The sequence below is a fragment of the Schistocerca serialis genome, chromosome 2, assembly GCF_023864345.2.
Source record: "Schistocerca serialis cubense isolate TAMUIC-IGC-003099 chromosome 2, iqSchSeri2.2, whole genome shotgun sequence".
Classification (NCBI taxonomy): Eukaryota; Metazoa; Arthropoda; class Insecta; order Orthoptera; family Acrididae; genus Schistocerca; species Schistocerca serialis.
In genome coordinates, this window is record NC_064639.1 from 39963733 (window position 1) to 40107911 (window position 144179).

A 144179-nucleotide genomic window follows, 5' to 3' on the forward strand; every position below is an offset into this window, starting at 1 on the left:
AGAAGCCGACCTCGGGGAAGATCAGATTGGATTCTGTAGAAATGTAGGAAAACGTGAGGCAATACTCACCCTACGACTCATCTTAGAAGCTAGATTAAGGAAGGCAAACCTACGTTTCTAGCATTTGTAGACTTAGAGAAAGCTTTTGACAATATTGACTGGAATACTCGTTCAAATTCTGACGGTGGCAGAGGTAAAATACAGGGAGCGAAAGGCTATTTACAATTTGTACAGAAACCAGATGGCAGTTATAAGAATCGAGGGGCATGAAAGGGAAGCAGTGGTTGGGAAGGAGGTGAGACAGGGCTGTAGCCTATCCCCGATGTTATTCAATCTGTATATTGAGCAAGCAGTGAAGGAAACAAAAGAAACATTTGGAGTAGGTATTAAAATCCATGGAGAAGAAATAAAAACTTTGAGGTTCGCCGATGACATTGTAATTCTGTCAGAGACCGCAAAGACTTGGAACAGCAGTTGAACGGATTGGACAGTGTCTTGAAAGGAGGATATAAGATGAACATCAACAAAAGCAAAACGAAGATAGTGGAATGTAGTCGAATTAAGTCGGGTGATGCTGAGGAATTAGGTTAGGTAATGAGACACTTAAAGTAGTAAAGGAGTTTTGCTATTTGGGGAGCAAAGTAACTGATGATGGTCGAAGTAGAGAGGATATAAAATGTAGACTGGCAATGGCAAGGAAAGCGTTTCTGAAGAACAGAAATTTGTTAACATCGAGTATACATTTAAGTGTCAGGATGTCATTTCTGAAAGTATTTGTATGGAGTGTAGCCATGTACGGAAGTGAAACATGGACGATAAATGGTTTGGACAAGAAGAGAATAGAAGCTTTTGAAATGTGGTGCTACAGAAGAATGCTGAAGATTAGATGGGTAGACCACATAACTAATGAGGAAGTATTGAATAGGATTGGGGAGAAGAGAAGTTTGTGGCACAACTTGACGAGAAGAAGGGATCGGTTGCTAGGACATGTTCTGAGGCATCAAGGGATCACCAATATAGTATTGGAGAGCAGCGTGGAGGGTAAAAATCGTAGAGGGAGACCAAGAGATGAATACACTAAGCAGGTTCAGAAGGATGTAGGTTGCGGTAGGTACTGGGAGATGACGAGGCTTGCACAGGATAGAGTAGCATTGAGAGCTGCATCAAACCAGTCTCAGGACTGAAGACCACAACAACAACAACAACATGTTGTTGTTGTTGTGGTCTTCAGACTTCGGCATCTCTAAGATCCAATTTAGTCGTGCCTACCATTATTTATAATGGAGGTACCATTTTTTAAAAATATACTACTTTGCTCTTCTGATTTGTTAACGTTATTTTAATTTTCAGAGCGTACATTTCATTTTAGAGACCAAGTCGAGGAGATACTTTCTTGATACGCGACGTGCAGTTAAGTTAATTGTAACTCAAAGATCTTTGTCTTTTACAGTCTGTTTGCAAACCACAGTCTCTTGCTTGCATTGCCTCTCTGACTGGATAGAACGCACCTGAAAAAGACGGGATTATAGTAACCATGACACTTCCTGGCAGATTAAAACAGTGTGCCGGACCGAGACTCGCACTCAGAACCTTCGCCTTTCGTTGGCAAGTGCTCTACCATCTAAGCTACCTTATTTTTTCCAAAATTGTTGAATTGTGGTTAAGAAAAATTTTACTTGCTGTATGATGAAACTAAAGTCACTCCTCAATATATGTATATGAGTGTGAAATCCACTGGAACTCAGTTGCGGTTTGTGGTTTAATCACAGGAACTTATAAAGGTGAATATTTCTTGTTTTTGTCTGTCCTAAGGACAAGACAGTTAAACTTCTAGACTATTAAATTCTTTACATGTAGGAATTGGTATGTTTTGGTATTACATATGAGATACGCGTTTCATTCTCGACGGTGTCTTTGGACTCATAGCTTTGGTTTGCGGTCCGTGCTCTGTGTGCCCTTGTTGCTTTTAGATAAGGTGGATAAATGGTAAAAACTTTTCTCTAGTCCATGGATAGGTGAGAATCGCTTGTTTTTCACGAATGATGTGTTGCTGAAAGTCACGTATTGACTCTCCTCCCTCGTTAAAGACATAGTGAGTGATCTTGTCCTGCACCCTGGAAATGCTTTAACGTCCATGTATAGTAATTTCTTGTTGTTGATTTTATTAGCATTCGCTGATAACAATCTCGCCGATTTAAACTTTATCCACTTCCATAGAGCTACAATTGTGGTGCAGCCTACAGTTCGGTGTATGGCATAGTCAACCAATCCACACTGTGGGCAGCATGGTTGATTAGTCAGCTTTGTTTTGTGGCGTCGTTCAGCTGTTGGGATTAAATCGTGTATAAACGTGTAAGCAGTGGAGCGCAACCGTGAACTCGTGGATTTGTCTGCAAATATTGACCAGACCATCTTATGTTTCGTCTGTTTGGTAGGGGGGCGTGGAGTGTTGTTTCCTATGGTTTCTAATATGTTGTTCGTAGTATAGATCCGAACATTGGGAGTCTGCTCTAAAACAGATGTAGCAGTTTGCAAGACGCGAATTATACTTGCTGACATCTTCTTGTCACTTCTATTCCCCGCAACACCCCATCCAGCTTTCAGTAGGTCCGACCGATTGGTTGGCAATTTCAGAGTATTCAACGTATTTTTCACTATAAGGGCTGAACATTTGGCCTCATAATCTATTAAGGCTAGACCGCCTTCAGTAAGTGGTTTCGTCAGTTGATCCCTGGCTTATCGAAACAAATTACCTTTCCAAATAAACCTGGGCGATATATTTCCGATCGCATGGTACGTTTTGAGCAACATACCACATTTTCGATAGGGCTAGCATGTTGACGCATTCGATCCTTTGAACGACGTTTAATTGTCGCGTACTATTCACTAGAAGAGCACCTCTCAAGTTGTCGACCATTCATTTAAAATTGACGGCAATTAACTCGTCGATGTTTTTCCGGCATTTCACTCCTGCATTTCATCACATTCGGTAAAGGGATATGGCATAGAATGAGCATCTTTACTTAGCCACAAGAGCTGTGTTTTTTCGTTGTTCATCTTCACCCCTGCTGCTTCGTGATAATCTTCCATTATTGATGATATTCCCGCGATGTCTTGGAGTTCAGTAATTATTAGGGTAATATCATGGGGTACGCGTTCACGGTGAATCGCTGTGTGCTCACTTGTAATTCTGGGAGTGTTTCACTGATGGTACGAAGTACAGGTTCTAAGGAGACGACGAACAGAATTATCGATGAAGGACAAACCTGGCGGACAGATAGTTGGATTTGAAATTCGTCGGCCAAATTCCTGGTGGTCTGCACCTTGGAAACCAGGTGGTATTGATTCGGTAGCAACAAATCTGTTGTTTCTGGTGGGTACCTGAAATGCTATAGCACACGTCTGAGATGCTGATGAATGATATTATCGAAACCTTTTTCTAAACATATGCTCAAAAGCCCTAGTGGTTGTGCAGGATGCTGCCATGACTAGAAAGTAGGAACAAATGCCATCGATAATACTTTAGTTAGGCACGGTACACGTCTGTTCTGGTCCGAGGGCGTCTGGAAGGGTTTGCTTTAGCCGTACCGCTACGACACAAGAAAGTATTTTCGACTCAGCACCTAACAATGTAATCGGCCAGAATTCCGTTATCCGCCGTGGAATCGGTTTCTTGGGAACAAGCAAGATAATTCCTGGTTGCTTTTCAGAGCAGAGGCGTCTGAATCGCTGTTTCTCCCTCATGACTTCCATGAACTCTTTCTTAATAATTGATCAGAAGGATTTGTAAAATTCATAGGGGATACCATCTGCTCCTGGACTCCTGTACTTTGGCAACCCTTTGAGAACATCTTCAATATCTTCTTCAGTGATTGGTGCGGACAACATATTGGTAATTTCGTTTGTTAGAGAGGACGTACAGTTACGTAGCAGACACGCTGTTCTGAGAGCATCAGATGGCTGTGCTCTATACAGTCATTGGAAATGTTCACCGATCCCTACACGAGTAATAAATTCGTCCCCATATGGATACAGTATATACTGACACACCTCTGGTTGCACCTTTTCCGCTCTCATGTGAGATGGTAAAGACTCCATTTCTCATCTGGTATACGACCGTAAACTTTACAGGTGGAGCCGGCCGAAGTGGCCGAGCGGTTCTAGGCGCTACAGTCTGGAACCGCGCGACCGCTACGGTCGCAGGTTCGAATCCTGCCTCGGGCATGGACGTGTGTGACGTCCTTAGGTTAGTTAGGTTTAAGTAGTTCTAAGTTCTAGGGGACTGATGACCTCAGAAGTTAGGTCCCATAGTGCTCAGAGCCATTTTTGAACCTTGCAGGTGAGAATAGTCCCTTCCTGTTCCTGCAGTTCTACTATTTCTGTTTTGAATTTTCTTAAATCACTTACTCGATCCTCCCCGTAGTCTACTTTTGTTTGCAGTTCACGAGTGATAAGTTAGTAGTATCGATGTTATTTCTCCTGTTTAGATTAATCCTGTAGGTGACATTGATAAATAGTTTATGGATACCAGGTTTTACAAGGGTCATCCACCACTCATTAGCGTTATGAAAGAAACGTTTCCGACTAATCCACGATCTGTAACGGGCTCGAAACTCTATTTTGACTCATAGCATGTGGAGCAGGGTACACTTTAGTTTCCAGGAACCTGTAAAAAGTATTTTGTGACATGAGAAACCTTGTATGCTAGCTGGTACAGCGTGATGGTCGGAAAAGCTGACAGCAATTACGTCGTAATCTTGCATGGCTATGCCCGCTGTTATATAGATTCGGTCAAACCTGGAGGTCACCGCAGCCGAGACATACGTATAGTGAGTACGTTTGGTGCCACGGCGCTCAACCGTATATTTCATGTTCTGGGCCGGTGATTATGCTTTTAGGGGGCCACAGAAGGGTGTTGCGTGTTTCGAATCAATAGCCCTTAGGACGGAATTAAAACCTCCTACGATGGTGATCTCGCCTTCCTTCTGCCTCTGATAATACGGGACATCTGCAGAAAAACTTTGCTCTTCATGCTCTGTTATTTGAACCGGAGGGAGCGTAGAGATTTAAAAGGGTTACCCCATGCAGGACGCCTTTGACGATGCGTCCTCCCGGCTTTTCTACGTCCTGTAACTCTAATCCATCCCTGGTTAAGATACAGCAACTCCTGCCACCGATAACAACGTTGTTCAACACATTATATGACGGAAAGGAACCTACCTCTTCGGAAACGACTTCTTGCATGATATTGATTCTCTAAACTTCACAGAAGTTCTTCTGCGAACCTTGCAGAACTAACACTCCTGGAAGACAGGATACTGCGGAGACATGGCTTAGCCACAGCCTGGGTGTTGTATCCAGAATGAGCTTTTCACTGTGAGGTGGAGTGTTCACTGATATGAAGCTTTCTGGCAGATTAAAACTGTGTGAGACGAGGTACTGGAAGTTTCGTATCAGCTCACACTCCGCTGCAGTGTGAAAAATCTCATTCATAGCAACCTTCTTCTCCAGAGTCATAGGTTGGCTACTTACTACACCCCCCTAGATCCAAATGTAGTTGGAAGTCCCCTGCAGAAATATCGAGCCATGTCGCCTCTATAGCCGTCCATAACTGCAAAAATGTTGCTGGTGCAGGATCCGGTGCACCAACTGATCTCTCTATAATGTCCCATAAATGTTCGATGGGGGCGATTTCTGTCGCTAAATCATTCCTTCTAATTGTGCAGAACGCTCCTCAAACCAAAGGCGAACAGCTGTGCCCGGTGACAGTACAGCGTCGATTGGAAACATGAAGCCCATGAATGGCGTCAAAAGGTCTCCAAGTAACCGAACATAACGACTGCCAGTCAACGACGGGTTCAGCTGGACTAGAGGACGCAGTGTTTGGCATGTAAACACAGTACAAACCACACTGGAGCCACCAGCAGCTTTCACAGTGCCTTGTTGACAGCTTGGGTCCACAGCTTAGTGGGGGAGTATCGCAGCAGGCCACCGTTTTCCAGTCGTGGACATGTGTTCATGAGCGCAGTAGAGGCTCCGCAGGCGACGTCGTGCCGTTAGCAGAGGCACTCGTGTTCGTCGTCTGCTGCCATGGTCTTTTTTTCCCTTTGTTTTTGAGTCATCAGTCTTCTGACTGGTTTGATGCGACCCGCCACGAATTCGTCTCCTGTGTCTAGCTCTTCATTCCCGATTAGAACTTGCAAGCTACGTCCTCAATCATTTGCTGAATGTATTCCAGTCTCTGTTTTCATTTACTGTTTCTGCCTCCTACAGCTCCCTCCTCTCTAGTACCATAGAAGTCATTCCCTGATGTCTTTGCAGATGTCCTATCGGCCGGTCCCTTCTCCTTGTCACTGTTTTCCACAAACACCTTTCCTCTCCGATTCTGTCCAGAATCTTCTCATTCCTCACTCCCCTCAGTCATGTTCCGCATCTCAATTCCAAGTCTTGTCTCAGTCAAATATCTTGCATTTAGGGTTTTGCAACAGTAGCTAGTTTAGTAGTGCTGAGGTTAGAACAACGCTTTATCCGGGGCGACACCAATACGTGGTAAGAAATTTATTTCACTATGTTTATTGATTTCCACACAGGGATCAGTTTTGTACTTATTCAAATTTACGGGGCCGGAGTATGATCGAGTAGATCTGAATGTACTTACCTCTAATTTGTCATTATCGCGCACAAGTTTCAATCAGTTTGGTTTTACTGGTATTGCTTTCTTGCTAATAAACAGATTGTTTAAAACATGGTCAGGTAAATATGCAGATACGCGTAATCAGATATGCAGTCAGCACAGCACTTCACATAACTGTTCTTTGTTAGACATAAACATCACACCATACTTTTGACATAAAGGTTACAAGACGTAGATTAAACATCACAGAACCCCCTGAACCCATAGCCACAACTACTTCTCACAGTGGTTTAAATGCATCGTGTGGCCACTGGTGTATCATTTGAAAATATTCAGTCAGCTACTGCACTCTTTCTGTTTTGTCTGGCTCGCTGAAGACGTGCAGCTTTTTCAACTCCGTATGCTGTAACTGCGGCCCCGAACGAGCCTGATCGCATTATGATAGTGCAACATCAGATAAACATCCTGTCACTTGAAGAAGGAGACCTACAAGACCGGCTTAACGCGATACCTTGCGGACATGAAGCGAGAGCTGCCGAAAATGCGGTGACTGTCGACAGTTCAAGAGCCCTTAGAGCTGAACAGAGAAAGTTGTACAAGATATAGTCAGCACGCTTTAAGCCGTAAATTTTGTACCTTTTTCTGCTGGGAAGCCAAGCAAAAGTGTAACAGTAACTTTGCGAAATGTCAGGCACATGGAACGCATAAGGGCATTCCCAGACCATAATTTGTTAAATGTCACGAAGGTGTAGCTTTCGAGCGATGCGCGAACTTCTATTGAATCGCTAGACGCGTTGTGGGAAGCACCCACTTTTGAATTCTTGACAAAGGGTTAGCAGAGCGCTATTCCGACAAGCGTAGGGTTAGCTATTGCGGTGATCGGTTGTCCACCCTTAGACAGAAAAGTGGAGAGGACTTTGAAGAATTTGCAGGCAGAATTTGGGCAGTATCTTGTCGCACATACATTCTATGAGGCGATCATAAACGTAATGAAATGTTAATGGAAGAAACTGAAACAAGAGCAATCGTATTCACACGAGGAATCAATCCACATATCACCTCCTTGCATGAAGCAATCAGACTTGCTCTATTACACGAGGCAGCGGGAAGATTTGTATCCACCTCCGCGCGACATGTGTTCATTGATGACACGAATTGCCAGAGAAGCGGGAAGCCCATCCATAGCCGGCCGAAGTGGCCGTGCGGTTCTAGGCGCATCAGTCTGGAACCGCGAGACCGCTACGGTCGCAGGTTCGAATCCTGCCTCGGGCATGGATGTGTGTGATGTCCTTAGGTTGGTTAGGTTTAAGTAGTTCTAAGTTCTCGGGGACTGATGACCTTAGAAGTTAAGTCCCATAGTGCTCAGAGCCATTTGAACCAAGCCCATCCATACGGACGAGCGCTGTTGGGCTTCGTGTTGTCAGAAGTGCCATACAGTCGGACACGAAGAGGATCGTTGCCCGCAAAACAAGTGGCCGAATCTCCCCAAGAGGAACGTGCCAGCAGACAACAAAAATAATAATCAAAACCAGGAGTACTGCTCCACGGCCACTCACACTCCTCCCCAATGAAGTACATGAAACCTATAAAAAGGGGAGAATCCACTGAGGAGACAAATTTAATTTTAGAGGGGAAGCTCAGAGGGAAGACAGTTAAAATTCTTGTCGATATCGGAGCTCAGATTAGTGTTCTTTTTGTTTACAATAATAAAAAGCGTGTGCTAGAACCGCCACGTCACAATATAAGTGGACTTCGAGACGAAATGAATATTCGTGCAAGCACTTGTACAACACATTGGCACATTGAAGGGAAAAAGAATGTCTTTGACATGGAAGGGATGAGGAAGCACTGACAGGATTTTGAAATCATCATGGGGAACGATTTCCTATCACCGTATCAGGCTGTGATAGATTATAGGAAGCGAATTGTTGGGTTCAGTGATACACAACACTGTCCGGACAGTGGGCGTGTGTCTCATTCGCAAGGAACTTGTGATGGGAGGCCTACCTCATAGGTTCCAACTGAACCGCGTAAATGAGCGTTTAAAACTGTGGCACCTGTAACAGTCAGCGCTGGTAAGGGAAAAGTTCTCTGGATTGAAGTCAAAGACCGTGTACTTCCGAGATCGCGCTTTCTAGTAGACCTGCTTCCCAGAATTACTTTCTCGACATTATGAAAATCCATGTCAAGTGAGGTCTCAGTGGACCTGAAGTAAAAGGGGACCCCCACGTGGCACAATACCAGCCAGTGGCGAAGAAGTTTCGAGCCTGAAACAGCATCAAGAGAAAAGACGCAAGCAGTTACCTGCGAGGATAATTTGCGCATTGGCACGTTCGATAAGAAGTCAGTTGAAAGAGAAGTTGGCACATTTGTCAGAGGTAGGGCAAAATCTTCTGCATCCAGTTTTAGAAGAATATGCATGGTTGTTCGAGGAAAGGCAATACTTGCCAGCAACTGACCTCATACGACATGAAATTCCCGCGGGAGACACTAGTCTAACAGCGCAGAAGCTGTATCGATTACTCCATCAGTTACAATCTATTGTTGAAGATACGATTCAGCAGCAATTGGGTGCAGGGATAATTTAACCCTCTGCAAGCCCTTGGGCCAGTCCAATAGTAATCCTGCCAAAAAATCAAGGTGTTATGAGAGCGGTAAACAAGTTTACCATAACGGACATATACCCTCTGCCATGTACCGACGCCACCATAGACAGGTTAGTAAATTGCAAGTACTTAACCACCCTGGACATGCATTCCGGATATCATCAGATTCCGATTGCACCACTAGACCCTCCTAAGAGTTTCACCAACTGCGACGTAGTCGCGTATACAAACAGTGATCCAATACTGTCAAATGTTTTTTATTCCAGTCTTTGATCACAATATCAATTTTTTAGACTATGACCGGTTTCAGACCGTAATGACCATCCTCAGGTCTTTTTTACACCATCACTTTAGGACATGGTGTAAAACAGATCTGACGATGGTCATTACGGACTGAAACCGGTCATCGTCTAAAGAACTGATAATGGGATCAAAGACTGGAATAAAAAGCATTAGATCTAAAAGTGGGTCTGGATCTGGATTGTATCAATACTTCAGAATACCTTTTGGTGTAAGAAATGCGTCTGCCACTTTTCGAAGGTTTGCCGACTTGTTATTGAGAGGTTTAACGCCTATGTGTCTAGCGTATCTCGATGACGTCACTGTCTCTTCTGACACCACAAGGTCGATTTCTTATGCCAAAATAAAGAAGAACTCGCTTAGTGGCCACGCCACGACGCCATTAGGCAAACGGAGGAGGAGGATATTAGTGTTTAACGTCCCGTCGACAACGAGGTCATTAGAGACGGAGCGCAAGCTCGTGTTAGGGAAGGATGGGGAAGGAAATCGGCCGTGCCCTTTCAAAGGAACCATCCCGGCATTTGCCTGAAGCGATTTAGGGAAATCACGGAAAACCTAAATCAGGATGGCCGGAGACGGGATTGAACCGTCGTCCTCCCGAATGCGAGTCCAGTGTGCTAACCACTGCGCCACCTCGCTCGGTTAGGCAAACGGAAGCGCCGAAACGCGTAATCTATCGAGCGACGGGAGACTACACAACTACTGATTTCTATGGTAGACCGAGTGAGCTTGGATCATTACTGACGGGGCACGGTGCACGTGCGTCCGTTCTGCTGGAATTGCCAATGGGCACCCATGATCGCAAGATGCTGCAGTTAATCTTTTGACTCTCCCGCTTCCATTACTTTATTGCCGTGTTGTCTTTCTTCTGTCGGTGAGGAGCTAGCCGGATTAATCGGGACAGAGGTGTCCGACGCTGCTAAAACTATTACATTCTTATCCAGCCACATTATACCTATGTATCGCTGCTCTCTTGCTACAATGATCCATTTCCCTTACTCAGGTCTTGCCGTAAGGTGCCAACAATGTCCTAATTAATTAGCCAAATGTCTGTCAGAAAGTAAAGAGTTTAAAAAAAGGGAGCGAGTGCATTGCACTTCGGTAACAAGTACCTAACCTTAAGCGGTATAAATACAGTTTTCCTATTGCGCAAATTGCTGAATGACACACTCACAATTATTCTAGTCGTCATTTCAAGCGTTACGTCTGTGCCTGTATTTCTACTGGTCGCTGGCATCACTGTATGGATTTTGTACACACATGAAAAAAAGTTTTGCATCACCCCGGTTCCCAGAACTCCTGGAGATAGACGTTGAGTGTGGATATTGTACCACAGACACAGTCCCTTTAACTCTTCAGAGATGTCACTAAACCCGCCGAAAGATGTAAACAACCATGCATGAGCAGCGTCTGTTAGACGGAGGGGGTCCAACAGCCGATCAGTTCCTGTCATTCCACCAGGAACGGGGTACACAGCTCATGTCGTCTGTAGTTCAACGATGCCTAGACGGTCAGTACCGCAATTCGATCGCCCCCCCCGTCCCCCTCCGCATTTTTACTTTGTGCCAGGAAGGGCTCTCAACAAGGGAAGTGTTCAGGCGTCTTGGAGTGAACGAGTGAACGAGAGACAGGAACTGTCGATGACATGTCTCGCTCAGACCGCCCAAGGGCTACTACTGCAGTGGATGAGAGCTGCCTACGGATTATGGCTAGGAGGAACCCTGACAGCAACATCACCATGTTGAATAATGCTTTTCGTGCAGACACAGGACGTCGTGTTATGCCTCAAACTGTGTGCAATAGGGTGCATGATGCGCAACTTCACTCCCGACGTAAATGGTGAAGTCCATCTTTGCAACCACGACGCCATGCAGCGCGGAACAGATAGGGCCAACAACATGCCGAATGGACGGCTCAAGATTGGCATTATGTTCTCTTCACCGTTTAGTGTTGCATATGTCTTCAACCAGCCAATCGCCGGAGTCGTGTTTGGAGGCAATCAGGTCAGTCTGAACGCCTTAGAGGCACTGTCCAGCGAGGACAGCAAAGTGGACGTTCCTAGCTGTTTTGGGGTGGCATTATGTGGGGCCGACGTACGCCACTGGTGGTCATGGAAGGCGCTGTAACAGATGTACGACACGTGAATGCCATCCTCCGACCGATAATGCAACCATATCGGCAGAATGTTGGCGAGGCATGCGTCTTCATGAACTACAATTCGCGCCCCCATCGTGCCCATATTGTGAATGGCTTCCGTCAGGACAACGGCATCGCTCGAATAGAGTGGTCAGCATATTCTCCAGACATGAACCCTATCGAACATGCCTGCGATAGATAGAAAAGGGCAGTTTATGGACGACGTGATTCACCGACCACTCTGAGGGATTTACGCCGAATCGCCGTTAAGGAGTGGGACAATGTGGACCAACAGTGCCTTGATGAACTCGTGGATAGTATGCGACGACGAATACAGGCAGGCATCAATTCAAGAGGAAGTGCTAGTGGGTATTAGAGGTAGTGGTGTTTACAGCAATCTGGACCCTCATATTTGAAGGTCTCGCTGTATGGTGGTACAGCATGCCGTGTGTGGTTTTCATGAGCAACAAATAGTCGGAAATGATGTTTATGTTGATCTCTATTCCAATTTTCTCGAAACCGAGGTGATGCAAAAATTTTTTTGGTATGTCTGTAAATATGGCTACTATAAATCTCGCGGGCTACTACACAGGTGGTGCCAGATCCCCAGTCACTTGATGACTCTCACTGTTTCATAGACATGGCCCTCCCATCGCGTTAAGCTACAAAGTTTTATATAATAGTCCACTGAAGTTTTAAGAAAATTTGTTAAAAACATTTTATGGTGAAGTAGTTTTCAGATACGACGAGTAAAAAGAAACTAACTGCTCATAATGAAAACGTTTGGTACTTGGCTTCTTCAACTACCGATTACGCCTCTGGCAGTTTGTTTTCTTATCTATAACTTACTGTTAATTTACCCCCTGTTTATTGTGAGTCACTCGAGCCTCCACTGGTGCGCTTCCCTCCAGCGAGCGCTGCAGTCGCTGGTACTCGACACGCTCTCATTGGGCAGCCGGCCCTCTAACCATCTCGACTCCCGGTCCGTATTACTGCGCCCGGATGACCGTGCACTACGGACCAGCTGCAGCTGCAGCCCGGCTGGTCGCCGCCACTGCGCCCACCGCCGCCTTGGCCCCACGCACGCGGTCAACTACCGGCCGCTGAACCGACTCCGACGGCTTCGCAAAGTGTATAGAAAAAGACATTACATTACCAGATACTTCTAATTGTGAACGGCTCCAGTGACTCCAATGGATCATGATACTGTAAGTAAAATACAATATTTTTACCATGTCCTATTCCATAATTCATGATAAATTTTTTAAAATGAGGATTCATCCCAGCATTAGTCTTAAGACGCCTCATTTAAATAAAAAAAAAAAACAATGAATGGCGGCCGCCTTGCATGCACGCCAAAAAAAAAAACTTTTCATGTTTCAAATTGGTCGTTAAGACTGATTGTTATCAACCATTGTAACAATCAGAGACCGTGACCGGCTCTCATGGAAGGGGGAAGGAATTTACATGGTAACGGGTAAAGATGACAAAATTTTTTTATTGTATTCTACTTCCACCATTTCAACTTAGCTTCAGGCCGTGGCGCGAGCAGTTACGTAAACTGATCCGCAGTGCTTGTGGCTGGTTCCCACACTATTACGCTGAGCTAGGGGCGCCACCACGGTACTGCTGAGTGGGAGACGCCGTCTTTCTGCCACAAACCCGCCAATGGGAGAACCGGGTGCCGTCACGTGAGGTACGCGAGAGGGTCGGCGAGGTAGCGGCCGCAACAGCGGGTCGCTCTCTTGCCTGCGGGCTTCCTTATCCTCTGCACGTGTACACCGGTCCATCCTATTGACGACGAAATGCTCTTTCCTTACCATGTGCGGTTCACTCCGCGGTTCTTTCATGAACACTGTATCTGTTAGTGGAAGTTCTTAGGAATAAAACCGGTTTCTTTCCCTGAATTCTTTTTATTTATCATTTTATATGTAGGAAAAACACCCAGGATGCCCATCTGCTATCACCCTGACATGTACAATAGACGACGAACGTAAGATCTTCCATATAATCCCAATGTTGGTCGTCTTATGACTTGACATATGTGAGTATCCGCTGTTAGAGGCTTATTTTAAGACTGAGTACTAATACTATAGGGTAAACAAAAGAGTTATGAGGTTTTATGTAGATGACTACCTCAAGATCTCGTCGTGCTGCCACAAAACAGATCATCAAGCCATTAAAAAGGATTGTCATATAGCTGAAGCGGTTTTCTCTTTTTCAAGATGCAGATTCGCTGCTGCGATTATCCTAATTAGAGTAACGGAAGAAATAGCAACGCTAAAAGATAATTAATGTAGAGAAATGAAATTTCGGCAATACATTTGTGTAGATAACATATTTAAGTGATTAAAACTGCAAGATCACAGTTTAAAGTAAGCACGATACAAGCCATTGCAAAGGTGAAATGCTTGCGCATTAATAACCGGTTGAACAGCCAAAATGATGAATGCAACCATGCAAACGTGCAGGCATTGTGTTCCATAGGTGCCAGAGGCCTGTTCGTGGGCTGGAGTTCCATGCCTCTTGCATTATGTCGCTCAGTAGAGCGACGGTTAATACTGTTTGCAAATGACGCTAGAATTGTCCCATGATCGTCCATATGTGATCGACTGGAGGCAGGTGTCATGACTGAGCAGAAGAAGGCAACATTTCGACACTTTGTAGAGGTTGTTAGGCTACAACAGCGGTATGTGCGCGAGTATTATCCTGTTGCAAAATACCCCTGGAATGCTGCTCGTGAATCGCAGCACAACTTGTCGAACTTTGCAGTCAGTGTTTTTGTGGGATAACCACGAGAGTGCTCCAGCTGTCTTGCAAAATCGCACCGCAGACAATAACTCCAGAAGTAATTCTATTGTGCCTGTCATTCTGACAGGTCTGTAGCAGGCCCTGAACTTGCCCACTTCTAACCAACACACGGCCCTCATCGGCAGTAAGGGAGACACGTTTTTCATCATATAGTACAAAAGATCTTCACCTGTCCTCCAGTGGGTGACGCACTGAAGTCGTAAATGGCGGTGGTTTGGGGTCAGTGGAGTGTACGTTACAGGGCGTCTAGCTCGGAACTGTCCTTGGTGTAACCGATTCGTAACAGTTCGTTTTATCACTGTGATGCCAACTGCTGCTCAAATTGCTGCTGCGGTACGATGCGCCAGAGCCGTACACCGAACAGCCGCGCGGGGTCAGCCGAACGGTCTCACGCGCTGCAGTCATGGACTGTGCGGCTGGTCTCGGCGGAGGTTCGAGTCCTCCCTCGCGCATGGGTGTGTGTGTTTGTCCTTAGGGTAATTTCGGTTAGGCATTGTTTAAGCTTAGGGACTGATGACCTTAGCAGTTAAGTCCCATATGACTTCACACACATTTGAACATTTTTTGCAATGCCCTGTGATTGAGTCACGTACGTACATGAATATTTCTTGCTTTCTATTCACATGTGGAATTAATTATGAGAACGCAGTGCTCTCGGAGTAGCTGGAGCTAATTGTCGCCGACGCCAGACCCTTCGCATCAACGCTAGTGACATCCTATAAGAATGTTCACTCCGGAATAGCTTAGAACTTTAGTACGGCGTACGCAACAAATTTCAATTACTCTTATTTTGAATAATAATATCACATGTGTAAAAGTCTAGCTCCCCAATCCTGTCGTTAGCCTCAGTCATAGTTACACAGAGGACGATCCTGTACCTTATCTAATGTAATACTACATGTTGCCAGCGGTCTGTCAAAGAAATAAGTTATTTAAAAATTTACGTCAGTTTGGCTTTTATTGAAAAATCATGACGGCTCAATGAGTTAATTAGTTGGTTCTGTTAAAACATCACACGCAATACATGTAATGACAGTTTTGAATAGAGATACAAAGTAAATTTAAAATGAAATAACATTGGCAAGGCAAAGATTAAAACAAAACTATAATTTTTTACGTTTTGACTATCATAATTACCTTGTGAAAGTGTTTCCGATTTTTCTTAATGGTTCGTTTTCTGGCATTGTTACTTGATTGAATATTGACTGCTTTATTTAATGCATACATTTTCAAATTATTTGAAAAGTGAAATTCTATAAGTTTTATTTTGGAAGTTAACGAAACTACTCTGGATAGGTAAACGTTACTGTGAGATAATACAGTTTTCACTGTAACAGAAAAAATTCGCAGTTTAACAATTTCGGTAACGGTTATTTCGTCATCTTCCCGTTTTTACATTGGTTTTTCTTTGACGATTTGAAACAATAGCTAACATTTTTGTTATCTCGTAGCGTATTGAGTTTTCTGCTGGTCACGTGTGCTATTTCCATAACGCACCTTCGTCCACATTAGTTACGTAATAATTATTAATCTGTTATGTAACTAGTTAATGAACAGAATTTTTCCAATTGGATTGACGTCCGTTTTGCAAATAAAATTTAAAAAAATCACTGATTTGCTGTAGGTTGCTAAAGAATTGGCGTTATTTTCGTTGAGAGTGATTATCACCACTTTAAAACGATTATTTAAATTTTTTATTTGAGTCAGTTATTTGTAAAACTAAATTGTTGTACACTTTTCCACTGACCAGTTATTTACTTGGGAACCGTTTGGATTACGTTTTCTGATTAGATTGGACTCATGTGGTCGAACTTAATTTTGCATGGCTGATTAGAGAGAGGGAAGGTTACAGGGAGACTACGAAATAACCATGTGCGTGCACTAAACCATCTTCAGCACGTAGCAGAGCAGGCTAACCAGCCGAGGCTAACCAGTTTTTTGTTGAAGAGCGCCACCCAGTATTACCTGTTGGGAGGATCGCAAGGTCTTTAATTCGACCGTGGCCTCATCCCCTTCAAGACAACCTGGTAATATATACCAGGTGTAAAAAACATAACGATGACCGAACTCATAAGAAATGGAGTTACGAGGACTACTGCGTTTCCTTATCAACCTTAAACCAAAGTATAGTCTGTTACTGTCTAACTTGTGTTGTACCACACGTAAAATATCGGAAAGGATCATTGAACCAAAGTTGTCTTACTTTCTTCATCGTAGTTATAACTGTGCACTAAAGTTCAAAATATACCGCTTTTATGTCCAAATAATCAAGAGAATCCACCCATGTGAATAAACGCTTAGAAAAAGTTTTTGATAATGTCAATATGAAGCTTAACTGCATAAATAGAAATCTCTTGATAAATGCCGTTATTAAAAATCAGCGATTTCATATCAATACTACCATTATTTTCGTGATATATGATAAAACCAGCCTTCAAATGGTTGCCAACAATCGACATCCGCCGAAACTGTGATCAAAGCTGAAATATTTATATATAGTTTGGCTCTCATTCAATAGATTATGCCGTTCAAACACGCTTTTAGAGTTACCCTCCTGAAAAATTAAGAACTGTTTAATGTCACACCCGAGGATCTTCACGACAGATTTGATCCTTAAGATGTTCGTAGTCAACTTATCAAATTAATTCTCCATAAAATTCCTGGCTTTGTGAGTGTTCATGTCAAGTTAAATCCAAAAAATTCCATGATTTCGAAATTAACTACCACCGTCAACGTCACCAAGACAACTGAATGTTAAAAGCATGACGGAATTCTTCTGATGTAAATGATGCTGCGAGTCTTTTTGACCAGAGGTTACATCAACAACAACAGTTAGTTATACGTTACTCGTAATGTTGTGTTCGGCTGAAGATGTTAAATGCTAAATACGGGGCCTCAATTCTCTGTTTTGTACCTGTATCACGCGCATGCATCAACGTGTTGCTGTGTGGGTGACCTGCAGCTCTGCTTAAGTTGTTGACGTTCTGTCCATTTTCCATTGGTCGATTTGATGAAAAATTCTCAACAATCTGAAGGGGAAAGGTTAGACATTTCTGCTCATCCTAAAGTGCCTTTCAACAGACTGCAAAACTTACCTAAACCAGTTCTTCACTTGTAATATACATACATTTTCCGCTCGGTTTTTCACACCCACACGACATTATGAAAAACTGATACAGGCTCTCTGATTGCTCCACTTGAGAGTGCGCCATTGTTTCGAAATCAAAGTCCTGTACTTCTAACAACGAAACCTTAACCAAGTTCTGTACGTCGTAGACAGACCACGCCGAGACTTGGAGATTATGTCGACTCATAATAGTCATAGTTACGAAAATTAAACAAAGTCCGACCGGTTCCATGCCCAATATGGAGAGGTGTGGAGACTGTGTCAAGACATATACCTGACTTCTAATGCAATTCACAATTCACAGTTCCACTAGTGTTTACTTGTTCCAGTCTCCTAGGGAAAACAAAATATGCCAGTGATGGTATTACAGTAAAATATTACGTTTCTTGCGTTCCGACTTTGGTTTTGACTCTTAGAAAGGAATGAAAAATCTCGTCTAACAACGGTGCCATTTTCTGAGAAACTGTGAAGAAACCTTTCTAATCAATTTGTGTTTGTATCATGCAGCAGTCGCATTAAGATAAAAACTGAGCACAGTTACTGCTTGTTAACTTGTTCAGGGTACTGAACCAGCAAAATCAATGGGTTTATATAGGGACTGTTAAGTCTGTGGTGACAATTAGCCCTAGAGAAGACTAACAAGTTGCAGTAACTACATGTTGCGCTGTCGAATGCAGTGCAAAGAGTTTCAGATTCTATACAATTTTAAAAAGATGTAACAATACTTTCCTTATGAGCGTCTTGTTGTAACGAGAAATTTAAGACAGATTATATTCGTTGCCTCAATTATTTTCCATTCTATATATGTTACTAACATTGCTTTGTCAGACGTGGTTTTCAGCTTGTGAATGGTATCCTGTGTCTTAATTAACAAAGACAATATATTCATGGTTCGCAATCATAATAAAACTAGAAACCTCGCTGTATTGACCATATCTCAACAAAGAATTTCGCAAGTTACTAGGAGATAACTGCCAAACAAAGAAATCGAAAACAATAAAACAGTATGTTTTATCACGAAATAGTTCGGCACTTCTGATGACCTGTTTATGCTCTGCTAAAATACTGATATGCTTTATCAGTGACGTCGCCTATCGAAAATTTGATGAACTGGTAGTTCCATTTTTCAGAAATGGATATCTCACAACGTCGTGCTAGAACAAAATGTTGATAAAGACCTCGCCGCCACTTACACATTTCGACAAAACGAGTGAAATCATTTACTCTGACATTTTTTGCTTTCCATGAATATTATTTCACTAGGAAAATGAATTGGACTCATTGAAGGTAAATATTCCGGGTCATGGAGGACACAATAGATTAATTCCTTTGTCTGATAACAATACAATGTGTATTTTAGAACATTAAATTCATATAAGGTATTGTGTGTTACAATATTCTGTTGATTCAGTGGTGCTTGGAGATCGCTGACACAAAGCAATGGTCTAAACTGCATTGGTAGCGGTTAAAACTTCAAAACCAGGAAGAATATTGTGTCTATAATGATTATTGCGAAAAATAAACAATTGAATTTGTGCGTAGTTTGAGGGTGTACATGCTGCTAAATTAAATAAACAGAACTGCCACCTCTGGCAGGAAAAATGTCCCTAACCCGACCTGAATTGGGACGAACTGAACTCTCATGACAAATACTATTACGAAATTCCGTGTTACTCCATCTCTGTGCCAGAGTCATGATCGTAGCTGCCGACAAGTGGTGGCGTACCGGTGCTTCAAGTGCTTCAGAGTCTATGGCCAAATGTTTCCAATGTGTGGGAGATGTGGAGAAAGTTTTCGCCGGGGAAAGAGTCGAACATCCACTGACCCACGCTATATGGACAGGAAACATGAGGTCTTGCATTATCTTGTGAACAGAAATTGCATTGGGCAAGTAGATGATAGATTACGGCTAGAGGCTACAGCACGTCAAAAATGTAGAGGCCGCTGTCCAAATTAGCGGGTATGCGAAGAAGAGGTGTTGGTGTTCTGTTCCAAACAGCATCTCTCACCGTCGTACCATGTGCTTCGCCCACATGATGGTGAATGCTATCGAGTTACGACTGTTCTCCTCGTAGCCCCGACATAGGTGTGACGATGGACGCGGAACCAGGAATCGTCCTAAAAGACGACGTCGTGCCACTCCTGTGTCCAGTATTGCCCTTTTGGAACACCGCTCTGCAGCTCACAGCGGCCCCTTGTAAGAATTCATTTAGTTTACTAATATCAAAAAGGACCTGAAATAACTGGAGAATTATAACACGAAAAATCTATAAAATTACGTAGAATAGTCCGAAGCATATGTAAAGTCATTATAAGATGAACTAGAGTAGAGGAAGTATTTATAGAACGTTACAACTCAGATTACAAAAAGTAATTAATTTGAAAGCGATATGAACCTTGCCGTTGGTGGGGAGGCTTGCGTGCCTCCGCGATACAGATAGCCATACCGTAGGTGCAACCACTACGGAGGGGTATCTGTTGAGAGGCCAGACAAACGTGTGGTTCCTGAAAGAGGGACAGCAGCCTTTTCAGTAGTTGCTGGGGCAACAGTCTAGATGACTGACTGATCTAGGAAAGCAAGGGGAAACTACAGCCGTAATTTTTCCCGAGGGCATGGAGCTTTACTGTATAGCTAAATGATGAGGACGTCCTCTTGGGTAAAATATTTCGGAGGTAAAATAGTCCCCCTTTCCAATCTCCGGACGGGGACTACTCAGGAGGACGTCGTTATCAGGAGAAAGAAAACTGGCGTTCTACGTATCTGAGCGTGGAATGTCCGTTCCCTTAATCGGGTAGTTAGGTTAGAAAATTCAAAAAGGGAAATGGATAGGTTACAGTTAGATATAGTGGGAATTAGTGAAGTTCGGAATGAATATTTGCGTAAACCAGACAGACACAAGTAATAGTTCACAAAGTGAATAGGGAAGTATTGAGATATGTACTGTCAGGCCGCAAATGAATCACTAGGAGAAAAGAATAAGGAAAGAAGTAAGAGGGGAGAGTGAGGAGTGAAGATATTCCAAAAGTAGCTGAGGAAAAGAAACGAACGTATCAGATATACTTAAGGGCCAAAACAGAATCTGCGAAACAAGAATACAAAGAAAAAAACAAATAAAATAAAATCAATTGTCTGAAATACAAATGAAGAATTGTGGAATAACTTTATAAGTAGAAATACACATGATATCCTTGGAACACAGTCCATAGCTTCAAGAAGACAAAGCATTTAAATGAAACTGGAAAAGACAACAAACCTAAACACCAGAATATAAATGGATTCCCCATTATAAACAGCTTTGGTGTAATGAAAACCAAGCTTTACAGGAAGGGCCCTCCCCTCCCCAAGAAATGGCTGAGTGTCAAATCCCAAAAACATGGACAGCTGAAGATATCATTTCACTCTTGTAATAAAGGTAAACGAAATGAATGCAAAAGTTATCATGGTACGACATTATCGGACTAAGCGTGCAAGATTTACGCCAAGAAAATAAATCAACGTCTACAAATTATCACTGAAAATCTGTTATCTGAAGAAAACAATCGTTTCAGGAAAACAAGATCCAGTTCTGACAAGGTTTTCATGATTAAACAAATTATAGAAACGAAGGCTTAGAGAAAAGCCTTCGACAATGTAGATAATAATATCTTATGGAACATATTACACAGGATCGGATTTCTTCAGCAAACAATATAGGTAACAGAAAGCCTATATAACAGTACACAAATACGAATAAAATCTAACCACGCAATATAAGAAGGTATACTCATAAACCATGGGGTTCGACAACGGTGTAGCTTATTACCCACACTTTCTGATATATACATTGCCGATATGAGTGAAACATGGAAACAACAAATTGATCCGGGCTTGAGATTGTCGTAACATATTTTTAGTACGACGCCTTTGACAGACTATCTTGCAGTTGTACAAGATAGCGAGACTTAGGTATTAAGATCCATCTACAGACAGAACCAGATTTCCAAAGAATAATATGAAAATATCCATTCGAAAAAAATAGCTTTCAATGGGAAAAAACCGCTGAGAGAACTAAGATCATAAGAGGAAACAAACCCATTGAACAATTTAGCCACTTCAATTACCTCGGTAATATTATAAGCTATCAGAGTGAACTCGACATTGACAAGAAGCTGCAGAAATATCAAATGATATGCGGAACAATCAATAGAACACTAGGAAATAAAATTAGAAAAGACAGAGAAGCCAAAGTTTATAAGGTCATGGACACCCCCCCCCCTCCCCTCCCACATTGCTATTTGAACTTGGATAACTACTACAAAGCGAGAAAGTAGAAATCAGGCGACACTCCTCTAAGATCAAAAATCAAATGGCTCTGAGCACTTCGGGGCTTAACATCTGAGGTCATCAGTCCCCTAGAACATAGAACTACTTAAACCTAACTAACCTAAGGACATCACACACATCCATGCCCGAGGCAGGATTCGAACCGGCCACCGTAGCGGTCGCGCGGTTCCAGACTGAAGCGCCTAGAACTACTCGGCCACAACGGCCGGCGCTCCTCTAAGAGGAGTTAAGAACTATACAAGATTACATAGACTAAGAAACGAAGGACTCTACCTTTACGTACTGTGTTACCCTTTCAGTATCCTAATATCCCCTTAACCTTTCTCTATCTTCGGCTTGCGACGTCGGGATGTGTACCTGGACTATTATTGTGAGTGTTGGTTTGGTGTCGATTCTGACGGGAACAACTTTATCGCTGAACTGTTCACAGTACCTCATTCTCTGTCCTACTTTCCTATTCATAACGCTGCAGAAATCCTGCTATTTTTCTCACCTAACCTCACTGATGCGCACTATACCTAGACTCCGCAGATTTTCTAGCTTCCCTACCAAGTACAAACTTGTGACAGTCCGTACCACAACCCCTAGAATGATATCCTTTCTTTGGCTATTCGACCTTTTGTCATGGCTACGTCCCCTTTGGCAGTGCCCTTTCGGAGATCCGAATGGAGAACTAACCCGGAACTCATTTCCATGAAGAGAAGAATTTTTCAATTATGGGCCATATGTCGTGTAGATACACGACATGTGTCTTTAATGCAGCGGTTTCCGTTGCTATCTGTTCTGTTCTGTTGATCATTGCTGATGTTTCTGATTTTTTCCCGTCCTAAGGGAAAAGTAGTGCCCTGAACTTCTGTCCGCTCCTCCGCCCTCTTTGACAAGACCGTTGGCAGAATGAAGGTGACTTCTCATGCGGGAACTTTTCGGCCTCCATTGCTGACGAGTTTTACTCAAACCTTAAACAGTGCTGGGACGAAAAGCGTTTTGAGTGCCACTCAGAAACGCTACCTCTAGACCTTGTGTCCAGATACAATTCGAAAAAGACTCGCCTTGCTGGACTCTAGACTTTATGACCGATACTGGCGAGCTGCCGGATACTTTTGAAGGGATGCACAACATTGGGGTGATGTTGTGTATAGTTTGAGCTGGTATTGTTTGAAGTGGTGCACGCAGAGGATTGATTATTTCCGTCGTGGTAGAATAGGTTGAGACCAGCTGTGACTGAGCTTTCCAAAGTGGATCTCGGACCGCAGGTTACGGAATCAGCAAGCACTAGCACAATACAGCTACAGCACTTGAAACCCCTAACGTATAAAACAACTGGCAAGTGACAGGGTACACGAAGCCGCCCTGGACAGCTTTGCTTGTTAAAGTACCGCCTCCGGGGGGGCGGGAGCGTGGGGTTCGACGACCGCGGATCGACTCCTCAAGGTAAGCTACAATGTCGGTGTGCTGGGCAGACTGGGTGCGGTTTTTAGGTGATTTTCGACATCCAAGTGGGTTAATACCGGTCTGGTACCGATGTCCCAGTTTAGTTACACGATTCGCTGACTTTCACACGAGCCACAATAAACCAGACAGTTGGGGGGTAACGGGGTTGGTTACAGGAAGAGCAGCCAAGCCTTAAATTAAACATGGGAAATACGTTAATAACCCTGCCGCCCCTGTGTCGATGCGGGACAAAGGCAGAAGAAAGAGCGGCTGGGTACAGGAACCTCGGTAGAACTGTTTCGACAGGGACTAGTTTTGGAGTATATTGTAGACATCCTGGAAGAGTTGACGGAACTGCGGTGTGGCGGATGAGGGCGGAGCGGGACGTGGAAGCGTGGCGTGGTGCGGTGTGGTGTGGTGTGGTGTGAGCAAGCGCGGGCTGTTAGCTGAGTTGCCGGCGAACTCATTTGCTGCTTATGCCGGCAGCAGAAGCGGGGCGCTCCCTTCCCTCCTTCCTGGCAAACTGCGAAACTTGGGCGAGTTTACCGCAGCCAACGAGCGCCGCCGTGTGTGTGTGGCAGCGCAGGGTGCCGGATCCTGCATTAAGTCCACCAGTACCTGTGCGGCCCGCAGCTCCGGGAACAGTAACAGAAAAACAGTTACGTGGCGTAGTCCTTTCAGATCGCAATGCGTTTCGTTCCATCATCACCGTTACGAATGACTTACGTACAAAGTGATCGCATCGACGGTGATATCCGAATTCCACTTAGATGTCACGTTTGAAAACGCTGTGACATCAGTTCCTTTCTCACCTGGCATTTATTAGAATCACTTGTGGGACTAATAGTTCTGTGTGCCTGGAAATGTGATGTTGGGGACAAAATTATGCCATGGAGGATTTTCACCATGTCGTCTTTGTAGCTGTGATAATAATCGAAATCTCCAAGCAACTATTGTCTCTGAGCTATGGTCTATGCCCACCTAGATACCTTCAAGTTTGATGACTTCCCCGACGACGTTAGCATCTTCCAGTAAGGCCACCATCCGTGTCGCAAGAGCAGAATCGTGACACAGTCGTTTGAGAAGCATGACAGTGAACTCCTGTTCATCAGTTCCTCCTAATTTAAACCCAGTGTCAGGTTTGAAACACTGTCAACAGCCAGCTCCGCGCCGACAGTTGACGGGTACCACATAACCTGTGCGTGGACACCTGAAGCCACATAGCTCCGGAAGGCCATTAAGAACTCGTCGATCAATGCCACATGGAGAGGTTGCTTTACTGCGTCGCAAAAGAAGACATCAAGTTATTAATGGGATTGTCATAACGTTTCCCTCATCAGTGTATGCACTGATACCAACAGGTTTGCTGAACAGTATCAGTCTAAATAGCTGTGTCTATGCGAGTTAGATATTCAGTGCGTTGGTCTTCGCTCATGATGGTTTGCCTTGCGTTTCCCACGACCATCCGTGCAATGTAGAATACGGATTTGCGTGCGTCCAGCACGCTACAAACCTGCGATGCAATCCCCTCTGTAGCTCTTCTGATTAGCATTTCATCGAGTTAAATAAAGAGATAAACAAAAAACCTTCTCCAACTCAACTTTTGCAATATGCACATGAATCTGGAAGGAACGTCAAGAAGAAATTATGAAGATAGATTTGCTATAATTAATAAGCTTAAAAATCCTACCACGTCTACTGTTCAACAAGTATATCCAAGAAGAAATTATACAGATCGAAAAAAACAAGGCTGAGAATAAGGATTGAAGTTATGGCCGAATGGGGCAAATAATAAGTTTCAGTGATGACTTCGGTGTCCCCTACATAAGTAAGGAAGCATTACAATAAGATTTGCAAAATATAAGCAGTCGATTTAGTACAGAATTTGGACTGAGTGCAGACCAAAGACGTAAACAGCAGTAGAAATGATATTACTTACAACCTGGCCAACATTTAGTAGACGAAGAGAAGAAATTCTCCAATGGTGTCGAGACACAGTCATGCAATAATTTTTCAGAGTAAACCGCCTCTTGACTGTGTGTTACTATATTTATCTTCTGTACGACTTAGATTTCGGCTTTTATGCCATTATGAAATAGAATGCTAAGAGTTTTATGTAAGTTTGGAGACTTCCGTGGCCGTTGTCACTGAGAAAGTACGGGGTGGGCTGCAATCTCAAAGGGTGCATGGCAAATACAGGACGTGCTTGGATCAAGGAACAGTCGGAATTGTAGTTGTAAATTGTTTTAGTTGTGCTGGGAATGTCCCTGAGCTTCAAGCGCCAATAGAAAGCACAGAAGCTGAAATCGTTATAGGTACAGAAAGCTGACTAAAGCCTGAAATAAGTTCTGCAGAAATTTTTACGAAGTCTCAGACGGTGTTCACGAAAGATAGATTAGGCAGAATTGGTGGTGGAGTGTTTGTGTCTGTCAGTAATGGTTTATCTTGTAGTTAAGTCGAAGTAGATACTCCGTGCGAATTGGTATGGGTGGACGTTATACTTAACAGCCGAACTAAGTTAATAATAGGCTCCTTCTACCGACCCCCAGACTCCGATGATATAGTTGCTGAACAGTTCAGAGAAAATTTGAGTCTCGTAACAAATAAATACCCCACTCATACGGTTATAGTTGGTGGGGACTTCAAAAATACTTGTTCAAAACCGGTGGTAGGCAGGAAACATCTTCCGAGATTGTCCTAGATGCTTTCTCCGAAAATTATTTCCACCAGTTAGTCCACGAACCCACGCGAATTGTAAATGGTTGCGAAAACGCGCTTGACCTCTTAGCCACAAACAATCCAGAGCAGATAGAGAGCATCATGACCGATACAGGGATTAGTGATCACAAGGTCGTTGTAGCTAGGCTCAACACTGTTTCTTCCAAATCCACCAGAAACAAACGCAAAATAATTTTATTTAAAAAAGCCGATAAAGTGTCACTAGAAGCCTTCCTAAGAGACAATCTCCATTCCTCCTGAACTGACTATGCAAATGTAGACGAGATGTGGCTCAAATTCAAAGATATAGTAGCAACAGAGAGATTCATACCTCATAAATTGGTAAGAGATGGAACTGATCCCCCGTGGTACACAAAACAGGTCCGAACGCTGCTAAAGAGGCAACGGAAAAAGCATGCGAAGTTCAGAAGAATCCCGAAGATTGGCTAAAATTTACAGACGCGCGAAATTTGGCACGGACTTCAATGCGAGATGCCTTTAATAGGTTCCACAACGAAACATTGTCTCGAAATTTGGTAGAAAATCTGAAGAAATTCTGGTCGTATGTAAAGTACACAAGCGGCAAGGCGCAGTCAATACCTTCGCTGCGCAGTGCCGATGGTACTGTTACCGACGACTGTGCCGCTAAAGCGGAGTTATTGAACGCAGTTTTTCGAAATTCCTTCACCAGGGAAGACGAATGGAATATTCCAGAATTTGAAACTCGAACAGCTGCTAGCATGAGTTTCTTAGAAGTAGATACCTTAGGGGTTGCGAAGCAATTCAAATCGCTTGATACGGGCAAGTCTTCAGGTCCAGATTGTATACCGATTAGGTTCCTTTCAGATTACGCTGATACAATAGCTCCCTACTTACCAATAATATACAACCGCTCGCTCACCGATAGATCTGTACCTACAGATTGGAAAATTGCGCAGGTCGCACCAGTGTTTAAGAAGGGTAGTAGGAGTAATCCATCGGACTACAGACCTATATCACTGACGTCGGTTTGCAGTTGGGTTTTGGAACATATACTGTATTCAAATATTATGAATCACCTCGAAGTGAACGATCTATTGATACGTAATCAGCATGGTTTCAGAAAACCTCGTTCTTGTGCAACGCAGCTCTTTATTCGCACGAAGTAATGGCCGCTATCGACAGGGGATCTCAAGTTGATTTCGTATTTCTAGATTTCCGGAAAGCTTTTGACACCGTTCCTTACAAGCGACCCTAATCAAGCTGCGGGCCTATGGGATATTGTCTCAGTTGTGCGACTGGATTCGTGATTTCCTGTCAGGAAGGTCGCAGTTCGTAGTAATAGACGGCAATTCATCGAGTAAAACTGAAGTGATATCAGGTGTTCCCCAGGGAAGCGTCCTGAGACCTCTGCTGTTCCTGATCTATATAAATGACCTGGGTGACAATCTGAGCAGTTCTCTTAAGTTGTTCGCAGATGATGCTGTAATTTACAGTCTAGTAAGGTCATCCCAAGACGAGTATCAGTTGCAAAGCGATTTAGAAAAGATTGCTGTATGGTGTGGCAGGTGGCAGTTGACGCTAAATAACGAAAAGTGTGAGGTGATCCACATGAGTTCCAAAAGAAATCCGTTGCAATTCGATTACTCGATAAATAGTACAATTCTCAAGGCTGTCAATTCAACTAAATACCTGGGTGTTAAAATTACGAACAACTTCAGTTGGAAAGACCACATAGATAATATTGTGGGGAAGGGGAGCAAAAGGTTGCGTTTCATTGGCAGGACACTTAGAAGATGCAACAAGTCCACTAAAGAGACTCGTTCGTCCTCTGTTAGAATATTGCTGCGCGGTGTGGGATCCTTACCAGGTGGGATTGACGGAGGACATCGAAAGGGTGCAAACAAGGGCAGCTCGTTTTGTATTATCACGTAATAGGGGAGAGAGTGTGGCAGATATGATACGCGAATTGGGATGGAAATCATTAAAGCAAAGACGTTTTTCGTCGCGGCGAGATCTGTTTACGAATTTCAGTCACCAACTTTCTCTTCCGAATGCGAAAATATTTTGTTGAGCCCAACCTACATAGGTAGGAATGATCATCAAAATAAAATAAGAGAAATCAGAGCTCGAACAGAAAGGTTTAGGTGTTCGTTTTCCCGCGCGCTGTTCGGCAGTGGAATGGCAGAGAGATAGTATGATTGTGGTTCGATGAACACTCTGCTAAGCATTTAAATGTGAATTTCAGAGTAGTCATGTAGATGTAGATGTAGATGTATTAGGCCGCGTCACATCTGCTCTAAAATAATATGATGCGACCTAATAATCCAGAAGATTTTAACTTCATTGCTAAAAGTTGGTAAACTATGACTACGCTATATCTGTTAAGGGAGTCCTAAGCGGGTAAACAATTCTGACACGTGCCTTTAAGATTTAACTGTCCATAGTTATTATTCTTGTTCACAAATAACGCAAACAGTGGAAAATTGTAGTGCTGACATTATTACTGGAAATGAACCCACAAAGCGTAAGGCGTAGTCAGATAAAACCAAGACAGACGGGAAAAAATAAGCAAACTTTAAAGATTTATATACCATGAAATGACCGTTTTGTTTGATATCTTGGCCATAACGAGGTCTGAACACGTGAGTGGTATGTTACTCTTTGGCTACCAGAGGCTGTCTTATGAGTATCCCCCCACCCCCCCTCCCCCCCTCGGAGGTTCAAGTCCTCCCTCGGGCATGGGTGTGTGTGTTGTTCACAGCGCAAGTTAGTTTAAGTTAGATTACGTAGTGTGTAGGCTTAGGGACCGATGACCGCAACAGTTTGGTCACATGACACGTTATCACAGATTTCCTGATTTTCTTAAGAGTAGACCATAGAGAGAGTGAATGTTGTGTGGTCGATGAGTGTGGAGTTTTAGTGGTGGACATGTTGTTCACAGAATGAATTTTATTTAAGAAGCTCCGTAGTATGAGTGAGAGTAGAGAATGATTTGGAGATGATTTCATAGAGCGACGAAGGCACATTTGAAAGAAAGGTAACATAAACGGAGTCCTTATTTGCTGCAAGCTCCAAATAACCGTGTAATTATTGTAGTGTAACGATTAAAAATTTTCACCAATACGTTATGGTGTCCAGGGCAAATTATCGGTCATGTCTTCAGGATGCTAATTATTATTCGTCACTTTTCTCTTTCAGTTAAGGTTAGTAATAAGAAAAATAACAAATTGGATGCAACTTAAATACTATTTATCTCAGTGGGTTCTCATTGTGTGTGAAAATTCCAAGGGAAGGTCGCAGTTTCATGCTAGTGTGATTCACCTCTGTGTTATTAAAGAAATCCTATTACTAATTAAATTTAAAATAAACTTTTGATTTATTAACAAACAGTTCAGTAAGTTTATCACTACAGTTTTACTGTAAATCGTAACATTACTGCACTGTCAGGTCTTGCATAATTGCGTGGATAGTTAACTGCAATTTTTGAAAAGAGAACAAAATTTTCATTTGATAAAGTAGCCTAAAGTAAATATTTGGGTAATTAGTGGAGCAGTGATTTATTTCAGGTACATCCAGTTTGACATTCCATATTACGCAGTTCAGCGTCTCGTACTACAGAGCTGAGCTATCTGTTGCGCATGTAAGAATCAATGGTAGGGACTGAACATACTTCCTCTGATGTACTGTAGCTAGGAAACTGCATTAAACAGTAAAATTTTCATGTAATTCAGTAGATGTATGTGCCAACAGGGGACACGTTCAGCACGTGACTTTATGCCTGTGTGGTGTGACCGTTTGATGAGCAAACCATACTGTGTGTTGTTGAAACCCTTTATTTGTATTCAATTTCGTTTACAGAGACCTAGATTCAGTTTAGAGTCATTGGTACCAAACATATCGAAAGTAATTTACATTGTTGCCCCTCGTGTTAAAAAGCAAGGTAGCAAAGGCTGTTCTAGATCAGAATACATGGGTGATACGGTAATACGAATTTAAAAATTACACAGTTTTGTATCACAAGCCTTTGGAGACGAAGATACAGCTCGTAACTTTCAATCTAGATATTATTTCTTAAGTATTTACCATAACTGTTGATACATTTATCCCACCCTGAAACAAAACGGTCACTGTGACATGGAAAAATATCTGCCGCTGCCTACGGACCACGATTGTACCCAGGCGTGTACCACTTCGTCCGAAGCAGATAGACGGTCACGAATGTCCTACTTGACGGCTCCACAAATTTGGAAATCACAATGGAGAGCTGGGGACTGTGTGGAAGATGTGTAAGGGCTTCCCAGCGAACTTCTGCAGAGTACTCGAACAACCTCGGAAACATGTGGACGGGCCACTACCTCAAATTGATATATTTACCCTTCTTCAAATGCATGAAAGCTTGTAACGTCATCACGAAATCGCCCTGTATAGCGGACAGCGGACCACGTATAAAATACTTATCGGGTTTTTTCACTAACAGAGACCTCCTAACTGTCAAACGGATGTCCAATTAAGTATTCGATCACTTCCCGCTACTCAATTCCGGAATGTACGAAGTCACTGAATTTTTCACTAAAGGCTGTTGTCAGTGACTTTTCAGGCTCTCACAACAGATTCTATTGTAAATATGTATACACTTCAGGTTTGCAGCCGGTTAATATTAAGCAAGACCCACAATATATCGCCGAAACACATGTTCGACATCTTCAGGTGGTCGTAGTTGCCGCCCTCAATTCTGCCAGGACACATCCTCTTTACTCTTGGTAATCGCCCAAAATTCGCGGAGGAAGAGTCTTGCAGCGGCAACTACCATCACCCGAAAACATCGAACAGATTTTTCGATGAAACGTGTTATCCGACAATGTGTCCGAGAATGTAATTTGCAGATCATTTGATTTCTCGTCAGTGCAAAGCTTATCTTCCCCTTTATAGAACTGCGTCCGTTCGAGTTTCTCTGACATAATATGTTTTACGACTTATGTGAGCTCCTTCGACAATTCTTAATCGCGGCGTTAACGGTTTGAAGGAAATGAAACTTGCCAAAGTTTTTTCATCTGAAGTGTCTTACGCAATGACGTCAATAACTTTGACCCAATTAAAACTGATTCTAGATAATCTCCAGTGATAATGGCAAATTCGGAAATAATTATGAATAACTAAAAAACTGCTACTACCTTCACAGTAGGACACTAATCCGATAAACATAACGTGTCACTACACCCTGAAACGAAGTTAGTTGTACGTGGGTTTTAATCGGGAGTCGATCTAAAGGTCATTCGAATATCCATACAGTACTAATAAATCCACCTCTAATGCTCACAGAAGCATCTAATCCCAGCTCATGGGATGTTCAGATATCCTAAACACAACCCAGTAATCGAAACGATAGCTCAGCATAAACAGAAATTCAATAACCGTGTCTCAACTCCTTACTCACAGTGAAAACAGAGTTAAAGCTGACTTGGAGACAAGGCTGTTGAAAGGTGTCATAACCCGCCCGGTTAGCCGTGCGGTCTATTGCACTGCTTTCGGGGTGGGAAGGCGTGTCGGTCCCCGGTACGAATCCGCCCAGCGGATTAGTGTCGAGGTCCGGTGTGCCGGCCAGTCTGTGGATGGCTTTTAAGGCGGTTTTCTATCCGCTTCGGCGAGTGCGGGCTGGTTCCCCGTATTCCACCTCAGTTACTGTGTCGGCGATTGCTGCGCAAACACTTTCTCCAAGTACACTATAATTCCTCTACCACGCAAACATTGGGGCTACACTCGCCTGGTGTCAGACGAACCCCAGGGCCACTGGGGACCGAACCGCACAATAGCACTGGGTTCGGTGTGGGCGGCGGTGGGGTGAGTGGACTGCTGTAGCCTGTTGTGGGGTTGTGAACCACTGAGGGCTACGGTGGGGATAACGCCTCTCCGTTGTTTCTAGGTCCCCAGTTCCATACAATACAATACACTACAATACAAGGGTGTCCCAAGCCTTCAAGTTCAAAATCGTACAAGCGTCAGAGTATCTGAGACTCCATTTTCTTGTGGCTCATCTGATGTTACTTTCATGTCTCTAGAACATTCGCCGTCCAGTGTAACGCATGGTGCTCTACAAACTAAACGTTCATCGAGCCCGTCTCGTACAATGGTGAAACAAAACATTATGTCCACCTACCTGCTATCGATATAAACCCGTTGAGGCGGTAGCAGCGTCACCTGACGAGGAATGACTACCAGTCTGACCCACGCATGCTGCAAGGTTGCATGTAGTATAAGTGAGCGTGCTCTCTGTGTGTGGAGTGGGGCAGGTGCACGATATGAGTGATCAAGGATAGATTGTGACAGCACGGAGACTCGGCACGAGCACTTCGGGAACTGCAAGACTTGTTGGGTGTTCGAGGAGTGCTGTGGTGAGCGTCTCCAACACGTGAAGAAACGAAGGTGAAACCACGTCCAGACGTCGCGGGCTTGGGCGGCCACAACTCATTATACATGTCGGACACCTGCCATACACGTGCAAATGTTAACACCACGACGATTGAAATGGTCACGTGACCAACTGCACTGTACGTCGGAGCAGTACCAGAGCGTTGCATGGTCTGGTAAATGCCTATCATTCTGATAGAAGGGCGCAAATCCATCGTCTCCCAGGGGAACAGTTCCATGACACCTGTACTGCGCGTCGGAGACAAGCTTTTGGCGGCTCCATTATGCTCTGGTGGTCCAGTGGAGCTCGCGGAAGGAACCATGTTCGCCAAGGAGTATCGTACATAGGTTGCAGACCACGCTCACCCCTTCATGACGATAATTATTTCCGACCGCGGTGGCACTTTCCAACAAGATAATGTACCATGTCACAAGGTCAGGGGTGTGATGGAATGATTCGAAGAACACAGTGGGGAGATCTAATTGATGTGCTGCTCCAATCCGCCAGATCTGAACCCGATCGAACTCATCTTGGATGTCATGAAATGTGGCGTCAGAGCTCATCGCCTCCTTCCAGAAATTTACGGGAATTAGGTGACCTGTGTGTGCATATGTGGTGCCAACTCCCTCCAATGGCCTATGAAGCCTTATTACTTCCATACCACAATTCATCGCCCCTGTTATCAGTGCCAAAGGTGGAGATTCCGGCTATTAGGTAAGTGGTCAAACGTCAAATGTGTGTGAATTCCTAAGGGACCAAACTGCTGAGATCATCAGTCCCTAGACGTACACTCTTCTTAAAATAACTTAAAGTAACTTATGCTAAAAACAAAACAGACAGGCCGGCCGCGGTGGCCACGCGGTTCTAGGAGCTACAGTCCGGAACCGCGTGGCCGCTACGGTCGCAGGTTCGAATCCTGCCTCGGGCATGGACGTGTGTGCTGTCCTTAGGTTAGTTAGGTTTAAGTAGTTCTAAGTTCTAGGGGACTGATAACCTCAGAAGTTAAGTCCCATAGTGCTCAGAGCCATTGAACCAACACAGACATCCACGCCCGAGGGAGAACGCGAACCTCCGGCAGGAGGGGCCGCGGAATCCAGGACATGGCGCTCCAGACCGCGCGGCCACTCCGCGATCTGGCTGATCAGTGCATTTGCAAAGACGCTTATCGCGCTTCTCTTATATTCTACAGGCCGTTACTATTCTTGCAAGAATGTGGTTTATCGACCCTGGGTAACACTCGTTTCACAGCACTTGCTGCAAGTGTGACGTCATTTTCACGTCACACGCTATGTCTACGACCGTGTGATCGGCTATTGACTTTCTTTGGCGTTGGATAAGGGCCTCTCATATTTCATGCACGTATCGGAAATTTATAAAAACCTGTCCTTCTTGGAATAGTTTATTATAAATATTGCTACAAGTAAATGGCACATAACGATTTATCGATGCTTAGTTTCATCATATAAAAGTGCTCTCTCAGGAGTTGTCAATAATTTACAAATTAATCATGACACACCCTTGTCATATAATTGACAGTACGCCATTTCCAGGTAACGGAGCACTGAAAATTTATCACAGGCACGTCACCGTTACATTTAAGTTCACTTAATAACGCATGAGCGACACAAGCCTTCGCGAGAGACTATGTTAATGAACACAGGGGACGCGTATCACATGAGTAAATGATCGCGTGATGGATAATGTCGTGGTTTCTAGAGTCTAAAGATATTAGCTCGCATCTTGTCACATTTAATTTTTATCGTGCCAGCATTTTTTTAACTCACTCTGGAACTTTCTTATGAATGTAATAGAATTATGTTGTGCAATATTCGGTGTTATTTATATTCCGTCTGATTTGAGAACAAAGGACGAAATAAATATCTTTCAGTTTCCTAGGGTGTGGATGGGCAGGAACCTAATACGACAGCTTAAATTGTTGCGACTGAAACGAACAGCAGTAAAAATCATATTCTGCCTTTTCACGAATATTTGGCTCTTTATTTGCGAATATTTGTTAATTTCCGTGTGTATGGTAATGCAGGAATCTAAGAGGAAACCTTAAATTGCTGCGAGTGAATCGAGGGGCATATTCTTCCTCGTCACACATATTTCGCTGTTTATTTACAAATATATGGCGATTTCCGAGTGTGTGGATAAGCGGGAACCTAAGAGTACAGTTTTAGAAGCTGCGACTAAAACGAACTGCAATAAAATTCGTATTCTTTCTTCTCACAAAGATTTCACTCTTTATTACCAAACTATGGCGACTTCCATGTGTGTGGTTAGGCAGGAATCTAAGAGGACAACTTAAAGGAAAGTTCCATTGGTTCACTTAACTACGAAACAAGATAATACGGTTAACTCCACCCAAAATGAACACAGCCTGAATTTATGTTAGCGGCCAGGGCAGGTTACCAGAACAATAACGTCCACAAGGCAGAAGATTCCGCTGGTTCACTTGACTATGGATAAATTAATTTGATCAATTCCATCTGACGGCGGCTATCTCTTACACTCCACTCGTTGTTGCTCACAGGAAAATCTCCACAACAGCAACGCCGGAACCAACAATGTAATGCTCAAAACCACTCAACCTTCACGTCCTGGGTCGGCGAGCGACGATGCTCGTACCGATCGGACAGCTCCAGACAGACTCCGCCAGTACGCAGAGACCACCAACGGGCCCAGTCAACTACGCCGCACTGAAATGTCCTCGGACGAACCGACCGACCAACACTCCACGAAAAGTCAGGCCCGGCTTAAGTCATGCGTGGCGGCAACGGTCGGGTCGGCGATGTCCACAGAGGGCTCATTGCTGCTGCAAGTTGGCGACTGGCTGGCCCGGGCTCACTCCAGACGCATTGCAACTGACTGCCAGGGCCCAACTTACGTCCCGAACTGCCGCCGTGAACTCTCCTCCTCGCACGTTCCGACTGACTCAACGACAGATGACAACCGGGAAGTAGTAGTAGCCGAGCAAAGACCCTATCAGAGGGGATATATCGATACGCGCTACTAGCGCCGATGGCGGTCAAGCAAAACAGCAACTCAGTAACGCCAGTAATTTAAATCAACGTGTTGAGATGGAAACACGTTAAAACAGGGTATAAAATACCAAATGGTGGGACGGCGAGCCATGCAGGGCTCAACGATCATCCGGTTTTAATTGTTACACTATCTGCTGACCGTACGGTCTAAAATGGAACCTATGCCGCAAAATCTTCCACACCGTTTTCTGCGGTATGCCAAATTCGCTGGTTGCATGGGCCGTTGATTATTTTGGTCTGTTTACGAAACTGTCACTCACGCTCTCCCCGGTTGCATCTACATCTACATCTACATACATACTCCGCAATCCACCATACGGTGCGTGGCGGAGGGTACCTCGTACCACAACTAGCATCTTCTCTCCCTGTTCCACTCTCAAACAGAACGAGGGAAAAATGACTGCCTATATGCCTCTGTACGAGCCCTAATCTCTCTTATCTTATCTTTGTGGTCTTTCCGCGAAAAATAAGTTGGCGGCAGTAAAATTGTACTGCAGTCAGCCTCAAATGTCCCACTTCATATCGCTCTCCAATGTTACGCCCAAATATTTAATCGACGTGACTGTGTCAAGCGCTACACTACTAATGGAGTATTCAAACATTATGGGATTCTTTTTCCTATTAATCTAAATTAATTTACATTTCTCTATATTAAGAGTTAGCTGCCATTCATTACACCAATCATAAATCCTGTCCAATTATCTTGTATCCTCCTACAGTCACTCAACGACGACACCTTCCCATACACCACAGCATCATCAGCAAACAGCCGCACATTGCTATCCACCCTATCCAAAAGACCATTTATGTAGATAGAAAACAACACCTACCACACTTCCCTGGGGCACTCCAGATGATACCCTCACCTCCGATCAACACTCACCATTGAGGACAACGTACAGGGTTCTATTACTTAAGAAGTCTTCGAGCCACTCACATGTTTGGGAACCAATCCCAGATGGTCGTATCTTAGTTAGGAGTCTGCAGTGGGGCACCGCGAGGCCGAAGTGGCCGTGCGGTTCTAGGCGCTTCAGTCTGGAACCGCGAGACCGCTACGATCGCAGGTTCGAATCCTGCCTCGGGCATGGATGTGTGTGATGTATTTAGGTTAGTTAAGTTTAACTAGTTCTAATATCTAGGGGAATAATGACCTCAGAATTTGAGTCCCATAGTGCTCAGAGCCATTTGAATCATTTGGGGCACCGAGTCAAACGCTTTCCGGAAGTCAAGGAATGTGGCATCCGTCTGATACCCTTCACCAATGGTTCGCGAGATATCATGTGAAAAAAGGGCGAGTTGCGGTTCGCAGGAGCGATGCTTCCTATATCCATGCTGATGCATGGACAGCAACTTTTCTGTCTCAAGGAAATTCATTATGTTCGGACTGAGAATATGTTCGAGAATCCTGCAATAAGCCGATGTTAAGGATATTGGTCTGTAATTTGAGGATCCGTCCTTCCACCCTTCTTATATACAGGCGTCACCTGCGCTTTTTTCCCGTCGCTCGGGACTTTACGTTGGGCAAGAGATTTGCGATAAATGCAAGCTAAGTAAGGAGGCAATGCAGTAGCGTACTCTCTGTAAAACCCATTTCGAATACCATCAGGACCCGGCGATTTATTTATTTTCAACCCATTCAGCTGCTTCACAACCCCAGGGATGTCTATCACTACGTCCTCCATACGGGAATCTGTACGAGGCTCAAACGGCGGTATGTTTGTATGATCGTCCTGCGTGAAAGATTTCTCAAATGCTAAATTTAAAATTTCACCTTTCGTTTTGCTGTCTTCCGTTGCCAGGCCAGATTGATCAGTGAGTGACTGAATTGAAGTCTTCGACCCGCTTACCGATTTTACGTAAGACCAGAATTTCCTTGGGTTTTCAGCAAGATCTTTTGCTAAGGTATGACGGTGGTAATGGTTGTACGCTTCGCGCATCGCTCTTTTTACAGCAACACGAGTCTCTACTAACTTTTGCCTGTCCTCATTCTCCCGATCTTTCTTGTACCGCGAGTGCGACCTTTTTTGCTTCCTGAGCATTCTCCGAATTGCGCTGTTAAACCACAGTGGGTCTTTTCGTTCCGTAACCCACTTTTTCGGCACATACTTGTCCAATGCGTGATTTACAATGTGTTTAAAATTTGCCCATAATGCTTCCACGTCCATCGTAACGAAAGTAAATGAAGTCGATTTAGTTACTAAGTGCGATGCCAACAACTGCTTATCTGCTCTTTCTAGTAAGAATAATCTCTTAGCCTTCTTCACCGACTTTTTAATTTTCGTAATCATGGTCGTAGTGACAACATCATGATCACTAATCCCTGTCTCAACACTGACACCGTCGATGAGGTCTGGTCTGTTCGTGGCTACCAGATCTAAAATATTTCCATTAAGTGTTGACTGTCGATTTATCTGCTCAAGACAGTTTTCAGATAATGTGTTCAAAAGTAATTCACAAGACGGCTTGTCCGTGCCTCTTGTAATGAATCCATAGATATCCCAGTCTATACTATGTAGGTTGAAGTCACCTCCGACTAATATAGCATGATCCGGGTACTTCTGCGATACAGAGTGTAGACTCCCTTTGAATGATTCTAGAACTGTTACGGTGGAACCTGTTGGCCGGTAATAACACACAAGAATTAACTTTATTTCTCCTAGCCCAGTTAAACGTGTTCATATAACATCACAATCACACTCTACCTCGACCTCAGTAGACCCAATATTTTTGTCAACTGCAATGAAGACACCACCTCCTACGGTGTCTAATCTGTCTTTCCGATACACGTTCCAACCCTCACTAAATATTTCAGAACTTCTTATCTCTGGGTTCAGCCAGGTCTCAGCCCCGAGAATAATTTGCGCGCCACACGCTTCCTGGAGGGCAGTAAATTCAGGAACTTTATTCCGAGCACTCTGAAAATTTAGTGCTAATATCTTGATAGCTGAAGTGTCTTTACATTGAGCGCGTCGTGATTTCCCTGCCTGCGCGTTGACTGGTGAGTGTTCATCAGGACACCTCGCACTACTGCCTAGCCTAAAAAAAAACCATGTGCACGTCACAAGTACTCTGCTACCCGAGTAGCCGCTTCCTTTGTGTAGTGCAACCCTGACCTATCTAGGGGCATCCTACAATTCCCCACCCAATAGCGCAAGTCTAGAAATCTGCAGCCAAGACCGTCACAGAGTCGACGAAACCTCTGGTTGAGACCCTCCACTCGGCCCCAAAGCAAAGGACCCCGATCCACTCTGGGAATGATGCTGCAAATAGAGAGCTCTGCTTGCACCCCGCGAGGGAGGCCAGCGGTCTTCACCAGATCCGCCAGCCGCCTGTACGAACTGAGGATTGCCTCAGAGCCCAGTCGACAGGCACCATTGGTGCCGATGTGAGCAACTACTTGCAGACGACTGCACCCCGTACGCTCGATAGCCACAGGCTAGATCGCCTCCGCACTTTGAATGAGGGCCCCGGCAGACAAACCGAGTGCACGTTGGAATTCTTTCCAGCCCTGTACGCTATTTCCCTAAAGGGCTCCATCACCCGCCTAACGTTGGAGCTCCCAATAATCAGCAAGCCTTTGCCCCCGTGTGCCTGCTCGGGCCCTGCTGAAGGAGCGGCCACCTGCCCACCGACAGGATGAACGGGCGAGGCCAGCCGGCCAGCCTCCACATTGACCCTCCGCCTCGAGCGACGCGAACGCGTTGCAGTCCGCCCCTCACCCTGAGGTGAGGGCGGCGCCAACGCGCCGAGTACACGAGAAGCTGCCTCGGCGGCTCAGTCAGCGGAAGCAGCAAGCGACACCTGGGGTGTCTCAAGCGACGCGCCAGACCCTCCGCCGTCGCTGCACCTCGAGGCAGCAGCCTGAAGGCGTCTGACCGTGGCCAACAGCACGCTCAGCTGCTCGCGAACAGCAGCCAGCTCCTCCTGCGCCCACACACAGCACGCACACACCCTCTCAATTCTACTGCTAATATCTGGACGTATAGAGTTGCGACAAATAAAACAGCAATATGCAACTGCACAGTTGTGTCACCAGCGCCAGTTTGAGGTGCGATATATGAACATTTACTTACGAACTAAGCAATCCAATGACCACGACTACGCCACTATACAGATATGACAATGCGATCCTACCCCTGTCTTAGTGCAAATGACAACCGCCTACGCAATATTACACTTTACCGTTATTAAAATTTGATAGTACGCCTTTCTAATTTGAAAGTACGCAAAGATCTGAAAAATTTCACCACTTAAGCACACAAACACCCAAAGTAATTTGAATTAAACCTGCGGAACTAATACGAAAAACTGAATGTACGACTAGTTTCTGCTACTGCTACTCGCACACGTCACTCTGCAAACACAGATGAAACTTCACTGCCCTCTGTCTGCTGCTAACTGACTCTACGGAATAAACAGAAAGCACTGGCTGTCCAAAACAAACAACTGACTAACGACTCCGCGAATTTATACTTTATAGCTATCAATAAGCAATATAACTCCTCTCAAATACGGGAATACGCAAGGATTTTATGTAATTAAATATGCAAGCGCACAAACACTCGGAAAGAAATTAAGAATCAAACTACAAAACAAATATGAAACCTAAATATGCCACTCCCTACTGCACTGCTGCTGCATTGATATTTCACCAGGGCTCAATGGCATCTGGCGCAGTTGGTCGATCGACACTTTTCTATTTATAGGTACAACCAACGTTCTTAAATTGTCGATACCAGCTATACTACTCTGTTTATATGGCAGTTGTTTTCCGTAATTTCTTCTGAAGGCATGGTGCACCGTTGTAACGGGTAACATCTCACATATTCGAATACACAAAAGCTCTTTTGTACTCTGACGTCATTTTGTCAAGGCACTTCACTCATAACGCTAGCTAATAGGCGCAATGCAAACTCGGTGAATTTAAGTTTAGATTCATGCATCAGTCATATTTCTATATATAATATTTCGGAAAATGTAGAACTTGGAAAACAGATGAGTCGTGTTTGGAAGAACCAAGAAAAGCAGAAGTCTACCTCCAAGATGACGTCGACAGTAGCTTGCAAACGAGCACATCTGATGTTCTGCCAGATCATAGCAGGTTATCTCAATGTTACAATGTAATATTCTGGAAGTTACAATTGATAGCATATAACTCGATAGGAAGACTAATGTGTTGTCGGATCTGTATCAGATTGTAAAACATGCAGAAGTAAGATCGTTGGATATGTAACTCTCCATCTATAATTATCAGTATACTGGATTTATTACCAAACCAATACTAACAATGGACTGGTGGGAAACCTGCGACGTGTGTTAATGTGATTGACAAACAAGCGATGTTTAACACCGCAGTTCCATTAAAGCCACGTCTAAATATAATTGATTCTGTGTCACCTGTAGTCACCTGACAAACAATTATGAACTCATAAACGCACGTACACCATGCATTCATTGAAGTCGAAATTTCAGCGGTTAATTATTCCGCCGACCGGTATAATTACCTCATGCTGTTCCCCGCTCTCATACATCACGTGCGCTCGGGAACAATGGCTCATTCGAAATATTTGGTCTTTGCCTTTGGAAGACCCATGGTCATGAAGTCTTTAAAGAATACGTTAAGATTCGTCATCTGTATATATTCGTGATTGCCGGAATCGTTTTACCCGTCACTTTCTAATAAGTTTTCTTGGTATTAAACGTCGTTGCAGGACTAACACCACCTTCAATGTAAGGATTACCTGATGGGTTGCCTTAATTAGGCACTGCTATTTTACGATTCAGTGTTGATCTGAGTAATACCATGACAAAAGCCGGAGAAGGTACGTATATTCTAGGGAAATGAGAGCGATTTTGACATTCTCCGCAATGCAGATTCGAAATGGCATGGACGCTGAACACCAACACTGTTGTTGGGTCATATCTTCCTCCTGTTGATACTTACTACATGACAGTGTTAACTTCTTAATACATGACAAGTTGGATATTACTGCAGGCTTCAGGTTTACTTCGCACAGAGATTCGTTTCTAAAACCTATGTAACGGAATTACACTACCACTTTTTCGTTGCCTCCCATTACAGCGCATAAGTTTAAAATTTGACTCAAAGGTGCTGATAATCTTCCTCTGTAATGGAACAAAGGACCGGATCCTTGCGACGTCACCATCTGGCTCGACGGCGCTTCAAAAGCAGGGAGTCGATTCATTCGAGAAAAAGGCCAGAGCTCAGAAGTTCATGTGACGTGTAAAGTGGGTTAACGATGTCACATTGGCACTAAAGGGTCAAAAGGACTATATCCCCATTCAATGTGACACACCTGTCTGGAGTGAAGTGTGATTGCATTTTAGGTCTAACGTACAGGCTGAAAGTACTAGCGACCAATCAAAACTATGTGACGGAATTTCCATGTGATCCGAAGAAGTATATGTTCCTTGTGCTTTTTCAATGCTCCTGTTTCGCGTCCTCCTCTGGCATGATCACGGAGGGATGTGACATTGAGAAATGTGAGAATATCAGGGGGTCCCTCTAGAAGCCCCCAGTTCGGCAAAACCCTCTGGCGCACCGGTCCACATTTATTGAGAATGCATCTGTGCAGAGAAAGTATGTGAAGCAGCCCGAGGCGCCTGCAGGTAGGCAACCACTTGACACACCTCTGAGGCCGGTTACCCACCTGCAGACACCTAGGAGTATTCCGCAGGTCTTCTCTGTAAAGGTATATTTTTAAAATACTCAATGGGTGTTCTTCTGTTTTAGACTGTAGTTCAGATTTGGCAAACTCATAACAGCTATGACCGAAGCTGATAAACGTTACGAATCACTGCCTGCATAATTATGTACTAAATAAAGCAATAACAGAAGGGCACCCACGAATCCTGGTGTTGTAACACCACTCAGAGTAGTTTTTAAAAGAGGGACTATTATACTTTCGCTGATAGAAGTTAATAGGAACTCATGTCGGACCTGGAGGTCTCAACGTAAAGATCATACCTGGCAATCGAGACGTCGTGTGGTCGAATCCTGGTAGGATCACAAAAATTTTCGATCTCCCTTCAGTCAAGCCTTCGACCCTCAACTATATGGAGAAGCGCCAGGAACGACACGAGGTTTGCATTCCAGGTTAAACTGTAGGTGTCCTTTCGCCAGTTGGATACCTGTGGTTGTAGGTGCCCTTTCTCCAATTAAATAACTGAGGTGAATTCTGGACACGCAAGTGGTCGGAGTCCAAATGAAAAATTTGCATCCGGCCAATGAATCACACTAAATATGGGATTATGGCGTAAAGACTACAACATTTTTCACCGTCATAGGCTAGTAAATATCGTAGTTTCCTAGACAGTAGCGGCCATACGAAACGTCAACGAACGGACTCATACCGTACCTTCAGTCTCTTGTGTTTCGGCCTAGTGTTCAAACTGAGGAGAGCAGAGAGAAAGCAGAAATGCTACATTCCGGATTTGAGTGCATGTATTCAGGCTTGAGGAAACTGCCATACCGTCGTGTGACAACCGCACACACGTAAATGGGATGTCGATATCAGCCACGACTGAAAAATAAATTAAAACTAATAAAAGTGAACAAGGCACCAGGCATTGACGGAAAGCCAGTCACATTCGACACCAAATACACCGCTGAGTTAGCTCCTTACCTAATTCATATCCATCGAGAAACTCTTTTGTAGCGAACATCTTAGGGTGAATGGAAACGCACGAAGCTAACTCCAGTTTCCAGACATGGTGAAAGTCAGGATTCCCAGAATTTCAGGTCACTATCGTTGGTGTAAATCTGCTGCTTTCTTCATGCATGACGTCAGTAGACAATAGATGTAGGTGAACAGGTGGAGTCTATCTTCGTAGATTTCCGAAAGTCACTCGACACTTACCACGTAGGCGACTCCTAAGCAGCGTACCATTGTTCAGGATGTTTGAAGCGCTGCTTATGTCGACCATCTTAAATTACTATGCCCAGAGATCATACGGTGTAGATAAGTCAGAATAGTAAGAAGTACGTAGATGAGGCAGGGGCGATGACTATCCAGACAGAGGGGATTTTCATGTCAATAGAAATCAAAAACTGTTGCAGAAAGCCTGGTGTAAGTTATGGGGCGCCGCTGTCAGTGAACGATCGGTGAGCCATGTAGCTGGTCGACAGTGGCGGGCAGCGAACAGCCGGGCGAGAATAAGGCAACCACCAAAGTATCAGTTGACACAGGAAAAATTAAGAAAAATGTTTAAAAAAATGTTGTGTTTCGTACCATTCTGTATGTGATTGGGTAATAATTTGTGACGTGCCAATACTGAGAGATTCTATGTGACGCTTGTCTGCATATATCACGAGGCTGGTTGGTTGGTTGGTTGTCTGGTTGATTCGGGTAGGGGACTAAACATCGAGGTCATCGGTCCCATCGGACTATGGAAGGATGGGGAAGGAAGTTGGTCTCAACTTTTCTAAAGATCATTCCGGCATTTGCCTGAAGCGATTTAGGGAAATTACGGAAAACCTATATCACGACGGCCGGACGCGGGTTTCAGCCGTCGTCCTCCAGAATGCGAGATCAGTGTGCTGACCACAGCGCCACCTCGCACGGTAATCACGAGGAAATATAGTGGCACTGATATCAGTTTGTGCTTATAGTGATTTTATGGTCCATAGTGATATCATATAACTGAACTGGAATGTTGGACTGATTAGTTTTGGGTAGACGATTGACGGTATATTTTTGCACATGACCATTTGTTTATTCTGTGCAAGTGAGCTGCTCTAAGAACGTTGTGAATTTACTCTAGATTTGTAATATTTAAGTTCGCCTTATGCAATTTCAGAGCAGTTAGATAAGTTATTAATTCAGGATTTGGCAACTGTCGTGGGATAGTAAATATTACACGGATAACTACGCAGACCGATATTTGTGTGCCATCTCCCTAGGCCGATAACTTATACTCGGTGGGCCTAGGTTCCTAGGGTAACACTCGTTTGACAACACTTAATGCAAAAGTTACGCTGTTTTTCATTTTGACGTCACACGCAATATCGCCCACCGGATTATAGGCTATCGACTTTCTGACAAGGAAGAATGTGCATTTTATTGCTCCTCTATGGAATTTTCTGCCTTGTGGCCGTCAGTGTTCTGGTTACCTGCCCTGGCAACTAACGTAGTTTTGAGGCAGTGTCTTTTCTTCACCTGTTGGTGTGTAGTTTTGGTAGCTCAGTTCACATACGCGTTTGTTTGGGGATAGTGATACTTGTAATTTTGTTTGGGCCTTGAATTCTCGTGTACTCCGTCGTGGTAAGCGAGCGCTCGGTCCGTGACTGTCCCTTGGTTGGTTTCGCACGAGTTAAGTGTATTTGGACTCGCCATCTGTCTCGCCTAAGTGAACGAGGGCAGACCGATCCACTGGAGACTCCCGAGTGCCGTTAATTATCCTTTTGGCAGTGTTAGTGTTGTTGTAATTTAACTGTATTTTATATTTTTAATTTGGCAAGGTTAGTTGTGGGCCTTCAGCCCTGGAAACGTGGTCTCCGAGTTTCCTTCAAGTCCAAAGTCCAAAGCCTTCTGCTCTCGAAAGTTTATTATAATTTTCTCTGAAAGATTTTACAAGTTATTGTTAGCCTTCCGCCGTTGGTGTTGCAAAATGGAAATTTTTAAACTAAATGTATTGTTTTACCGATTGTTGCAATAAAAATTTCCTTAATTAGCAGAATTTAACCTTGCGGCCTTCAACCATCTTATTGGGTTTGTTTATCTCTTTCTGTGCACCTTGTGGGCCGTCAGCCCTGTTAGCATCTTAAAACATTGTGGCCTTCTGTGTTCAGTAATCATCATAGTATATTTCGAATTTTGAAGATTTAATCCGGCGGCTTTCAGCCGCTTCATATTCTGATCTCATACATGGTGTTTCAAAAATGACCGGTATATTTGAAACGGCAATAAAAACTAAACGAGCAGCGATAGAAATACACCGTTTGTTGCAATATGCTTGGGACAACAGTACATTTTCAGGCAGACAAACTTTCGAAATTACAGTAGTTACAATTTTCAACAACAGGTGGCGCTGCGGTCTGGGAAACTCTATAGTACGATATTTTCCACATATCCACCATGCGTAGTAATAATATGGCGTAGTCTCTGAATGAAATTACCCGAAACCTTTGACAATGTGTCTGGCGGAATGGCTTCACATGCAGATGAGATGTACTGCTTCAGCTGTTCAATTGTTTCTGGATTCTGGCGGTACACCTGGTCTTTCAAGTGTCCCCACAGAAAGAAGTCACAGGGGTTCATGTCTGGCGAATAGGGAGGCCAATCCACGCCGCCTCCTGTATGTTTCGGATAGCCCAAAGCAATCACACGATCATCGAAATATTCATTCAGGAAATTAAAGACGTCGGCCGTGCGATGTGGCCGGGCACCATCTTGCATAAACCACGAGGTGTTCGCAGTGTCGTCTAAGGCAGTTTGTACCGCCACAAATTCACGAAGAATGTCCAGATAGCGTGATCGTTTCGAATCTGAAAAATGGGCCAATGATTCCTTTGGAAGAAATGGCGGCCCAGACCAGTACTTTTTGAGGATGCAAGGACGATGGGACTGCAACATGGGGCTTTTCGGTTCCCCATATGCGCCAGTTCTGTTTATTGACGAAGCCGTCCAGGTAAAAATAAGCTTCGTCAGTAAACCAAATGCTGCCCACATGCATATCGCCGTCATCAATCCTGTGCACTATATCGTTAGCGAATGTCTCTCATGCAGCAATGGTAGTGGCGCTGAGGGGTTGCCGCGTTTGAATTTTGTATGGATAGTGGTGTAAACTCTGACGCATGAGACGATACGTGGACGTTGGCGTCATTTGGACCGCAGCTGCAACACGGCGAATGGAAACCCGAGGCCGCTGTTCGATCACCTGCTGCACTAGCTGCGCGTTGCCCTCTGCGGTTGCCGTACGTGGTCGCCCTACATTTCCAGCACATTCATCCGTCACGTTCCCAGTCCGTTGAAATTTTTCTAACAGATCCTTTATTGTATCGCTTTTCGGTCCTTTGGTTACATTAAACCTCCGTTGAAAACTTCGTCTTGTTGCAACAACACTGTGTTCTAGGCGGTGGAATTCCAACACCAGAAAAATCCTCTGTTCTAAGGAATAAACCATGTTGTCTACAGCACACTTGCACGTTGTGAACAGCACACGCTTACAGCAGAAAGACGACGTACAGTATGGCGCACCCACAGACTGCGTTGTTTTCTATATCTTTCACATCACTTGCAGCGCCATCTGTTGTTGAAAATTGTAACTACTGTAATTTCGAAAGTTTGTCCGCCTGAAAATGTACTGTTGTCCCAAGCATATTGCAACAAACGGTGTATTTCTATCGCTGCTCGTTTAGTTTTTATTGCCGTTTCAAATATACCGGTCATTTTGGAAACATGCTGTATATGTATACGATTTACCTTATTCGTAAATTTAACTGTGTGTCATGTCTTTTCAAAATTGAACTTATTCTAAAGCATCTGTCTGGAGGCCTTCAGCCGCGAAGCAAATTTAATTCTTTCGAAAGTGCATTTGTGAACTAAATGATAATAAATTACAATTGCGAAATGAATTCTACCGAAACTCCCTTGGCTCTTTGCACAATCCTAATTACCTGTTAGCCCTGCATGATTTAGCGGGCGTTTCAATCGTGTCTGGCGCCTTCAATATCGCGTCACAATGCAGGAAGCACTCTAAGATGAATATTTCGCCTGAAACAGATATTCAGGTACCTAACAACCTCCCATTCATCTACAAAGATCAATGGCTGCAGTGTGAGGGTTTTGGACACCGAAAATTCTCACGAAACTGTTGTGCATGAACGAGATTCGCCGAAGGTTAATGTTTCTAGGCAGTGTCTCAGACGAATTTGTGTGAATCTTTTTTCTTCTGTGAGAAGACTATCACGAGTGCTTAATACTTTGACATATTGCAGTACTGCTTGTTTGCAAAATTGACTGATGATTCCAAGAATTTTATCTTCCAAGAAGACGGGGTATCACCTCATTGGAGCATCGATGTTAATAATTTTCTAAACAACGACAAACTTCCGCGTCACTGGATTGGGTGTAGTGCTGAATATGACGTGGTTCTATTTCCTGTGCCCCCCCCCTCCCCCACCATCACCACCACCATCAACGTCACCTACCTGTAGGCTTCTTTTAATGGCCGTATTTACGTAAACCCCACGACGAAGAACACCGGCAAAGGTTAGAGAACGCGTTGTTGTGACCACTGACAAGATGTTGAGGCATCAGGTATGGAGCATACTGGACTACCGCTTGGATGTGAGTTACGTGACTACAGGGGGCATTCATAGAACATTTATAGAATGTAAACATGGTGAATTTACAGTTCTGTTCCTGCATCAATCCTCTTTGAACATGTTATACTTTTGAAATACAGGACTCTGAAAACGAATGAATCATTTATAGTAGCCCTGTATGATTGAAAGAAAATTTTACGTCTCTTCTCTCCGATTGGTATTTTTCTTGCGTCTGGCTTGTAACGTTCAACAAAATTACAATTATCAATTTCATTTTTTCAGCATCTGATGATTTTTCCGTGATGTGCAGCCATAGTCACAAAACTTACGGAAAGATATAACCGCCGTTTGACTGTATGAGCCTCTTTATTACACGATCCAGATTTCAGCCTTAGGCCATTATCGAGTATAACAACTGGAATTTATGAATACACAATAAAGCTACAAATAGCACAAAAATAGACCAAAAATATGATTAATGTGTATTTGTTTTCTTATATACACTCCTGGAAATTGAAATAAGAACACCGTGAATTCATTGTCCCAGGAAGGGGAAACTTTATTGACACATTCCTGGGGTCAGATACATCACATGATCACACTGACAGAACCACAGGCACATAGACACAGGCAACAGAGCATGCACAATGTCGGCACTAGTACAGTGTATATCCACCTTTCGCAGCAATGCAGGCTGCTATTCGCCCATGGAGACGATCGTAGAGATGCTGGATGTAGTCCTGTGGAACGGCTTGCCATGCCATTTCCACCTGGCGCCTCAGTTGGACCAGCGTTCGTGCTGGACGTGCAGACCGCGTGAGACGACGCTTCATCCAGTCCCAAACATGCTCAATGGGGGACAGATCCGGAGATCTTGCTGGCCAGGGTAGGTGACTTACACCTTCTAGAGCACGTTGGGTGGCACGGGATACATGCGGACGTGCATTGTCCTGTTGGAACAGCAAGTTCCCTTGCCGGTCTAGGAATGGTAGAACGATGGGTTCGATGACGGTTTGGATGCACCGTGCACTATTCAGTATCCCCTCGACGATCACCAGTGGTGTACGGCCAGTGTAGGAGATTGCTCCCCACACCATGATGCCGGGTGTTGGCCCTGTGTGCCTCAGTCGTATGCAGTCCTGATTGTGGCGCTCACCTGCACGGCGCCAAACACGCATACGACCATCATTGGCACCAAGGCAGAAGCGACTCTCATCGCTGAAGACGACACGTCTCCATTCGTCCCTCCATTCACGCCTGTCGCGACACCACTGGAGGCGGGCTGCACGATGTTGGGGCGTGAGCGGAAGACGGCCTAACGGTGTGCGGGACCGTAGCCCAGCTTCATGGAGACGGTTGCGAATGGTCCTCGCCGATACCCCAGGAGCAACAGTGTCCCAAATTTGCTGGGAAGTGGCGGTGCGGTCCCCTACGGCACTGCGTAGGATCCTACGGTCTTGGCGTGCATCCGTGCGTCGCTGCGGTCCGGTCCCAGGTCGACGGGCACGTGCACCTTCCGAAGACCACTGGCGACAACATCGATGTACTGTGGAGACCTCACGCCCCACGTGTTGAGCAATTCGGCGGTACGTCCACCCGGCCTCCCGCATGCCCACTATACGCCCTCGCTCAAAGTTCGTCAACTGCACATACGGTTCACGTCCACGCTGTCGCGGCATGCTACCAGTGTTAAAGACTGCGATGGAGCTCCGTATGCCACGGCAAACTGGCTGACACTGACGGCGGCGGTGCACAAATGCTGCGCCGCTAGCGCCATTCGACGGCCAACACCGCGGTTCCTGGTGTGTCCGCTGTGCCGTGCGTGTGATCATTGCTTGTACAGCCCTCTCGCAGTGTCCGGAGCAAGTATGGTGGGTCTGACACACCGGTGTCAATGTGTTCTTTTTTCCATTTCCAGGAGTGTACATGTGGAAAATCATCTTCGGTTGTATAAACCTAATGTTCTGCAAGCAAAAATGAGAATATTTTTGTTATATGTTAATTGGTTGTCGATTTGATGGACTTATTAACACGATAGGGATGTGAAATGAAGTGGATATCTAAATCACTGATTTAGACCTCGTTTCACTGTGTCTAAGCAGCAACCAACATAGACGTAAATGATCGTCAAAGATCGTCGTAAAGGCATCATAGTCTGCACCATGTAATCTATTGTATGCCGGGGAACCAGGTAGTGAAACTATTTATTTAACAAGATGGTTGCATTATCTTTGCAATAGGCACAAGATGTCAGTCTTTACGTTATATGGCATGTAGAAACAAATCACAGTGTGCATGTAATGATCGAGGCATACACCATCGTTGTGTAAGAGATACAGAAGTTCAGTCTTTTGACAATGTTAAATATTTTACATAAAAAACCTTCGACGAAACCATGTTTGATACAAGGTCCATTATATAAAATAAAGGCTTATACACACCGTTAAAAGTTACAACCCCCTTTACACAGTAGCTTCAAATATTCTCATAAGAGACCAAAGCATTCCAGAAGGGACAGGGAAGAGAGGCTAAAGGGATGCATAGTGGGCAAATGTAAAGTGCAGACTTGAGTTAACAGAAATAAACCACAAGTAAGGGATAGAGAAAGGGTGGAATGTTGTGGATGGTGTGTAAGGGGGGGGGGTATGGTGTATCAGTTTGATTAGGTAGGTGGAGAAACAGGGAGTGGGAGAAGAAGAAACAAAAGCACGTGGTAGGTTGTTTGATTTCCAGGAAGGGACGAAAAAGCAAGGTCATCGATCCCCTTGGATTAAGTAAGGATGGGGAATTAAGTCAGTCATGCCCTATCAAAGGAACCATCCTAGTATTTGCCTGAAGTGATTTAGTGAAATCACAGAAAACCTAAATCTGGAGGGCCAGATGTGGGTTTCAACCATCATCCTTCCGAGTGCGAGTCCGGTGTGCTAACCACTGCACCACCTCGCTCAGTGATGCACATGATGTTCACAGCATCACACATCTGTACAGTCTATACTGCAATATTATCTAAAAGGTTTCTTTAAAACAAAAGGCAAGTCTCTTATTGTATGACAGTTAACAAATACAGTAAATTTACTAAAAACTGAAAAACATGGAACAATAAGAAAAATTCTTCCTTTGTAAATATAGTAATGTAGTACTACCCATCAGTAGCTCCATTATATTAAAAATAATGAAGTATAATGGACGATCATCACCTTTTAAATACAATTTCATACAGAAGTAAGTTTCATAGAAAACATCCTACAGCACGGCTTGTTTACTAACGAATATAGGCGGATATAGTTACACATATTTCTGATAACACAACTAGAGGTGATAATGATCATGATATGATGGAAATCACTTTACACAAACAAAGAACAAAAATTAAAAAAGAACAGATACACTTCCATCTCTTACATTGGTGCTATTTCAAATGAAGTTGCAAGTATATTTGGCAAAACCAATGCACATATAACTTTCTTCAGAAACAAGAATTTGTGTAACAGCCTTAAGCATCCTACACATAAAAATAATCCTTTTAATAGATCATATATATATACAATGGTTTGTGACACTTGTGATAGACATTACATTGGACAGACGGGACGTGCATTTAACGATAGGTGCAAAGAACATATTGGGAAAACGGAAAGCAGCAGTTCAGAATTTATTAGCACCTTAGATACTGCAATGGACAAGTGAAAGTTATTAATTAGGCTTTAAAGATTCTACATACAGTATCAAAAAGATAGGAAATGAATACAGTTGAAGATACTGAATTACTTAGTGAAATAATAAAATGTCGTCGCAAGTTACTGGATGATCAGGTAGACTAAAAAAAAAATAAAGGTAACTTGAGACTAATGTTATTAGAAAACAAATTCATCGTTTTCTTCTTCTAGACCACATACAATTTTAAACAGTTTACTTAGATATTGATAAGAGAGTACCCATATTCTGTAGTATTGCAATTTATGTAATATATATCAAAAGAAAGCGACAGCTTTAAAGTTAGTATATACCTCACTGCTTTAAGAACATTGTTATATACATACATTTTCTGCTCTATGTGTTATACCATTTTTGTGTAATATACGTGTACTCATACCATGTATATATCCTTGCTTCAGTTGATGTTTGGCTGCCACTCTTTACTTTCGAATATATGATGTAGATACAGATGCTAAATTTACACTAATCAGTGTTATCATAGCAATAATTATTTATTCAGATGTGTATTAGAAAATATAAGAATATCACTCAATTGTATTTTGAAGACAGAATTATCATTTGTCACCCCCCCCCCCCCCCCACCGGTTGTGTACATCTACTTTTGAAACTATTCTTCTTCATTCCATCACTCTACTTTCCCTTCAATCAGCTATTCCCTTCCTTTATCTCATGTGGATTTCCATTTACCCTCAGCTCCCTTCCCCACACCCATTTCGCCTCTTTTAAATTATTATACACAGTTCTTGTTTTATGGACATTATTTAGCATCATAGAAATGCTCTATGCTGTTCTCCAGTATGTCTCATGTCATATATTATCACGCAAAAGGTAATTAGAATAGTTTCTCTTATTTAACCGCTGAATTGTACCTTCAGAAACATGTGTGGGCTCCAGCATGGTTAAATAAAAGTTTTTTGAATGTTGTATCATGTCACATAAGTAACTATGACATATTATTTCCAAACTTTTAGCCTAGTTTTCTAAAATAATGTAAAAATTACTTTTGTATGAAATTTTCTTTAAAAGGTTGTGAGTGTCCTTTGTAGTTGATTCTTTTTAATATAATGGAGCTACAGACCATTCCTATTACGTTACTACATTTATAAGTAAAGATTTGTCCCTTATATTCTAAGTTTTCAATTCTTAGTACATTACTATATTTTTAACTGTGACCCAATCAGAGGATTATCTTTCGTTTTAAACACATGCTTAAATAATATTGCTGTGTAGATTGTATAGATGGGTAATACTGTGAACTTCATGAACATCAGATTCCCCTTTCTCCCCCTTACTTAATCAGAGTACTGTTCCATACCCTTCCTCCCTCCTACACCATCAACAACACTCAACTCCTTTCCTATTTCTCATTATTGATTTATTTTGGTTAACTCTAGTCTGCACTTCATCGTTGCCCACGATGCTCCTCTTCCCCCCTTCTTTCCCTGTTGCTTTCTTGAATGCTTTGGTCTTTTATGAGAATATTTAAGGTTATTGTGTAAAGAGGGCTATAACTTTTAATGACCCTTTATTTTCCACAATGGAACTTGTATCAAACATGCTCCCGTCTAAGGTGATTGTAATCCTTAGTGATGATTGTAATTATTTATTTTTATAATGGACGATATATAAAATATTTAACGATCTTAGATGGCTGAATTCTATGACTCTTAAATTACGAAGGCGTATATCTCGATCTTCACATATGCACTGTGTAGATGGTGCCATATAATGTAAAACTTGCATCTTGTACCTACGGGACAGATAATGTAACCAGCTTGTTACATAAATACTTTCCATACCTGGTTCCCTGACTATCATATCGTCTGTGACGATATTTAACCATCATTTTACTCGTATTTATGTTGGTTGTTGTTTTGTCACAGTGAAACGAGGTCTAAACCTGTGATTTGGTCATAGATTTCATTTCACAGCTGTTTCATGTTAATAAGTTATGCAAAAATGTCCTCACTTTTAATTACGAATCATCAGGTTCACATAACTGAAGATTATTTTCGACTCGCAAGTAGGTAAACAAATCATCTAATCTAGACATTAATTATATTTCTACAGTATCTTTTTACTCTTTGTGTTATTATTGTGTATTCGCTTACTCCTGTTCTAATACTTGATATAGCCTAATCGATTCGAATCGCGTAATAAAGTATATCATACAGCCAAACAGCGGTTGTATCTTCTTTTACCTTGTCAATACTTTATAATTTATTTTTGTAAGCTACATTCGGTGCTTTAATTTCGGCAGCAAATAAGAAGGCAACTTTGGAATGTCTTTATTCTTGTGCTTTATTTGTGGTCATACTATCCTCTTAGCTTAACGAACGTTGGAACCTTTTAAAGCGGAATGCTAAGTTAATGGAAATGAGTCGACTTCGTGGTAAGAATACTCCTGTTAATATCTCCGCTTCTACGAAATCCTTCAGAAGGTTTTTGCGCGGAAGTGCACGGAAAATTACATGTATTTAGAAATGCAATTGGGAAGACTACACTTTCTGACTGAAATAGCATTGTCCCGACGGATTAATTTATTTCTCCTGTCTTTGTTGGATGTTCTATATTTGGTAAGTTTTTTTGTTGACCTACATCGTTTTCGTCCCTAAACGGTTTACTCAAACTCCCATTCTTTTGTTTACGTACATTTCTGTCTTCATGCAGATATAGTTCTTCGATGAACTGCTTCTCTTCATCTACTACATTGCACTACTGATCTGTTACGATATTTTGCCGAGACGTGGATCAATACTTTATGTGCTGTCCTCAAATAGTATTCTAGAAGTTTCGAAAACAAGCATGAACATTCTAAAACAAGCGTTATCACTCGAGAACTTCCATAAAATCTCGAAATCCTTATAGAACCAGCTTGGATTTATTCCTGTAAAAATACAGCGACGTGTAAAAGCCAAAAGATGTCCTGGTAACATTGGTGGCTGCAACTACAGACACTCGTATCTCCACGACCATAGCAGCTACTAGCGCACGATCACTGTACAGTACAGTGGGGAACCAAGGGTAGCACCTAGCACAAATATTAGCAGTTGACGGTTGGAGATATTGGAGCTGTCGCCAACTTCAGTCACAAACAAATTAATTCTGTTGTCGCCAAGACAATGTGAGACAGTCCTCCCATTTGATGGCTGTATTGATTACAGAGATATGGTATTGTTATGTCAGCCGTTAATATCCTGGTTCTGAGAGAGACAAAGCCAACGGCGTTTCACTCTTCGAAATTCTGTTTGTAGTATCGAATTAAATTAATATTTACAAATCAGGACTTTACTGTTTTACGCCCGAAGCCGACTGCTGCGTTATGTGGAGTTTCGTGGTGTTATAAGGAACAGTTTGTGTAAAACATTTTCTATGTTTATTGATATAGTTATCCTTTATCCAAAACACGTCTGGTAAATGACGTCCAGATATTATTTCTGGCGTATGTCACAGAATTTCGTAGTGAGACTGAAATTACTTCGCGCACGAACCTTATGGTAGAGTCCTTCGGCTATTTATTAATGTCTCGGCTTTGCTCTCGACTGCTGATTGTGATTCCTAACCGTGACTGCCTTTATGGTAGAGCACCAGCAACGGGCGTCATCTTACTGATGTTTGTAGTAGCTCTGATGAGGCAGCAGATAACATTAAAACAAGGAATGACGGATGAGTAAGCGTTAATTGTTGATCTCTTCGTCTGAGTTTGTCCTGGTGCGCCAGCAATGCTTGTGCTTTCTCACCTCCATCCTGAGGACCATACTGTTATAACGATAAATTTTATGGTCAGTAACGTGTCTATTTGTGTGAGCGAGATTGCGGTGCGACCGAAAGGGTTAGAAAATATAATTAAATTTTAACGCCTCGGATTAAATTAAAATTTAATTAAATTGAAACGTGATATATTGTTTAGCGTATGAATTATTCATTGGTTCTAAAACTTGTATAACGATTTTTCGTTTGTTTCCGAAGCGAAAGAGAGAGAACGGAAATTAGATCATGTTACTTGCTAAGCGAGCAAATATTTTTTCCTAATTACAATTTAGATCGTTTTCTGTCGTTTATCTCCATAATGGTGTAGTGTGATCCGTTCTGAAAATTCCTGAAACAGCCAAGGTTCCAGATTCAGGTCTCGGTGTGGTACACATTTTTAATTTGTCTGGAAGTGTCTCGATTATTATTAAGTGTCATTATTAAATGTCTATCCCCTTGAGACAGACGAGGGTACGGAGAATGTTAGGGAATGAGGAGAGACAATTACATCTGTTGCCAGTCAGCAAAGACAAGACTCTGCTGCCCTGTACAGTACGTGCGTGTATGTGGAGCGTACCCCTGTTGTCGGATGTTGTGAAATAGAGTTGTGCATGTTGAAGTTACTGTGTTCCAGTCCTCTTAAACTGTAGTAGTTGCAATAGCTACATCGCCATTCAAGATATCATAAGTTGTACATTTCGTAACCTTCTCTTAATATTAATTTATGTTACAATGAGAAGCCTAATAACCAGTGTTAGTTCACTCTATTCTTCCGAATTCATTTTGTATTTTTTATCTTAAATCGCAGAAAAATTTAGGTGCAAAGTACATTTCAGTTATCGAGTCATATTCGCTTTCTTCCATGGGTCTGGGTTTTTGCCCTTTCTGTTCGTGTACGACCCATCATCAAATTCGATTAATAACTGTAATTACTGACTGCTTGATTCGCGCATGTAAGTAGTTAGTCTATTAGGATGCTTCAGTGGATACATGGAATCAGATAATTCTTTTTAGGTTGAAATCGTTAAAGGAGTTCTTATGCAGGTAAGGTGCACCACCATTACTATAAAACTGAAGTACGAATACGGGAACTTAAAAAACGCATCACCGTAATCGGCTGTGTCTCTGCAACCAACCAAAAACGGGCACAAGGTATATGAAATGTTTTATTCGAATTAGTCTCTACTAGGATCTCGAAAATTATTTACTGCTTACGCGGAGTTGCCAGGGTATGTATTTATTACATTAGCCCATGTCCCCCTCTCCCCCCTCGCCATCTGTCCATCTTCATCCCTGCCCTTCCAACCCCCTCACCACTCTGTCCATCTCCTCCTCGTACTTTTGTCTGCCCGCTTCCTCTCCCCTCTCATTGTGTGCAGCTCCTCCTGCCTTATATCTTTGTCCATGTTCTGCTTCTCCGTCTCTGTCCATCTCTTCTCTTCCTCCCCCCCCTCCCCCTCCCCTGTTGTGCCCAAGTTGTCACCACCAGCTCAGTAGAATATTACGAATTTCTTGCCTCAACAGTATTTCCTTCCAGATAGTAGGTGTTATGTGTACGAAGTTTGGCGGAAATCATCCAGGCGTTTTGGAGCGGCTTTATCCACTTTCACATACATTTAACACGTATTTAATGTAATTCTCACATATTGGTACACGTATTTCACTTCTATCTACAGCGAATTTCGTTCTAAAGTTTCTTTTTCAGACAGCTCAATCTCTATCTCCTGAAAACTGTGTCGTAACTTTGGTGGTACATTCAGTGATATGGGTGAATACCATCCCCAAAATGTGTCCAGTGATTACAACACCTTTGGATTCTTCACGCAAAATTTGTCGTGAATAAATTTAGTAACAGACAAGTAATACATTTAAACGTCATACAAGATGTTGCAGTTTTCCACGAATCTCACTGTTTATGACGTCATATATCCTGAACTATGTGTGACACAATGATATAATTCTTCATGTACATTCAGGGTTATATTAGAATACAGTCTGCCGAACTTGTAGTGATTACAAATAATAGTAAGGAAATAATAAATTAAAACGTCATGCCCGACGCGGCACTGAATCTTAAAAATATGAAATTATGTGTATCGCTTGTTGTACGTCACTAGATACCCCCCCCCCCTCCCCCGCCGCCTCATGTATGTGCTTCCAACTCTCACAGTGATTTTCTTAAGACTGTAAGTGATTAAGTGATACGTGTAGTACATTTGGTAAAAATCCGTCCACTATATATATATTTATGTACTGAAGTGATAAACCTCCCTAATATCGTGTATGGCACCAGTGAGCAAGCAGAAGTGCCGGAACACGACGTAGCATGGACTCGACTAATGTCTGAAGTAGTGCTGGAGGGATTTAACGCCATGAGTCCTACACGGCTGTCCATAAATCCATAAGAGTGCGACGGGGTGGAGATCTCTTCTGAACAGCACGTTGCAAGGAATCCCAGAAATGCTAAATAATGTTCATGTCTGGGGAGTTTGGTGAACTCTGGAGCCACTCTGTAGTAATTCTGGATGTGTGGGGTGTCGCATTGTCCTGCTGGTATTGCCCAAGTCCGTCGGAATCCACAATGGACATGAATGGATGCAGGTGATCAAACAGGATGCTTACGTATGTGGCATCTGTCAGAATCGCGTCTAGACGTATCAGGGGTCCCATATGACTCCAGCTGCACAGCCCCACATCATTACAGAGCCTTCACAGTTTGAACAGTCCCCAGCTAACATGCAGGGTACATGGATTCATGAGGCTGACTCCGTACCCGTACACATCGATCCGCGATATACAAATTGAAACGAAACTCCTCCGACCAGGCGTCATGTTTCCAGTCATCAACAATGCAGTGTCGATGTTGGAGAGTCCAAACGAGGCGTAAAGCATTGTGTCATGCAGTCAACAAGGGAACAAGAGTGGGCCTTAGGCTCCGATAGCCCATATCGATGATGTGTCGTTGAATCGTTCGCACGCAGACACTTGTTGCTGGCTCAGCACTGAAATCTCCAGCGATTAGCGCAAGGGTTGCACTTCTGTCACGTTGAACGATTCCCTTCAGTCGTCGTTGACCCTGTTCTTGCAGGATATTTTTCCGGCCGCAGCGATTGCGGAGATTTGATGTTTTACCGGATTCCTGATATTCCCTGTACACGCATGAAAAAGTCGTATAGGAAAATCCCCACTTCATCGCTACCTTGGAGATGCTGTGTTCCATCGCTCGTGTGCCGACTGTAACACCACGTTCAAAATAACTCAAATCTTGATAACATGCCATTGTACCAGCAGTAAAAGATCTAACAACTGCGCCAAGCACTTGTTATCTTACATAGGCGTTACCGACCGCAGCGCAGTATTCTACCAATTTACATATCTCTGTATTTGAAGACACAAGACTGTACTAGTGTCTTTGGTGCTTCAGTGTATGTATATATGTCAAAAAAAGTGTTGCATAGCTCCCCAGACTCCTGAAGATAGACGTTGACTGTGGATATTGCATCACAATCCACAGTCCCTTTGACTGTTTAGAGATGTCACTAAATCCGCCAGAACATGTAAACAACCATGCATGAGCAGCGCCTATTTGACGGAGGGGGTCCGAGAGCCGATCAGTTCCAGTCATTCCATCAGGAAGGATGTTCAGGGCTCGTGTTGTAAGTAGTTTGAACCACGATATTGACTATCTAGGCATGGTTGATCGCCGAAATGTTATTTGGTGCCAGGAAGGGATCACAACAAGGGAAGTGTCCAGGCGCCTCAGAGTGAATGAAAGCGACGTTGAAACTTCTTGGCAGATTAAAACTGTGTGCCGGACCGAGACTCGAACTCGGGATCTTAGCCTTTCGCGGGCAAGTCCTCTACCATCTGAGCTACCCAAGCACGACTCACGCCCCGTCCTCGCAGCTTTACTTCCACCAGTACCTCGTCTCCTACTTTCCAAACTTCACAGATGCTCTCCTGTGAACGTTGCAGAACTAGCACTCCTGGAAGAAAGGATACAGTTTTACACACAGTTTTAGCCGGCCAGGAAGTTTCATAACAGCGCACACTCCCCTGCAGAGTGAAAACCTCGTTCTGCAAGCGATGTTGTTTGGACGTGGAGGAGATACTGCTACTGCAGTTGATGACCGCTATCTACGAATTATCGCTCGAAGGAACCCTGACAGTAACGTCACCATGTTGAATAATGCTTTTCGTGCAGCCACAGGACGTCATGTTTCAGCTCAAACTGTGCGTAGTAGGCTGCATGATGTTGAACTTCACTCCCGACGTCCTCATCGAGGTCCTCTTTGCATCCACGACACCATACCGGGTGGTACAGATAGGCCCAACAACATGCCGAATAGGCCGCTCAGGAATGTCATCACGTTCTCTTCACCGATAAGTGTCGCATACGCTTTTAACCAGACAATCGTTGGAGACGTGTTTTGAGGCAACACGGTCAGGCTGAACGTCTTAGACACACTATCCAGCGAGTGCAGCAAGGTGGAGGTTCCCTGCAGTTTTGGGTTGGCATTATGTGCGGCCGACGTACGCCGCTCGTGGTCGTGGAAGGCGCCGTAACGGCTGTACGATAAGTGAAGGTCATCCTCCGACCGATAATGCAACTATATTGGGAGCATATTGGCGAGGTATTCGTCTTCGTGGACGACAATTCACGTGTACATCTTGTGAATGATTTCGTTCAGGATAGCGACATCGCACGACTGGATTGAGAAGCATGTTCTCCAGACATGAACCCTATCGAACATGTCTGGAATAGATTTAATTGGGCTGTTTATGGATGACGTGACCCACCAACCACTGTGAGGGACCTAAGTCGAATCGCCGTTGAGAAGTGGGACAACTTGCGCTAACAGTGCCTTGATGAACTTTTGAATAGTATGCCACGACGAATACAGGCATGCATCAATTCAGGAGGACGTGCTACTGGGTATTAGAGGTACCGGTGGGTGCAGAAATCTGGACCGCCGCCTCTGAAGGTGAAGGTCCGGCTGTATGGTGGCACAACATGGAATGTATGGTTTTCATTAGCAATAAAAACATGCCGATGATGTTTAGCCAGCCGGAGTGACCGTGCAGTTCTAGACGCTACAGTCTGGAGCCGAGCGACAGCTACGGTCGCAGGTTCGAATCCTGCCTCGGGCATGGATGTGTGTGATGTCCTTAGGTTAGTTAGATTTAAGTAGTTCTAAGTTCTAGCCGACTGGCGACTGATGACGTCAGAAGTTAAGTCGCATAGTGCTCAGAGCTATTTGAACCATTTGATGATGTTTATATTGATTTCTATTCCAATTTTCTCTACAGGTTCCGGAACTCTCGGAACCGAGGTGATGCAAAACGTTTTTTGGTCTATATGTGCATGAATGCCTCGTGAACAATATACTTATATATTTATTACATGCACCTCCTCTGGTGATTTGGCAGGTATTTGCAATTTCGTTGATGCCCATTCGAATTAGCAGTTGCAATTTAGTCTATTGCGATATTCATTATATTAACGGAGACAGTAAAACTCGAAAAATAACCTGTACTCCAGCAGTCACTTAAGGGCAGGTGCTAATAGGGACGCAGCCGACGAAGGGCACTGCAGCGCAGCGCAGGGAAGGAAATTCTTTATGACATCGTGTGTGCCCGTATTGGGAAGCGGTTTCCATTGTCGTGTCCACACCGAGAGAGCACATTGTTTATATGCAGGTCGTCAGCTGCGCCGAGCTCGCGCTATAAACTCTGTCCAGTACTCCGCGCGGCGGAGGTGGACGCAGGCACTGTGCTGCCCTGCTCTACCCTCGGCCTGCCCCTCAGTTCACGCTGTGGCATTTACACCCGTGAATCCCAAAAACCTGCGCTGTGTTGGCCTGCCCCTCTCTTCGTCATCTGCGCCCCAATATGCGCCTGCCCATAATGGTGCCCTGCACCGTGTCGTCACCCTCGGCAATGCAGCAGCGCTGCTCATTCGCTGCTGCAATACGTGCTGCTTATTCTTCATCTTTTACTGTATCCGTCAATGCATAGAAATAAAACGAACATTGCAACAGACTAATGCATTGCCGCGCTATCTAAATCTACTTACCGGGTGGGGGGGGGGGGGAGGTTATAATTAAACTTTTCCTATTTGAGACGTTACAACACAGAAACTAAGTACCGTACGAGGACCAAATTTGCTAGCATTAATTTCAAGGACATGGGGATGAGAAATAATTTAGAATAAATTCAGTTGAGACACTTTTAATATGCTGCTACCGTACATAATACCATTACATACTGGTACCATTCGTGCAACAAAAGGGGCTCAATATGGATCGCATCTATGTCCAGAAGACTCTGAAAGCGCAGGACTGCATTCCGCATAGCATATCGAAGCATGCCAGTAAGTATGCTGGACATCACTCTTGGTATGCTGCGCCTCAGATCAGCACATATGTGAATGTTCCCCTGGTAAACCCTGTCTGTTAGGTTGCCCCAAAACCAGCAGTCGTAGAGAGTGAGATTAGGTGACTATGCCGGCCAAACATTTGGAAACGATCGGCTCATAATTTGATAGTTTCTAAATGTGTTTCGGAGAAGCAGGTGAACTTCACGCGATGTGCTACGGGTTCCCAACTTGCATGAAAACTTTTTATGTTAATGCGTCTTTCTCCTATAGTGCGGGTATGACATGCTGACGAAGCATATCGCAGTAGCGCTGGCCAGTCGCACTGCACGTCTTTGGTCATTGAGTGTCAACCAGTTAAAAAAAAATATAATAAAAAAAACTGGACAATGATGAACGTAGCGGTAAAGCCACACCATACTGCGACACGTTTACCATATAGAGGAACTTCATGCACAACGACTGGAGGTGAAGATCCCCACATTCGGCATTTCTGTGTTTTCCCTCACCCGTCAGAGAGAAATGACCTTACTCTGTCTATAGGATGCTCCACGGCCAGCCTTCTTCAACTTCAATCCTTGCCAGAAAGCTGAGAGCGAAGTCAACAAGTCGTTGTGAGTCCTGTGGTGAAAGCTGCTGTATGATATGGATCTTGTACGAATCCCATTTGAGAAAGGTTCGAAACCCCTCCCGTACAGTGGACCACGGGACGTTCAACTGTCGTGGCGCAGCACGCGCGCTGCCTGACGATCGGGAATTGCGCGTACCTTTGTCTGCCATAGCAACAGCGATTTCATCAACCACCTGTGGTGCAACCGGTAGTCGGCCTCTTCCAGGAGCTACGCCCAGTTAGCCAGTTGATTCGAAATTCTTCGTCATGCTCCGCACAGCAGGTGGAGAAAAAGGACCCTTCTGTATCCTTTCAGCTGGCGATATTCTCGAAGTGCAGTTGCAGCATTACTGTTGTTTTGATAACAGCTGTTCACCACTAATGCTCCGCTCCTTTTGCCGACGCTCGTGTTGACACGTCAGCAAGTGCACTGCGATTGGTGAAGTATGAATTACAATGACTGATTACGGCATGTGGTGGCCATATTTGTATCCGGACGGTGGCGCAGTGACGCATGGAAATCATGCATCCCGAACTCTGGACGTCATGCACCCGATACTCCTGACATTGCTAATACGGCAGTTAGATTCCCTGCTATAACGCATTAAATAGCGAAAGTGTAATTAATCATAACTGCCAGGTTCGTGTAGTCTGTCGGTAAACTGAAGAGCGAGCGAGCGAGTCCCCCACGCTGCCTACCCAGCTACGTAACAAGGCCCTTCTACAGGCTTTTCACAACGTCGTGCCGGCCCTGGCGCAGCGCGGGCTTTAAATCTGTGGCGACGCGGTGTACAGATACGACCCGGCTGCTGCGTTACGACCCTAGGCTGCGTTCACACTGCCGGCCGGGCCGAGCCGGGCTGACGCGTACTGGCTCGGCTCGTGCCTAGCCAGCTTAGGCCGACGAGTAGTGCATTCACATTGCGCGCCGCGCCGAGCCGGGACGGCGAAATGGGGGAAAATCCACTTCTCCGATTTTCATGTTTTAAAAATTCTTAGCGGTATATAAAACTTCGCCACATCGTTTTATGAACTTATTTTTTCCTTAAAAGCGTTACTTACGTCGTGAAAAAAGAAAAAGTCTACTTTTCGTTTCGCGTGAATTCTTAGTTTCGTAACGCTTCCCAACCGATTTTGAAGAAAGTATGCAGCTAAAGAATCTGATTTTTGTACACGTGGTAGTGCAACATCTTAGCTTCGTATTGAATCATTTATCTTTCCATATTTCTTAACAGTCATTGTGAAATGATGCTATTTGTCAACGTTGTGCACTTGATTTACAAATCTTGTAGTGAAAAAGTTATGTAGCGGTTAGCTTACTGTTAGATCCGTTTTAGACCATACATTGTTGGGAATGAAATGTAGCTAAAAGTACCAAAAAGTTTTTGAAATGATAATGATACTGATATCTGTCTCTGGTCTCAAGTAATGCGAGCTATTCAGTGGCGTCAGTGCCGCGTCCGCAAGCCACGGAGTTCGCGCGGTTACAGCTTGGTTTAGTGTAGTCATATAATGCAGCACAGAAAAAAAAACTAATTACTAGGGATCAGCGCAGACTTAGTGTCGGTCCCTCTTATTATTTTAATGGTCTCATTCTCTAGATAAATCCAAATGTATAAGAATTTTTCCCTCGGCTACTGGACAATTCATCTGCTATGCTTTTATAATTGGCCACACGTTGCATCACAAAAGACAAACAATTATTTGTCATCAACATCCTACAATTAGTATGATGTACATTTCGTATTTCGAACTAAAAGATAACTGAAGCGCAATTCTGTAGTCTCGTGGTCTACTTTGATAGAAAAAATAATGGAGAGTTAATGAAACTACTGTAGATCGGCACAGATGTGCGTTTCATTGTTCTTCATTGTTTTTCTTTTTTCTTCCTTGGCGGGCTGCGCTGCACTGTCAAGGTAATTCCCACTCTTTGGCTAAATGGCTGGCGGGAGGCCAAATAAATAAATTTAAAAAGATCTCCACCTTTCGACAGCTGACAAGCAAGTCAGTAGAAAACGCAGCTGCAGTCAACAGTTGCTCGCCTTTAGCTAGTCTGTGCTGTAGTGTAGAACAATGTCTTCACTCTTTTATTGGTATTGTTTTGACTCTGCAGTAACTCGTCAAGTTTTGAAGTACAGAAGAACTAGGAGGTTATGGATTCATCCTATGAATAGCGACAGACATTTAGGAGAGTTTTTTTCTTTATATGAAGAACTTAAAAACTATCCTGAAAAATTTTATTCAAATTACAGAATGAATCATAATACATTTCAGTATGAGCTGCAGAACATTCAAGACAAAATTTCTAAACAGAACACAAATTTTCGCAGACGTATAACAGCAGAAGAAAAATTGTGTATAACGATAAGGTAAGATTCGTTAGTACACACTTATTGGTTTGCAGTAGAACTTTGTACAGCATTCGCTACCTCCAGTTAATTGTAGTCATGCTTTTGTATTTTAAATTTCACAAACGCTAGCCTCTGAGGGGAAGAGAGTTTATGGGACTCCTGAGAATCATTAGGAAGTAATTAGCTTCGTCATTTTGGGTAATGTCTTGCTGTGCCTTCAACGAAGAATCGCATAAATACTCCTTCATAATTTTCCAACTTTTTTCTTCTTTTTTCTTCATGATGCAGCGCTTGGCAGTGGTGATGCTTCATCATGTGGAGCCACTGATGACCTCACAGAATTCTTTTCATTACCTTGTAAGATAGACAGATTTATAGGCGAAGAGTTTTGAGATAATGCCCTTTGACTCAGTGGTTCTATTTCCACTGATAACTGCCACAGCATGACTTTACAATGCATTATCATCTGGTAGGGACACATTTCCGTCCCTCAGTGACACTCATATCTGTCTCCGTTTACAAGTAAATGCGAACTATTCAGTGGCGGCAATGCCGCGATCGCTGGCAAGCTATTGTTGTAAATGCGTGTAAATACGGTAGATTAAATAAATGAAATAAAAGTAATTTCGCATGTATCATCATCATAAACGTAATTTTTCCTCACTGATTGTGAAATGTGAGGTAACATCTTAAAATAAAAGACGTGTGCAGTCACACTTGTGAAGAAAGCAGAAGGGAGACGTGTGATGCGTGTACTGCAGAAGCTGTTGTGCTGCTCCACAGGCTCGCGCCTGCGGTCGGCTCGCGCCGGCAATATTAAACACTCGGAATGTCGTCGGCTCGGCTCCGGGAGGCTCACGCCGTGTCGGCGCGGCCCGGCCGCCAGTCTGAACACCGCAATTCAAAACCACGTGTTTGATATCGAAGCGGGCGGCGGCCCGGCCAGGCTCGGCTCGGCCCGGCCGGCAGTGTGAACGCAGCCTAAGGGATACAAAGACAACAGCTTTTTCCGAAACACAACATTATAGAGTAAATAATATTAGCATAAGGATGGAAGTCAGGGTTCTACAGCCGCGCGGGGTGGGCGTGCGATTGCGGCGCCTTGCCACAGTTCGCGCGGCTACCCTCGTCGGAGGTTCGAGACCTCCCTCGGGCGTGGGTGTGTGTGTTGTCAATAGCGTAGTTTAGTTTAAGTTAGAGTAACTAGAGTGTAAGCCTAGGGACCGATGACCTTAGCAGTTTGGTCCCATAGGAACTAGCCACAAATTTCCAATTTCCAGGATCCTACTACAAACATAGAACCGAACGCCAGTTCATGAGAATGTATGTTCCTCTATTGTTATTCGAGAAAAGAAGATATAACGTAATCGAACTGTAGAATTTAAGGCTTGTTCTTACTTTGTGTTTCTACTAAAAGATAGAAGTTTCCTTTGAAGACCTGCATTGAAACTTAACAATTCTTGCAACATGAATAGTGTTTAAAAAGGAACTAAAAATTTATAATTTTGTGTGTTGTACTAGTCAGATTAGCACTACTGTTTTTCTCACTGTCTTAGTAAACATGTCTGAAAAGTACGTGAAAAATGTTATGCGTATTGGGTATTTACTCCGTTGTCAGCTGTCAAAAATGTTACATGTGTTTTGGTAGCATCAACGATTATTTATTTTGTATAAAAATTGATTAGAGATTCTGTATTAAATTTTGTTACAAGAATTGAATGAAGTGTTTGAAGCTTTTAGAAATGTTAAATATTGCTTTTGGAGTGTCTGTTATGAGTAAACTAAGGACATGCAACTGGTATAAACATTTCAAAGCAGGTCTTACAGGACAGCGGTTTTAGAAGCACAGATGAGATTAGAAATGCACAGTTAAGAGGCCTATAAACTGTGCCGGGGAAACTGTTCCTAAAGTGTTTCGGGAATTGGATAAATCTCTGGTATAAGTGTATAGTATGTAATGGGGAATATTTTGAAGAGGATAACATTGCTGTAGATTAACAAATAAAGTTCTTAGGAAAAAATAAAAATTAATGTGTGAACGCACCTCGTATGTCAAGCTTTTTACTTAGTAGTCCAGTATCGGTGTACATATTTCGAAGGAAATTTCAGCAGTGTTTAGAATAGCTATTGCTCACATGTTTTAAGCGATATGTCTTAGAACCAGATGAATAGTAACCGAAATAGAGATTTAGTGACAGAATGGTTTCAAATGCCGCTGTTTCATAAGCATCAAAGGTTTTAAGTGATTGTGCAACTGTCTATAACGATGGGTCTACTTCCAAAATTATCAGTTTTCTTTCGTGGCGATTCCAGTAAAGCATGCGGCTTGTTTCAGCTTTTACTTCCTTTTGCGTCCTATTGTGGCGAGGCTGACGTTTGCATAGACTGCAGCCCTTTGATTGGGACTGGCAATACTAGCCAACAGTTCTTTTTGTGTCGCCTCTTTAACACACGCTGTAATAACATTAGAGACGATCGAACGCTTGTTACTCCGCAATTACCTCCTCTTCTTCGTATTCTGCACATTTTCTTACAATGCAGGACGAACATCCGTCACTACCGGACACCGAAGTATATCAGTGAGTAAACAAGGTTAAGTGACTGACACTGGCAGCTAAGATCCCATGAACAGAAACGACGTACATCAATGCACGCCGATCTACACCACTAGACAGGTAACGGGAAACTGATTTTGGGTGCCCCTGTAGGTCTGTGGCAGCGTTCTTCCGGAAAAGACAACCTCCCTCACCAAAAGCGCCTTTCGCTCTTGAGTTTACAGACAGACTATTCACCACAAGCGGTCTCCTCTATAGATGAAGTACACTTTCGCAAAAATCTTCCTATAAAATGAAACCGACAATTCGCCTTGCGTATTACCTCCTTAAGTGCTTGATCCATTTCATATCGCTTTGGAACCTTACCGTTAGATATAAAGTCGACGTGACTGTGCAAGTAACAAACTACTAGGGAATGATTTTTCCTATTAATCCGAATTAACCTACATATTTCCAGAATTAGAGCAAAGTGCCATTCACCACACCAGTCAGAAATTATGTCACAGTCATCTTGCATACTTTTACAGCCAGTATCAAGATAGACGCTTACTTGCGCCTTTGAACAGTCTCTGCTTCCTCAACATTTTCAGAGTTTTATTATTAAACCACGGTGGGTCTTTTTCGTCCTTAATCCACTTACTCGGCACATACTTCTCCTCAGCAAGACTTCCAGTCCGTTTAAACTTTGTCTATAATTTTCTTTTGTGTCCATGATGTTGGATCTAAATGATGTCAATTCATTGCGCAAGTGGGGCGCGAATAACCGTCTACTCTCCTCGCCTTGTTTGGTTGGTTGATCTGATAGAAGACACCAGCAGCGAGGTCATCGGTTCCATCCCATTATGGGGGGAAGGAAGTCGGTCGTGCCCTTTTACAGGAACCATCCCGGAATTTGCCTAAAGTGATTTAAGGAAATCTCGGAAAAGTTAAATCAGGATGGCCGGACGCGGGATTGAACCGTCGTTCTCCCAAATGCGTTTCCAGAGTGCTAACCATTGTGCCACCTCTCTAGATCCTAGCCTTCTTCATGGATTACACTGAGTGCCAAAGAAAATGATATAGGCTTGAGTGTTCAAATACAGAGATATGTAAACAGGCTGAATACGAGGCTGCGGTCGGTTACGCCCTTATAAGACAGTGCCTGGCGCAGTTGTTAGATAGATTACTGCTGCTACAATGGCAAGTTATTAAAATTTAAATGAGTTTGAACGTGGTGTTACAGTCGGCGCACAAGCGATGGGACACAGCTACTGCGAGGAAGCGGAAAAGCTTGAGGAAGCAGAGACTCTTTAAAGGTACAAGTAAGCGTGTATCTTGCTTTGGAGAAGTATGTGCCGACTAAGCGTATTAAGGACGGAAAAGACCCACCGTGGTTTAATAACAGGACAATCTTATAAATCCATGGACGCTGTAAATCAGCAGAGAACTCTTGAAGCTGATGGAAGCTCCGTAATGGAGTCATATGGGACCCCTGATACGTCTAGAGGTGACACCTACGTAAGTATCTTCTCTGATTACCTGCATCCATTCATGTCCATTGTGAATTCCGACGGACTTGGACAGTTCCAGCCGGACAATGCTACACACCACAGGTTCAGAAATGCTACAGAGTGGTTCCACGAACAGTCTTCTGATTGTAAACACTTCCGCTGGTCGCCAAACACCCCAGACAAGAATGTTATTGGGATGCCTTGCAACGAAGTGTTCACAAGAGATGTCCATCCCCTCGTAGTCTTACGGATTTGTGGACAGCCCTGCGCGATTCATGGTGTCAGTTCCCTCCGACGCTACTTCAGACATTAGTCGCGTTCATGCCACGTCGTATTGCGGCACTTCTGCGTTCTTGTGGGGCCCCTACACGATGTTATGTCGTTTTATATGGCTCTTAATTATATTAGGTACAGTAACCATCATAGCTATAATAACATCATGTCTCTGTCTCTTTCTCTGTCTGTGTCTCTGTCCTGACACTGTCGATAAGTTCACACCTGTCTGTAGCTAAAAGAACTAATATATTAGTTTTGCGTATGAGTTGTCAAAGTAGGTACGACACCTTTCAGAAAACGAGTACAAAACGACTTCACAGTACAGCGTATCCGTTTCATCCCCAATGAATCCATGAAATTTGTTAAATTTATTTGCAACTGCGAAATCTTTCCGACGTTAGCCGTATTACGTATGGGGACATTATCTGTTGGTGACCGGCTGGGCTATCACTTGGTGGGTAACCATTCGGCCTGCCGAGAGCTGTTGGCAAGCGGGGTGCACTCAGCCCTTGTGAGGCAAACTGAGGAGCTACTTGGTTGAGAAGTAGCGGCTCCGGTCTCGTAAACTGACATACGGCCGGGAAAGCGGTGCACTGACCATATGCCCCTCCATATGCGGCTGAGGATGACATGGTGGCCGGTCGGTACGTTGAGCCTTCATGGGCTGTTCGGGTGGAGTTTAAGTTAGGTTTAAATAAAACTTAGTGGCTAAGTATGTAGAGTGTCATCACAGGGAGCGCAAATTAGTGTGTGTGTGAAGCTCTCTGGGGACACTATCTGTTTCTGGTGTGTGTTCCAGATAGAGATAGTTATGTTTCCTGCTGCTAATTACAGCTGCGTCATTCAATGGCGGTCGGTGTTTATCGGAGCTCAACCTCTTTTTTAGCTTGCGACATAAAGCTGCTATGCATGTGATGCAGCTAGTATCGATGTGGGGTCGTCCATTTACATGAGAATTGCGGATATAATTTTGTTGTGGTTATCGGTCCAAAGGCTGATTTTGGCGCTGCTCTGCGTGCGTGTATTTCATGTGTAACTATATTTATCTGGGAACAAACAGCGGTCTGTATCCAATCACACCTATTTACCGTATTCAGGCTTTGATGTCTCGATACATTCTTACGCCTCTCCCTTTCCCATCACATTTCTTTCTTACACCAAATTCAGTGTTCCTTAATGTCTCGGAATCTGCTCTATCAACCTGTCCATTCTGTCAATTAAATTGTGCCATAAGCGTTTCAATGTTTCCATTCAGAAACATTTCATTGGATATCGATCCAACCTTCAGCATTCTTCTGTAATACCACGTTTGGACAACTTCTTCTATGCTTGTCCGCGTTGTAAAGAGATAGAAAGTTACACTTCAAACACATACTTTCAGAAAAGTCTCCCCAACATTTAATTTTATGTGCAACATCAATGTATTTTTCAAACTTACTGTATGTCCTCCTTTTTCTATCATTGTCAGTTACTTCACTAACTGTATAACATACTACGTATTTTATTCTAAGTGTTTCATTTCATAATCTAATTTTCTCGGCATCTCCTGATTCAGTTTGATTATTCTTCACTACCATTGCTTTTCTTTTGTATATATTCATCTCATACTCTCTTTTCAAGAGCTATCATTCCGCTCTTTCGCCGTTTCTGACAGAACTGCAATGTGAATGTCAAACCCTAAAAGTCTGGACCTCTTATCTCGTGCTATCGCTAATTTCCTTTTTATATTTTCTTTAGTTCTGCCATCGTCTGTTTTTTTGGTAGGCATAAAAGATTGTCCGAAGCTGTACTAAATGCTGTATTTGAAAATTATTTGGCGCAATTAGAACAGGAGCCCTATTAGCAAGAAGTAATCCTTGGTCAAGGTCGTAGTAGCGAGGCTGAAAGCCGTAACATACAAATCCACAAAAAAAAAAAACGGAAATTGTTTTTGAAAAAACACATAATGTTCATTTCAAGGAGACAAACGCATTCAGCGTAAGTATTACACTCGTCATTTTGCCCTCGAGGCTTGTCTGAAGAAACAGACGTTGCCTTTGTAAGAAAGAATCCCCAATCCTTTCAAACTAACTATGTAGTCGTAGAACAGATGATGCTTAGCTTCAAAGATATACTATCGACGGAAACTGGAATTTATACCAAACAAATTAATAAAAGATAGGACAGATCCCCAATGGTAAATGAACTAGCTCAGTAGCAACGAAAACCCAAGCCAAACGTAAAAGAATGCAAAATCTCCAAGTTTGGCAACGTTTCACTAAAGGTCTAAATTTAACGCAGCTTCAATGCCTTACACAGTTTCCACAACTAAACTCTGTCTCGAAACTTGGTAGGAAATCTAGAGATTTTCTGGTCGTATGTAAAGTACACCGACAGCTATACACAACCACCACCTTTATCGCAAAGGAATGTTACCGACGACAGTGCCTCTAAAGCGGAGTTATTAAAGATGGTTTTCCGAAATTCCTTCATCAAAGAAGACAAAGTAAATGCTTCAGAATTCGAATCAAGAACAGCTTGCGACATGAATAAGGAGCAGATACCCTCGGTGTAGAAAAGCAACTTAAATCACTTAATAGAAGGCAACACTTCCTGTCTGGATTGCATACCGGTTAGGTTCCTTTCAGAGTACACTGGTGTCATTCTTAGCAATATTTCACAGGCATTCGCTCCGTTTAAGATCCGTACCTGAAGAGTTGAAAGCTGTAGAGCACACATCAATACTCTAGAAAGCAAACGATATAAACCGTTGAATTACAGGCCAATGTCACGGACGTCGCTCCGGAATAGGATTTAGCAATACCCTACCGTTATGAACTCTCTCAGAGAAAACGATCTATTAACACATAGTCAATACGGATTCAGAAAATATTGTTGATGTTATACACAACTGACTCTTTATTCAACACGAAATAATGGGTAGGATTGACAAGAAGGCTTTTGAGGACGTTCCGCACAGCGGCTTCCTGCCTATCAAGTGTCGTGTCAGTTGTGCGACTTAATTCGTGACTGCCATTCAGAAAGGTCAAAATTCGTAGTAATTGACTGACAGTCATGGAGTAAAATGGAAATGATATCTGGCGTTCCCCAAAAATGTGTTTTACGACCTCTTCTGTTGTTACTGAATGTAAACGATTGAGGAGACAATCATTTTCGGTGACATGATAAATCACACAATTCTGAAGACTTCCAGTTTAACTAAATAACTGGGAATTACACCTAGGAAAATCTTAAACTGAAACAAACACATAGAAAGCGTTCTAGCGAAGACGAACCAAAGTCTACATTTTATTAGGAGAACACATACAAGGTGTCACAGATCTAGTAAAGTCACTGCCTACATTACGCTTCTCCGTCCTCTTGGAGAATCAATGAGCGATATTGGGTCCTTGCCTGACAGGACTGACGGAAGACATCAAAAAAGTTCAAAGAAGGGCAGCTCGTTTTGTATTATCGCCAAATAGGGAATGGAATGCCACGGATATGATTGCGTGTTGGTGGCAATCATTAAAACGAAGACTTTTTCGTTTTGGCGAGGATATTTATGAACTTTTAATTACCAATTTTCTCCTCCGAATTCAAACATATTTTGTTGACACCCGCCTACAATGGTGATACGATCATCGTAATAAAATGACAGGAATAGCTTGTTTTCCTCGTGCGCTGTTTCGCAAGTGGAACGGCAGAGATAAAATGGTCTGAAGATGGTTTGATGAATCCTCTGCTAGGCACGTGTCACCTGCAGAGTATTCATGCAGATACATATGTAGACACGAGCGTTATTCGGAAAGTAAAGAATGATAGTTCGCGAAACGGAAACCACAGTGAAAATCCGATGAAGCTTTTTACAGGTGTGTTGGGCAGTGTCTTTAGTATGCCCGTCGGTCGCATTACGTTGTTCTTTATAGTTCTGAACACACAGGGAGCACATAACGATACCTAGAACAATAGTGTCTCCCACCAAATACGAGGGCCTGGTGAGAAATTTCGCCTGAAGCTTTGCAGCCAACATTACACAACTGTCGTGCATTTTCTTCTTCGAGACAATTCTCAGCCGCATTCTGCAGGGGCAATGAAGATACTCTTGCATCGTTTTCAGTTGGAAATGTTGATTACCCACAATAAAGCCTGTAATTGTTCCCTATGAGTTTCATCTCTGCTCACATGAACCACTGGCTCTGAAGACAACATTTTGGCACAGACAACGACCTATAGAACAGCGTAGAGAACTGGCGGAAAGCACTGGCGGCTGCCTTCTATGATGAGGGTTTTGGAAAGTTGGTACAACGCAACGACAAACGTCTAAGTCGGATCGGCGACTGGAGGTAAGTAGTTGGAACTTGTGGCTAATGTTGCAAATGACACTGTTAAGATTTTCAGTATGGTTTCCATTTCACGACCTTATCGTTCCTTACTCTGGATCTGATGGGATACCAGTTCAATTTTACACAGAGTACGCGAAGGAACTTGCCCCCCTTCTTGCAGCAGTGTACCGTAGGTCTCTAGAAGAGCGTAGCGTTCCAAAGATTGGAAAAGGGCACAGGTCATCTCCGTTTTCAAGAAGGGATGCCGAGCAGATGTGCAGAACTATAGACCTATATCTCTAACGTCGATCAGTTGTAGAATTTTGGAACACGTATTGTGTTCGAGTATAATGACTTTTCTGGAGACAATAAATCTACTCTGTAGGAATCAGCATGGGTTTCGAAAAAGACGATCATGTGAAACCCAGCTCGCGCTATTCGTCCACGAGACTCAGAGGGCCATAGACACGGGTTCACAGGTAGATGCCGTGTTTCTTGACTTCCGCAAGGCGTTCGATACAGTTCCCCACAGTCGTTTAATGAACAAAGTAAGAGCATATGGACTATCAGACCAATTGTGTGATTGGATTGAGGAGTTCCTAGATAACAGGACGCAGCATGTCATTCTCAATGGAGAGAAGTCTTCCGAAGTAAGAGTGATTTCAGGTGTGCCGCAGGGGAGTGTCATAGGACCGTTGCTATTTACAATATACAAAAATGACCTTGTGGATGACATCGGAAGTTCACTGAGGCTTTTTGCGGATGATGCTGTGGTGTATCGAGAGGTTGTAACAATGGAAAATTGTACTGAAATGCAGGAGGATCTGCAGCGAATTGACGCATGGTGCAGGGAATGGCAATTGAATCTCAATGTAGACAAGTGTAATGTGCTGCGAATACACAGAAAGATAGATCCTTTATCATTTAGCTACAAAATAGCAGGTCAGCAACTGGAAGCAGTTAATACCATAAATTATCTGGGAGTACGCATTAGGAGTGATTTAAAATGGAATGATCATATAATGTTGATCGTCGGTAAAGCAGATGCCAGACTGAGATTCATTGGAAGAATCCTAAGGAAATGCAATCCGAAAACAAAGGAAGTAGGTTACAGTACGCTTGTTCGCCCACTACTTGAATACTGCTCAGCAATGTGGGATCCGTACCAGATAGGGTTGATAGAAGATATAGAGAAGATCCAACGGAGAGCAGCGCGCTTCGTTACAGGATCATTTAGTTATCGCGAAAGCGTTACGGAGATGATAGATAAACTCCAGTGGAAGACTCTGCAGGAGAGACGCTCAGTAGCTCGGTACGGGCTTTTGTCAAAGTTTCGAGAACATACCTTCACCGAAGAGTCAAGCAGTATATTGCTCCCTCCTACGTATATCTCGCGAAGAGACCATGAGGATAAAATCAGAGAGATTAGAGCCCACACAGAGGCATACCGACAATCCTTCTTTCCACGAACAATACGAGACTGGAATAGAAGGGAGAACCGATAGAGGTACTCAAGGTACGCTCCGCCACACACCGTCAGGTGGCTTGCGGAGTATGGATGTAGATGTAGATAGATGTACTTTCCGAATAGCGCTCGTACATAGATTCAGACAGCAAAAATAGGATACAGCAAAACTCCTTGTTTCCCGTTATAAGCATCTCTTTAGTTCTTTCCCGCTTGCTCAGTGTGCAGATTGAGTGAAGTTGAGGGTATGTTACATGAGAATCAGTTTGGCTTTAGAAAAAGTTCGGACGTTTCGCTTGGCAATGGAGGCCAAGCTTGAGAAGAATCAGACACCTTCATTGGCTCAGCTGATCTATAAAGAGGTAATTTAAAACTCAAATAAAGGCATTCCTTTATTTAACGATTATATTATTCTGTTTAAAGCATGTGAAAATCGACTCTCTCTCTGTCTCCATTAAAGACAGATTTCAAAAACAGAAATAGAAAGATTGTAGCCAACATAGAATATCTAATATTTTCATCAAATATAGATTCCAAGTCCACAAGTTATGAGGAAAGAATCGATACCTTGCGTTTGATGTTGCATCGTAGCACGTCTTGTCTGTTCTGACATGGCACTGTTTGTATGTGGCTCTGGTGACAATCGCATTTGACAAGTATTCATCAGTAGAGGATGCGAGACAAGGCAGCACCCCGTTGCTATTGAACTCTGACGTGTCTTTCACACTTTGACATTTCCATCGCGGAACATACTAGCCCAAATCAGGCCATTCAATATTCTTTACGTTTAGCAACTGATCACCCACATTTCCGTATCATGACTTGGCTGTTAACTATTAACAGCTGCGCATTTAATTTTATATTGTCATTTGACCGTTTGGCATTCGTAGACGTCCCATCAATTACCTTCAACAATGGAAAGCAGCGGTTCAAATCCTACAGAAATTTCGTGATCTTGCAGCAAAATTAGGCTCCTAATACGATGTGAGAAAACACGGCGTGTGGAAGGAATACATAAGACGAAATCATGTAAATCTGAATTAAACAGTGAAGGAAACAAAGATATGATCTTTAAATTACTAAAAGCCCGCAGGGCCACCCAGAACAAAAAAATCAATATGTGACTCAGAAGTGAGACACTACAACGCAGTAATCAATCCACAAGCATTGTCAGTACCGGGAACCTTCGAAATTGGAGCTACATAAAAAATTTAAGAGACAAAACTTGAAAGAAAACTTAATGGCCGTCATGGTAGTCTTACCATTATTTTCTTATGAATTCGTCCGTGTAACCATTATCAAGCGGAATACTGCGAAATGCGAAAAACTAAGCTTGTATACACAGTAGCATTTCCATTATGCCGTCCATATGGCAGTTACATAATAAAATAAAATCCAAAAACTAACATACAGGATATGCCACAACCATAAAAATGTGTGCTTTCGGAAAAAAATAGATTTAGAGATGCGAAAATGTGTACTGCAGGGATGAAAGGTGTGAGTGAAAATACAGGGGTCCGTTGGGTAGTATCTACGGAGATGGAGGTAGAAGATAATTGGAAGACGTGTGGTTTGTGGGGGGCCCGTGGTATCGAGAGGAGAATAGATGGGAAGGGATGGCCGGCGGGGAGGGGGGAGGGGAGCACTGATGTCGAGCAGGAAAGCTAGTATAACGATTAAGTATCGAGACGGGTTTCAATGTTTGAGAGAGGGAGCCGTTTGGAGTTCCTTTGGGTCAAAATCTGGTTTGTGTGTGTAGCGATAGGGACGGGGGGATTTGTTGGTAAAGGTGCGACAGCATACCAAGAATGATGATCTGACTCTTGCAACGTATTGCTGGCATCGTGCAGGTGCCGTTCGTGGTGAAATACAACAGCGCCACCTGCAGGCTCGGCAAGCATCTCCATTTGTATTCAAGTACGCATTTCTCGCGGTGTTTTCTTGATTTTGTCCAATCCCTGTAGTCCATACCAACGTGTTTTGAGACTCTTCGTGTATGGACGATGAAGATATTTGGTTTGTCGGGCGCTCAACTGCGCGGTCCTCAAAGCTCGTACAAAGTCCAATTTTTTCATCAATTTTTTTCACAGTCCAATCTAGCCACTGTCACGGGTGATGAGGACGATGATGAAACAGAACACAAACACCCAGTCCTGGGGCAGAGAAAATTCCGAACCAACCGGGAATCGAACCCTGGACCCCATGATCCAGAGGTAACAACGCTAGCCACCAGAACACGAGCTGCGGACTTCTTGTATGGAGGTAAACTGTTACAATAACGTGATCTTGCCTCTTTGTTCGTCAGCTCAGTTCAACATCCACCTCTAGAAGACAATTTAGGTCTGCCGCTCTTTTTAATTTGTCTGAGAACAACTGAAAATGAGACGATTACAAGGACAAAACTACTCAAGTTAGCGCCACTGACTTACATTACTAGAATGGCTATATTGTGTACAACATCATCGCTATCAATGATGCCGGCAGTACGAAGAGTCGCAACACTGAGGCGAGAGCAAGGGACGTGTAAACAGCTGTTTATCTGCTGGTAAAACAGTAGCAAGAAATGAGGATAATCTGATATAACTACTTTACCGTTAGAGTTATTGACGTAGTGGTCAATGCACGCGTGGTGTTTGGATGTAATTTCTCGTACAGCAAAAGGAAGATACAAGCATGGTGCACGTCTCAGTGCAAAGCGTAAGTAGAAAAATTTTACTAATTTTTGCTTTTGTACTGTATAATTCCATTATAAGTTATTTTGTCTTAAATACAGACAGTGTGTAACTAGTTAATGTATAGTGTAAGGGTTTAACAGGTACAGAATTAACAAGAGTAAGTTAATGATGTACTTTTAACCAGTTCTGATCAACAGTACCTTTTCTTGTAATAGTATGCTCGTTATGAAGGTGCTCCTGTAGGGTGTCTTTATTCTTTTGAGTTTTCTTATACAAATTGAAGTCTCCTATAAACCTATACAGGGTGGTCCATTGATAGTGACCGGGCCAAATATCTCACGAAATAAGCATCAAACGAAAAAACTACAAACAACGAAACTCGTCTAGCTTGACGGGGGAAACAGATGGCGCTATGGTTGGCCCGCTAGATGGCGCTGCCATAGGTCAATAGGATATCAACTGCGTTTTTTAAAAATAGGAACCCCCATTTTTATTACATATTTGTGTAGTACGTAAAGAAATTCGAATGTTTTAGTTGGACAACTTTTTTCGCTTTGTGATAGATGGCTTTATATTTTGTGTTAGCAGAAGAGCCAACACCGTTTCACGAGTGGAGGCCGAAATGCACGCGTTTTAGCTCACGCGGGCTGGCGTGAGGAGGGAAGAACTATACTAACGTGAGGTCTGCAACATGACAAGGAAGGAGAATTCAGAAAGAGGACGTAATTAGTTTAACACTTAAATTTAATCCATTAATGATGAACGTCGCTCTTGACGGTACATGATTCACAATATTATCTGTTCAGAATACATTCTGGAAGTAGTTATAGTAAGTGAATATGGCGCCTTGCTAGGACGTAGCAAATGACGCAGCTGAAGGCTATACTAAACTGTCGTCTCTGCAAATGAGAGCGTATATAGGCAGTGAAACATCGCTAGCAAAGTCGGCTGTACAACTGGGGCGAGTGCTAGGGAGTCTCTCTAGACCAGACCTGCCGTGTGGCGGCGCTCGGTCTGCAATCACTGATAGTGGCTACCACCTAGCAAGTGTGGTGTCTGGCGGTGACACCTCATTATAATAGTCACAAACGTATAAGTACGTGGTATCACGTAACATTCCGCCAGTGTGGACAGCATTTGCTTCGTGATACATTACCCGTGTTAAAATGGACCGTTTACCAATTGCGGAAAAGGTCGATATCGTGTTCATGTATGGCTATTGTGATCAAAATGCCCAACGGGCAAGTGCTATGTATGGTGCTCGGTATCCTGGACGACATCATTCAAGGGTCCGGACCCTTCGTCGGATAGTTACGTTATTTAAGGAAACAGGAAGTGTTCAGCCACATGTGAAACGTCAACCACGACCTGCAACAAATGATGATGCCCAAGTAGGTGTTTTAGCTGCTGTCGCGGCTAATCCGCACATCAGTAGCAGATAAATTGCGCGAGAATCGGGAATCTCAGAAACGTCGGTGTTGAGAATGATACATCAACATCGATTTCACCAGTACCAAATTTCTATGCACGAGGAATTGCATGGCGACGACTTCGAACGTCGTGTACAGTTCTGCCACTGGGCACAAGAGAAATTGCGGGACGATCACAGATTTTTTGCACGCGTTCTATTTAGCGACGAAGGGTCATTCACCAACAGCGGTAACGTAAACCGGCATAATATGCACTATTGGGCAACGGAAAATCCACGATGGCTGCGACAAGTGGACCATCAGCGACCTTGGCGGGTTAATGTATGGTGCGGCATTATGGGAGGAGGGATAATTGGCACCCATTTTATCCATGGCTATCTAAATGGTGTAATGTATGCTGATTTCTTACGTTATGTTCTACCGATGTTATTACAACATGTTTCACTGCATGACAGAATGGCGATGTTTTTCCAACATGATGGATGTCTGGCACATAGCTCGCGTGCGGTTGAAGCGGTATTGAATAGCGTATTTCATGACAGGAGGATTGGTCGTCGAAGCACTATACTATGGCCCGCACGTTGACCGGATCTGACGTCCCGAATTTCTTTCTGTGGGGAAAGTTGAAGGGTATTTGCTATCGTGATCCACCGACAACGCCTGAAAACATACGTGAGCGCATTGTCAATGCATGTGCGAACATTACGGAAGGCGAACTTCTAGCTGTTGAGAGGAATGTCGTTACACGTAATGCCAAATGCATTGAGGTTGACAGATATCATTTTGAGAATTTATTGCATTAATGAGGTGTTTAGAGGTAATCACGCTGTAAAAGCATGCGTTCTCAGAAATTATAAGTTCACGAAGGTACATGTATCACATTGGAACAACCGAAATAAAATGTTGAAACGTACCTACGTTCTGTATTTTAATTTAAAAGACCTACCTGTTACCAACTGTTCGCCTAACATTGTGAGCCATATGTTTGTGACTATTACAGCGCCATCTATCACAAAGCGAAAGAAGTGGTCCAACTAATTCATATTTCTTTACGTACTAGACGAATATGTAATAAAAATGAGGATTCCTGTTTTTAAAAACGCAGTTGATATCCGTTTGACCTATGGCAGCAGCATCTAGCGGGGCAACCATAGCGCCATCTGGTTTCCCCCTTCAAGCTAGACAAGTTTCGTTCTTTGACGCTTATTTCGTGAGATATTTGGCCTGGTCACGATCAATGGACCACCCTGTATACATCGATTAGAAAATTATGACCATTAACCTACTAATCATATAAACCCGTCCAGGCGATAGCAGCCTCACCTGGCGTGGAATGACTGCTAGTCAGACACCCCCATGGTCCATGTAGTGTAATGGGCGGGCTGTCCGTGTGTAGAACAGGGAAGGCGCGCCATCTATCTGAGTTTGACAAAGAGGTTGTGATGGCCAGGAGGCTCGACATGAGCGTTTAGCAAACTGCTCGTCTTGTCAGGTGTTTGAGGAGATCTGTGGTGAGAGTCTTCTACACGTGGGGTAACCATGGTGAAACCACGACCAGGTGTCGTGGGTTCGGGCGGCTACCCCTTATTACGGATGTCGGACGTCGTAGCCTAGGGTGTGTCCGAACAAACAGTTCACCTAACACTCCCACCCAGGGGCCTCCGCCGCTGGCGGTCCAAGTCTGTGCCGATGTTAACACAACATCGGTGACTATCACTGAAATGGGCACGTGACCATTGGTACTGGACGTTGGCGCAGTGGCAGAGCAGTGCATGTTCTGGTGAAAAAATGGTTGAAATGGCTCTGAGCACTATGAGACTTAACTTCTGAGTTCATCAGCCCCTAGAACTCGTTGTTGTTGTTGTGGTCTTCAGTCCTGAGACTGGTTTGATGCAGCTCTCCATGCTACTCTATCCTGTGCAAGCTTCTTCATCTCCCAGTACCTACTGCAGCCTACATCCTTCAGAATCTACTTAGTGTATTCATCTCTTGGTCTCCCTCTACGATTTTTACCCTCCACGCTGCCCTCCAATGCTAAATTTGTGATGCCTCAAAACATGTCCTACCAACCGATCCCTTCTTCTAGTCAAGTTGTGCCACAAACTTCTCTTCTCCCCAATCCTATTCAATACTTCCTCATTAGTTACGTGATCTACCCACCTTATCTTCAGCATTCTTCTGTAGCACCACATTTCGAAAGCTTCTATTCTCTTCTTGTCCAAACTGGTTATCGTCCATGTTTCACTTCCATACATGGCTACACTCCATACAAATACTTTCAGAAACGACTTCCAGACACTTAAATCTATACTCGATGTTAACAAATTTCTCTTCTTCAGAAACGATTTCCTTGCCATGGCCAGTCTACATTTTATATCCTCTCTACTTCGACCATCATCAGTTTTTTTACTCCCTAAATAGCAAAACTCCTTTACTACTTTAAGTGTCTCATTTCCTAATCTAATCCCCTCAGCATCACCCGATTTAATTTGACTACATTCCATTATCGTCGTTTTGCTTTTGTTGATGTTCATCTTATATCCTCCTTTCAAGACACTGTCCATTCCGTTCAACTGTTCTTCCAAGTCCTTTGCTGTCTCTGACAGAATTACAATGTCATCGGCAAACCTCAAAGTTTTTACTTCTTCTCCATGAATTTTAATACCTACTCCGAATTTTTCTTTTGTTTCCTTTACTGCTTGCTCAATATACAGATTGAATAACATCGGGGAGAGGCTACAACGCTGTCTCACTCCTTTCCCAACCACTGCTTCCCTTTCATGCCCCTCGACTCTTATAACTGCCATCTGGTTTCTGTACAAATTGTAAATAGCCTTTCGCTCTCTGTATTTTACCCCTGCCACCTTCATAATTTGAAAGAGAGTATTCCAGTTAACGTTGTCAAAAGCTTTCTCTAAGTCTGCAAATGCTAGAAATGTAGGTTTGCCTTTTCTTAATCTTTCTTCTAAGATAAGTGGTAAGGTTAGTATTCCCTCATGTGTTCCAACATTTCTACGGAATCCAAACTGATCCTCCCCGAGGTCCGCTTCTACCAGTTTTTCCATTCGTCTGTAAAGAATTCGCGTTAGTATTTTGCAGCTGTGACTTATTAAACTGATAGTTCTGTAATTTTCACATCTGTCAACACCTGCTTTCTTTGGGATTGGAATTATTATATTCTTCTTGAAGTCTGTGGGTATTTCGCCTGTCTCATACATCTTGCTCACCAGATGGTAGAGTTTTGTCATGACTGGCTCTCCCAATGCCATCAGTAGTTCTAATGGAATGTTGTCTACTCCCGGGGCCTTGTTTCGACTCAGGTCTTTCAGTGCTCTGTCAAACTCTTCACGCAGTATCTTATCTCCCATTTCATCTTCATCTACATCCTCTTCCATTCCCATAATATTGTCCTCAAGTACATCGCCCTTGTATAAACCCTCTATATACTCCTTCCACCTTTCTGCCTTCCTTTCTTTGCTTAGAACTGGGTTGCCATCTGAGCTCTTGATATTCATACAAGTGGTTCTCTTCTCTCCAAAGGCCTCTTTAATTTTCCTGTAGGCAGTATCTATCTTACCCCTAGTGAGACAAGCCTCTACATCCTTACATTTCTACTCTAGCCATCCCTGCTTAGCCATTTTGCACTTCCTGTCAATCTCATTTTTGAGACGTTTGTATTCCTTTTTGCCTGCTTCATTTATTGCATTTTTATATTTTCTCCTTTCATCAATTAAATTCAATATTTCTTCTGTTACCCAAGGATTTCTATTAGCCCTCGTCTTTTTACCTACTTGATCCTCTGCTGCCTTCACTACTTCATCCCTCAGAGCTACCTAGAACTTATAACGACTTAAACCTAACTAACCTAAGGACATCACACACATCCATGCCTGAGGCAGGATTCAAACCTACGACGGTAGCGGTCGCGCGGCTCCAGACTGTAGCGCCTAGATCCGCTCGGCCACCCCGGCCGACTTCACCAAAGTCAGCCTTCAGTAAAGATGCGTCTTTGCCAGTTGAGTAATGTATGTCTGAGGTAAGCGCATAATCGATACTAGAGGGTACCTCATGAAAGGAATAAAGATGAAAACCGCACATAAAACAACGAAATTAAGCAGAAAAGTTACCCCGTGGCTTGATACATGATATGGCCCGGTTATTCTTGTGTCTTAATTACTTCAGTCATAAATGATGTTCCTCGGAGTCGCCCTATTTTTACTGTTTACTAGTAGACCAGTGACGCTTCGGGTATTTGTTGACAATACCAAATGCTCTCTGGTTTTTCGTTTCATTTTATCCACATAATACTATAAATTGCTATATATTTCTTTGTAGAAATATTTCAATACATAATTTTATTTGTTAGTATTGTATCATCACTTTTCCTGTCTAAGGCTTCGGATATCTACTGCGCGTGTTTCAGGACTGTACATCTGTAGTACTGAATGGTGATGGCAGCAGTACCGGCAACTGCAGCAACACGAAACACAATTGAACTGCGTGCTCTAAACAAGTGAAGGGCAGTGCGGGAACTGAAGTGGAAAATGTACTGCAGCGACAGAGGGATCAGCGTCAGGAACTCGCTGTAATTATGCAACAACACGTAGTAGGTGGCGCAGCCAGCGCAAAAACAAAGGACACCCCCACATGCCACGAAACAACGCTGCTATTTCGTTTCATGTTCCACGCTCCAACCACGTACACAGTGGATTACGTAAAATCAATTTCCACCTTTCAGATCTGGTCTGTGCCTTCCATTCGCACAGAGCACAGACTTAATTAACAAGTATACGGGCTTTTATGGAGAGTTCCATTCGTTTAATTGACCGGAAGAGGTCGGCTTTATATAGCAGAAGGCTGTTTCAGTGCTCCGGCCCAGAATTATCGGATTTCCTCTGAGAGGAGCCAGCGCTCTCTGTGGACGCCGCAGTTAGCAAAATCACCAGGAACGTAATGAAATGGGACTCTTGTGAGTAAATTAAAGTTAAATTTATTTGTAATATATGTAGTTCTCCTAATGCCCAGAAGATAATTCTCATTAACTATTCAACTTCGAATCATTGCCCAGTGAGCTACAAATAAATTCTGTTTCAGCTAAAATTTATGGAAAACATTGTTTAGTGTCACTACCTCTGACAGTAAAATGTGCGTTAGAATTTTGGGTATTGATGAAATTTACACCCAAAGAAAAAACCATTTGAGATGGTTACAGTTCTGCCATCAGAGCAGCATTAAAGTAGCTACAACAGCAAAAGTAGCTGCATGTCCACAACTAACAGCACTGTAACTAACTCCCATCGCCCCCTCCCCTTCCCACACAGAAATACGACTGCATAGCACTTATTGGTTAGGAGTTGTACAAAATTGCAAGTCTTTTCTACGCAAAAATTAACCACAGTAGTTCTATCACAGATTATAAAATCAAAGATTAACTAATTCATAATTTAAATTTGGAGGATGGAGCACATAACAAATATGACATTAATATAATAAATTGTTGTTTGTACCAGTCGGCCTACCTATCTGGGTGGTAACACACTCGCCTGCCATGCAAGTGGGCCCGGGAACTTCCCCGGACAGGGGCTTCCCGGCCAACGATGCCATAATCTCATTTCATTTTTATTTTTTTGTACCCCAAACGTTATGTGCCCAAACTGGTCATTACAATACAAAGAACACATGAATGATGTCAAGCTAAACAAATCAGCTTCTGCTGTTTACATAGGCCTACATGGAGACACAGAGAACAATGTTTTGCTGAGAAAAGGGCTCAGATGAAATTGATGGAAGCAACAGAAACATAAAGGCAAATCCACGAAAAACTTAACACCATCTTGAATAAACTACTAGAGTTAAGGAACCAAATAAACAGATAAAACATTTTCCAGATTCTGTAATTTCCTACTGATGGAGGGAAAGAAAGACCCCATCCCAACTCTAAAACAGGTTTTCCTTAAAGATTCGAACGTCCATGTATAAAACAGCTTCAAACGTCTGGTTACCTTACAAATGAATTAATGTATTGAATATTTGACCTTAAGCATGTAAAACATATATGGTTGAAGACGCAGAACCCTAATTATTCACCCATAGACCAAATCTGCTAAACCAAAAAACTGATAAATTATTTACCAGTTCTTAGAAGACTTTCCAACAAGGTTTTCTTTTTTTTCTGTACATATTTATGGAAATAATACTGAGAACCATTTACGTTTGTAAGTAGGCTGTTTATGTTTTCTTATTGGCAACGTTACGTAGCGCTCTGTATGAAAATCACTGCTGGCGGCTCACCTCCAACTGCGCAACGCTACGCGCTGTTAACATCCAGCTGCCGCTGCCCAACACTACTATGGCAGACAGCAATGCAAACTAGCCACAGACTGCACACAGCACAGCCAGTGATTTTCATAGAGAGCGCTACGTGGCGTTACAAATACAAAAACCTAAACAGCCTACTTACACGTTTTTCTGAAGAGTTTGTTTATCAGAAAATGATATTATTTTGTAGGCATCTTCCGTGGCATACGGGAATATTGTGTGTAAAATTAGTAGTGAACAGAACTGGCATTAATAAAATAATAGCCGGCCACGGTTCTAGGCGCTCAGTCCGGTACCGCGCGACTGCTGCGGTCGCAGGTTCGAATCCTGCCTCGGGCATGAATGTGTGTGATCTCCTTAGGTTAGTTAGGTTTAAGTAGTTCTAAGTTCTAGGGGACTGATGACCACAGATGTTAAGTCCCATAGTACTCAGAGCCATTTGAACCATTTTTGAATAAAATAATAGTCTAGAAACTCATGCCTGGTGCTGAAGTCTTACTCAAACAGGTGGCCAAACAACATCCCGCGGGACCGGTACAACCCATGGCTCATTTCAATTCAGTCCGTGGAAGAAATTTGTGGGAGAGGGTGTGGCCGTGTTAGAACAGTGCAACTGTTGAACTAGCTGCAGCCTTTTGCATTTATAGGCATTTGTTTCTCCATGATCACATTTGAAGGTGCCTAGTATCCCATCTTCATAAATTTAAATTTATTTACGGTTTTTCTTTACTAACGACGCCGCAGAATATTCGATCGGACGTTTGTAAGACAACTATTATAAAATGTCATATGCAAGAAAACAATGCAGTAGGGCATTGTCTGTATTTTGCAGTCTCTGTATAGTTCGATGCAATGTTCAGGCATCAGACATGTCCGAAAAACATTGCATCGAACTATACAGACACTGTAAAATACAGACACAGCCTTACGGTAATTAATGGCAAAGCAAGGCAATATAACGAGCAAAATACAGTCTCTCTTTGCCTGGGAATCATACAGTTTATATTTGAGCACTATGGGATGTAGGCTCTAGGAGATATGGATGTTATAGGCTGACCGTGAGTAGTGCACAGACAGCCAAAGCGAATAAGGCAGACGCTCGTGTGGAACGGGAAATCCAAGTTAAAATCCCGGTGTTGCACAAATTTTCGTATGTTACTAACAAATCGTATAGCCGTTACACAATCCTACAAAAAAAAATGCTTCAAATGGCTCTAAGCACTATGGGACTTAACATCTGAGGTCATCAATCCCCTAGGCTTAAAACTATTTAAACCTAACTAACCTAAGGACATCACACACATCCATGCCCGACGTAGGATTCCAACCTGCGACCGTAGCAGCAGCGCGGTTCCGGACTGAAGCGCCTAGAACAGCTCGGCCACAGTGGGCGGCTGTAATACGACAGATGTGAGTTTTTAGGTACAATTTTCTGGTGTGGCTTGTCGGGAAATCGGTGCTATTCATATTGGGCCGATAGCCCATGAACGTTAACGACACAGACACTACGTAAGTGTATTGTCATATCGCTGGCTCAGTTGCGGAGTATCTTTGCGGGCACCGCCTTTGCAGAGTCGAGCACGGGACACAGAAATATTATGTTCTTTTGTCGGTAGCTCTGCGTGTGAGAGGCATTGTTATTATGAAAGTTGAAGTGTTGCTACAAGTGCTACTACAGTAAAATGATGAAATATGGAAGTGGTTCAGAGGAAAGTGCATCAAGATGTAATTAAAAATGAGCAGTGCCGCAGATAACGTATTTGTGTATCCTCTCGTTGGATGTCGCACCGTACATCAATCATCCGCGCCGTGTTTGGCCTCTCAGAATGAACTAATGTGAATCAGTAAAGATTAGTTACCATACAAGAATGAAATCAAGTGCCAGTGTCTTGTAGTGAGCGTGAGAACGTGCGTTCGGTCATTACGTTCCGTACCATCAACAATCAGCCGCGTCGCGACGGTTACGCCCACGCTCGCACAAGTGCGAACTGAGAAAAATTAACTTTATGAACAGTGTTATATCATTACTATTGTTAAGGAGGACTGGTACTAAATATCTGTGTATGGCTGACGAATGTAAGAACTTTCGTTCGATCATTCGGCCTCCACATCTTCAACAATCACCCGCGTCGTGTCGGTCACGCGTACGGCCGTACAAGTGATATTGTGGACAGATAATCATCAAGAATGCTAATCGGGATAAACAATTATGACTTAGAATGTAAACAGTGCAACCTACGACTTTCTTATCGTCCCAGAAAATAGTTGTTCATACCAGACGTAGGACAGGGCTGTGTTTCATGTTGAGAGGCTCCCCTACATCCCCTTGCATTTTTAGGTACATAATTTCAGGCAAGCCAGCAGCAGTGTGGAGCAGAACAGTACGACCGCCACGGGATTATCAGGTACGTGGTGTGGACAGGGCGCACGGTCAAGAAACGCAAAGCGAGAACCAGTTAAAGGTACCCCCATCATTTGTACCCCCCGGCGTGTTAAAACTATAATTCTGACTTTAAGCGATAGATCCGCTGTTGTTGCTTAAGTAAGCATCTGAATCAGGCCCACATGGGCGATGCGCAGTGACCAGTTTTCGTTCAAAGCTCTGGGCGAGTTCATTCGTTTGTTCCGAATGGGAGTCTGACAGTGTCTGCCACCTTTCGGCCCATCGACGATGACAGAATCTAGGAGGACGCCCTGCATTCTTCCTCAAACAATTTTACAGAAAATATTTGGTAAACAAATTTCATTTTAGCTTTTTTGTAGCTTTATATGTAAAGTTCATGATGAAATTCCTGTCATTTCGTTAATGGTCATAATTATTATGGCGTTTATATGGAAGTAAGACACTGCTCGAGATTCGAAAAAAATTGCAGTGAATAACAGTGGTCGCTATGATTTGGCTCTTGGTGCATGTTACATAATATATTTCTGTGAATGATATTTAGCACACGTATTGAACCTTGATTTGGGATGGAGTTCTGTCACTGATCTCGAGGGAATTGATCCGACGTAACACACAGATTTGCGACACCACCGTGCCAGCGATAATTCCAGAGTTAAATATCCAGAATATTTTTCGTATTTTATAGATGGTATGAGATACTGAAATGAGATTTTGGCAAGTCAGCACGTAAAGAGGAGAGCATTTTTCCATATGGTTATTATGCAAAACTTCATTATCTACCAAGATATTCCACCAACTACAGACTTCGTCGATGAAAGAATGTAATTTTTAAGGGCCGTCGATAGCTAGTGACCCTAGCAATGCTATGGGCGCTGGAACAACGTAAGTGAAGACAGTACAGCGTTCTTTTGTACTGAAGGTATGCTTTTCCTAAGATACTGACCTTAATAAAACACTGTTTCAGAATTCTGTCGCAGTTTCGTCTGCACGACATATTGGTGAGGTGAGACTGTGTAAACTCCACTATGTTGTGGCAAAAGAAGCAAATTTTAATATCGCAACAAGAGAAAATTGTAAGTTTTACACATAATTCACCACTCATGATGCTTCTCTGACAGTTACAAATGGTTCAGAAGTCAGGCGAAAATAGGTCGCTACTTTTCAGCGGAACTCTTTTTCGATACTAACAGAAGCAGAGGAGCTAGATCTTCTTGAATGGTCTCCATGCAAGTGTGGGGATTGAAGTGCCCGTTTAGTGCTTACAAAAAATGCAAGCGTAGGCTGCAGTTTAGAATGGTTCGCCTCCAGCACTCGGCACGTCCCGTACAGCGCACAGCGCCTCCCTGTAGTCACCATAACTACCACCCTCCACACATGTGCCCCATCATCTGAGTATCTACTGACCACGGTGTTCCGCGTGGACCATACCAGATGCTGCCCATGCTTCCAAGAACAGCGGAAGTATGGAAAGTGACAAACTTTCTTCCTTTAATTTTTTTCTTCGCAGAGGGGACGGGGTAGAGGAGCGATGTCTTGTTAGTGAAAAGAAGTATCAATAAGATTTGACTTGCAGTACAGTTACTGGAAAATAGCTAAGAGATCTAATTTTCAAATACTGGTTGAATGTAGTCTGGGCAATCTGCGTGCCATGTATTGTGCTGCCATAGTGTGTTAAAATTTCAGCTTAAGATTACAGCGAATATTAAACGGATTATAACAGAATTTCATGTTTTTGAACTTTGCCAATGTCTTTTTGAAACACTGAAAATAAGTTTTTTTGCTCCTGTAAGTTGCTATACAGGGAACCTGCAAATGCTTCTGTGATTCATATTGATCGGTTTTTGTATTTATGAGCTGCCTCAACTGTGGACTGGCCTTAACCCCCGCAATAACAGGGAGCGGTGGTGTGTGTGTAGGGGGGGATTCAGGTCACTCACGACCACCTTGTTAAATTATTGTAATTTAGTTAGATATTTCATATTTTAAAATTTTGAAAACAGTATCAGTTGTTGTTGTTGCTGAATTCTTCTATCAAATTTTATAAATGCTTTAAATTTTTCCATCGAATGTAACCCATAGATGAAAGTCTTAGTAATGATGTCACTTTCGACAAAGAATGTCATAATCAATACCTTCAGGTTCAGGACCTTATTTAGACATCAGTCATTTCTATAAGAAGTATGTCGTGAGTAAAACTCTACAACAGCGTACAAAATCTGCATTTTGTAAAACTTTCTTGTGGTGTTTGGGCGTCCACGTAGTACAGCGGATACACGTATGTAAGATCGAATGGTTCTTTAGACTATAACAACTTTGTAATCCTATACGTAAAGAAAAATGTACCTGAAGTTGAAGTCTTCATTCACTTCGAAAATAGAGGTTTGTGAAATCAAATGAATCCTGTTGAAACACAGTGGTAAGGTGAGTAACATTAAAAAACGTTAATTACCTATTAATAGTGGGCCATTAAGTAGACTGGTGTCCGTTTTGATAACCTAATCCAGTACTATGTTAGCAAGTTTTAGACTTCTCCGTGACATATCCATGTCAGTAGCACAGCAAAAACGTTGCGACTGCATAGACGTTAATGCAAGTGCTTCATGGTGCAATCGCGATGGATGGTAGGACACACAAGTCATAACGAATGGATTATCAAAGTTTTTCTCACAGGACCTTTATTTCTGATGTGACTGTAGTAAAATATTATGGGAAAACCTAGGAAAATAATTGCTACCTTGTACTCATAATCAAGCGTCTGCTAGCTCGGAATCCACACGTAACAAATAATCGCCAAGCAAGACATAATACACAGAAACAACTGAAGCTGCTAGATGCCAATCGACATTTCATCAGTGTGCCGTCATCCACATTTGACATGCCTTGGACTGAGCCATACTGTCGAATGAAGATGTCTCCAGGGTATCTGCATCACTAAAGTTCGGTAACCTCTATCAAATTTTGGAAAAGTATGCACTCTACCTTGATTCTTATTCTCCCATACAGGAATACTTTACCAGCTTATCAAGTTATCCTTTCTCCTAACACACACTGAGTATACTTAATTTTGTTCCATCGCCTCGCAAGCCCTCTCAAGCCTGAAGAAGTGTTTTACACGAGGAAACCTAATTTTATGGGCAAAATAACATACGTTCTTCGGGGATATTTTCTGAGTGCTTTGGTGTGAAGTACCCGCGACCTCCGCACGCAGAGTATTGACGTTATTATATATTTTTCGGTTTGTTATCCCACTTATCTGAGTTCCGTGAACATACTTTGGCAATAGCGAGTAAGTCTATAATAAGCAATCACGATAACGTGAAGGCCCCTCGCTGCGGGAACAGGTCGGTATCACGACATCGTACCGCTTTTAGACTGTATTTAGCGAACTCACATACGAAATGCATACTCGCCAACTCCTAATCAGTAAATCTGTCCTACCATCACCGGAAGAACTAACCAAAGATAGATCCGAATGGTATTAAATACAAGCTTGAGGGCGAGGAATAAGTGGAACACGTTTGTGTCCAAACGAGATACACAGCACATAGTGTATAAAGTTGTATTGGTCCGTAGTTATTTTCAGTGTAACACAGACACAAAGATAAATGAGAGTAACAAGTAGAATGAAATGTGTAACGAACTGCCGGAGACCACGGTCCCAGATACGTGATAATCACTAAGAAAATATCCCCCAATAAACAAGGAAATTTTATCACTTGAGTTCTACGTCACCTTGTTTATCCGTCAATTTTTGTTGTAGTGGTCTTAAGTCGGAAGATTGGTTTGGTTCAGCTCACTACGCCACTCTATCCTATACAAGCCTCTTCATCTCTGAATAACTACTTTAACATACATGCATTTTGTCCTGCTTACTTTATTTATCTGCTCTTCTTCATCAACAATTTTCACTCACCACATTTACATCTAATACGACACTGACGATTCATTCGCAATTCTGTTCAGTACGTCATCATCCGATACGCGATACACCTATCTAATCCAGAGCACTATTCTGTAGCACCACATTTCAAAACGTTCTCTAAAAATAGCTCTGAACACTATGGGACCTAGCTGCTGTGGTCATCAGTCTCCTAGAAAACTACTTAAACCTAACTAACCTAAGGACAACAAACACATCCATGCCCGAGGCAGGATTCAAACCTGAGACCGTAGCGGTCGCGCGGTACTGGACTGAAGCGCCTAGAACCGCTCGGCCATAGTGGCCGGCTGTAATCCGACAGAGCTGAGTTTTGAAGTACAATTTGCTGGCGTGGCTTGTCGGTAAATCCGTGCCATTCATATTGGGCCGATAGCCCATGGACGTTAACGACACAGACACGTTCTCTTCTCGGTTTGTCTAAACTACTTAACGTCTACGTTTGACTTACATACAACGCTGCACTCGATAGAAATACTTTCACAAAAGACCTCCTAAGACTCAAATTTATATTGCACACTAACAAATTTACCTTTGTCAACAGCGCTTTCCTTGCTATTCCCAGTCTGCATGTTATATCCTCTCTACTTCGGCCACCATCAGCTACTTCACTGCCTAAATACCAAAACTCGTCAATTACTTTTACCGTGTCTTTTACCAGCAATTCCCTCAGCGTGGCCTGATTCAATTCATCTAAATTCCATTGTCCTTATTTTGATTTTATTGATATCTTGTACTCTTCTTTCAAAACAATGTCAATCCGTTCAACAGCTCTTCCAAGTCGTTTGCTGTCTGTAATAGAATCATACGATTCTATTTCTTCTCCCTGAACTCTAATTCCTTCAACAAATTTTTAGAACTATTTTACAACAAATTTCTTTGCTTTCCTTTATTGTTTGTATAATGTGCAGATTTAACAGCATCGGTGATAGACGGCAACACTATCTCACTCCCTTTTCAACAAAGGCTCCCCTTTCATGCCCTTCGACTCTTGTAATAGCGTCTGCTTTATTTACAGGTCGTAAATAGCACTTCACTCCCTATATTTTACACCTGCCGCCTTCAGAAATTCGAAGAGAGTATTCCATTCAAAACTGCCAAAAGCTTTCTCTACAGATGCTATAAACGTAGGTTTGCCTTTCCTTAAGCTGTCGTCTCAGGGAAGTCGTCGGGTCACGATTGCCTCATCTGTCCCTACATTTTTCCGGAACCCAAATTTATCTTACCCGAGGTCACCTTTTATAAGTATTTCTTTTTCTTCCATAAATAAATGTTGTCAGTATTTCGGAAAGATGACTCACTAATACACATTCAAATCTCTCAGTTCCTGCTGTTTTTTAAAATGGAATTGTTGCATTCTGCTGAAGTGTGAATCTTTTTCGCCTCTCTCATACACCTAACACACAAGGTGGAATAGCTTTGGCACGGCTAGTTCTTCGAAGTATATTGCTAGTTCTAAGGGAAGGTTCTCTGTTCTGTTGGTCTTGTTTCGACTTAGATCCTTTAGCTCCCTATCAGATTCTTCTCGCAGAATCGTATCTCCCATTTCGCTTTCATCTAATTTCTCTTCAATTCGGTATGGGAATGTGGGTACACCTTGACGCAAAACATTTTTCGTGTATTTAGTTCCACAAACTTTCTTCGATGAAATACCGCCGTCTTTAGTGGGTTTCTGCATTCTGAAATGGTAAAAATTAACATTATTACATTGAATTATGAAAAAAGGTATTGTACAGTGTTAGTGAGGAGGAAAAGTACACGCTTTGAGGGGTAATAGTAATGATGATTCTTAACCCGTAACTGGTACACCTGGGTCCCAGGGACCCGAGCGAAATTTCTTTTTTCCAGCTCCGTGATGTGTGTGGTAGCACTGACTTCCCTCTCCCTGTACTCTCCTAACAATCAACTGGCTACCAGCCCACAACATTGTTGCAGGCGTTTCTTTGTTAGTTTTGTTTCTATAAAGGTGATCGGGTCCCGTGGACCCAGGTGTACCGTTAGTGAAAGTTTTCTTTTCGTGGCATTATTTCCGGTATCTTGGATTTACGGTGTAGTGCTTCAGAAAAATGAGCGAGGAAGATACTACAGATAATCTGAACGAACCATTGGACAGTGATATTGAAGACATAAGTGGAAGCGACAGTGACTATGAAATTAGTGAACATGAAACTGGAAGTGATGAAAGTGATGATGGAGACAGTAACAACGAACAATCTGGAACTAATTATATCTATGGAAGAAACAGATTCAAGTGGTCAACAACACCCAGCATACGTGGAAGAACCTCTCAAACCAACATCATTGCTCCAATTCACTTTCCTGGCATACGTAATGCAGCTAGACAGGTAACAGAAAAGACCCCTCTAGCATTTTGGGAACTACTTTTCAGCAAAGAAATGATTGCAGAGGTAGTACTCAGAACCAATGAAAAGATTATGTCATTGCCACCTGAGTCAAAAAAGAATTCTTTTTCAAATCTAACAGACAGTACTGAAATAAAAGCTGTCATAGGTCTTTGTTATTTGTGGGGAGCCTTCAAGTCAAACAACGAAGATCTGAATGGTTTATATGCTACAAACGGCACTGGTAGACCAATTTTTAGGGCAACTATGCCCTTGAAACGTTTGCTGTTTTTATTACGTTGCCTTCGTTTTGATGATGCAGCAACCCGTGACGCAAGGAAACTCACAGATAAACTGTACCACATCTCTTGGCTCTTCAATTCATTGATAGAAGCTTGTCAAGAAAACTATTCAGTCGGAGAGTACGTCACTGTTGACGAAATGCTTGTAGGATTCCGTGGTAGATGTCCATTTAGGATGTACATTCCATCCAAGCCACGGAAATACGGTATAAAAATATTTATTCTAGCTGATGCCAAAATGCACTACTGTTTGAATGCAGAGATATATTCGGGAAAATCAGCTGTAGCCATCCCGCGCCGTGTCCTCTTACCAACAGCTGTTGTCATGCGGTTGGTTGAACCAATCAAGGGAAGTAACAGAAATGTGACAGGGGACAACTGGTTCTCAAGTGTGGAGTTGGTCAATGAGTTGTCGAACTGTAATTTGACTTATATTGGCACCATGAGAAAGAACAAGGCTGAGCTACCACCAAGCTTTTCAACAGCAAAGGGCAGAAATGTGTCTTCTTCAATCTACGGATACTCTGGTTCTGTAACAATACTTTCACACGTCCCCAAAAAGAACAAGGTTGTCAACCTGATATCGACAATGCACCATGGAGAATGTATGGTGGAAAATAAGCCTGAAATAATCCATGACTACAATAAAACAAAAGGTGGAGTTGACGCACTTGACGAAAAGACGCATAATTACACGACTTCTAGAAGAACAAGGCGGTGGCCTATGGCAGTCTTCTACACTATGCTAGATATAGCAGGTGTAAATGCTTTTGTTTTGTACCATGGGAAAGAAGATACTGATGATGTGACACGCAGAGAATTCCTCATTGAACTAGGTACACAACTCATAAGTGATTGTATGAAAAGAAGATTGGATTCTCCATTTTTGAGAAAAGATATCCGAAATTCCATTTGTGATATTCTAGGCATGACCCCCTCCAAGGCATCAGGAACATCCCAGGTTCACAGTGAAGCTGGTGCTACTAAATCGAAGAGGAAAAGATGCTCAGTGTGCCCATCTAAAAAAGACAGGAAAGCATCCCGGGCGTGTGCCAGATGTCGAACACCATTATGTTTGGAATGTTCCACTGCTTTATGTCCAAACTGTTTCGGTAGTCTGGATGAATGAAATAACTGAAATGGACTGGTGAAGATGCTGTATAATTGAAACCTAATATTTTGTCATAATTTCTGCTATTTTCAAAGATCACATAGTCATTTAGCTGAGAAATGTACTAAAATTTATCCAAAAGTTGTGCCTGCAGAAATTTTTATATTGATTTTGAACTTTTCTTCTGGCTTACTGTTGTGAAGCATAGTACATTTTGTGTTTAAACGTGAAGTTTCAGTTGTCTATCTTACTATTTGTAACTGATGTGCAGGACTTTCCAAAAGTATATTTTTCACATTTCGTATTTTATGCAGTTTATTGTCCTTTTTTGTAACATCTTTAAGGTATGACCATAAATGAGGAATGTGGTTTTAAAACATTAGTAACAAAACATTAATAAAAGTTTCATATTTAAATTTCATTTAAATGTGTTTTTTTTACCAAAATATACTCAAAACTTGGGTGGGTCCCGAGGACCCAGATGTACCTTATGTGTTACAATTTATAGGTGTACCAGTTACGGGTTAACAAAAAACTTCAGCAAGTGCCCTATTCCGACTGATTTCCGAGACACAACACGTTCAATGTACATTATTAATTTTTTGTATTATTCATTACTCTACCATTGTTCACAACGTACCACAGTAGCCTAGAGGAATTAGAGGCGATCTATTTGATACTGGACAACAGTGGTCTACCTAGTCGGGAAACTGCCTTATCACGGCCTACAGGAACTAGAAACGGATACTTCTAGGAAAATTAACGCTGCCGGTTGGAACTGTTGTGTACAGTGTAAATGCAATAGTATGAGATCCAGTATATCGACAAACGCAGTATAATGGTATCACAATTGACATCAGTAGTCCAGTATGTAACAAGCCATCAACGATTGAGGTAGTAGAGGGTGAAAGTCGGTATAAAGAAAGTCAGCTCTGTACGGTGTTAGAGTGTGTGTACGAGTCTTTACTGCAGACAGAAAACAGGAAGCACTATTGACAGTGCGTGTCGTGTACAGAAACCAAAAAAGTGGCAAATCCACGTAGAAAACAGTCATTGTAAAAAGCGAAAATCGGTGCGTGCAAGGAAATGGGACTCTCTAATCATCAAATCGACAGGAAGTTGGGCCGTTCAAGTACAGTGACTGATGACATCACTAGATCGAGTGCACGATATGGACACAACAGAAAATGCAGGCTAAGTAGAAAAGCACCTAAGGCATCGAATGGGACACTTGTGTGAAAAGCAAGGGCCACAGACAGTTTTTCTTCTCAGCTTGTTGCCGATTTACAGTTGTCGGTAACTGCCGGACGTATACGACAAATTTTGTAACATAAAAAACATGTTACACTCAAGAAACGACTGCAGAAACCTGCTCTAACACACAGCCATAAACAGGCTACATTTTAGTTGGCTGAGAAACGTATGTCACGGATGCCGCAATGAGATAAAGTGATCTTCAGTGATGAGAAGAAGTTGAATGGATTGCAATATTACTAACATGATCTGAGAACAGAGTAGCAGTTAAGAATTAGGTAAATTTTGTCGTGGAAGTGTTATGATTTGGGTAGTCTTCTACACTAAAGATAAATCAAGCATTGCTTTGCTGAACACTAGAATAAACCCCAGCATGTACATTGAGATTCTAGACACGGAAATGATTAGAATGCATGAAGGCCTTGAGGACGAAAGTCTAATGTTTCAACAAGATAAGGTAAATATGGGTGTTACTGCCACAACCAAAATCTGGTCTGAAGGTGTCGATGTATTACCCCGGCCGGCGTGTAGCCCGGATTTCAATCCAGTGGGAAAAATCTGCGATATACTTGCGAGCCGTTTTTATCGCAATGGAAGGCCATTTGATGCTGTATGTGAGCTGAGAAGAGCGATATGACAAGATTGGGCGACAATTTTGCTGCTGGCGACAATTTTGCTGCTAAAACTATAAAACCAAGAAAATGAACTCCGAAGAGAGTTTTTGAGGTAATAAGGAAGAACAGAAGTTGGTCAGAGTATTAGCAGTACAACAACAAGACACTGAGTACCTGTATAACAATTTCACCCTGGAAATGCAAACATATTATTTTGTTACCCGTGGTATGAAAGGAACTACGCAATTCCATCATGAGTCTTTATGTGCTATACATATCTACTACTTTCATAGTACGTGTAGGCTTAAGGTATCGCACTATTATTTTCGTAGAAACCCAGCCCTCATACTGTACATAAGCTACTGCGCGAGTGTGGCGCACGAGGTTTCAGCTTTTTTCTCGCATTCTGAGCGCAAAGTATTAGTCCTACAGAAGAAATGAATAGTTCGTTTTTTGCAGGAAATTCAACGTAGTTTAATTTTTTACTGTGACACATTTTCGCTAGAGGCCGTTGTCTTCGAGGAAAACGTACAACACTGACATTCAAGGTTTTCTGTCAAAGCAAGTACCTTTTGTCCTGACTCACCCTCTATGTGTAATGTTCGGTCCCACATATGTGTTTGAATAGTTCTATAGTACGATTTTAATATCTTCTGACTCTGACAGCTGAGTCAAAGCGTCGTTCGGTGGCAACGTTTCACCAAGTTTCTTACTTGCCATCTTCACGCGAAGATTACAAGTAAGAAACTTGCTGAAACGTTGACACAGAACAACGCATTGGCTCGGCTGTCAACCCTAAAGGAATTCATCATCGAGATTCGTCGAGAAAGCCTGCATTCTCATATAGTTCTATAGTACCTATTTACATAAATGTCTATGTAAGTTCTATGTTTGTTGCCGCTTTTCGCCATATGATATGTCACTTGCGAAGATGCTAGCCGCTGTCTGTAACAAATACTATCGTAAGCGTAGCCGACAATGACAGGGAGAGCGGAATGCTGACCATAAGCCCCATCACACCATATCCAGGCACGTCGCTGGCACAGGATGGCTTGCGGTACGTTGTGTGCTACTAGCCTCTTCAGGGTAGGACTGTTGGTATTTTCGAAAATATCTGGAGTCCTCTACTTCGATATATTAAAAAATATCATTATCGGTTCTATATACATCGATAAAAGTGCCGATACACCTATAAATCGAATTTAAAATTATCGACATACTTGCCTATAAAAATATCGGCTGCACGGTGTAAACATACGACAGGTTTTAGAGTTGTATAATTAAGTATTGATTTATTATTACGTATTCTGTAAATCATCAACCTAGCAGCATGCCTGTCCCCCTTAGAGGACAAACTGGAAGGAAAAAGAAGCACTTTCATGCTTGGCGATAACCACTTTGCTAACAATGGTTACCTGCATGCAAGTAGCACAAGTGCATGATGAGTAGGGTTTCCAGAATTTGTGGCTAGCAAACCGGGACGTTTCTCTAAAATTAACTAAAACGTCCATAATTTATGAATCATAAACTGGGACATTTCTGGAGAGTTTCTTAACGTTAAAAATGTGAAAAATTTGTGCAAATTACTACTGTATTCATTTGAAATAAATAAATAAATGAACTCTTTATATCGTAATTAATTTAATAAAACCCAAGGGAGGGCATTTAAATGGTAATAACATTCTACAGTATTAGTATTGGTAACACAAGAATTTTTTAGTTTGATACTTTAATACGAGATACAAAATTGTGTGCTGAAACAATATATGCTGAAGTGCAAAGTACACATAACTTGTTACCCTACACCTCGTATTTATCTGAATTCTGAGCTTTGGAGAGAAGATCTTTCCACTGTATGATGTATTCATAAAACTTAGAGCAACTCATTTGTTAATTAAAACCACATTTAATTGTTGCTTCGACCGTTGTTACTTGTAATCTGTTTAATTACTTAGTCCATTACACTTTCATGAGAGAAAATACCCTTCCACGTTTACATTATGCCCTGGAATACTGAAGACGAACTCACACAGATTCAGCAACTGAGAATACTGTTCTTCGCATCCAGTCTATCGAAAGAAATAGGTCCATTTCTCCTGACGTGATTTACTATCCCAGTTATCGCTATTTTTGTTAATTTCTGATACAGTGAACTCACTGAGTAAACAAAACTGGTCAAACAATAAAGTATTGTCTACTGACAATCCTCTACTTTGTACACATTGCTCTACTCAGGTTCTGATTCCAACAATACACATTTTAAAATGGAAAACTATTGAGATTTGTTCACCATTTTTCTAAATAAACTGCATACTTTTCATAAAACTGCTCTACATCAACATGAGATTTTTGAATTTCATTAATGCAACCTCGCTGTTCTGAAAGAGAGATGTCACTTTGAGAGGAATAAAACTCTATTGTTTACGACGTTCTATGAGTCTGCTAGTATTTTCCAAAATCGAAGCTACTTCTATAACACTGCTGTCTGATTTCTCAAGTTTATGTCTTTGAAACACTCTCGACTGACGATGCAGTAACCACAGATATGCTTCCGTTAACGGATTCTGGAAGAAGGTTGTCTGAAATTTAGGTGCCTTTTCATCTAAGAGGGATAATGATTTAAGAGCATCATACAACTTCAGTACTCTCTGTACAGCAAGAAGCATAGATAACCACCTTGTTGTTGTATGTGACAACAATGCGTGAAACTCTGTATCCACAAACTCACAAAACTCCTTTTGACGCTCAGTTCGTACTGTTTATATGGAGAAGTAATTGAAAAGTTTAATTAAACGGGTTTCAGCGTCAACACTCAACACGTCAGCGGCTGTCGTGTAAGCCTCGTGTAGTATGTGAGTAGGGCAGCCGATTCCTAAATGATTTTCGTTTAGTTCACTTTTCAGTCCAGCAAGTACATTGTTTCTACCTATTCGTCGTACTACTCCAAAATTAGTGTTAGCATTGTCATCGAAACATGCAGTACACATACTCTTACCAATTTTATTTCCTTCTAATGCAGTAATGCAGTATGTGCTTATTGTAGAGGCGGTTTCATTTGGCAGCGAAACTAATTTACGCGATGTCATTCTGTGGTGTAAAATATTTGAAATATTTCTTCAGCCTTGTAGTTACTCGCATCTGTGGCTATTTAATAATAGCGGACCAGTGAAAGGTTATCGCATATCTGTTTGCCAAAACCTGCTTTCAAAAGTGCTGTTGTTTCGGTTCTGCTGTGACAGAATCGTTAAAAAGATTGGAGTATGGACTAGAAGTACAGTCTATTCATTTCAAGGACGTAAAACGGTATAAAAACACATTGTTAATTCCGCTGCTGCTACTGATTGGCTTTGTTTTGATGACTTTCAAATAAAAAAGTTGGCTATTTTCTTTGAAGTGCTAGCAGAGCACATGTTTGATTTTTGCTTTTGGCTGCCTTAATGATCTGTAGTATCAGACCTACCGCCAAGTAAAATAGAAACATATGACTTACATATTCCACATTCCTCTTCATAGTCATGTCTTCCTCGTTTGATGAAAGACCACTGTATATTTGTCTTGAAAGGAACCTTTCGTTTTGTCATTTGAAGCTCACTTCAATCACGCAAATATGAACTAAGCACAATAAGCCTCGGACAGAGAACAACGTAGCCGCAACGTCTTAAATGAACTGATTCCCAAGATAAGAGTTAATAATAGAAACAAGCGTTGCGCGCAATAAAGGCCTTTGACAAGCTCTGGCAAGGGCGACAATGAAACAAAAATCATTATTTTGCTTTACAGGGAGAGTTGCAATCCAAATCCACGCCAGGATCTGAGAAGAAATGGTTTGAGAGTATTGCTTTGGCATCACAAAACCGAGACTAAACTGGTTTCGAAAGCAATTATCGGGACGCTAATTTTTTTAATCCGAACCCGCGACTGTGCCGGAAAATCCGGGAAGTTTGGCAACCCTAGTGATGAGTCCATCATCCGGTTTCGTCACATATCGGATTTGTCCGAAATACTGCATGTCGCCTTCCCTGGCTTTTTTTTTTTTTTCGCAAATGCCAGCTAGCTAGCAGCTGTGTCGCAATCGCGTGGTGAAGCTAAACGTTGCAGCTTCTGTAGGTAGCTAAAAGCACCAATTACGTCAGCATTTCCTCTCACACGTCTCTGCCCACCGCGACGACCAACCTTGTGATTTAGAGTTTTGTTCATCATTTTCAGCAACTATTTTTGAAGAATATAGATGTGAAGGATTGGCACATTAAATGAGTAAAAATTGTTTAACGCTACTGGTGTATTGTTTCTTCAAGTCGGAAATCTTGTTATTCCATTTACAAGACCGCACCCAGTGAAATCGGTATTTTGCTTTTGTGCAACATATACTTACCTCGCACAGTCAAAGAGAAAGCTTGGACGTGATGAAAGCTCAAAAAGTAGTACGACTCTTTAATACAGTGAAAGTAAGATTGTGTCCTACTACAATGTCAAAAGAACAACTTAAAATATTTTCCTAAAATTATGAAGAAATACACTCCTGGAAATTGAAATAAGAACACCGTGAATTCATTGTCCCAGGAAGGGGAAACTTTATTGACACATTCTTGGGGTCAGATACATCACATGATCACACTGACAGAACCACAGGCACATAGACACAGGCAACAGAGCATACACAATGTCGGCACTAGTACAGTGTATATCCACCTTTCGCAGCAATGCAGGCTGCTATTCTCCCATGGAGACGATCGTAGAGATGCTGGATGTAGTCCTGTGGAACGGCTTGCCATGCCATTTCCACCTGGCGTCTCAGTTGGACCAGCGTTCGTGCTGGACGTGCAGACCGCGTGAGACGACGCTTCATCCAGTCCCAAACATGCTCAATGGGGGACAGATCCGGAGATCTTGTTGGCTAGGGTAGTTGACTTACACCTTCTAGAGCACGTTGGGTGGCACGGGATACATGCGGACGTGCATTGTCCTGTTGGAACAGCAAGTTCCCTTGCCGGTCTAGGAATGGTAGAACGATGGGTTCGATGACGGTTTGGATGTACCGTGCACTATTCAGTGTCCCCTCGACGATCACCAGTGGTGTACGGCCAGTGTAGGAGATCGCTCCCCACACCATGATGCCGGGTGTTGGCCCTGTGTGCCTCAGTCGTATGCAGTCCTGATTGTGGCGCTCACCTGCACGGCGCCAAACACGCATACGACCATCATTGGCACCAAGGCAGAAGCGACTCTCATCGCTGAAGACGACACGTCTCCATTCGTCCCTCCATTCACGCCTGTCGCGACACCACTGGAGGCGGGCTGCACGATGTTGGGGCGTGAGCGGAAGACGGCCTAACGGTGTGCGGGACCGTAGCCCAGCTTCATGGAGACGGTTGCGAATGGTCCTCGCCGATACCCCAGGAGCAACAGTGTCCCTAATTTGCTGGGAAGTGGCGGTGCGGTCCCCTACGGCACTGCGTAGGATCCTACGGTCTTGGGGTGCATCCGTGCGTCGCTGCGGTCCGGTCCCAGGTCGACGGGCACGTGTACCTTCCGCCGACCACTGGCGACAACATCGATGTACTGTGGAGACCTCACGCTCCACGTGTTGAGCAATTCGGCGGTACGTCCACCCGGCCTCCCAGATGCCCACTATACGCCCTCGCTCAAAGTCCGTCAACTGCACATACGGTTCACGTCCACGCTGTCGCGGCATGCTACGAGTTAAAGACTGCGATGGAGCTCCGTATGCCACGGCAAACTGGCTGACACTGACGGCGGCGGTGCACAAATGCTGCGCAGCTAGCGCCATTCAACGGCCAACACCGCGGTTCCTGGTGTGTCCGCTGTGCCGTGCGTGTGATCATTGCTTGTACAGCCCTCTCGCAGTGTCCGGAGCAAGTATGGTGGGTCTGACACACCGGTGTCAATGTGTTCTTTTTTCCATTTCCAGGAGTGTATAATATAAAATAAAAATATTGATACCTGAAATCGGCGTTTGATATCGGTACATCAATATGTCATGGGAAAGAGTACCGCGAATCTATATTGATATTTTATTGTGAAAACACCGATACATTGATATTTCATTTCAAGCCATACTCCAGAGGCAATGGCGGTGGCGCCACACGCCCCCCCTTCCCCCTCCCCTTTCCCCGACACGCCACCCTCCCACCACCAACGACCTTGGAAGCCCCCCCCCCCCCACCCGACGGAGCAAACTCTAAAAAAAGTGAAATCACTCAAAAGCAGAGCATAGACGGAAAAATTCATATAACGACACTGATCCTTCCACTCTATGATGTATTCATTAAACTTAGAGCAACTCATTTGTTAAAAAATGGTTCAAATGGCTTTGAGCACTATTGGCCTTAACTTCAGAGGTCATCAGTCCCCTAGAACTTAGAACTACTTAAAACTAACTAACCTAAGGACATCACACACATCCATGCCCGAGGCAGGATTCGAACCTGCGACCGTTGCGGTCACGCGGTTCCAGACTGTAGCGCCTAGAACCGCTCGGCCTCAGTGGCCGACAACTCATTTGTTAATTAAAACCACATTTAATTATTGTTTCGACCATTGGTACATGTAATCTATTTAGTAAAGAATTGATTGTCAAACATTGAGTGAAATCACTTCAACCTGGTGAGTGAGTCACTACACTGAAGAGCCAAAGAAACTGGAACACCTCCCAAAACCGTGTAGGTGCAAAAGTGCCGCAACACGACGTGGCATGGTCAATGTCTGAAGCAGTGTTGGAGGAAACTGACGCCACGAATCCTGCAGAGTTGTCCATAGATCCGTGAGAGTACGACAGGGTGGAAGACTCTTCTGAAAAGCACGTTGCTAGGCATCCTAGAAATGCCCAATAATGTTCATGTCTCAACAGTTTGGTGGGCAATGGAAGTGTTAAACTCAGAGGAGAGTTCCTGGAGCCACTCTGTAGCAATTCTGGACGTGTGACGTGTCGCATTGGCCCACTGGAATTGCTCACGTCCGTCGGAATGCACAATGGACATGAATGGATGCTGGTGATCAGACAGGATGCTTACGTACGTGTCACCTGTCAGAGTCGTATCTAGACGTATCAGGGGTACCGTATCACTCCAACTGCTCATACCCCAAACCATTACAGAGCCTCCATCACCTTGAACAGTCCTCTGCTGACATACAGGGTCCATGGATTTATGAGTTTGTCTCTAAACCCGTACATGTCCATACTCTCGATACAATTTGAAACGATACTCGTCCGACCAGGCAACCTGTTTCCAGTCACCAACAGTCCAATGTCGATGTCTACGAGCCCAGGCGAGACGTATAGCTTTGTGTCGGGCAGTCATCAGTGGTACACGATTAGCTCCGAAAGCCCATATCGATGATGTTTCGTTGAATCGTTCGCATGCTACGCTTGTTGATGGCCCAATATTGAAACCTGTAGCAATTTGTGGAAGGACTGCACTTCTATCACCTTGAACGATTTTCTTCAGTCGTCGCTCGTCCCGTTCTTGCAAGATCATTTTCCGGCCGTAGTGATGTCGGAGAATTAATGTTTCACCGGATTCCTGATATTCACGGCACACTCGTGAAATGATCATAAGGGAAATTCCAAACTTCATCGCTACGTCGGAGATGCTGTGTCAAATCGGCGGTGCGGTGACTATAACACCACGTTCAAACTCGCTTAAATCTTGATAACCTACCATTGTAGCAGTAGTAATCGATCTAGAAACTGTGCCAGACACTTGCTGTCTTATACAGGCGTTGCCGACCGCAGTGCCTAATTTCTTCCTGTTTACATATCTCTGTTTTTGAATACGTATTCTTCTTCTACTTCTTCTTCTTGCGTTACGGCCTCTGTAGGACGACGGGTAGCCCCTTCGTGGACTGCATTTGCCTCTTCTTCTCCCAGAACCCCTTCATCCTTCTCTTCTTCTCTCCCGCTCTTCTTCCGAGATCTTTATGTCCTTTTCTCCTGTCGGCTCCACTAGTGACATTCTAATCTTTTCCTGTATTCTTCTCTGTCGTTTATCTCCGGCATATTGGTCGGCGTATATTTGTTCCTCCAATACTCCCTTCCTTCGACCTTGATACCCAGTTCCAACCAGTCCTTCCGAAGCTCAACAACCCACTTGGTTCCTGTCTTTCCCCTTGTCCTCCCTGTTGTTTCCCGCACTCTCTTCGTCATTCCGTCCTTACTCAACCTAATTACATGTCAAGCAAACTTTGCCCTTTTGAGTCTGATTTCCCCAGATAATGTTCTCATGGTTCGGTACAGTTCTTCCCTAGGTCTTCGCATCAAACTCTCTCCACCTCTTTTGGGACCTAGTATTTTTCTCAGTATTTTTCTCTCTTCTTTTTCTAGTTGTTCTGCCCCATTTCTTCCTAGTGTCATCGTCTCAGCTGCATATAATACTGCATTCCTCATCGTTAGCTTGTAGTGGCTATATTCTTTTTACTGTATATTTCTCTCGTCACACAGAAGGTTGACCTCGTCTACTTTATCCTCCCTGTTATTCCCTCCTTGCTCCTTTTCCTTTCTGTTATAAATTCTCCCAGGTATTTAAATTTGTCCACCATTTGCACATTGCCTTCCGGTGTTTCCCAGTCTGCAGTGGTATTTAATGTCTTTGTCTTGTTATAGGCGATCCTCAGTTCTACATTTCGGGCTGCCTTACTTAAGTTGTCGAGTTGTGCCTTTGCGCCTTCTTCCGTCTCACTTACTACTGCTAAGGCTAAGCAGTCCACTTGAGCCCTGTTGTCCTCTTTGCCCCCACATGGATCTTTTGTATTCTCATTTCCTCGTTCATTGCTCTCCACTGCCTGATCACTTCGTCCAGTGCTATATTGAACAACAATGGTGACAATCCATCTCTCTGTTTAACGCCAGTCTAGATCTCAAATTTTTCTCTCAGTGCTCCTCTGAAACTCACCCTTGCTTTTGTGTCTGTCAGAATTTCTTTTGTGAATTCTTGCGTAGTTGCATCAAAGCCTCTGTTCTTTGGGATCCTAACAAGAGTCTGTCTGTCGATGGAGTCATATGCCTTTGTGAAGTCCACCAAGGTTATTACCGCTTTTTGTTTTTTAAGGCACTATGTTCTATCAGTTACTTTAGGATAAATATCTGATCTATACATCCTCTTTGTTTCTGAATCTCGCTCGGTAGCCGCCAACTGTACTTTCTACCTGTTCTTCTAATCTCTTGAGCAGTAGTTTTGACAGCACCTTGTATCCGACCTCTAGTAGCGATAATCCTCTGTAGTTGTTTGCATCTCTCTTGTCCCCCTTCCTATGTATTGGAACTACAATCACATTCTTCCATCCTTCTGGCTACTTGTTTGTTCTTCAGATCTGGTGGATTATATTGGTCATGTTGTCTATTGCTTTCTCGCCTTCCCCAGTTTATCATCTCGGCTGCTATACCATCCTATCCAGTTGCCTTATTATAGTTTAGATCGCTTATGGCATATGCGACTTCATCGCTGGTTGAAGGGCGTGGCACTCTCTCTTCTGCGTCAGTCCCCAGTTCCAGCTCGTCTTCAGGTGGTTCACAGTTCTACAGTTCTCCATCTCACTAACAGCCAGTTCCCATTTCTTATCTCTTATAAACAGTTCTCTACCCCTGTATCCAATCCGAAAAAGTGTCTGCTGATGTTTTTCCTGAAGTTGGTCTCAATCTCGTCCAGTTCCTGCTTCATCTTCTGTCTTGTGGTCCATCCTATTGTTCGGGCCGCTTCCTTTCTTGCTACTAAGAAAACTTCCAATTTTTCCGGATCCTTCTTTCTGCTCCCTTCTCTCCAGGCTTTCCTGCGAGTCTCTACCTCTTCCTCACATACCTTGTTTCACCACCAGTGCTTCCGTTTCTTTTCTTCCTTTCTCCATAGTTGAGCCTGTTTGGCCATATTTCGCTTCGTGTCGTCGCGTTTATTGAATGATTGAATTCCTTCCTCATATCTGGATCGATTTTGTCTTAATTTGTCTCTATCTGCCTCTATGTTTTCGGTTCTGCTATTCACCTGTGACAGTCTGTTCCTGTTAGGAATCCAAAGGCACTTAACTTCTGTAAGATAATGATCTGATTGTATTCTTGTGTTCTTCCTGACTTGGTGTTCATGATCCCTCTAGTGTTTGTCCACCTGATTGCTGTGTGGTCAATTTGGAATTCCCCAAGGTGAGTGCATGGGCTTGCCCATTTCTTTCTCCTACTCGATTTGGCTCTGAAGTGTGTTGTCATCAATGGCATTTTGTGTTCTCGACACAGTTTAGTTAGTCTTTTTCCATTTTTGTTTATCCCCTGGAGTGCAGGGTTCTCGCCCACTACTCCTTTATGGTGCTTCTGTCTTCCAACCTGTGCATTATAATTTCCTACGAATATCTTTACATGTCTATATGGTATGGTTTTCAGTGTATCATCTAGCTCCTCCCAGAAACTATCTGCAACTTCCCTGTCCCTCCTGTTCTTGTCACTTGTAGGTGCATGTCCATTTACTAAAGTATACTTCTTGTTCCCTGCTTGAAATTTCAGTTTTGATATCCTTTCTGACCTGCTCTTCGTTTAAGTTATGCCATCCTCGTATCTCTTGCCTACTATGAACCCCGTACCAAAGCATCTAGGTGCATGTCATTCCTTTCCCACTCTAACTCAACGTTTCCCTTCCAGTATTATGAAGCCTTCTGACTCCACTGTATCTTCGTCAGTGTATCTTGTTTCTTGCGTCACTAGTATTCGAATGCTTCTCTCTTTCATCTCATCTATTACCTGTTTAAGTTTACCAGTCTTTAACATTGTCAGCGCATTTAAGGTTCCAATTCTGAAAGTCTTTTTAATTTTAATATTCTCTGAGGTTCTTGGGAACTCCGACTCTTTTCTTATGTACATTTTGGCAGGTCCCCCAGAATCCTAATGCCTGCTAGCGTCGACCTTCGTCAATAAGGGGTGTTCCCCACGGGGTACTCTCGATTCCCTAGTGCGATCCATTCCATGAGCTAAAAATTTTTTTTTTGTTGGGACGGCTTGTGTCCTCCAGTTATACGACTGAAGTTGTTATCCCCAGAAGATGAGCTCAGGCCGCCCCTGACATGGGACACAGACGCCCTTGGTAGCTGCCCTTAACATGTACAGCCGCTACTTGATATGTTTCAGTGGCTCATCCGCTCTCTGTGAGGTTGGGAAGTGACGCTCCTCTTCCGCCTTCGAGACCGTTGGCCGGTCTTCGAATGTAACACTAGGTAGGGGCCCCATGTGGGTGCCACCATCCGGACCCAGACGGACTCCGGTTTTTTTAAGAGGTTGTTACTCCTCCCTGTCCTCCTTCCCCATGAATTGCGAGATGGAGCTCCGGGCTTGGGACCGGCAATGGCGGAGTTATTTGAATACGCATGTATATACCAGTTTCTTTGGCGCTTCAGTGTAGCTGACGTGGTCGCAGAGATTAGTTTCTTTCGGTTGTTTCATTCGACTGAGAAAACCGACTGAAGAAAAAAAACTACCGACTGACCAGTCGGTTGTTGGAAACGGTCGGTTGTCCCATCACTATACGCTAGAGCATGACCGGCCACGGCGTGCCAGTCTATGCGTGCCACGTGTGCGGACTGTGGGGGAGGGCTAAGGCTCGGCTTGTCTCGCCTTTGTTCGGTCCCTGTCGGAAATATTCGGTACAGTGCGACATTTCATTTAACATAGTGGTGTGACTTTATTCGGTCGACACAACCCTCTCGAGTTCTGCAGTATCGCAGTGTCAGCACTGATTTCCCTTCTCTATTTTCTGACGTTATGAAGGATATTTACAGGTCCGGTAACTGCCTAAAAAGATGGATTCTACAGATCTACCGTCACCAGCCTTTAAAACTAGATGGGAATCACAGAAGGGAGGGATGAGAATTTTCAGTATTTGTTTCGTACTCGCATATTCGACAGGTACTGCAAATTTGCTATGAAAACACGTTACAGTATCATAGTGAGAGAAATTAAGGATTTAGTTCACAATGAAAGAGCAAAAAATTTCAATGGTCAACACATGGCGTTAATTGTAGTGTGCATCAAGAAGTGATTTTGTGCTAAATTTGCAGGCTTGGAGTATGTGAAGAAATTGACAATAAAATATCTGAAGTATCACGTGTTATTGCACTTTAGGCTGCAACAGTTTTTGATGTAACTGAACGAAGAGTATGGAGACTTTATGTGTTACTGTAAAATGCGTTGCTTAAGTCAGGTGGCGTGCCTGGAAGGAATTTTCGATTTACAACCCGCTTTTGTTGAGTTTATAAATGAAAAAGGAGCGCAGGAACGAAAAGTATAATATCTGGAATGGATTGCGGAACTTGTATTTAAAATGGACTTCATTGCGTACTGCCCACAGTAAGACATTGCCAGGTGAGGAACACCTTATTTCTGATCGGCATGTATTTAAAAGGAAAATCACATTGTAGAACGCACAAATCCTGTCAAACAATCCAGTTTCTTCGGCTCACTGGCGTTAAAGAAAACTTAAAGTTATAATTATTCATTGTGACTTTTAAAGATTTACAAGGATACTTTTGTAAAAGTTTTGAGGATACTCCCTATCGTACATCTTTTTTCGAGCTGTATTCGAGACTGTTTGCGTTTCAGTTGAAAGCGCCCCAATGTGCGCGTGCAGATGTAACCGATTGTTCTGCTATATAATAACCGTTATAAAACAAATCCATTTACGGAAAATCTGTCCAGTATGTCCACATTGTTTTCCTCAGGTAGCATTTCCACACCTCCATAACAAGTTTCAAATGGTTCAAATGGCTCTGAGCACTATGCGACTTAACTTCTGAGGTCATCAGTCACCTAGAACTTAGAAGTCATTAAACCTAACTAACCTAAGGACATCACACACATCCATGCCCGAGGCAGGATTCGAACGTGCGACCGTAGCGGTCGCTCGGCTCCAAACTGTAGCGCCTCGGACCACACGGCCACTCCGGCCGGCAAAAATGCTACAATATTTTGATCGACGTATGTGCGCGAAAGACTTTTATCAATTACAGATTTATTGTGCTTTCCGTTCTGATTACGAAGATGTACGAAACATGCTCTCATTCACTCTTTTTCTCGCTGATGGGGGCACTTGTGAATTTATCGTCTTTGTCATATCTCTTCTTCGGAAATTTTCCTACTATCAAGTTTCTTCTTCTTTGGCGTTCTAGACATACAGAGTCAGCCAGAGAAAAAGTATACGCCATTTAAGGAACGAAAAGTATTACTTATGTCTTTATTTTACATTTTATAATTGCTCAGACATATTGTACAACCTTCAGTTTAGCATATTTTTACTTTAAATGTTCAAAATATTCACCGTTGGCGGCTATACACATAACAGAATGATGAGCGATCCCTGCAACTACGTCAGTCAGTGTTACAGGGGAGTCGCTGCACATGTCGCTGTAATCTCCTGGCGAAATTCCTCCAGCTTGCGTGGCTTACGTCGATTGACGTTATCTTTCACAATTCCCCACAAGTAAACATTCATAGGTGTTAGATCTGGTGTCCCGGGTTCGATTCCCGTCGGGGTCAGGGATTTTCTCTGCCTCGTGATGACTGGGTGTTGTGTGATGTCCATAGGTTAGTTAGGTTTAAGTAGTTCTAAGTTCTAGGGGACTGATGACCTGAGATGTTAAGTCCAATAGTCCTCAGAGCCATTTGAACCATTTTTTTAGATCTGGTGACCATGGATGGAACTCAATGGGCCCCCTTCGTCTAATTCAGTGCCCTGGAAAACTGTCAACCAGGAAAGCTCGTATGGCTAGAGGTAGTGTAGTGGCGCTCCGTCCTGTTGGTGGAAGACCTCTCCATCAGCTCCATAAAGCGCACGCCAGCTGGCAAAATTGATGAGTGAAACATTTCCAGGCACTCTTCTCCAGTGACAGTAGCGTCAAAGAGAAAGGGTCCTACTAAGGCCCTAGTCCACACCACACATTAATCCGTGGTACATTGACCGCTTTATCCACATAAGCATGCAGATTTTTCGGTCCCAGTCCACACTTGTATGCCGATTCGCGGTTCCATCAAGTTCAAATTATACCTCGTCACTCCACACTAACTTCGTCACAAACTGTCATAAGTTAACATTTGCTGATACCATTCGCAAAATTGCATTCGGCGACCAGGATGGTCATCATTAATCGCGTGCAATAATCATGTAATGTAAGCTTCCCGCTTTGCAGATTTCAAAATTCTTCTTACACTTCTACTGTTAACCCCCACTTCACGTGCACATTGCGGAGCAGACTTCTGTGGAGAAGTAACAAACATTTCCAACATGAGAGCCAACGAAGCAGAATTTGTATCTGTATGCTGTCTTCCTGATCTTACTTTGTGAATATCACAAATCGTTCCATGTAAATCAAACTTCTCAATGATGAGTTTAATTGTTAGGAGGGTTGGCGGGTCAGTTTCAAACTCCCACCTACACTGACATTGCACTTGAAAGGCATTACTAAACCAGAAAAACCACTTCACAATACAAATGCTTCAAATGGCTCTGAGCACTATGGGACTTAACGTCTGAGGTCATCAGTCCCCTAGAACTTAGAACTACTTAAAGCTAACTAGCCTAAGGACATCACACACATCCATGCCTAAGGCAGGATTCGAACTTGCGACCGTATGGGTCGCGCGGTTCCAGACTGAAGCGCCTAGAAACTGTCGGCCACTCCGGCCGGCTTCACAACACATTTTCGTTGCTCGAATGTCAAGCGTGCTGCAACCATCTTGCTTTCTCAATACAGAAAGTACTAACATCTGGTGAGCCTAAGACCATACTAAACGCACTCGTAACTCAAATCGAACGACAATATCGATATCTTGATTGAGCTTGACAAAGAGTCTATACATTTTTCTGGTGGACTCTTTATTTCGCGTTTTGAAGCCTCTATGATATAAAGGATGCCTGTTTTAAGTTGTAACAACGAAATATAATGAAAATCGTGCATCGTATATAAAATGTTTCAGGTGAAAAGCTATTATTTTCAAGGGGGGGGGGGGGCATCTGCCTATGCCAAGAATGGGCACACTGTAACCCATCCGCCCTGCTCACCATGTTGTGGGCAACTTTTTATTTACAAGCGAGAACATCCTCGTTTTATCGCAGATTCCGATTATAGGCCAAAGAAAACTAGGCTTCTTCACAAACAGTTTATTCCATTTGTAGAAGATACCTACGTAGACGGTGTAAAAGTTTCAGCAATTGGACGGGAGAACACACTGAATTCTGTCACCCTGATGGAGTGATTCGAATGGAATCCATGAAATCAAACCTCTTCATGGTGTGGGGGACTCACCCAGTTCAACCACGAAATAACAAAAATAATTACCTTATATGAATTATATCTTATATGCCAGACATTAAAATGTATAAACGTAAAAGTTTTACCGTACGATCAAACTAGCAAAACTAAATGTAAGTTTTTGATAAGAATAAAAACTGTTCGGGACAAAAAAGTTTAATTTTCTGAGGAAATTGTAAAGTAGAGTGAGATGAGTCTATTCTTGGTTGCAAAAACGCGAAAAACTAAATTTTTATTACAGCTCTGTCTGCCACGAATTGGAAAAAAATTCTTCTTGTAAATCGTAGGTGTTTTTGTCGTAGGATTCGAATCTGTGTTAAAAATGAGGGGGGAGGGGTGTGTAGTACCATTGTTGACCCCCCCCCCCTATGCCGAGACGGGTTATGGGGGCAGTTTTACAACAGTCAGAAATCCCCCCTCAAAATATTCACTTTTCACCTGGAACACTCGTTTTCGTTATATGCGTAGTTGTTACGAGGCTAAGTCAATTATTATCCGCAATGTAGTTCCCAAATTTTATTATAATCAAATAGGAAACTTTTGTTTTTTGGTCATCAGTCTACTGATTGGTTTGATGTGGCCCGCAACGAATTCCTTTCCTGTGCCAACCTCTTCATCTCAGAGTAGCACTTGCAACCTACGTCCTCAATTATTTGCTTGACGTATTCCAATCTCTGTCTTCCTCCACAGTTTTTGCCCTCTGCAGCTCCCTCTAGTACCATGGAAGTCATTCCATCATGTCTTAGCAGATGTCCTATCATCCTGTCCCTTCTCCTTATCAGTGTTTTCCACATATTCCTTTCCTCTCCGATTCTGCGTGTGAAACTCCTCAATCCTTACCTTATCAGTCCACCTAATTTTCAACATTCGTCTATAGCACTACATATCAAATGCTTCGATTCTCTTCTGTTCCGGTTTTCCCACATGTTTCACTACCATACAATGCTGTACTCCAGACGTACATCCTCAGAAATTTCTTCCTCAAATTAAGGCCGGTATTTGATATTAGTAGACTTCTCTTGGCCAGAAATGCCTTTTTTTGGCATAGCGAGTCTGCTTTTGATGTCCTCTTTACTCCGTCCGTCATTGATTATTTTACTGCGTAGGTAGCAGAATTCCTTAACTTCATTGACTTCATGACCATCAATCCTGATGTTAAGTTTCTCGCTGTTCTCATTCCTACTACTTCTCATTACCTTCGTCTTTCTCCGATTTACTCTCAGACCATACTGTGTACTAATTAGACTGTTCATTCCGTTCAGCAAATCATTTAATTCTTCTTCACTTCCACTCAGGATAGCAATGTCATCAGCGAATCGTATTTCTCTGCCTCGTGATGATTGGGTGTTGTGTGATGTCCTTAGGTTAGTTAGGTTTAAGTAGTTCTAAGTTTTAGGGGACTGATGACCATGGATGTTAAGTCCCATAGTGCTCAGAGCCATTTGAACCATTTTTCTGGTGGATTGATATCCTTTCACCTTGTATTTTAATTCCACTCCTGACCCTTTCTTTTATTTCCATCATCGCTTCCTCGATGTACAGATTCAAGAGTAGGGGCGAAAGGCTACAGCCTTGTCTTACACCCTACTTAATACGAGCACTTCGTTCTTGATCGTCCACTCTGATTATTCCCTCTTGGTTGTTGAACATATTGTTTATGACCCGTCTCTCCCTATAGCTTACCCCTACTTTTTTCAGAATCTCGAACAGCTTGCACCATTTTATATTGTCGAACGCTTTTTCCAGGTCGACAAATCCTATGAAAGTGTCTTGATTTTTCTTTAGCCTTTCTTCCATTATTAGCCGTAACGTCAGAATTGCCTCTCTCGTCCCTTTACCTTTCCTAAAGCCAAACTGATCGTCACCTAGCGCATTCTCAATTTTCTTTTCCATTCTTCTGTATATTATTCTTGTTAGCAGCTTAGATGCATGAGCTGTTAAGCTGATTGTGCGATAATTCTCGCACTTGTCAGCTCTTGCCGTCTTCGGAATTGTGTGGATGATGCTTTTCCGAAAGTCAGATGGTATATCGCCAGACTCATATAATCTACACACCGACGTGAATAGTCGTTTTGTTGCCACTTCCCCCAATGATTTTAGAAATTCCAATGAAATGTTATCCATCCCTTCCGCCTTATTTGACCGTTAGTCCTCCAAAGCTCTTTTAAATTCCGATTCTAATACTGGATCCCCTATCTCCTCTAAATCGACTCCTGTTTCTTCTTCTATCACATCAGACAAATCTTCACCCTCATAGAGGCTTTCAATGTATTCTTTCCACCTATCTGCTCTCTCCTCTGCATTTAACAGTGGAATTCCCGTTGCACTCTTAATGTTACCACCGTTGCTTTTAATGTCACCAAAGGTTGTTTTGACTTTCCTGTATGCTGAGTCTGTCCTTCCGACAATCATATCTGTTTCGATGTCTTCACATTTTTCCTGCAGCCATTTCGTCTTAGTTTCCCTGCATTTCCTATTTATTTCATTCCTCAGCGACTTGTATTTCTGTATTCCTGATTTTACCGGAACATGTTTGTACTTCCTCTTTTCATCAATCAACTGAAATATTTCTCTGTTACCCATGGTTTCTTTGCAGCTACCTTCTTTGTACCTATGTTCTCCTTCCCAACTTCTGTGATGGCCCTTTTTAGACATGTCCATTCCTCTTCAACTGTACTGCCTACTGCGCTATTCCTTATTGCTGTATCTATAGCGTTAGAGAACTTCAAACGTATCTCGTCATTCCTTAGTACTTGCGTATCCCACTTCTTTGCGTATTGATTCTTCCTGACTAATGTCTTGAACTTCAGCCTGCTCTTCATCACTACTATATTGTGATCTGAGTCTATATCCGCCCCTGGGTACGCCTTACAATCCAGTATCTGATTTCGGAATCTCTGTTTGACCATGATGTAATCTAATTGAAATCTTCCCGTAACTCCCGGCCTTTTCCAAGTATACCTCATCCTCTTGTGATTGTTGAACAGGGTATTCGCTATTACTAGCTGAAACTTGTTACAGAACTCAATTAGTCTTTCTCCTCTTTCTTTCCTTGTCCCAATCCCATCTTCTCCTAAAACCTTTTCTTCTACTTCTTCCCCTACAACTGCATTCCAGTCGCCCATGACTATTAGAGTTTCGTCCCCCTTTACATACTGCATTACCCTTTCAATATCCTCATACACTTTCTCTATCTGTTCATCTTCAGCTTGCGACGTCGACATGTATACCTGAACTATCGTTGTCGGTGTTGGTCTGCTGTCGATTCTGATTAGATCAACCTGGTCACTGAACTGTTCACAGTAACACACCCTCTGCCCTACCTTCCTATTCATAACGAATCCTATACCTGTTATACCTTTTTCTGCTGCTGTTGATATTACCTGATACTCATCTGACCAGCAATCTTTGTCTTCCTTTCACTTCACTTCACTGATCTCTGCTATATCTAGATTGAGCCTTTGCATTTCCCTTTTCAGATTTTCTAGTTTCTCTACCACGTTCAAGCTTCTGTTATTCCACGCCCCGACTCGTAGAACGTTATCCTTTCGTAGATTATTCAATCTTTTACTCATGGTAACCTCCCCCTTGGCAGTCCCCTCCCGGAGATTCGAATGGGGGACTATTCCGGAATCTTTTGCCAATGGAGAGATCATCATGACACTTCTTCAAATACAGGCCACATATCCTGTGGATACACGTTACGTGTCTTTAATGCAGTGGTTTCCATTGCCTTCTGCATCCTCATGGCGTTGATCATTGCTGATCCTTGCCTTTAGGGGCAATTTCCCACCCCTAGGACAAGAGAGTGCCCTGAACCTCTATCCGCTCCTCCGCCCTCTTTGACAAGGCTTTTGGCAGAATGAGGCTGACCTCTTATGTGGGAAGTCTTCGGCCGCCAATGCTGATTATTTATCAGAATTTAGGCGGTGGTGGAGATTGATCCCGGGACCGAAGACGTTTTGATCATGAATCAAAGTCGTTACCCCTAGGCCACTGGTATATGAAACTTACAACGGGTATAGGGTATAGGAAACTTACAAGTACATAATTTTTAGACGTAGTCTCCTTACCTTTCAACGCTCTCGGTCCACCGTTGTACAAGATTCCTGATGCCCTCATGAAAGTAGGTTCTCGTTTGAGCTGCAAGCCAGGAATGCACCGCTTCTTTCACTGCCCCGTTCGAGGCAAATCGACGGCCTAGTTTGAGTGGACCAAACAAATGATAGTCAAAAGGGCAAGTTTGGGACTATGTGGAAGATGATCCACTACTTCAAATTTCAGTTTCTGGAGCGTTTCTGCTGTGCGGGCAGCAGTATGCGGACGAGCACTGTCGTGCAACAACACTACACCTTTTGACAGCAACCTCGGCGTTTCCTTCGAATTGCAGGCTTTAGCCTGGCAGTAAGCATCTCAGTGTAACGTACACTGTTTACTGTTGTGCCCCTTTCCCCATAATGTTCCAGTACTGGACCTTGTGCGTCCCAAAAACCGTAATCATCAGTTTTCCTGCGGACGGTTGGGTCCTGAACTTTTTCTTGCACTCTGCCGTTTACTCTCCGTCTTGTAATGGTGGTTCCATGTTTCGTCACCAGTAATGATCCTGTGTACGGAGTTGTCCCCTTCGTTACTATAGCGATCAAAATGCTTTTTGCAGATGCCCAAGAGCGTTTGTTTATACACCTGTGTGAGTTGTTTTGGGACCCATCTTACACAAATTTATGGAACCCAAGTCTGTTGTATATGATTTATTAGGCAGAACCATGACTAATTTGCAGACGATGTGTCACATTGTCAATAGTTAATCGCCTGTCTAAGAGAATCATTTCACGTGAACGCTCAATGGTTTCTTCATTTGTGGCGGCAAACGGTCGTCCGGCTCCTTCATCATGCGCAACACTTGTGCGACCATTTCGGAATTTTTCAATCCATTGGTAGACACTCCGTTGTGGCAAAACACTGTTCCCGAACTATACCGAAAGTCTTCGGTGAATTTCGGCCCCTGATACGCCTTCCAATCACATGAAACTGATCACTGAACGTGACTCTTCTTTGGTTCAAATAGACAGCGGAGCAGCCATTATAAACAGCACGTCAGCGATAACGAAAGTAACCTAGCAGCTTGAAAGTTGAAAAGATGTAACAACAAATAAACTAAGCATGCGTCATCAACGACAGTACTACCAAAATAAAAAAAATATTAGCAAATTGCGGATAATAATTGTCTTACCCTCGTATTTAATTGTTCCGAGTTAAAACAAACCCCCTGTACATTTTTTTCTATTAGCAACGTTACACTCTCTTTCCTTGCACTTCACTCACGCAGCTCTTCTGAACAACACCAATAGACAAAATAGCTGACGAAAGCTTTTAGGCTTCTAGCCCCGAGGAAGAGGGGACGCGATCTTCATTCCATGGTTCCCTAAAAGATTGACAACCAGTGGAGCACGATCGAACGCTTGCGAAAGCAAACCGACCACGACCGAGTGCAGTTCGCTCTCGATCGCCTACCCTTTACATCATACAGAGTTCTCTTTTGCTGCTGCTCGTTTGCTTGGATTCGCTCATGTGTAAACCAGGCTTCTAGGGTATGTGTTGAGTGTACATTACTGATACGGTTGTGTGTATAGCGCGAATGATGATGAGAAAAGGCAAAGTATGAAACAAAATTCCAGCACATCGCTTCCTACTCTCGAAACAGCAGTAGGTGTACATAGCCGACTGATTGATCCTTATCAACAATATGAGAGCAAACAGCATTGCCATTCCGAATGCACCGATCCTTGACAGATAATCAAAGTTAAGCATCATCGGGCGTGGCTAGTACCTGTACGGGTGACGCTGCATGTCGTTGACAGTCTTCCTTTGCATGTACGGCGGATGTGACAGGAGGGGTGGTGACGTAAAGTCCCTGATCACCAAAGTTTGCAGCAGTGACCTGATTCAGTTACAAACCTCTCCTTAGGGTTTCATGAAGCGAGGGCATGCGGCACTGTTGATGATGATCGGTCCGTTGTGTGGGGGCATTAACCTGAGTGGCCGCGTTGGTGCTACTTGCGAAGAGGAGGCTACGTGAAGGCACCAGGTTTCACCCTCTCCCTTCTCTCTTCACCATCAAACAAAAACGTTACTCTACACACATCCACTACAGTAATCTACACTTAACAGATACACTTAACAGATTCAACTCTCACTCTTCGCCAAGGGAAGGTGCCATTGTGTACAAAGAACAGAAAAATCTTTCCAATTAGGCGACCGAACCTACCCTTCGGAATCTACATCTACATCTACATGGACATTTTGCAAATCATATTTAAGTACCTGGCAGAGGGTTCATCGAACCATCTTCGCAATTCTCTATTATTCCAGCCTCGTATAGCGCGTAGAGAGAACGAACACCTATATCTTTCCTTAAGAGCTCTGACTTCCCTTATTTTATCATGCTGATCGTTTTCCCTATGTAGGTCGACGTCAACAAAAGTGATTGGAATTTCGTGACAAGATTACTTCGCAACGTAAAACGCCTTTGTTTTAATGATATACATCCCAAATCACCTATTTTGCGCTAACACAAAACGTGCTGCTCTTCTTTGAACTTTTTCGATGTAATCCATCAATTCTATCTGGTAAGGATCCCACACTGCGCAGCAGTATTCTAAAAGAGGAAGGACAAGTGTGGTGTAGCCAGGCACCTCAGTAGATCTGTTACATTTTCTAAGTGTCCTGCCAGTAAAACGGAGTCTTTGGTTACCCTTCCTTATTACATTTTCTGTGTGTTCCTTCCAATTTAAGTTGTTCGAAATTGTAATTCCCAGGTATTTATTTGAATTTCCGGCCTAAATATTTGACTGATTTCTCGTGTAACCGAACTTTTCGTTTTTAGGGTCAATTGGCTAGTTTTGCAACATACAGATAATTTTTCTAAATCCTTTGCAATTTGTATTGATCTTCTAATGACTTTACTATACGATAAACGACAGCGTCATCTGCAAACAAACTAAGACGGCTGCTCAGATTGTCTCCAAAATCGTTTATATAGATAAGGAACAGCAAAGGGCTTATAACACTACCTTGGGGAACCCCAGAAATCACTTCTATTTTACTCGATGACTTTCCGTCAATTACTATGAACCGTGACCTCTCTGACCGGAAACCACGAATCCATTTACATAACTAAGACGATATTCTATAAGCACGCAACTTCACTTGTGTGGCACAGTGTCAAAAGCCTACCGGAAGCCAGAAATGCGGAATCAATATGAAATGCCTTTTCAACAGCGCTCAACACTTCATGCGTGTAAAGAGCTAGTTCTGTTTCACAAGAACGATGTTTTCTAAATCCGTTTTGAGTGTGTTTCAATAGACCGTTTCCTTCGAGGAAATTCATAACGTTCCGACACAATACATGTTCAAAGCTCCTGCTGCATATCGATCTTAATTATATGGGCCTGTAATTTAGTGGATTATTCCTGTTACCTCTCTTTAATTTCGGTGTGATCTGTGCAACTTTCAAGTCTTTGGGTACGGATCTTCCGTCGAGCGAACGGTTGTACAATATTTTTAAGTATGCCGCTATTACATCAGCGTACTATGAAAGGTACGTAACTTGTATACAATCTGGACCAGAAGACTTACTTTTATTAAGTGATTTAAGTTGCTTCACTTCTCTGAGGATATCTACTTCAACGTTACTCATGTTGGCAGCTGTTCTCGATTCGAATTCTGGAACATTTACTTCGTCTCCTTTACTGAAGGCAGTCTGGAAGGCTGCATTTAGTCACTCTGCTTAGCAGCACTGTCTTCGATAGTATCTCCATTGTTATGGCGTAGAAAAGGCATTGATTGTATCTTGCCGCTAGCACACTTCACATACTACCAGAATCTCTTCGTATTTTCAGCCAGGTTTCAAATGTCCTCGCCAAAAGCGCCATACGACTTTACTTTAAGAATATCAGATGCTGTAGAAAAATTCGAGATTTCTTACACGACACTCGCGCAAATATGGTGATTGGAAAGTTTACATTATCACAAATCTTTCCCTTTCCTGCCAAATGCTGGAGGTGTGAATTGTTCGACTCACAGGATTCAAATAGATAAACTTCGTGTCAAACATCATCGTGCGAGCATTAGCCAGTTTCCTCTGGTAGATTTCACGAAAAGAATGCCAGTAGTTCTCAAAATTGCGCTGTTGGATTGAATATGCACTCTTGAGTATTTCTCCAAATTTGTAACAGATTTGATTACAAAATTTTTGGCCATGTATGTGTTAATGCTTCAGCGCGTATTAGAATTATTTGTGATCTCTTTCATTATTGTAAGAAGATGATGACGATGATGTTTGATTTGTGGGGCGCTCAACTGCACGGTCATCATCGCCCCTTTGCAAAAGGAGAATTCAATTTACGGGTCCTTTGCTGATAAACTACTTATTTTGGCAATAAAAGTTCCACCAGTACACTTCTTAGTACTTTACGATTACTATTGTTTGCTGTGGCTACGGAAGACCATGTGAAGTACTGTTGCATATGGCAGTAAACGTTACATTCTTTGAAGCCCATATTTCCTTATCCTTTATGTGTGGGCTTCCTTGCGCCGCTATGTCCAAGGGGTACCACGTCTTGTTTCTGGTTGCTCGTCTCGGTGATGTTACACATCTTCTTGACTGATACCTTCCCCCCATAAATGACTTAATTTTGTTTCGTTGGTCAACGCAGTTATTGTGCTGCATTAAATGTAGTAAACCATTGCACGAAATTTTTAAGAGTTTGCCGAGGTAAAAGTTCATAGCGTCTCCTTTCCGTATGGTCGATTTTAGTTGCCACAATGTTGAGAATGAAATGTGGACAATATACCTAAATTTCATATAAAAATTTCATATAAAATTTACTGCATAACAATATCTCATTTCATTTAAGTACCAGATAGGTATCGTACATAATATTGAGAAATATTCCGTCTTTCGCGATTGTAATAAAGTTTTTATTTATACCAGTCATTTCCTTTTTTACTAAAAAGTGATTAAAACAAAATTGGCGAAGTACACAAAACTGAATTGTGGACGTAATAAAACATAGAAATTAAAATATATAGTGTGAGGAGCAATGCGCAAAAAATTTGTGTTTGTCACAACGGACAGAAAATACTTGCCAAAACATTGAATATGATGATGTTGCCAAAACAGCGAAGCAAAGAATTGCGTCAGACAATCAAGTAGCTCGGCAACGTACTAGCCGAAATTCTGCTCTAAGTAATACTCTTAATACTGTTGCGAAGAATATATTTCAATACAAAACGGATAACATGGATATTGTATGTGTGCCTCTCCATTGTTTTTAATTGCTGTGAAAAGAAACCGAAAACTTATTATGATTATAATGAAGTGATGAAGAACTAAAAATTTCAAAAAATTACATTCAAATGAATAAAATTTATGAACTAAGACACTTCGATATTTTTTTAAATAAACAAAATATTAAGCACCGAACAAGGTATTAACTCAGAACCTCTCGCTTAGCCGTTCAGCACCTTAACTTTTTTTTTTATAGTGTCATTTTGTTCGTTTTCATCGTTGTATCTGCTCGGTGCGGACATCACAAGACACCCGTTTCAGTTCGTCGTTGATCCATTAACTCAGTTTTTTTTTTTTTTTTTTTTTTTTTTTACAGAGGGCAGCTACCGCTCTGACTGAACACGCTGAGTTACTGGGCCGGCCCTTAACCCTTACGCTAATGCATCTCATCATTCGTGTAAATTCGTTAACGACTCTAAAACGTGACGCTAAATACCGACAAATACTGTTGGTATGACTATGAATTATTCACTTTTTGTCGGAGTACTATAGGAAATTAACAATTACTGCTGTTCTTTATTGCGAAAAAGCAGTTCGTGAGAATGGTACAAACACCTTTCCTTGCTATCGCCTGAATTAGGAGGCTTATTGCTTGTTTGGTTTAATTAATTAGTAAAATATGAAGCAATTGGTATAAAGAATGCTTTTTCCAAACTTGCTATAAAAGAAAGTCTGCTATCAGGACAATGATTTTGTTCAATTACTTTATTTATGAATGTTTCTAAAACTGAAGCCACTCGTCCGTGGTCTGTACTACAGTCAAGCTCTGGAAACGTTGTTCTCTGTTGATTGGCTGACTGTGTTTTGTGACGTCAGATGCGCAGAACGAACCTAAACTCTGCCGCCGTCGTAAATGACGCGCACTTTAAAACAACGTAAGAACGTGACGTAGAAAACTTTTTTGTTTATTGCATTACACAGGTTTTATGAATTGCAGAAATGTTCCGTGTAAAACGTTGAATTGCTGTTCAATTTACTCTTTATTGTGCTACGTTTTCGGTCAAATGAAATTAACCAGACAGATTTTTGTCAATAGCAGGAGTGCAGAAGTAGAAAAGAATATCAAAACTACAACATTCGTAAATAGTGTTTAGTCATCCAACAATGAATCACATTCCAATCCAAACAGCTCAGCATGACAAAACATTATTTATAAATAAAAAAACCATTATTTATAAATATTATCTCTTTGAAATTAGGTGTTTTGATGTGTGTATCTCTTGCTGTTAACAAAAATCTGATCTGACTAGTCCCTGATCCAAATCGGTCTTATAATAAAGAATTAACTAAACCTCAGCTTAATGTGTCACAAGATGTAAATTCTACAATATAACATTATTGATTAAAGAGTATATATTCCGAAAATCATTGAAAAAAATGAAGTACACTGAGCAAAATGAAGACGGTTATGTGTAGCTGTGAAATTTCCCTCTCTATAAGAGAGACATGATAGCGTTAACACTGAATTCGCCGTGCCGTTCTGAGCCCTATGCCTTTGAGAAAGCAGTTGTCGACCCGCGCTGTCGGACGCCTGCATCCTGCCCGTTGTGCTGTCAGCTGTTTATGGTGAGCGCGACGCCAGCGCCGCCAGTTCGTCAGAACCCCACCCCACACCCCCAACGCACAGCCCAAGCCACACTCCCACCGCCAAGCGCGCTATTTTCGGCTCTCTCATCTGCGCCGTCATTTCCTTCGGTCTTTTGTTTCGCTACACTGCTGCCAACTGCCCACGGCTGCATTGCAACGCCTGGCCTCTCCCTGCCGCTGTACTGCGTGCCCCAACACGTCCCTGACGATAGGCGTTCTCATTTAAAACTTCCCTTATGAAGTTGGCAATGATAACGGAGTGAAAGTCAGAGGCTAAAAGGTTCACCTTTCCTGAAAAAAAAAACAGCATTTCAGCAAAAGTTTTAAATTTGTTATCATTTTTTCTTAGTTTACAGAACTCGGAATACAAAAAAAAAAAAAAAAAAAAAAAATTATCTATCAGTCTAGAAGTTCGAATCAGGAGACTGGCTTCTCTCGTTTTGGGTAAATGTTCAGCGTTTTCTGTAAACAACTTAAATGAAGGCAGTTTTTTTCATTCATACATTTAATTATCCTTTATTCATAAGAAAATGTAGTTCTTAAAGGTGTATGTCCCGAATGAAGATTAAATAGCTCCACACAGTTAGCAATAACAATCGACCTATGTATTATATGTACTAACTCCCCTAACATCTCTACATATCTGCCTAAATTTAAGGAATATTTCGTAGTTGGGACCACATTATGAAGGTATATTTTCATAAAAAGTTTCCACCTGTGGGGGTAAAAATCTGTGACAATTTGTTCTACATTATCACTTTCACTAAACTGCAATAACAGACACTCTAAAATTACAAGTTCTCTCTACTCTTGACATCGCACTCGTTGTCAAATGTGGACTCTGTCTAATGGTCTCCTACTTAATTCTTCACGATGAACATCCCAGGGTATGCCATTTTTCTCGACCGTGAATGAGTATCATGCAAAAGTTGTTCAGCTGTTAGGGGCGCATTAATCAGCATGGGTACATTTCTTGTAGCGTTTATCATTACGAAGATTTGAATAGCGACACACTGAATTGATATTAATCTTTGCTGTATTAATATTGGTGGGATTGTGGACTGCAGTAGTGACGTCTTTGCACTACTGAATAAATTTCGTTTAAGTGAGACTGCACAGGTCACATATTTTCCTGTGCCTATTTTATATATTCTCAGTGCTGTGGGAAATAGAAACAAACTGATTCAGAAACTGTTATTACTGAAATCTTGTAATCATAACAAAGAATACGAGCAAAGATTCAAGGTAGTTCAATAATAATCTGTTAGATGAATTTTAAGGACAGACTGAAAGATGGCAGATAAGCGTAAAACGTATTTTTCTGTGGGAAGATTATATGTTTAGAATCGTAAGGAGGAAAGAGAAGTTGCACGTAGAGGACGCATTGGTAATGAAGACTTGAGTGCTAGTCTTTTAATTGCTATATTCATGAAGGTAATAAGGAAAGAGAAGTTACATTTAGAGCATGCCTCAAGAAGGAAGAGGCGTTAAATTATATTACATTAATACCTGTACCATACATCATGAATACTTCATTTCATTATAATGTGGAATGTGTCAGTTCAACGTTACCTTTCTTTACATGATAGAATTTATTTATTTATTTCATACACTCATCTATTGAGCAGAAGGAGTTGTCATACAGAAATTCATTCAATTTTTCTTTTTTTTTTTAATTCTGGCTGACTTTCTTTAATATTTGGTAAACGGCCAAAGATATTTCTGGCAGTATCATTGATTCCTTTCAGTGCCAAATCAGATATAACCGATAATAATGAGGATCATCCTTTTTTGTAGTGTTGCAGCTATACACTTCACTGTGAGTTTTGATTTGGGATGGACTATTAGTAACAGATTTCATGTTGTTGTTGATGTTTTGTTGTTGTTGTGGTATACAGTCCAGAGACTGGTTTGATGCAGCTCTCCATGCTACTCTATCCCTTGCAAGCTTCTTCATTTCTCAGTAACTACTGCAAGCTACATCCTACTGAATCTGCTTAGTATATTCTTACCCTCCAGTACTAAACAGGTGATCCCTTGAAGCCTCAGAATGTGTCCTACTAACCGGTACCTTCCTTTACTCACATTGTGCCACAATTTCCTCTTCTCCCCAATTCTATTCAATACCTTACTCATTACTTATATAATCTACCCATTTAATCTTCAACATGTTTCTGAAACACGACATTTCGAAACCTTCTATTCTCTACTTGTCTAAACTACTTATCGTCCATGTTTCACTTCCATACATGGCTACACTTCATACAAATACTTTCAGAAAACACTTCCTGACACTTAAATCTATACTGGATGTTAACAAATTTCTCTTCTTCAGAAACGCTTTTCTTGCCACAGCCAGTCTACATTTTATATCCTCTCCACTTCGATCATCATCAGTTATTGTGCTCCCCAAATAGCAAATCTCCTTTACTACTCTAAGTGTCTCATTTCCTAATCTAACCCCCTCAGCATCAATTAACTTCAAAACACTACATTCCATTATCCTCGATTTGCTTTTGTTATTGTTCATCTCATAGCCTCCTTTCAGGACACCGTCCATTCCGTTCAACTGCTCTTCCAGGTCCTTTGCTGTCTCTGACAGAATTACAATGTCATTGGCAAACCTCAAATTTTTTATTTCTTCTACATGGATTTTAATTCCTGCTCTAAATGTTTCTATTGTTGCTGCTTGCTCAGAAAACATGTTGAATAACATTGGGTACTCCCTTCTCGACCACTGCTTCCCTTTCCTGCCACTCTACTCTTATAACTGCCATCTGACTTCTGTATAAATTGTAAATAGCCTTTTGCTGCCTGTGTTCTACCCCTACGAGCTTCAGAATTTTAAAGATAGTATTGCAGTCGACATTGTCAAAAGCTTTCTCCAAGTTTGCAAATGATAGAAATGGAGGTTTGCATTTCCTTAACCTATCCTCTAAGATAAGTTGTAGGGTCGCGTGTTCCAACTTTTCTACCGAATCCAAACTGATCTTCCCCAAGGTCTGCATATACCAGTTTTTCCATTCGTCTGCCAAGAATTCGTTTTAGTATTTTGCAGCCATGACTTATTACACTGATAGTTCGGTAGTTTGACACCTGTCGACACCTGATTTCCTTGGGATAGGACATTATATTCTTCTTGAAGTCTGAGGGTATTTCGCCTGTCTCATACATCATGCTCACCAGTTGGAAGAGTTTTGTATTGGCTGGCTCTTGCAAGGCTAGCTCTAATGGAATGTTGTCTATTCCCTGGGCCTTTTTTTTTTACGTAGGTCTATCAGTGCTCTGTCAAATTTTTCACACAGTGTCATATCTCCCATTTGATCTTCATCTATGTCCTCTTCCATTCCCATAATATTGCTCTCAAGTACATCGCATTAGCATAGACCCTCTATATACTGCCGGTCGCGGTGGCCGTGCGGTTCTGGCGCTGCAGTCCGGAACCGCGGGACTGCTACGGTCGCAGGTTCGAGTCCTGCCTGGGGCATGGGTGTGTGTGATGTCCTTAGGTTAGTTAGGTTTAAGTAGTTCTAAGTTCTAGGGGACTTATGACCTAGGATGTTGAGTCCCATAGTGCTCAGAGCCCTTTGAACCATTTGAATCTCTATATACTCGTTCTATATTTCTGCTTTCCCGTCTTTGCTTAGGACTGGTTTTCCATATGAGCTCTTGATATTCATACAGATGGTTCTTGTCTCTCCAAAGATCTCTCTACCTTTTCCTTAGACAGTAACTATATCACCCCTTGTGATATATGCCTCTACCCGCTTAAATTTTCCTCTAGCCATCCTTGCTTAGCCATTTTGCACTTCCTGTCAATCTCATTTTATAAGATGTTTGATTTCCTTTTTGCCACCTTCATTTACTCCATTTTTATTTTTTCTCCTTTCATTTATTATATTCAATATTTCTTCTGTTACCCAAGGATTTCAACTAGCCCTTGTCTCTTTACTTACTTGATCCTCTGCTGCCTTCACTATTTCATGTCTCTAAGCTATCCATTCTTCTTTTAATGTATTTCTTTCCTTTGCATTTGACCATCGTTCCCTAAGGCTCCCTCTGAAACTCTCAATAACGTTTGGTTCTTTCAGTTTATCCAGGTCCCATCTCTGTAAATTTCTACCATTTTGTAGTTTCTTTGGTTTTAATCTACAGTTCATAACCAGTAAATTGCGGTCAGAGTCCACATCTGCCCCTGAAAATGTCTTACAATTTAAAACCTGGTTCCTAAATCTCTACCTCACTTTTATATAATCTATTTGAAATTTTCTAGTGTCTCCAGGCCTGTTCCATGTGTACAACCTTCTTTTATGATTCTTAAACCAAGTGTCTGCTATGATTAAGTTATGCTCTGTGCAAAATTCCACCAGGCGGCTTTCTCTTTCATTACTTACCCCCAATCCATAGTCATCTACTACATTTCCTTCCCTTTCTTTCCCCACTATCGAATTTCTATCATCTGCGGAGCTAATTGCATGTAAACTTGTACTACTGTGGTAGGCGTGGGCTTCATGTCTACCTTAGCTAAGACAATGCGTTCACTATGCTGACTACTGGCGGCCTTGAGAGAGCCAGTCCTGACAAAACTCTACCATCTGATGAGCAAAATGTATGAGACAGGCGAAATACCCCCAACTTCAGGAAGAGCATAATAATTACAATCCCAAAGAAAGCAGGTGTTTACATAGTTGAAAATTACCGAAATATCAGTTTAATAAGTCACAGCTGCAAAACACTAACGCAAATTCTTTACAGAGGAGTGGAAAAACTGGCGGAAGCCGACCGCGGGGAAGATCAGTTTGGATTTCGTAAAAGTGTTGGAACACGTAGGGCAATACTGACATTACGATATATCTTAGAAGAAAGATTCAGGAAAGGCAAACCTACGTTTCTAGCATTTGTAGACTTAGATTTTGTAGACTTAGAGAATGCTTTTGACAATGTTGACTGGAATACTCTCTTTCAAATGTTAAAAGTGGCAGGGGTAAAATACAGGGAGCGAAAGGCTATTTACAATTTGTACAGAAACCAGATGGCAGTTATAAGAGTCAAGGGGCATGAAAGGAAGCAGTGGTCGGGAAGGTAGTGAGACAGGGTTGTAGGATCTCCCTTATGTTATTCAATCTGTATATTGAGCAAGCAGTAAAGGAAACAAAAGAAATATTCGGTGTAGGTATTAAAATCCATAAAGAATAAATAAAAACTTCGAGGTTTGCCGATGACATTGTAATTCTGTCAGAGACAGCAATGGATTTGGAAGGGTAGTTGAACGGAACGGACAGTGTCTTGAAACGATGGTATAAGATGAACATCAAAAAAAGCAAAACGAGGATAATGGAATGTAGTCGAATTAAGTCGAGTGATTCTGAGGGAATTAGATTAGGAAATGAGACACTTAAAGTAGTAAAGGAGTTTTGCTATTTGTGGAGCAAAATAACTGATGATGTTCGAAGTAGGATATAAAGGCAAAAAAGGCGTTTCAGAAGAAGAGAGATTTGTTAAGATCGAGTACAGATTTAAGTGTCAGGAAGTCGTTTCTGAAAGTATTAGTATGGCGTGTAGCCACATATGGAAGTAAAACATGGACGATAAATAGTTTGGACTAGAAGAGAATAGAAGCTTTCGATATGTGGTGCAACAGAAGAATGCTGAAGATTAGATGGGTAGATCACATAACTAATGAGGAGGTATAGAATAGAATTGGGGAGAAGTGGAGTTTGTGGCACAACTTGACAAGAAGAAGGGACCGGTTGGTAGGACATGTTCTGAGGCATCAGGGGATCATCAATTTAGCATTGGAGGGCAGCGTGGAGGGTAAAACTCGTAGTGGGAGACCAAGAGATGAATACACTAAGCAGATTCAGAAGGATGTAGGTTGCAGTAAGTACTGGGGGATGAAGAAGCTTGCACAGGATAGAGTAGCATGGAGAGCTGCATCGAAGAAGGGTCAGGACTGAAGACCACAACAACAACAACATGCTGTTCGTATTAGCTTATCCTTGTTCCTATTTTTTATTGATCATTAAATCTACTGTTGCATTACCCATATTTGATTTTGTATTTATAACCCTGTATTCACCTGACCAGAAGTCTTGTTCCTCCTGCCACCGAACTTGAGTATTTCTCACTATATATAGATCCAACCGATCCATTTCCCTTTTTATATTTTCTTACCTACCTGCCCGTTTACGGGGTATTACATTTCACGCTCCGATCCATACAACGCCAGTTTTCTTTCTCCCGATAACAATGTCCTCCTGAGTAGTCCCCACCTGGTGATCCAAATGGGGGACTATATTACCTCAAGGATGTCTTACGCAAGAGGACGCCATCGTCATTTAACCATACAGTAAATCTGCATGCCCTCGGGAAAAATTATGGCTGTTGTCTCCCCTTGCTTTTATCTGTTTGCGGTAACCGCACAGCAAGGCCGTTTTGGTTAATGTTACAAAGCCAGATCAGTCAATCCTCCAGACTGTTGCCACTGCAACTACTGAAAAGGCTGCTGCCCCTCTTCAGGAACCATACGTTTTACTGGCCTCTCAACAGATACCCCACCATTGTGGCTGCACCTATGGTATGGCTATCTGTATCGCTCAGGTACGACAGACTTCATAAGTGAATTTATTATTGCGAAGGTGCTATGAATATCCTGAGTTCTTAAAATAAATCTCTGCAAGGTCATCTTGGGTGGGGTACAGCTATTACTCTGATTACATTCTGTTGCGCAGCGTGTCCTTTTTCCTTAATGATGAAGTGCACCAAAAGAGGATAATGAAAGTAGGTGTCACAGACTAATTTAATGTCATTTTTAACCCCAAAATTTGCAATAACCCTAATAGCATACGTAGCTGAACCTAAATGTTTCAGCAGATCCCATCAATTTGTAACTTCGAATTCACTTTCTCATCAGTTCACACACCAAGAAATTTTGAATATTCTGCCTTAACAACAGACTTCTGTTCAGAGTCTATATTTATCAATAGTGTTACGCCATTTACTCTACAGAGCGGAATGTACTGTGTTTTCTCGAAAGTTAGAGAGTCCATTTACTGATAACCACTTAATAATTTACAGAGAGACATTATTTACAATTTCTAGAGCTAATTCTGGTTATGATTACTATACCTGTATCATCAGCAAAAGATCTAGCTTTGCATCTTCATGAATAAAGAGTGGGAGTTATTAGTATATATTAACAACAATAAGGGACTCAAGACTGAACTCTGTGTGACACCATTCTTGATAACTCCCGTGTTAGAGGACTCTACTGATTTTTGCAGAGTATCTGTACCCCCCTCCCCCCCCCCCCCCCCCCCTTCCCCAGAAACCATAGATCTTGCCGTTGTTGGGGAGGCTTGCGAGCCTCAGCGGTACAGATAGCCATACTGTAGGTGCAACCACAACGGAGGGGTATCTGTTGAGAGGCCAGACAAACGTGTGGTTCCTGAAGAGGGGCAGCAGCCTTTCAGTAGTTGCAAGGGCAAAAGTCTGGATGATCGACTGATCTGGCCTTGTAACACTAACCAAAACGGCCTTGCTGTACTGGTACTGCGAACGGCTGAAAGCAAGGGGAAACTACGGCCGTAATTTTTCCTGAGGGCATACAGCTTTACTGTATGGTGAAATGATGATGGCGTCCTCTTGGGGAAAATATTGCGGGGATGAAATAGTCCCCCATTCGGATCTCCGGGCGGGGACTACACAAGAGGATGTCGTTATCAGTAGAAAGAAAACTGGCGTTCTACAGACCAGAGCGTGGAATGTGAGATCCCTTAATCGGGTAGGTAGGTTAGAAAATTTAAAAAGGGAAATGGATAGGTTAAAGTTAGATATAGTGGGAATTAGTGAAGTTCGGTGGAAGGAGGAACAAGACTTCTGATTAGGTGATTACAGGCTTATAAGCACCAAATCACATAGGGGTAAAAGCAGGAGTAGGTTTAATAATGAATAGGAAAATAGGAATGCAGGTAAGCTACTACAAACAGCATAGTGAACGCATTATTGTGGCCAAGATAGATACGAAGCCCACGCCGACTGCAGCAGTACAAGTTTATATGCCAACTAGCTCTGCAAATGACGAAGAAATTGAAGAAATGTAGGATGAAATAAAAGAAATTATTCAGATTGTGAAGGGAGACGAAAATTTAATAGTCATGGGTGACTGGAATTCGGCAGTAGGAAAAGGAAAAGAAGGAAACGTAGTAGGGGAATATGGATTGGGGCTAATAAATGATAGAGGAAGCCGCCTGGTAGAATTTTGCACAGATCGCAACTTAATCGTAGCTAACACTTGGTTCAAGATTCATAAAAGGAGGTTGTATACATGGAAGAAGTCTAGAGATACTGACAGATTTCAGATAGATTATATAATGGTTAAGACAAATATTTAGGAACTAGGTTTTAAATTGTAAGGCATTTCCAGGGGCAGATGTGGTGGTGGTTGGTGGTTGATGGAATGTTTAAGGGGGACTAAGCACCTAAGGTCATCAGTCACCCAGGGCAGATGTGGATTCTGACCACTATCTATTGGCTATGACATGTAAATTAAAACTGAAGAAACTGCAAAAAGGTTGGAATTTAAGGAGCTGGGACCTGGATAAACTGTCTAAACCAGAGGTTGTACAGAGTCTCAGGGAAAGCATAAGGGAACAATTGAGAGGAATGAGGGAAAGAAATACAATAGAGCAAGAATGGGTAGCTTTGAGGGATGAAGTAGTGAAGGCAGCAGAGGATCAAGTAGGTAAAAAGACGAGGGCTAGTAGAAATCCTTGGGTAACAGAAGGTGTATTGAATTATTTGATGAAAGGAGAAAATATAAAAATGCAGTAAATGAAGCAAGCCAGAAGGAATACAAAGGTCTCAAAAATGAGATCGACAGGAAGTGCAAAATGGCTAAGCAGGGATGGCTAGAGGAGAAATGTAAGGATGTAGAGGCTTATCTCACAAGGGGTAAGATAGATACAGCCTATAGGAAAATTAAAGAGACCTTCAGAGAAAAGAGAACCACTTGTATGAAAATCAGAAACTCAGTTGGAAACCCAGTGCTAAGCAAAGAAGGGAAAGCAGAAAGGTGGAAGGAGTATATAGGGGGTCTATACAAGGGCGATGTGTTTGAGGACAATATAATGGAAATGGAGGAGGACGTAGATGAAGATGAAATAGGAGATATAATAGTGCGTGATGAGTTTGACAGAGCACTGAAAGACCTGAGTCGAAACAAGGGCCCGGGAGTAGACAACATTCCATTACAACTACTGACAGCCTTGGGAGAGCCAGTCCTGACAAAACTCTACCATCTGGTGAGCAAGATGTATGAAACAGGCGAAATACCCTCAGACTTCAAGAAGAATATAATAATTACAATCCCAAAGAAAGCAGGTGTTGACATATGTGGAAATTACCGAACTATCAGATTAATAAGTCGCGGCTGCAAAATACTAACGCGAATTCTTTACAGACGAATGGAAAAACTAGTAGAAGCCGATCCCGGGGAAGATCAGCTTGGATTCCGTAGAAATGTTGGAACACGTGAGGCAATACTGACCCTACGACTTATCTAAGAGGCTAGATTAAGGAAAGGCAAACCTACGTTTCTAGCATTTGTAGACATAGAGAAAGCTTTTGACAATGTTGACTGGAATACGCTCTTTCAAATTCTGAATGTGGCAGGGGTAAAATACAGGGAGCGAAAGGCTATTTACAATTTGTACAGAAACCAGATGGCTGTTATAAGAGTCGAGGGACATGAAAGGGAAGCAGTGGTTGGGAAGGGAGTAAGACAGGATTGTAGTCTCTCCCCGATGTTATTCAATCTGTATATTGAGTAAGCAGTGAAGGAAAGAAAAGAAAAATTCGGAGTAGGTATTAAAATTCATGGAGAAGAAATAAAAACTTGGAGGTTTGCCGATGACATTGTAATTCTGTCAGAGACAGCAAAGGACTTGGAAGAGCAGTTGAACGTATAGTGTCTTGAAAGGAGGGTATAAGATGAACATCAACAAAAGCAAATTGAGGATAATGGGATGTAGTCGAATTAAGTCGGGTGATGCTGAGGGAATTAGATTAGGAAATGAGACACTTAAAGTAGTACAGGGGTTTTGCTACTTGGTCAGCAAAATAACTGATAGTGGTTGAAGTAGAGAGGATATAAAATGTAGACTGGCAGTGGCGAGGAAAGCGTTTCTGAAGAAGAGAAATTTGTTATCATCGGGTATAGATTTAAGTATCAAGAAGTCGTTTCTGAAAGTATTTGTATGGAGTGTAGCCATGTACGGAAGTGAAACATGGACGATAAATAGTTTGGACAAGATGAGAATAGAAGCTTTTGAAATGTGGTGCTACAGAAGAGTGTTGAAGATTAGATGGGTAGATCACATAACTAATGAGGAAGCATTGAATAGGATTGCGGCGAGGAGAGGTTTGTGGCACAACTTGACAAGAAGAAGGGATCGGTTGGTAGGACATGTGTTGAGGCATCAAGGGTTCACCAATTTAGTATTGGAGGGCAGCGTGGACGGTAAAATCGTGGAGGGAGACCAAGAAATGAATACACTAAGCAGATTCAGAAGGATGTAGGTTGCAGTAGGTACTGGGAGATGAAGAAGCTTGCACAGGACAGAGTAGCTTGGAGAGCTGCATCAAACCAGTCTCAGGACTGAAGACCACAACAACAACATCTGTACTGTGTCTCCATAAGTTGAGCTTCAACTGCCATGAAGTATTTTAACTAGCAGTTCTTTACTGTCACTATAGTCATCTAACCGTTTGGGATATTAACCATCGCCAAGTTTGTTGTTAACATAAGTTCGGAACCAGAAGTTCAGAAGTTAAACAAATACAATTCAGCCTCATGAATTGTGGGATAACCCGACGGACAGGGTGGCTGATCTGAACTCGACTCTGACGGGGGTGCTGTAGGACGGGGCAGGTCCAAAACAAACGTAAACTACATACAAAGGACTAAGAGTTAATATAAGAATCCTAGTAACAGGGTACTGCTTTACAAATGACGGCACAAATTTCATTATATTACCATTTAAGAGCCAATCATAAATAAATAATAAACAAGCATCTGCTCAATCAGCGAATATGGTAATTAGCAACCGAGCAATTAACCACAGGGTAGCACTGTTATTACAGGAATGACAAAACCAATAAAGCTTACGTGCTCCCAAAATTGACAAATTTTAACAAAACAATGCGCAGAAATCACAGAAAGAGTCGTATCAAAATGTTTGATGAATTGGTAGTGAAGTGGCACTCAGAATTTCCACACTTTCGGCACAGGCAAATTTCCAGCGTCCCATCGACTACACAGCCAACCCAAACACCGTCTTCGCAGGATGAGTTCTGTGCTCCGCAAAAGTCGTTAACTATCGGCTCCACACAGCGGAGGTAAGCCGGCCTCGCGCCCCGCCAGTGCTCCTTCCAACTCGGCCCGCAGATTCTGCCAATCTTCATGTTAGTCAAAGATCCTTCATCGGAGAACCACCAAAGATTGCGCCCACTACCGCGATCTAGCGATCGATTGATCGATACGAGTCGGCACGGCTCAGAGTACTGACGTCGAGTCTCGCGTTGTCGTTTCCAGACGTTCATAATGACTTCATACTGTCATCTGATGCATCGAATCACATTCTGGGGTGTGTCTTCAGCCAGGACACTCTGTTGTCTACGCACCTGAACAGCTGAACCCGATGGAGACATAATATTCTATAACAGCGAGAGAAATGCTTAGCTTGAAGTATGGAATGACGTACTTCCGTTGTTACCTCTACAGAAGGAAGTTCAAGGTAGTAACGGACCATGCTGCTTTGAAGTAGTTGCTACTCTTGAAGGAAACAGAACATGCTGCTTTGAAGTAGTTACTACTTTTGACGGACCCATCCAGTAGATTGACGAGATGCGCATTGAAACTCAAGGAACTTCGGTATGAAGCACTGTACAAACCAGGGTAGAAAAACATAAATGCAGACAGGCTAAGAAGAACAATAGCTGTAGGCCACCACTTTGGTGAATGGCAAGCAGCACAGATCACAGACAGAGTAAGCAATATGGCAAGCATCCACGACAGATTATTATAATGAGAGAGAAAATTGGGACCATGAGTCTTGGTGCAAGCCAAACTGAAACTATAAGTGTTACGTGAGATGCACCGCGATTTATAGGGTCATAGGGGATGCCAGGCGGTGACTCAGAGAGTGGCGGAAAAGTATTTGTGGGAGGGTAGGAAAGATTATCTCAACCGATACATCAGGAATTCCGTGGACTGTGCAGAGTGAGCGGATTGGTCGCAAGCAGGTACTGATGAAACTAAGCCTTTACGTATTCTTTATCATTTAAACACTGACCTACAGAACTGTCCCTCATAAAGACAACTAAGACTTAATCTATTAATTTATTTCCCAGAATATACAAGCCCAACGCAATCTCACTGCTGTACAATAACAAAATGACTTCCAGGAATTAACACAAAAGAATCGCCCTGAATTTCAAGAAATCCTAACAATAATAAAATTCCAAAAAATATGAAATTAAAGAAATATGAAACTACCTCCAACACTGTTAATTGGCTAAACTCATTTCAATCTCGAACCCGTTTTTTTTTATATATATAAGTCACTTACCTCACAGAAAATCTTCATAACACGAACTACAGCAATTACAGCAAGCGGAAACTGCAACCAGCTAAAAAAAAAAAAAGATTCTAGTTACTGCAGACTAAGTACTAGGAGGCTTATGGTTAGTAAAAGAAAGATTTTATTGAACAGCAAACAATGTATTTAGAAAATTTTATCTAATTCATGTGACATCCAAATGGAAAAATTATATTGTTGTCAATAATTCCACAACCCAAACATTACCAACAACATCCATCCTCATTTTACATATCCTTGCGTCTCACTTTACAATGCGTGTTCTACCAACACAGAGTCTCCACTAAGAGAAACATGTCCATACACTTCTCTATCAACTCGCTAACTTTTAGTCCGTCCAACCACAGAATCTCTTGCCCCGGCCGCAGAGCGCTGTCACCGATATCGACACAGTCTATAGCGCTGCCAACATAGAAACATGCAAACAGGCTACTTACACTGTTACAGAGGATGACCAAGCAACAGAACGCTTCAGTTTCATTGGGCTGGAGATGTTATTCCCATACAACCGATCTCCAGTAGGTAATCATCTTGTAATGACCAAATAGACCATTTTTCTCGCTACGTCGGGGTGATGCCGATGACGGAATAACAGGCTGTCACTGCCTCACAAGCATTGGTGAATAGGTGGATATTGAAGTTTGGAGTATCAGAGACGATAATTGGGATCGAGGGGACAAACTTCATGTCAAACCTGATGACACATTTGTGTCGGTTGCTAAACGTGAAAAAACTGAGAACCAGTACACTTCACCCACGAGGAAACACAAGAGCGGAATGAGTTCACCGAACAATTGGAAATATGTTTAATCGTTACACAAATTCACAAATTTCGGATTGAGTAAGCTCCGGCGAAGTCATAGCGGGGTAGTCACCAATGCACGAATCGCAGAAATGTGACACGTAGGAGTACATGCAACATTCAACTCTTCGGGGGAGAACGAAGGGACGTCCTAGGCAAAAAGATGTAATGGAACTGAAACCGAACTTTTGGAATACAGGTTTACGGTGGATATACGTAATGGTGGTCGCCATTCCCTACGTGCAAGGGAAACTCATGTGTGCATCACATTTGGAATTATAGTGGAGTGGACTGTACATCAACGGGACTATGCGTGATTTTTTGTGACCCACCTATTCATTTGCTAGTTGCGGCAGTTACTCTGTTAAGTGTGACACTGCTACAATTTTACTGGGAAGACGAAACTTTACAGATGTTGTCCAAACTAAACCTTAGCTTCACTAACAACACCTAAGCTGATTGATAGCAGCCTAGCAGGGCGTATAACTGTAAATCAGGGGTTGTAGCATGTGGATGTCCTGAGTGAGAGATGAATGATAGATTTACAGATTCAGCGAGTAAAGCAGTAGTTTGCATAGTCGCAGTCGATTTCGTGTTGGGTCCTAGGCCTACGGATTAAGGGTAAAAGTGTTTACAATCCAGAACCAGGTTGTAGTAAGGCCCAAGTTAGCGGTCATCTCCATCGGGGAGGGCAGTGTAGTGCCTCGACCAAGTATTGGATCAGAGAGACAGAGAATGTTTTATGCTGACACAATACGCCGTATCTGTACAGTTCCATGCAATGTTCCTTTGGAGATACATGCATGTTCGAAGGAACAGATGCTACTGACGACTGGCAGCAGTATTAAATTAAGAAATGCATTCTCAGACTGTGAGTGCGATTGTACAACGGCTACACGATCTACTAGCAACATATGAACATTTGTGCCCGACTGGCACTCGAACGGATTTCGCGCTTTAAGCGAGCGGTCGTCTTAAACACCTGGGCCATCCGAGCACAACAACGAGGACCGATTCAAACTTCCATATGTCCTGGTGAATGTGTCCGATGGTGCTGGCATACAAATCGTATGATTCTCACTCAAGGAGAAACATCGTTCTGTTCGTCAGATTGCATTGCATCGACATGAAGTAGAGTAGGGAATTGGCATGGAACTACATAGAATCCGATGAGCAAAACAGTGTCTCTCTCTGTGCGGGAATCACGCAGTTTCTATGATAGCACTTTTGGACGTATGCACTCGGACATATCATAAAAAAATTTTAGTATTTCTTCTTTTTTCTCTGTGCTAGCAAAATCATTTTTTTAATATCATGGGCTAATTGTGCACTGTCGCACTAATGATAAGGAAAAGACTCTTACATGTAAAACATGAATCCAAAGTGTTTTAAAATATAGAAGAGTAAGTCGAAATTACGGTATCTTTCACAAGGAATCTTTCTTTTCTCCGACAGTCTTCTTTTGTTACTTCGTTCGTTAGCGTTTCTCCTCCAGGACTTTGCCTGTTAAGATGTATGTATCACTGGAAGCTCATGTAAGTGAGAATAAATATTAGTTTTAGTTCAAATATTGATGCATGTCTTATTATGTATTAGGCCTACCATTATTCTCTTTGTTACGTTATTGACTGGTTGCCACATGGAAATGTCGGTGAGGCATTTTGTATGAAAGCGAATAACCGGCGTGGGCGATATCTGTTTAGCCGCCATTGCAGCCGTCTCACTGAGGTAACTGCGAATAGTAGTAATTGGTTAATTAAAAACCGAATTGCCCAATGCTAGTCAAAATTATCGCGCTTCAAATGTTTCAGCCTTCACGGTTGCGAGATTACGAATTCATTCCAGTTATTCCAATAACAATTATTATTTCTAGCAAATTGAAGATATTCAGTTAATCGTCAACTTAACTCTCCAGAGAGTTAAGCGGACGACCGCTCATAGCACCGTTAAAATAGGTCATTAATATGCTGTATATGTAATTTTACTTCAAAACATGCATGTTTGATGAGGGTTTCTCTTTTTCATGCATGGCAACGTTACGTACTTGTTATGTTAGTCTGATCTGTGAGTTTGGAGAGCATTAAAAAACCGTTTTAAACAGAGAATCAAGGGAAATGGCATAGAACAAAAAGAAATTATAACCCATAATACCTTGGGAAGACGTCATTGTTAACGGCTACATCACGAAGTAAGACAATATACCACTCCTTCCGCCCATTTATGCTTTCTGTAGCTGTAAAGTTTGTTTTTGTTAGGCTTATCCGTTTAAAAACTTTGTAATTATTGTACGTTTTATAAACGAGCGACAAGATGGCCGAAATTCTTAGGCGTGGAGCATGACATCATGATAGGTATTTATTTAAAATGAAAGAAGATTTATTTATCTCTGAGGGTACATTATGCTCATGTATCATCACTGAGCTATTTGTATGTTTGTTCCATTACGATAAGTACACTACTGGCCATTAAAATTGCTACACCACGAAGATGTGCTACAGACGCGAAATTTAATCGACAGGAAGAAGATGCAGTGATATGCAAATGATTAGCTTTTCAGAGCATTCACACAAGGTTCGCGCCGGTGGCGACACCTACAACGTGCTGACATGAGGAACGTTTCCAACCGGTTTCTCATACCCAAACAGCAGTTGACCGGCGTTGCCTGGTGAAACATTGTTGTGATGTCTCGTGTAAGGAGGAGAAATGCGTACCATCACGTTTCCGACTTTGATAAAGGTCGGATTGTAGCCTGTCGCGATTGCGGTTTATCGTATCGCAATATTGCTGCTCGCGTTGGTCGAGATCCAATGACTGTTAGCAGAATATGGAATCGGTGGGTTCAGGAGGGTAATACGGAACGCCGTGTTGGATCCCAACGGCCTCGTATCACTAGCAGTCGAGATGACAGGCATCTTATCCGCATGGCTGTATCGGATCGTTCTGCCACGTCTCGATCCCTGAGTCAACAGATTGGGACGTTTGCACGACAACAACCATCTGCACGAACAGTTCGACGACGTTTGCAGCACCATGGACTGTCAGCTCGGAGACCACGGCTGCGGTTACCCTTGACGCTGCATCACAGACAGGAGCGCCTGCGATGGTGTACTCAACGACGAACCTGCGTGGCCGAATGGCAAAACGTAATTTTTTCTGATGAATCCAGGTTCTGTTTAGAACATCATGATGGTTGCATCCGTGTTTGGCGACATCGCGGTGAACGCACATTGGAAGCGTGTATTCGTCATCGCCATACTTGCGTATCACCCGGCGTGATGGTATGGGGTGCCATTGGTTACACGTCTCGCTCACCTCTTGTTCGTATTGACGCCACTTTGAATAGTGGAGATTACATTTCAGATGTGTTACGACTCGTGGCTCTACCCTTCACTTGGTCCCTGCGAAACCCTTCATTTCAGCAGGATAACCCACGACCGCATGTTGCAAGTCCTGTACGGTCCGTTCTGGATACAGAAAATGTTCGACTGCTGCCCTGTCCAACACATTCTCCAGATCTCTCACCAATTGAAAAAGTCTGGTCAATGGTGGCCGAGCAACTGGCTCGTCACAATACGCCAGTCACTACTCTTGACGAACTGTGGTATCGTGTTGAAGCTGCATGGGCAGCTGTACCTGTACACGCCATCCAAGCTCTGTTTGACTCAATGCCCAGGCGTATCAAGGACGTTATTGCGGCCAGAGGTGGTTGTTCTGGGTACTGATTTCTCAGAATCGATGCACCCAAATTGCGTGAAAATGTAATCACATGTCAGTTCTAGTATAGTATATTTGTCCAATGAATACCCGTTTATCATCTGCATTTCTTCTTGGTGTAGCAATTTTAATGGCCAGCAGTGTAATAGATTCAACATACTACACTGCATCTTAGTATGGTGATATCCCAACAGCAGGATGCAATAATGGCCTCTTCCCATCCAGGGAGCCTAACCAGATGCCAGAGGGAAAATTCACAACTGAAAATTTAAATAGTATCCACGTAGAGTGAAATTACATCGCCATCTATATACAAGACTCTTTTTGAACCTGTTGTGGCGGAAACAGATCCTATTACGTCAGTTTTACAAAAATTGCTTGCCACGGCCAGTTATATAACACTCTGAAAAAGAGACAGAAAGGTACGAAGCAACAACAAGAAATGAAAGTTTCTTCGGGTTTGTTGTTGGATACTAAAAGCAACTCTATTCAATATTTCGGCGATCCAACTGTTCGCCATCTTCAGGAGAACGCTCCTTTTGCTGGTAAGTCCCGCTAAGAACAGATGCCAAGGCTGAAAATCGAATTGCCATATGGGCATCCGTACCGTACACGGTTGATGCGCCGCCCATCACAGTTGATGCTTCCAAGACTGGGCAGGCGGAGCCCCCATTAGTAGAACACCGGCGGCAACGATATGTCGCGCTCAGAGACGATTTTCGAACATCCGTACTGAACGCACTAAGGAACGTTGTGTTTAGCTGCTTGATAGTGTAGTGGCGTAGCAAGACAACCACGCCACTCGGAAGTAGCCGAAAGGCACGCGTTAAGCTCACGCAGGCTGGCGTGAGGTCTGGAACAGGATACGTAATGAATGCTGTAAAGAAAAGTACGTAGCTGCTGGAATACTTAACTTTAATCCATAATTGTAGAACATCGCTCTTGATGATACATGCTTCATAATATTAATTAGCAATTGAATACGGCGCCTTGCTAGGTCGTAGCAAATGACTTAGCTGAAGGCTATGCTAACTATCGTCTTGGCAATTGAGAGCGTAATTGTCAGTGATCCCCTTTTGGCAAAGTCGTCTGTACAACTGGGGCGAGTGCCAGTACGTCTCTCTAGACCTGCCGTGTGGTGGCGCTCGGTCTGCTATCACTGACAGTGGCGACACACGGGTCTGGCGTATACTAATGGATCGCGGCCGATTTAAAGGCTACCACCTAGCAAGTGTGGTGTCTGGCGGTGACACCACAGATAGTACAGGACTCCACCTCCTGCTGAGAGGAAACCCATTGTCTCTATTATCAAATTATCCGCCAGCCTAATTTTAATTGCCTCTTTATAAACACAGTTCAAAAAACTGGAAGTGTTGGCAACTGTTACAGTTTAGTCAAACTTCATACCGTGTCCCTCGTTTAAGCGATGTTCTGCTACCGCCGGTTTTTCCGGCTGTTGTAGCCTCGTATGACAGCGATATTCCACGCACCTGTCATGAAGTGTGCGAATCGAAAGGCCCATGTAAGCCTTCCCACATCGACACGCAATTTTGTATATACCAGTCTTTCTAAGCCTCAAATCTTTTTCACACAGCCGAATTGTGCCCTTATCTTGGCAGGAGCACTTAACGCACTTTTAATGTTAAAACTCCTTAAAATTCTACCAATGTTAAATTATATTCTCCCAGCATAAGGAACAAAGGCCACCGATCTACGCTCCACTTCATGCACCTCCGGTGATGGTCCAAACTCCATAGCCCGACGAATCTGCTTCTCAGAGTATCCATTATCCTTAAAAACAGCCGTCAAATGCACAAGTTCTTGGGTTCAACCGTCCGCGTCGGAAATGACATATGCTCTGCGTACCAAGGTCGTAAGAATGCCTCTGCGTTGGTGTGGGGGATGACAACTGCTGACATGCAGGTTCCGATCAGTATGTGTCGGCTTTCGCAGAACACTGCGTCCCAGAGTACCATATGGTTTTTTGTAAACCATAACGTCCAAGACTGGAAGCTTCCCATCACTTTCAACCTACACGGTAAATTTCATGCCTGGATGAAGACAGCTGAAGTGGTTCAAGAATCTGTTGAGAGTATCACGTCCGTGTGGCCAAACGGAAAAGGTATCATCTACATAACTCCAGAAGCACATTGGTTGCAAAGCCGAAGACCTAAGCGCCATATCCTCGAAGCCCTCTATAAATAAATTTGCAACTATGGGAGATAAAGGACTGCCGATAGTCACTCGGTCATTCTGTTCAAAAAAGTTGCCATCACAACAAGGCAGTTAGTTTAGTCATTTCGCACGAATTAATGAAAAGATAACAAATGAGATTCAGCAGTTAAAAACCGACGTTGCTACTCACGTGACAGACAAGTTGCGAGCTGACATACAAACCACAACTAATGAGATTTCACACCTGAAGGCCACTATTAGAGGTCTTCCTGAATACGTTGAGAAACTGACTGAAAACCTCAGTATTTTGCAACTACAGCAACACGCTTTGAAATTGTCTCTTCAGCAGGTAGTAACTAGAGGATCTCTCCACTGAGCATGAAAGAAAATTAGATGAATTTTTAAAGGAAAAGGACGAACAACTAACAGAAATATTGGAATCAGAAATACAGAAACCAATTCAGGAAACTATGCCGTAGTATATTCCTAACGGAGCACTTCTGCAAATGCGGTTAAGGATGAATTAGGAGTTACAGAAAAAACTTCTATAAGAGATTTGCCTTTATGTCAAGAGGATGTTCAGGAAACACAGAGAGTCGGCCGGCCGGAGTGGCCGTGCGGTTCTAGGCGCTACAATCTGGAACTGCAGGACCGCTACGGTTGCAGGTTCGAATCCTGCCTCGGGTATGGATGTTTGTGATGTCCTTAGGTTAGTTAGGTTTAAGTAGTTATACGTTCTAGGGGAATGATGACCTCAGAAGTTAGGTCCCATAGTGCTCAGAGGCATTTGACCCATTTGACAACAGAGATTGAATTAATCGAAGCAGAGAAACTGGTTGTTAGAATAAAGCCTATTAAAACACAAACAGCGTCAAATGCTCACGTTTTCGACTAGCAGTGCTGATCACAACGATAAAAACTACAATAACAATTACGGGGTGAGCTATTTCTGGAAGCTGAGTGCATAGGTTTATTGGGAGGCTACGCCACAAGATGGCGACGTCAATTCGATGACGCAAGCGATGACGCAGAGATTTACTAGTAACACATGAAAACTTGTGGTGTGACATGAAACTGGATTTCTCGCTTTACATGAGCGGTCGCCCTAATGGCCTTGGTCATTCGAATACGCCTACAGGACACTCCCAGACTTCCATACGACCTCACGTCTTCGTCCAGTAGCGCTCGCAAGCAAATGGTATGATTCCCGCATATAGTGAGAGATTGTTTAACTCATTACATTGCCTTGCGTTGGCATGAAATACAGTATGGCAGTGGCTGTACCGTGTTCATATAGTTTCGATGCAATGTTCCTTCACACACGCATGCATGTCCGAACAGGCAGATACTACTGGCAATTGACAGCTGTTACATTATGAAATGCATTCGCAAATTGCGAATACGATTGTGCAGCGGATGTACAATTTACCAGTAACGCATGAAAATTTGTGGTGGACCTGAACTCGAATCTTTTTGCTTTACGCCAGCGGTCACCTTAAACGCCGGGGCA